The sequence below is a fragment of the Hakea prostrata genome, chromosome 5, assembly GCF_041222555.1.
Source record: "Hakea prostrata isolate BN-2017 chromosome 5, UWA_Hpros_2, whole genome shotgun sequence".
NCBI classification, from domain to species: domain Eukaryota; kingdom Viridiplantae; phylum Streptophyta; class Magnoliopsida; order Proteales; family Proteaceae; genus Hakea; species Hakea prostrata.
This window is the reverse complement of record NC_142604.1, coordinates 16,864,554-17,001,002: the sequence shown is the minus strand read 5'-3', so window position 1 is coordinate 17,001,002 and position 136,449 is coordinate 16,864,554. Positions and strand designations below refer to the sequence as shown.

At 37.3% G+C, this 136,449-nt stretch overlaps 6 protein-coding genes and 1 non-coding gene across 12 annotated transcripts; 4 read left to right on the top strand and 3 right to left on the bottom strand.

The window, feature by feature from the left end:
- Nucleotides 1-3,687: 3,687 nt before the first annotated feature.
- Nucleotides 3,688-5,776, bottom strand: LOC149015496 (protein STRICTOSIDINE SYNTHASE-LIKE 6-like). Its single transcript, XM_089155939.1, has 4 exons — nucleotides 5,233-5,776; nucleotides 4,791-5,098; nucleotides 4,309-4,441; nucleotides 3,688-4,225 (listed from the first exon to the last, which is right to left on the bottom strand). Exons 1-4 carry the CDS (start codon nucleotides 5,659-5,661, stop codon nucleotides 3,962-3,964), a joined length of 1,134 nt encoding a protein of 377 aa, XP_089012065.1. The 5' UTR covers nucleotides 5,662-5,776; the 3' UTR covers nucleotides 3,688-3,961.
- A 5,783-nt stretch (nucleotides 5,777-11,559) lies between these two features.
- On the top strand, nucleotides 11,560-18,145 carry LOC149015495 (plastid transcriptionally active protein). Of its 2 annotated transcripts, XM_089156909.1 has the most exons (7): nucleotides 11,560-12,031; nucleotides 14,295-14,371; nucleotides 15,138-15,225; nucleotides 16,187-16,261; nucleotides 16,772-16,939; nucleotides 17,616-17,764; nucleotides 17,954-18,145. In XM_089156909.1, the coding sequence occupies exons 5-7, from the start codon at nucleotides 16,805-16,807 to the stop codon at nucleotides 17,994-17,996; spliced, it is 327 nt and encodes a 108-aa protein (XP_089013035.1). In that variant the 5' UTR covers nucleotides 11,560-12,031; nucleotides 14,295-14,371; nucleotides 15,138-15,225; nucleotides 16,187-16,261; nucleotides 16,772-16,804; the 3' UTR covers nucleotides 17,997-18,145. The 2 variants fall into 2 exon arrangements, with proteins under 2 accessions (XP_089013035.1, XP_089013037.1); XM_089156911.1 differs by lacking the exon at nucleotides 14,295-14,371.
- Nucleotides 18,146-21,614: 3,469 nt separating this feature from the next.
- On the bottom strand, nucleotides 21,615-24,440 carry LOC149015494 (lysM domain-containing GPI-anchored protein 2-like). Its single transcript, XM_089156835.1, has 4 exons — nucleotides 23,704-24,440; nucleotides 22,727-22,847; nucleotides 22,405-22,586; nucleotides 21,615-22,023 (listed from the first exon to the last, which is right to left on the bottom strand). Exons 1-4 carry the CDS (start codon nucleotides 24,383-24,385, stop codon nucleotides 21,926-21,928), a joined length of 1,083 nt encoding a protein of 360 aa, XP_089012961.1. The 5' UTR covers nucleotides 24,386-24,440; the 3' UTR covers nucleotides 21,615-21,925.
- Nucleotides 24,441-29,644: 5,204 nt separating this feature from the next.
- TRNAS-UGA (transfer RNA serine (anticodon UGA)) lies at nucleotides 29,645-29,726 on the top strand. The gene has a single exon. It is a non-coding gene; the product is annotated as a tRNA-Ser (tRNA).
- A 24,214-nt stretch (nucleotides 29,727-53,940) lies between these two features.
- LOC149015492 (O-fucosyltransferase 6-like) lies at nucleotides 53,941-68,868 on the top strand. Of its 2 annotated transcripts, XM_089155165.1 has the most exons (11): nucleotides 53,941-54,169; nucleotides 54,262-54,321; nucleotides 54,396-54,486; nucleotides 54,887-54,963; nucleotides 60,008-60,096; nucleotides 60,184-60,367; nucleotides 63,258-63,439; nucleotides 67,203-67,305; nucleotides 67,400-67,731; nucleotides 67,818-68,318; nucleotides 68,423-68,868. In XM_089155165.1, exons 1-10 carry the CDS (start codon nucleotides 53,975-53,977, stop codon nucleotides 68,287-68,289), a joined length of 1,785 nt encoding a protein of 594 aa, XP_089011291.1. In that variant the 5' UTR covers nucleotides 53,941-53,974; the 3' UTR covers nucleotides 68,290-68,318; nucleotides 68,423-68,868. The 2 variants fall into 2 exon arrangements, with proteins under 2 accessions (XP_089011291.1, XP_089011290.1); XM_089155164.1 differs by having other exon boundaries at nucleotides 67,818-68,868.
- An 11,385-nt stretch (nucleotides 68,869-80,253) lies between these two features.
- On the top strand, nucleotides 80,254-106,579 carry LOC149015491 (uncharacterized). Of its 3 annotated transcripts, XM_089154595.1 has the most exons (18): nucleotides 80,254-80,385; nucleotides 80,588-80,824; nucleotides 81,335-81,427; nucleotides 91,686-91,870; nucleotides 97,295-97,378; nucleotides 97,495-97,566; nucleotides 97,645-97,716; nucleotides 97,808-98,044; nucleotides 98,501-98,611; nucleotides 98,709-98,822; nucleotides 99,702-99,824; nucleotides 99,918-99,986; nucleotides 100,177-100,283; nucleotides 103,760-103,843; nucleotides 103,940-104,036; nucleotides 104,692-104,811; nucleotides 105,264-105,448; nucleotides 105,751-106,579. In XM_089154595.1, exons 4-18 carry the CDS (start codon nucleotides 91,757-91,759, stop codon nucleotides 106,037-106,039), a joined length of 1,878 nt encoding a protein of 625 aa, XP_089010721.1. In that variant the 5' UTR covers nucleotides 80,254-80,385; nucleotides 80,588-80,824; nucleotides 81,335-81,427; nucleotides 91,686-91,756; the 3' UTR covers nucleotides 106,040-106,579. The 3 variants fall into 3 exon arrangements, with proteins under 3 accessions (XP_089010721.1, XP_089010720.1, XP_089010722.1); XM_089154594.1 differs by lacking the exon at nucleotides 81,335-81,427; XM_089154596.1 differs by lacking the exons at nucleotides 80,588-80,824; nucleotides 81,335-81,427.
- A 2,459-nt stretch (nucleotides 106,580-109,038) lies between these two features.
- Nucleotides 109,039-121,134, bottom strand: LOC149015490 (inactive purple acid phosphatase-like protein). 2 transcript variants are annotated; one of them, XM_089155547.1, is made up of 11 exons: nucleotides 120,470-121,133; nucleotides 119,275-119,366; nucleotides 118,732-118,925; nucleotides 117,177-117,216; nucleotides 116,569-116,650; nucleotides 115,397-115,474; nucleotides 115,129-115,254; nucleotides 111,459-111,580; nucleotides 110,532-110,571; nucleotides 110,248-110,322; nucleotides 109,039-110,037 (listed from the first exon to the last, which is right to left on the bottom strand). In XM_089155547.1, exons 1-11 carry the CDS (start codon nucleotides 120,766-120,768, stop codon nucleotides 109,842-109,844), a joined length of 1,344 nt encoding a protein of 447 aa, XP_089011673.1. In that variant the 5' UTR covers nucleotides 120,769-121,133; the 3' UTR covers nucleotides 109,039-109,841. The 2 variants fall into 2 exon arrangements, 1 of the variants encoding a protein (XP_089011673.1); XR_016173453.1 differs by having other exon boundaries at nucleotides 109,948-110,037; nucleotides 111,482-111,580; nucleotides 120,470-121,134.
- Between the last annotated feature and the right edge of the window lie 15,315 nt (nucleotides 121,135-136,449).

The window sequence follows — 136,449 nt, the reverse complement described above, 5'->3', positions numbered from 1 at the left end:
GTCTCCACCTTGAAGTTCTTAACTCCCTTGCATGACTTTCACCAACTACAACTTTAACAACATGCACATCAGAATTCTCAATATCATCATTACCTTGATCAGCGTCTTCTTAATCAACCTGATCTTTCTTTTGATCAAAATTTTTCTTAAACTTCTTTTTTGGGGTCACCTTGAGATCATGGTTATCTGGCAAATCCCCTGGAGAACTTCTTCTTTTCCTTTTCTCTTTCTGGCGTTCAGCCTCTCTTTCTTCACAAACTGCTCTTTGAAGTTTGGAAATATTAGGGGCCCTCCAAACTCCGGTTCTTGAGAAAGAAATTGGTTCAAAGAGAAAAGAGAAACAAAATGTACATTTGCAAAATGATGGTGAACAAATGAGTAACCTGGTAGAAGATCGTGTCTGATTATGCTAGCTTCAGTCTTAAGTTCTTTGGCATTATTTGGTTCTCCACTGGGAAGCATACCCCATGTATGTTTGTCATAATCATTGAGACCAGAGCGATCACTCAAAGGGCGAAGAGCCTTTTGAGTGTGCAAACTCCATCGAGAACGATAGTTGGGAATCGGAATGTCACAGAAAAAATATCTTTCTCTCCATCCTTTGTTATCATGAGGAATGGAGGAATCAATGAAGATGGGACATGCACCCAACTCAGTGGTGATGCAGGTTCTTCGAGAAAAATGGAGATAACCACGCATACAACCAACTTTCAAAGTAAAGAAATTTCTAAAAAGTTCAATGGAAGGAATACGCCCTAACTTACGAACGAAAGCAAAGAGACAGTAAACAAGCCTCCAGCTATTTGGAGTAAGTTGAGAAGGACAAATTCAATAATAGTCAAGGAGAGACTGAACTATGGGAATCAGAGGGATTCAAAACCCGGACTCAAGATGATCAAGATAAAAAACAATAACACTAGGCTCAGTGTCATAAGGACGATCAGAGGGTCCAGAACCCATGCTCTAATTTTATGAGGGAAGTAATGTTCCTGCAAACTAAAAGACAGAAGAGATTTCTTAACGATAGTGGGATACCATTCAGACCAAGCATATTTTGCATTTTTCTTCTGACCGGCAATGTTCAAAGGAATGTACGGCATGATAACCTCATCATGAGCATATGGAGTAGGTTTCCAGTCTAATGGAGTTTCATCAAAAAGAACGACGCTTAGGGTTTGTTCATTATCGATCAAGTTAGAAGGAACTTTTGCTGGAAGAGAAGATCTAAGGGCTGAAGGATCAGTAGAAGGATCCATGCAAGAAAAGAAAGGAAGAAAATAAAGGGGTAAAAGGAAGTTGCAAACAAACTGAAGGAAAAAAAAAAAAAAGTAGTTCGAAAGGAGGTTATAGAAATGGAAGACAAGGAGCAAGTAAATATAGAGTGAGAAGTGACGTTGATGAGAACTCTTGAAATTTGGAGGGAAGATATACGATGTTTCGAATCAACGATTGTAATTGATCGTAATCGACGTCTAGGGTTAATAGTTTGATGAAAGGAATAGTGCAATTGAACACATGGATGGAGCAGCCACTGTCAAGGAAAATGTGAAAAAATCATGCGGTCAGCATTCGTGGAACTGAAGAGTCGCATTTATGGAGAGGTAGAAAAAGCTGACAAACGAGGATTTTCAGGGATTTTCGAAATGATTTGGGGGATGAGCACAATAACTTGATAATTACGGAGGCTGATTATGTTCCCAAGATGACAAAAACTCAATTTTCTTAGTAGGGGTTGGATCATGGATTAATAACGTGGAATATAGAGAAACAAAGTTGCAGTTACGAAGGTAAATACGGTGGTGTTAGAAGTTTAAACGAGGACAAATTAGAGTTCAGCCACGTGGAGGAACATATTGAAACCTAGCATCGTGGATCAAAGTAAAAACAAAATGATTATTTTTAGGAGATGCAGAAAATATGGCTCTGATTGAATCAATGTTCATTGATTGATCTCTCCAGCTAAGATGATCTAAATGATTCCTAATGAACTCTCAAGATTGAACGAAGAATTCTCCGAATATTTGATGAACTCGTTTGATCAAAGGATGAGTTTGGAACTTTCTGATGAGCTCCAAGGTTGGCAGATGAGCTCAGAATTCTCATGAGCTCTACGAAGCTATAGATTGATCTCGGAATCTCTGATGAACTCTCTCAACTTAAGGATGAACTCAGCGTTCGAATAATCCCTCATAACTGGAGATGAGCTCAAGCACTGAAGAATTTTCACAGCTTATGACAAATCAAGTAATAAGTCAGAAATGATCGAACAATGAATAGTTCCCTTGAGTAAGAAAAAGGCTTAAACCTCCTGATTAGAATTTCAATCAGATATCTACCTGATCAGTAGGCTTGGGGGCTTGTGTTGTGAATAAAATATCCCCTTCTGGTTTGTACCGGCCTAAATGGGTTCAACTAGAGCTACAAAAGTTACATACGGGTCCGCCCAAAAATCGAATAAAGATTAAATCATGTCCACACAATTAAAGCTGGTCATCCGACGATCTTCAATGAAGGAAGGTAAGACAGAAAAGACTATAAATAGAAGTAAAGTACATGTAGATGGTAAGATATTCAAATTCCCAAAATCTCTCACATTCTTCCCACTTTTTTCCATTAAAGCTTGACAAGAAGCTCTTGTTGAGCTCTGAGTGATTCATCATAAATCCATTCCTGACTAGATCGTTGGAGACGGAACGCCGATCCAACCGATCGGCACCGTTTCTAAGAAATCCATTTATCTTGCAGGAAGAAGAGAGATCAAACTAGATCAATCCATATTTGATAGTTTGGTGCGTTATCTCGATCTACAGAGTCAGGCATAATTCGCACCAACAAGGAGTAATCCAAACTTGTTCAACATTCGGATGTTTTCTTTTCTTTTTTTTCTTTTAAGATAAAATTCAACATTTAAGTTGAGGTCTTAATCTCAATCTTTTAGTTTCCATCTTCTAGCAAATGCTTTAGTAGTAGTGAATAAAGGAAGGAATTCTTTTCAGCAGCTTTGATGTTATTATAAAAAAAAAGTGAATATTTTTCTTTTGGTAAATGAGCTATGATGTTGTTATAAAAACGAGTGAATATTTTTCTTTTGGTAAATGAGCACCACACTAGCCTTGAATGCCATTCGGTTTTCTCTCAAGCATGGTAGTTTTGTAAGTTACTTGAATGCGAGTCGGGATCATCCCTACGACGGAAGGCCCACAGGAATAAGTGATGAGATTTTTTTTTTATACTTTTGGCCCCAGCAGTTTGTGGTTGTAAAGCTTGTGCTTCCTGGATGGAGAAATGATCCACACTCCAATGAATGCCATGTGGCTTTCTCTTCGTGGTATCTTATAAATTTGTTTTTTTTTTTTTTTTGGTAAAATAAATTCGTCATTTTCAATGACATATGAGTTCACTACTGTGCAGAGCCTGCAACTGCAACCTGATCAATTTGACAATATAAATAATAACCATCAATTTCATTTAAGGAGAAAATTGCCTTTTCATACGGAAAGGACAAGATCAAGGTGGTACCTCCCCGTCTTTGATGATTTTGTCATATCTAGTAACTATTTCTGCACCTAAACTCCAAACATCTAAATTATCTCAATATATGACAAAACAAGAAGTTTGTGTACTCATGCAGTTTGTATTTTTTTTAATTATTTAAAAGAAGTGCTGTTTACCAAAAAAAAAAAAATATGACAAAACAGAAACGATTTTCAAAGTCTACTATATGATGTAACATTCAAAATATCTGCTGCTGAAGAGGACTTGTGTAGGGGCTTGCTACAATGCATTTCCAGTTTATGAGGGAAAGTTGAAGATCCCCTCCCATGCCTTTTCCCCTTGAAGATCTGAAACTCAATATTTGGATTGTCTTCAGCACATTCTTTCCCAGTTTATTCTTTCTTTGAAGACCAAAAGCCCATGTTTGGATTCCAATCTCATTGTTTACACGTTCCACTCTCAACTTCTAAGCAAGTTGGCTGAGATGGAGACGAGTGATGTAGGAATTGCCAAGATAACCAATGTATAGTTGGTTCCCAATTTTGATGCCACCAGTGACCATGAACAACCCAGGTTCAGAAAACAGTGCAATGGCTTCTCCTTCCAAATTGACAGCAATCACTCCTCCATTACTCTGCATATGAGGAAGTTTCATCACTTTTGACAGCATCCACACAGTTTTTCTGACCAGTGGGTATCTCATCAGATAATCCCAGAACATCGTCTTTCCCTGCCTCCTCCACAAGAAAGAAAAGGCATTCAAGTTCAGCACTTCAATTTGCAGAAGAGAATTACAAGTGGGCAATAAATTACCGTGGCTAATCCAATCCAAAAACTGCCATCTCCATCATAGCGAATGTTGTCAGGGAAACCAGGCAAATTATTAATGAAGGGCTCCACGCTTCCTTGCTTCTTACCTTGAATATGATATTTGCTACAGCTTCTCCTGCAAATATTAATTGGGTAGTTGGAGATCAGTAGAGTGTCCACATCTGTAGAGAAGATCCAGTTAAATCATTCTCATTAAAGCTTGTTAGAAAACACCAACGAATCACGAATTAAAACAAAAACAAAACGAAAAGAACACAGAGCGGTTTACGCATGCATAGCGAAACCCTAGAGTGGTTTACAAAAAGAAGACCTTTACAAAAAGAAAATAACGGAGATGTCTCTCAACCATTCACAAAAAATCTCACCCCAAACCCTAATACAAAAAATCCAAATCTCTCATAGGTGAGACAAAGTACGTATATCACTCCATCGGGCACTGTGCAACACTGGGTAGAAAGACTTACAGCACTGTTTCGCAGAAGACTAGGAAATCTTGATTGGGTGATAGAGCAACTCCATTGGCGAAGTATAGGTGATGAACCAGCACCTGGGTTTTATTGATGGATGGATCATAGCTCATCAGCCTACCATAAGGTCTACCTTCAAGAACATCAACCACGTGTTCTTCCAAGCTGTACTTATATGATGCATCAGTGAAGTATATCACTCCGTCTCTCCCCACATCAACACCATCTGTGAGCTTGAATTTCAAACCCTCTGCCTCGTCTGTCAACAGTTCCACTGTTGCTCCTTCAGTCACCCTCAAGAGTCCCTGCAACCTTAACAAATTATCAATTCAATTCAATCAAACTATATCGATCAAAGAAGAGAAAATTAGTGCTCAGAAAATAGATTCTAGGTTATTGAGGATCGAAGTCGATATCAGACTGTTAATTCCAAGTAGACCTTGTTAGCATCAGCGACGATGAGTTGTTTTTTATCGGCTCCAAGAGCCAAACCAAGCGGTCGACCACCGGTGAAAGCCCAGTTCTCGATCTCCACCTGAGTCTTCTTCGTCTTCTCCTCCTCATCAGGCGAGTCTGCTGCCACCTTAAAACGCCTGATCCAACCATCTTCGCAACCAGTATACAGAAGCCCTGCCTCGGTATCATATGCGAAGTCTTCAGGCCCTGGTAAGAGCCCTTCTCCGACTCGCTCCGCCAATTCTAACACTCGGCCGTAACGCTTCTGCGGTAGAACGGGTGGCGATCGAGACAATCCCTGTTCGGGAAGCGATGCAGGGTTGAACTCATCAAGTCTATAGAGGAGAACCGCCAGCGCCACAGGTGCTGCCACCGCAAATAACAGAAGCATCGATGTATTAGAGCTCGCCATGACCGCTCCGCAGATGATGAACAATGGATTGAGGACTGGAACTAACCGAAGAACTAGAAGTGGGACTCGAGATTCTTTAGAAAATTAATTTCCCAGATCCAGTATGACCGGCGTGCTGTCAACTACTCATGGTCCTTGCATGATTACCAATAACGCCACATATGACAAAGACATGACATAGGAAGACAGGTGTGGCTAAAATTGCATAATTGCTTGGGTAGTGCGCAGCTGCTGCAGCTAATGGTAGAAATCGAAATCTTGATGTTTTCTTTCCAAAAAGTACATGATCACACTTTTGAGAAATAGACAGTTCGATATCAAAATCTCGGTTGTATCCCATCACATGCTGCATAAGGAGCCAATGGAAAGGATAATGGAGTGGTTGAGAATCTCACCTCTCACTTGAGAGACTGTAGGTTCAATCCTTATTGGCGCATATTGGGCTGCAACTGGGCCGGGCTAAACCGGGCTTTTACAATCCCAAACTCAGCCTTATATGTTATAATCTTAGCTCATTCCCATCCTAACCCTAGTTTAGGGCCAATGATTACTATCCCTAGCCTAAGCCCATTCCCGCCCTAATTGGGCTGGGTCGGGATGGGTTGGCCCTGTCCTGGTTCTAACCTTGAATGGCCCTGACCCTAATTGGCCCTAATCTGATTGGCCTTGACCTTGAACTCTATTTGGCCCTATCCCTGGCCCTGACCTTGATTAGCCTTGTCTCTGGCCTTGATTGACCATATCTTGGCCCTAACCTTAATTGGTCCTATCCTTGAACCTAAAATATCAAATGTAAATTTATAAAAAAATAAAAGTAAAAATACATAAAAGTATCACAAGTAAATTAAAAATAAAATTCATAGAAATATAAGATGATTCAAGCTCCTACAAAATAATAAAATAGTCATTAAATTGATAATGTTGCTTTAAACATAAATAAATTCATACTCCATAATTATATATTGAGCTCTGATAGTTTCCCATTGCTTTGGTGATGGAAATTGAAAACCTCTCCCACTACTTTGGTGATATCCTTATTCAACCAAAAAATTCATATTCAAAACTTTGTTAACAAGTAAATCAACAATAATTTAGTATTGGTATTTTTTTCATAGTTAAAGAAAATGATATTTTAGTTACAAACATAGCTATCTGTCCTTAATAAGTTTTTTTTTCTTCTTTCTTTTCCCCTAAAATAACACATTGAAGGCAAAAGAAAAATGTCAATATTCATGATGAGAAGTTGGGGTGTAGATTTGTTAGATATTAAATATCTATATACTAGATTTTATTATTTATAATATATTATCTCGCCTTAATCAAAAAAAAAAATCAATGATTTTTGGGAACTAAAAATGACTTAGTTCAAAAAATATAAATTATCTTAAAAATAATATAGAAAATGAATTCATAGTCTAATATGATCAAAATGAATGAAGATCAAAGTCGAGACTTATAGTTATATCAATGTTAATATGAAAATTAGGGTATAAATCTAGTACATGATCAAGGTCAAATTAACATTAAGATTAGAGCCAAAATTAGGGTTAGGATCCCAGCCAAAATAAGATGGATGCTTATTACATTGGTAATGAAGATATAATTTATTTTTATTAATTTTTTACAAAACATTATCATGTTTTTAAAATTTGACATGTGTTAAGTATTCACTCATGTGGATTAGAATTAATTCCTCTCCATATGGGTGGAGGGTCCAAACTCAAATCAGGGCCAAAATCAGGGTTAGAATCAAAGCCAAAATGAAGGCTAAAATCAAGGTTAAGATAATGGCCAAGATCAGAGCCAAAATTAAGGCCAAAATCATGGCCAAAATTAAGGCCAAAATCAGGGTTAAAATTAAGGTTAAGATAATGGCCAAGATCAAGATTAGATTTAAGGCCAAAATCAGGGTTAAAATCAAAGTTAAGATCAGGGCCAAAATCAGGGCCAAGATTAGGGCTAAAATCAGGGCCAAAATCAAGAACGGACCGGGTGGGCCAGAGAGTAATCACACCCCGCCCTTAGAGCCAAAATCTTTAACCCCTAGCGGCATATATAATATCCCCATCCCCAATTTCCCTGCATAAAAAGCGCCTTTGTTACAAAAAAAAAAATAATAATAATGTTGCGCAAGGAGCTCTAGGTGTGGTAGGGAATCAAATGTAATGAATCTAAAATTTTCGGGTTCAGTGGTGCACATTCAATGCGAATGCACAACACTAAGCTAGGTATGGTCACAATCTCTCCGAGTGGTCGAGGTCAAAATCTCGGCCACTCATTTTATATATTTTTTTTCTGTTACAGATAGATATGATTGTAAAAGTTGTAAAAAAAAAAAGTAAATCGGGTGGTCAAGATTTCACCCTCGACCATCCATTCCATCATCACCGTATGCACCTCAATGCTGTGCAATTATTGCACAGCATTGAAACTCCATCCAAAGTTTTGGGTATCTCCAAACCTTTATACTTTTGGTAATGAGGTATCAAGTGATGGTATCCCCAAACCTTTATGTTACTGGTTTGGAACACTTTTTTTTCTTTGTATACCTGGTCTGAAATGCTTTTCGAGAGTTTGGATCATGTCTTTCTTTCATTTTCAACTTTCTATAGCAAAGTTGGACACCTTGGACCCATCATAATACGGTTGAATTGGACTTATGGACATTTTCTTTTGTGTGCAAGATTCTGATAACTTCTTTCCAAGGGTTTGGTGTGACCATACACGAAGAAAAGATAAAGTCAAAGGAATGTCTATTCTTGTGATTTTGCTTGGGAGCACTACTGCTTCTACCAGTCAAAAGCCTAGAATACAGTCAGATAGAAGGTGTAATTCGCAACACAGAAGGTAGCTTTGTTGGAGGATTCGTGAAAAGAAAAATGAAGATGAATATTTTAGAAGCTGAATTGTAGGCGATCTATGAAGGAATTAACATTGCACGCTAAAAGAATTTCATGCAATTTATATGTGGAATTAGACTCTCTCAAAGCTATTGAACCGAGAGTCCAACTACGAGACTTCTTTAGAAGTCCGACTTCTTTAGAAGAACCTTCGCGATTCTTTTTTGATCCACCCCAAGAATTGGAGGAGATCCTACTGACGGATAAGATTTTGCATGCTTGAGTAATTTTCTTTTTTAGGGTTGCTAAGCCCCGTTTATTTGTTACCAAAAAAAAAAGCCTAGATGTATTTTGGTGTCCAAAACAAATTTAGATATTTAAATAAAATGTTCACTCAACGGTTTAGATTTGCTCTAAACTCTAAAATGCTTCTGGACCGTGCACTGCTAGGAGCGACACTACTGCTCCTAAGCACGATCCCTATCCTTTGACTGGTAGGAGAACTTCAATGCTCAAGTTGTACTAGTAAGAGGATAAACATTATCTTTTCCGGAAACAGATAAAAATATTTAAAAGAATATGCTTCTTACTTGACAAAATCCCATATATAGACAGAGGTTTGCCATTGACACGTTGTCCCAGAAGTTGGTGATGGACCATGTATGACAACTAGTGGACCACAATCAATTTGGGTTACCCTCTTAAGCTTATCATGAATCAACATTTGTCAATTTGGGGGGAGCAAATCCTTGGGTAGAGAGGAAATAATGTCTCCCTTCTATCTTTTATGATTTTTTTTGTCTGTCCTGCCTGGGTCAGGCTCAAACCATGTTGTGTGCAGTGCACTACAAGAAAATTGAGTGGATATGATATTTTTTGACCTTATATAATTTACGTTTATAACCATAGTAGATGTACACGACGAAAACTAAGATCCATTGTAAATGATTATAACTTTATACGACGAATCTAATTCTGTTGTAAATAGAGCATCCTTATACTGCGGAAATTAAAATCCGTTGCATAGGAGTGTTTATTTGTGATAGTAAAATGATTGCCATTGAAAAAAATAATTTAATAAGTTGTTTATACATTTTCTTTTAGGGTAAAGAAGTTAATTTGTATGTTCATGTATGTCTAGTTGGATGAGTACCTGTAGCTGTCTATGAGTCCAGGGATGGACCCATAGTGGGGCCTGGGACCATGGTCCCTCCTGATTTTTAAAAAAATTAGGGTGGACCCATAGTGGGGCCTGGGCCATGGTCCCTCCTAATTTTTAAAAAAATTATATTATTTTTTTATTTTTATATTAATTTGTTTAATTTTTTCCATTTTTTTCTCTCCTCACATTTTACCTCACAGGTAACATGTCACTATTTGGCATTTTCAATCTTGAGAGCAATTATTATTATTTTTATTTTTTTGGTATAAATGAGCTTTGTTAAGTTTAATTTTTTCAATTTTTTACTCTCCTCACATTTTACCCAGCAAACCGGGCGATATGGATATATCTCGCTGAAATATCGACGAGATATGACATCTAAGGTTCGCTGATTACGGACTTACTCTAAAAGCAATTATGAAAGATAAATTATATTATAAAAAAAAGTGATTGATGTGATGTACTGCACTGTCTGCACAGCTCTACACTTGTGAAAAATCTTTTATATTCCCCATTAATTATTCATGTAAAGTGGGTAAGTGTCCATTCATCCCTCATCTACCACCATTAAATGCTTTGAAGGTTGTACCACGGTGAACAAATCTCAATGCAAATGTTTGGGGGGTTTTTGTTTTTTAAAAGTCTCTCGGACCGTCAGATGGTCAAGACTTAAAGAGTCATTTTTCATTTTTTCTTCTTTCTTCTCTGTGAGTTGCAAAGTTGCAGAGGTCCAAATCTACGTTGAAGGCTGAAGCCATCGTTATGGACGATGACGACCACCATCTCCGGCGATTGTAAACTCAACGAGCTCTTCTTAGTCTCTCCTCTCACCTCTTCTCTCTGAAATGCTAAAGTGATGAGACAAGTGATGTTGTCTTAGTCTCTGTATTGCTGTTTCTCTACAAATTTGGTAAGGTTCAAATTGATTCGAGGATTGGAACGACAGCCGGAGATACCGGCAACTTCCTGGAGCTGTTTTCGGTGTATTTCGCTGGTTTGCCTGGAAATCGGCGATTTTTCGCCGAATTTCCGGCGATATTTGGAAATTCCGTTTTCGCCAGAAGTATCGTTTTACCGTTCACCGAAACTGCCGAAATTGTGTTCCATGTTAATATGCTCACCTCTATCACAATTCAAGCATACTGTTCAACATTCCTTTGGGCACCGAGGATCACGATGTTCTTGTCTATCAGAGGTGTTGGTTTCAACCACTAAGATACAATGGCCATTATCCACTCCATGGTTATGCGTTGACATTGAGAGCAATTTTTGAAGGTAAAATAATGGGTATAAATGTCATTCCCAATTAAAAACAAACTCCTCAATCCCTATTTATTTTTCCCTCTCCTCTTTCATATTTTCTTCCTATTTATTCTCTTCTCTTTTTATAATCTTGGGTTAAAGGAAAATTTGGAAAAAAAATTTATTATTAGGTATTCAAAATGACATTCCTAATTAGACACTAACTCATCAATTCCTATTTATTCTCTCATCTCTCCTCTTTTCTTCGTATTTATTCTTTTTCTTTTGTATAAGCGTAGGTTAAGAAAAATTTGGGAAAAATCTTTTTCACAATCAGGTACTTTTTTTTCTTCTTGTTATTTGTTTTTATTTGGTTTTATATCCTCTATTTCTTTATTTTTCTGTAATTTTTGTTATTTGATATTATATTGTGAATAAAATGTCTATAGTTACTAAGTAGCTAACTTCCATTGGTTTGCATCTCCTACTTTTTTTTTTTTTTTAATTAGCATCTTCTTTTACCAAATAAAATTTTGATTTGCATCTAACTTTTTAGGGTTGAAATCATGTATATATATATATATATATATATATATATATATATATATATATATATATATATATATATATCGGCATATATATATTGTATTATTGCTTTAATTAACTTATTTTTATCAAAAAAATATCATTATCAATAATTTATCTATTTTTTAAAAATATGTGTGGGCATATTAGATAAATTCGGATTAAAATTCATCCGGATATAATACAGGATTTGGAAAGGAAAGCGATTATGTAATTGGAAATCGAAAAGAAAAAAAAATGACAATTACCAATCAATAATCGGATAGCGGGTAAAGTTTTGAATTCGAATTCGCATGTCTACTCTAAATTTTCATGAAATTTGGATTTGGATTGGGATAGCGGGTTTGCTAATCAAATTCGAATTTGGATACGGGTGAATCTGAACCGAATCCGAGTCGGCTCTACTTGCGGTGTTTTGTTTGCAGCTTCACGTTGGCCAGCTTATACCTTGCGATACCTTGAAACCGCAAGGGAAGGCACTCCAGTAACTCGCTGCTCAAAGGAGGAGGTTGCGCCAGAATCCTGCGTTCTTCAACTTCAGGTATCTGACGCTCTCTTCTGTCTCTTTTCCTCTTTCTCTCTCTCTCGCCATGTGTTTCTTCATGTCATTTCACCCAAGGATCCTATTTCCTGCTCGAACCATGGATTCCTGCTCTATTTTCCGCAGTAGCAAGTGTTTAAATTCTGATATGAAGTTCTTTTAATAAATGTTTTAGCAATTGTTTTCTCTAAATTCTTCATTCCGTACATTTTCTGGTTCAGCGGAAGTCTTCACATATAGAATAGCTTTCTTTTTTTTTTTCAGCCCAATTTCATAATTTAGAATTCGAGGCTAAGGTTCTGAAACCATGTTTTTATTTCATCATTGATATTTACTTCATCCTCTGCTAACTCAAATGAAACACAAGTGGCCAACACTCAGCCATTAGGTTAGGAGAAGGAAACTCAACTTGTATGAATGCAACTTTCGGCATCTTAGCCATAGTGGTAAACAGCAATGCATCAGAGATTCAATGGTCAGGTCAAGATGCTTTATAGCACAGCTTTCCTTTCATTTTCAGTGTCATATTTCCTTGCAGATGACTGGGACTGGTAGTTCACTGATCAAGCTTTATGCTGAGTAAGGCTCTATAGAAGATGCATGACATCTGTTTGATAGAACGTCTAAAAAAATTGTGCTTTGGGTATGGTAGTCGGGGTTTCCCTTGCAATGGGGCTCTGTTGGTGTTGGGTCTTTGGACAAAAAGAGTGAAGAGGGTGAACGAGCTGGCCTGGTGGGAGAGGTTATAGAAGGTCTAGACAAGGAAAGGTAGATCAATGAGCAAAAGACCTTGGAAACAAAGCTATTAGGACAGCCATACTAGAATGAATGGCAAAGAAGTTCAGGTTTTCCAACCTTCGATCAAGGAAGGGAAGAAGGTGGCTACCTTCACATCATAGAAATACGAAGAGAAAAAGAGTCAAGCAGCTTGGGCTGCCCAAAAGATGGAGAGAATTCCGCAAAACTACCCCCAGATTTTAGAACCCAGCCCTAGTGGAGTTCCAGAACAGGAATCAGAGAGACCATGATATGGCCACTGCTTGGACCATTGACCATAACAAAGAGAAGAGGTGATGATTCCAAGGTAGAAATTGTAAAACCAGCTTGATTCTCATTATTACTTCTTCTGATTGGAAGCAAATCTGGACCTATTTCTGTGCATTAAGACAATACTTAGCAGAAATAACAATGTGATCTTCAGATGAGTTGAAGAGTCTGGCTTGCAATGGAAAGCAGTCAGCTTTTGATGTTCCGCTTCTTCTCCGATTGTTACACTCAATTTCAATCAATGGCTTCTCACAGTACGAAAGAAATAACAATGTGATCTTCAGATGAGTTGAAGAATCTCGCTTGCAATGAAAAGCAGATGGTTTGATATTCTGCTTCTTCTCCGATGGATACACTCAATTTTTCAATCAATGGCTCCTCACAGTACAAAGGTATTGCACAACATGCATTTTGTCAATGTAGATCACCTGGCATGTTATTTCTTCAAAATTAAAAATTGGTTCACCTGCTTGTAGATGGAAGTGCCTTTATACTGATGACAAAGCATTGGATCAGCTACTGATGAAAAGTGAGTGTAGGAAGATGAAAAAGCCCAAGGAGGACATTGAATCGGGTCACTAAAGGTTTATGATAGAGCTGAGAAAATCCTGAACAAAGAACGCAGATTACTTTTTTGTCTACAACAAAACCTACGCTCCACCCTTTCATCTTCCAAACAGGTTATGAAGCCAAACACCAATTCCCCGTCCAAAAAGCACAAGAAGAATGTTTTCTACCGTTGAGCTCCTCCTCTCTGAAACCCATGCCGACCCGTCTCGGTAATGAGGGAGAGATCTGTGAACAAAGGAGAAGCCATGAATAGAGTTTGAGAAGTCTTGAGCAAGAGAAGCCATGAACAGTGGTGTAAGAGGGAGATGGAGAAGAAATGATAGGGTTTTCATAAAAAGATTGTGTATTGACTATTATACCCTCAATTTGCACTTGGAATTTAAGTGACTTGCGCATAAATGAATAGAATGAAATTTTGATCCAAAATCTATATAGACAAAAAGTCTATTATGAATTTTTGGGGTTTTTCTATTCTTTTAAATAAATAAAGGATCCAAAATGGATACCAAATACATAAAAAAAAAAAATGTCAAAATTTGATAATGAGAATTAATACCAAAAAGGCCCTTAATGTCATCTCCATCTTATTATGGAATCTGTATTAGCGAATCACAAAATTAAAATGTTATTCTGGGACCTGTATCAGATAAGGATGGTTGCTGGTCTATGCTCAAAAGAGGCCTGGCTGTAAATCTCTCTGGACCAGCTGAGCTTTACTTTGAGGTCAGATGTATTTAACTTTTGACCATGTATACCTGTTAAAGTATTGGATTATCAAAAGCTTCTATGATCAGCAACCTTTCTATATTTAAATGGAAATCAAATTTCAACGACCTAAATATATTTCCATAATTGCTAGTTTTATATCTCCTAGAGCATGAATGTTTATATCTCCTCGTTAACTTGAGGCAGCTATGGTGCTCCAATTTCTAATCTCCTACTTGCATCTGAAACTTTATTTTTTGTCCTTATATCTATCCCATATCTGATTTAAAATATCAAATCATTCATCAACAAAGAAAAAAAAGATTTGCAAATCAGATTTAGACCTTCATCCTCTTAATGAATGATAATTGTTTATCTGTCATACTTCAATCTGGTTTCTTTCCTCATTTGGTCCTGTTCAAATCAATACACACACATATATCTGTGGGTCTGTCCTTCTGTGAGAACACACCTATCATCCTTTAAACTAAAAGCAGCTGGCTACTGGGAATTTTCTTTTGATGGTGCTTGCCGTGTGAACAATCATATTGGAACTCAAGTGGTGGGGGTTTGATTTGTAGTTTGACTTTACTTAAATTTCTTTTGTCTTGTAACCATTCAAGAGGATGCATTACTATGTTGTGCAGGAATTGTATAGCATTATTTGATGTCATCATTTCATATAAATGTTGGTTCAACAGTACAATAGCTTGAATCAAGTATGTCAGTGCAAGAGCTTTGGCCTGGCCTGTTTTCTCTATGTTGTGACTGTTCTGTTCTGCAGGTTGTGGATTCAATAGTCTTTCGGGTAGATGAAAAGTTTTTCTGGGTCCGGCATCGATTAATCATGGCCCATTAATTGACGACATCAGGTACAGCTTGAATTCTGATGTCATTTTGGTCGAATTGTATAACTATCCTAAGTGAACTGTAGGACTTGCTTTATTGGTCTCAGGAATCCAATTGTATTTGAACGATTCCTGTTTGCTTTATCTAAGCTGATATTGATTTTAACACAAGCCCTGAATTGTGTGGATGGTGAGCAAGTTTTTATTTAATCTTCAAAGTTTTTTCCCTTCTTCCCCCCCCCCCCCCCCATATATTCCTGAATGTTGATTTGTTTTTTCATGTCAATTATATGGGATGGATGTTATGCTGTTTTAATTATGTAGTTCAAAAGGCTGCAAACACCTCTGTTTTTATTTAGAAATGGCCAGTTTTAAGTTGTTTAACCAGAAGATCCAATTCACAACGTCGACACTGAGAATGTTGAGGATCAGTTAGCAGTTCTGTAATACATGAAGACATTCAGAAGTTTTACAAGAAAGATGAGGTGTTACACATCTTTAACTCTTTCTGTACATATCTATTATTGAATCTGTTGTCATCTCATATAAGTAACTGATTGTTTCTAATTGTTGATTATAGATAGAAAGTCGGATTCCTAACTACATGGGCTCTCTCAGCCTGAAATAAATGATAGGATAAGAGAGATCCTTGTGGACTGGTTAAGTCTGTTTCACACATGGAAAAGAAAGGAACTTGAGAGTTCTTCTGTGGAAGCTCAATCATAAAAGACAAAAGGCACCATGCTTTGCTATCCTGCTTACCTTTAAGAAATAAACCTATTCTTTAACCTTGCATCCTATAGAACCTATTGCAATTGGATATATTTTTTATGTTATTTGATGATATAGTGAGCTCTGATACTGCTTATGGAGTTGAGGTTATGTTTGTCCGTGTACTCCTATTCTGCAAGTGCAAGAGTTGATTCTAACATTCACTTTATCGTTCAATAGAAAGACTTAACTTTTGATTCCTTCACTTCATCAGGTTTACTGGTGTTCATGCTTGGTCTGAATAACTGCCGCTTTGTAATAATATCCTTCTCAGTATTGCCCTTCTTTGGTAAGGATTTTGAACTCTGTTTCTTGTTTATAAGCTCCATTTGACACTGTCTACTTTTTCTCAGTGGTAACATTATCCGCAAATCTATAGTTTGGTGGTGTTATAATTATCTATTTTCAAGCTTAAGCAATGTGTGGGCATGAATGCAACTATAGAATTTTCCTGATTCTGTCCACATTAACCTTTGTCTCCTTTCGTTCAAAAACCTTCTTAGTCTTAACCTCTTCATTATTAGGAACTCAACTGGCAAATCCTAATGCCATTTTGAAACTTTAATTTTTTTTTCTTTGAGATTGTGAATTTAGACCCCTAGTTCAGGTTTTTCAGGGGCACTGCATTCCCTTTTTACCGACAAGCTTAATCGGCCAAGCCAGAACATTCAAATTTTTTATGGAGTGACCATAATATATGACCATGGAACCCATACATCTACTTTAGTTCCACACAAAAGTCTTGCAGCCAGGGAATTACTTGGAGTTAATAACCTGCTGTACCACTGTTTTTTTTCAGCCACTTTTGAATCTGGTGAGCAGCTGCACGACAATGGTGAACGGGGTTCCCCACCCTTTGCGTAGGATAGCTACAGTGGGTGCTTTTGTTGTTGGTTCTGTATTTGGTCTCTCAGTGATTTCATCAGTAACCATTCGAACACTACAAGGTGTTACTGAAGCTAGACGGGTAATACTGCACTCTGAATGATTGGCACTGATTTTACACCTTAATCCGCAGTTTTTCCTGGTATGAGTGGGTTTAAATCTCCACATTGTGGGTGATGAAAGCTACGCTGGCCTTGCTAATGACTGAAAGTGCTTTCAGAAATTTTAAGAATCTTTACTGTTCACTAGTTCTTTTAATTGGCAATTTTGTTAGTTTCACAGTCGAGCTTCTTTAACACAAGGTAGTGTCCCCCCCACCCAAAAAAAAAAGAAAAAAAAAAGGGTTCTAGTTAATTGACTGATTATAACTGTTGCATCTGGACTATACTTATCTTCTCTAAATACCCTTGATGAGGAATCAAGGGAGTGAGCATACATCAGGGTTTCCTGGAAGGGAGGTTGTGTGCGTCATGGGATATGATCATTCCTTCTTTTATTTATTTTCATTTGGTTTGTTTGCAAGGAGCTTTAATAGAGTTGCATGTCAAGTTTGACCTATAATAAGGACAACAGGAGAGAGAAATAGATTAATCATGAAGTTATATAATCTTGTACGAGGACGGAGTAGGAGAATTGCAGGATTTGGCTTTTGGAGTGGATTTAAAAGCCGCTCACTTACATTTATGTGCTTCTTGCTTTTAGCAATTCATAGTTGTTCTTGCTGGTGCTAAATCTATATTTTTCTCTGGATTGTTTAGAAAAAGGTAGCATTACCTTGTGGAGTCTGTAAAGGAATAGGTTTCTACACATGCAAGTTATGCAAAGGGAGTTCTACAATAGAATGGTCACCTCTATATGATCCGGTAGTCATACATCCTTGTCTTTGCCCTACATGTGATGGGAACAGGTTTGTGGAATGCTTTTCTATGTTCCTCTGGAATCTGTTTTAAGTTTTTCACGGTAATATAAAACGCAATCAAATACATGGAGACTTATTTGATGATATCACAGTGTTGAGCAAGCAAAGTTGGGTATCTGTCTCTCTTTTTTTCTTCTTTCATACTGACTCTTTTATGTGTGGGTTGATTGTTTACAGGGTGCAACGTTGTCTTAACTGCCTCGGAAAGGGATATTCTTGACCTGCAAGGGGTTGGAGCATGCTTTGCTTTTTCATCATGCATTTGAGGCCTCCTGTATTGTAAGGAAGACTCCTATAAATTGCATCTGATTCTTAATATATTCCATGTATTACTATATCACTCTGATCAGGAAAATGTGTAAAGACAGAGGGGGGGGGTGTGGAAACATGAATTTTTTTAAACTTGAAAATTTCTAGGAAATTTATAGTCCAAGTTATCAACCAGAATTGGCTAACAAAGTTTTCAGGAGGTGGAGAAGAAATTTCAAAATGTCATCATTGGTTCCAAGCTGCATATGAGGCAAGAGTATTCGCCACATTATTTCCTTCTCTCAAAGTATGTTGGAACCTAACTGAAGAAAAGAAGCTTAATGATTCTTGGATATTTGTCATGGTGAATTTTTTTTCCTTTCAAGCTACCTCTGGCTGTTGTTCCCCATTAAGAGCCTCTTATTCCCCCCAGGGTATCCTCTTCTTAGCACACAAGAGTGCTCGTTCAATTGCTAAAACTTCTGCTACTAGTGCACCTTAAGATTGGTAGCCTTGAGCAAAACAGAATGTCATCTTTCATTACTACCTCTCTCAATGCTTCACACATTGACTTTTGTCCAGCCATGCATTGGGCTTTCCCACTTGATAACCTTGCTATCTTTTGTCTCTTGGAACAAAAATCGTTAGTGAGCCATGCAAATCTCAGAATCTTAAGAACCAATTTGGAAACCTTTCCATTAGTTTTGTTTATAAAACTTGTCCTAATTGACCAGAGGATGTCTGAGTGACGATATAGATTTTGATGCTACTCTTGTGTCTTTGCCTTCATCATCATAAGCTGTTGTATTTGTAAATCTAGTTCTCCTACCCGGTCAAATAATTTGAGCTTCCAGATCGTCTGCATCCGGGCAGGACGTTTGTCTATGCGTTCGACTGCTAGATGCCTTGCAGTCAGGGCATGTCCGTGCATCCTGCTGCTGGGTGCCCTACCTGGGTGCAGAGGATCTGCGTTAATAATTAGAGGTCCAACAGATCCCAAACAGCTTTGCTAAGAGGGCAATCCAAGAATATATGTTCAACGCTACCATCTTCAGCTTCACACCAAGTTAGATCCAGATCCTCACTGTCCTGCATTGTCATCCGTCCTATTCATTCGATCATCCAATGGGCAACTCAAGGATGGAATTAATCACAACCGTCAGATGAAGAGGAGTTGCTTCTTCCGAAAACAGACTAGATTCCATTTCAATCATTTCTAAACAGATTGACATTATTTTCATTTTTTTTTTTTTGGTACTGGTGCTTTTTTTAATACTGGAAATGAAATGTCGCCGGATTGGTGTGAACCTAAGACTTCCCCATGGGCTTTTAACCGCTCAACTAACCCACCATTGACAGTTGAAAGTTAGAGCTACAGGTGCTTTTTTTTTTTTTTTTTTTTTTCAGTTTTTTCATATGACGTTTAAATTAAACTTGCCAACACGTTACCCATCCGACAATCAAACGTACAGAATAGAGGATGATGCCAGACGAGAGGATACAGATATGCACTATAAGGATATACAAGGATATATTACAGCCCTCTTTTCTTGGTTAATCTCATCTCCAGTCGGCAGATTTTGTGCTTCAATTAGAACTTTTTAGGCAAATGGCATATGCCATAAAAATAGCACATAGGTGCTTGGGCTGCAATAGGGCTCGGTATTTGCAATCTCAAGCTCAATCCTATATATTCTAATTGAAGTCCATTCTTGTCCTGACACCAAGGAATATTGTCCCTAGCTTAAGCCCTATAGGGTCAAGCCAAACCTATCTTCACTGTGATTGGCCCTATCCCTAGGCTTGATTGGTCTTGTCCTTGGCCCTGATTGGCCCCGTCCCTAGCCTTGATTGGCTCTATACTTGGCCGTATCCTTGGCCCTGATTGGCCATGTCACTAATCCTAGGCCTAGCTCTGATTGGCCTTGTCTTTGTCAATGTTCCTAATTCATTGAGATCAAGCATCAGAAATAACATTAGGGCCAAAATTAAGGTCAGGGTCAAGGCCAAAAATCATGGACGGGTCAAGACAGCCCAAAGAGTAATCTCAGGCCCGCCCTTGGCCCTAGTTAGGGCCAAAATCTTGAGCCCGGGGGGGGGGGGGGGCGCTTAAAGTTGCCTTGTTCCAAAAAAACATACAAGCTTTAGGGCGGGTTACATGAATCCAGGATCAAATCTCTGGATCATGAATGAGAACGGTTGGTTGTAAAATTGTTCTGAAATCGAGATTACCTTCCAATGTGATCGAGTTTTGGGTAGGGGAAACCAGATCAAAAAGCTCATGCACATCACAAAAATCACGCGTCAAATAGTTGCTTGGATGAATCCAGATTCATTCCACAACCAAACACTAATTTTATAAATTATAACTCCATACAATTGAAAAAAAAAATTTAAAAACCCCCCCCAATAAACCAAGGCCTTTAAGAAAAACTAAAAATTGAAATCTTGATTCATAGGCCATGATTCAATCAATTGAAAAATCATATTAATGAGTTTATAGTATCACATTGAAGATTCTTATATTTTTCAACTTACCACAAAATGAAATTCCTAACACATTGTCAATAAAACCTGGTCAATGAAGAAAAATAGTAACAATCACCAATCAACTAATTAATTAAACAAAGAGGATTTATAAATGTTATAAGATTTCATCTTTTAACAAAGCCAGATATTGATAAAACTCTCAAAAAAATCTCATTGTACCAATAAAACTAATTACCTAATAACTCATCATTTGTTTGACTCTAAGATTTAATAGATTACATATCATAACCACGATTCACTTACATTGCAAGATGAACAAGACATATTCCATTCTATATAGAAAGTAAGTGCAGAGAGGATTGATCATATTTTCACCTTAGAATAGAAAGTATAATGGTTTATAGACTCTTATTTCTTTCCAAAACACAATTACTTTGAGTAAAGTCATACTGATAATGTATTATAAAATGGAAAAAAATATTAAAAAATGAAGAAAATTAGAACAAGATCAATTGAACTCTTTCAATGAGTTGTATACATTACATATTTATAATAGAAGTAATATCTTCTCTGATATAAAAATATCAAAGTCATATAAGAAAATATAATATAAAGCTTTTTATGTGTAGGTCCCTTTAGTGGATCATAAACTAATGTTGAATCCCCTTAATGCAATATATTACATGTGTGTCCTAAGCAGTGAAGGGACCAAAGTGTCCCTCAAATTATTTAATACATTGTGTTAATATATGATTTCAAAAAGAGATAATTGGTTATTAAACGTTAATTATATGGTTAAAAAAGTGTGTATATATATAATAGCACAATGTATTAAATAATCTGAGGGGCATTTTGATCCATCCATGCTTGAAATTTGAATATATTTTAGTTAGGACTCACACGTAATATAAGGGACCCAACATTAGTTTTTGGTCAACTAAGGGGACTCACACGTAAAAAAACTTTATAATATATGATTTTTCTGCACAATAGGATGCCCTTGGTATGTAAGCATATATTTTTGCCCAAGATGGAATGTGCATAAAATGAAAATGTGGATCGCCAAGATTGTGCAATAAGGTGGATGAAATTTTTAGTTAGAAGTTACATTTTTTGGTATTATCTCTTCGGGAATGATAGACATTGTATTATTTATAGGAAAAGAAAAATACAATTTCTAAAACTCTTATTATTATACATTGTAGTTATTTTGCTAGTATTGAATAACATTAGACCATTTTGAAATATTAAAGCAGTAGAGGTAATAATCCGAATTAAAACTTTTGAGAGAAAAGTAAGAGTAAATAGAAACTCAGTATGAGAGAGAGAAAGAAAATTTTCAAATAGGTTGTTCTTTTATTTCTCATATGAAAGGTAATTAGGAGTATACAAGGTGAATTAGAAATTCTACTAAAGAAAGCTAACACAAAGCAACACCAAGTGACACACGACAAGAAGAACCCTCCAACTTGAACCGTCTGAACCGATCCTTGCTGCTGCATAGTTGCCTGGTGGTGCCATACAATTTTTTCAACCACAAATAAGATGCATCAAATAATAGATTAAATTAAAAAAAAAAAATTGTATAATTTTGTGAAGTAATTATTTGGCCTCTTTTCATAAAATGATCTTATTATGTTTGAGTGCATGGATGGAGATCCTTTACGTTCAGCTTTTTGTGCGTTTAGTTGTCTAATCGCTAGATGGACAACATCTAGATGCAAAGAGCTAGACCATCAGATCCATAACATTCTTTAAAATATTTGACAATAAGCTCTTTGTGTGTCCAAACATCGTCCATCGTCCATCTAGAGATTGGACAGATGAGCGCACAAAAAGCTGGACGTAGAGGATCTGTGTACTTGATATATAATGTATGATCAACTTACCGCTACAAGTGCTGGAGTTGAGGTTTTCAAGAGTAGTGAGTATTGTTGTATTATCATATCCAGCATAAGCACAGGTGACACAAGAAGAAGAATTTCCAATAGGAAGTCCATCAGTGCATTTCATTGAAGGGCATTGAGAAATATTGGATGGTTTCACCCCTTGAGATGGAGCACATTGCAACCTAGTTATCATTTAATCAAGTAAACAAGATTAGGTTTTGTTAATCTAATTGATAATCCAAGTAGTTACAACTTAATTGATGAAATATGCTTGCTTGTATAAGATTAGGGTGAAATATCTAATGATGAAAAAAATACTTACATTAAGCTGTTAGAAGCTTGGCAAGAACACTGGATGCAGTTGTAAGCAGTCAAGGCATACGTTCCATTAGCAACAACCAAAGGGTAATCCAACGACTTATTGCTGACCTGGGATGTGCAAACTGTGGATAATATGTCTTAGAATAAACACCAAGAAATCATGAACAAAACATAATTATATTGAAGGAGCTAAGAGATTTATCGATGTTTACACACCCATAAAATGTGTTATGTTCATGGACAAAGAAGAACTTTCACTGCCGCAACAGTGCCAAGATCCAAAAAAATTGGAGGGGGGAAGTAATAATATTTCGCACAAAACACAATGACTTTTCTACCCATTATTTTTTAAAATTAATTATTTTATCTGATCTGGGGCTAAGTATTGATACTTTATACAAGGTTCCAAAAAACGGGAAGGAGGCGATGGAAATTTCAAAAAATTTGGAGGGGGGTGTTGGGGAGAAAGTGCTAATATTTTACACATGAAAAGATGGCTAGAAGGAAATTTTCAAAAAATTGGTGCAATTTCTAAAATTGAAGGAAGAGGGGCCATGCCCTCCCAAGCTTAGGGTAACTCCTCCCTTTGTAGGAAGAAAATTCCAATAAAGATCTCTCAACTAATTGCCGAAATAGCATTATAGAAACTTTTCCCAAAACCCTAAAATGAAAATCATAAATCTCTCAATGACTTCTTAAGAGAACATAAGATACATATTTACAGTATTTAATCAGATAAATAAGGTTGATCCATCACAAATCTTACAAATCAGGTCATTTGGATTATCTACCGAAATATATTGATGCGGGTCAATCTTCCATGGCAGATACAAGAATTCAGATCACACAAAACATTAAGAAATTTCAACCAATTCATTTAAACTAAAAGTGTTGAAGAAATTAGAAGTAGAAGAAAATCTTAAATCCTTGTGCATTTGGATTGGAATTTCAAAGTTTTGAGTTATAAGAATTGCAGACCTTTGAGAGGAACATCGAGCGGTTTACCGGCCAGGAGAGCATTTGGGCTGGCCAATCCGTTTAGACTCAGTAATGTGTTCGCGTCGGTTCCATATTCCATGGCAATCTGAGAAACAGTGCTCCCTGCAGGCACGAGGTATCCATAATGGAGGACCTGATTTCCACCCACTTTATCACAGCTGCATTGGAGCGGAATCCATAGCTTCTCACCTTCTGTAATAATATACATTGGAGGGGCGATATTGTTGACTTGGGCAATGTCCTGGTACGTCACCAACCCAGAATACACTTCTCTGGCTATGTGATCCAAATTGTCTCCTGGCTGTACAGTGTAGATAGGAACCTGGTTAGAGATTCCAGTGTTGTTGGAACAACTGCAAGGGAAGGGGATTCTGATGGTATTATTGGCTGCGAAGGCCTGGGTTTGTGGGGTGGAGAGAGGGTAGGAATTGGCTCCAAGTAAAGAGTAGAAATTGGTGACTCCGAAGAGGGTAGAGATGTTGCCCAGGGTTGTGTCGTTGGGTGAGACGTAATCGATCAGTGATTCGCATGTGGCACCGGTGCTGGTGCATTTGAATCCGAGAGCCGCCGATGGAACCACTAGAAGGGCAGAGAACAAGGCCAACATGAGGCTGAGCAGCAGCAGCAGCAGCGCGCTGGAAGGGAAATCTCTCGTCTGCATCGTGCGCGCGCGCTTTCTTGTTCTTCCAAGCTGCCCTCTAAAGCTTTTCAGGCCGGCCGGCCGGCTAGAATTTGTTTGACTCTCTCAAGCTCTCTCACGTAGGCTTTTATAAATGTAATAGGAATGAAGTCCCTTCGTGGGATCTATTGCATGAGGTCTACCTTTGATCTATTTTGTCAATATTTAAAAGTAGATCTCACCAAATATAAAAGAAAAAACATTGTTTTCCATGAAAGAGAGGTGATCCAGGGTCAGATTAAAAGTGTGTGTCGCTCTCAGGTATGGACAGGATGTGGGGATTAGAGATTGAATTTGAAGGCTGCGTGAGACAGCGCGCCATAGAACAAGTGATGCAATGATGGGAATACAATATTTTGTTGCTGAGAAGGAACTTCATGGTCGAAATTATTTTTAATTTAATCAAGAATAAATTATATATATAGTGCTCAGTTTATAAACTAATTGCAATTCATTTTATTATGTTTTCACATTTAATTCTTTGTGTTCAAATTATATTTCAAACACCTTTTTATTGTTAGAATAATAAGGTTTAGTGATGGATTGTTCAATTAGTAATGGTCATCATCTCTTAGCAACACTCTCATGTGATATATGTAATAGATTTCACCATCCTTATATAAAGTTATCAATTCCTCAAACAAAAAACTACTCTCCTTTATTTTCAAACCCACTTTAATTTCAAGAAAAAAAGAAAGAGAGTCTGTTGAAAGAGTCATGACAATTTTTTAAGTATTTTTCAAATTTTTACTCACTTATAAAGAGATTGAATTAGGATAAACATGCACTTTTCTATTCTAAAACTAATGATTTTATTCATAAAGAGACTTTTGTAAAAATAAAAAATAAATAAAAATAAAAATAGAAAAGAAGAAAGAAAGAGAGAAGATTTTGTAATATAATAAAAAGAAAATTTTAAGACACTTCAAGACTAAGTCAAATTGGTAATGCGACCCCTTAAAATAACTCTTAAATTTGTACAAAGGTATATACTTTTTGTTAATTATCTTAAGAGTGTACTTGAAATTTTTATAAAAAATATAAATACAATAGTTTCTAAGGATGTATATGCAATTTGCTCTTTAAATAATGCAAGCATGAAGTGGGTCGATGGCTGCTTATAAGCCCGTCCTAAAATAATTTACATCTCTTTTTTCTAGTCAATTTGACTATTAATTTGGTCTTGTTTTTAAAGTCTCCAATAGTATTTGTTTTTCTTAATTAAATAAAATTTTCCATTTAATTACAAGCTCATGATAACCATTATTTTTATATTTTCCTTAGTTATTTGGAACTAGGCCATATCTGATTAGGGAATCACAATTAACCTATTCGTACACTTCAAAAGTTATAATTGAAATTATATTAATGAAAATAAATGGTCAATTATAATGTGTTTAATCATAGATTGGATGGATGAAGAAAAAAAATTTTGAGGGTCATAAAAGTATACAAAAATAATTGTTACAGTTCATATCCATCCTGTAAGCCTCTCTGTTCATATAAAAGTCCACTAACCCATCAATATTTATATGCTGCTTTCATTGTTATATTATTGAGAAAATTACTAAAAATATATACAAGAAGTTGATGAATTAATTATAGAAGTACTAAACTAGTTGGTAAGGTGTGCCATGTTCCAAGATTGGTCAAAATGGTCATATTTGCTGATCATAATGCGAGAAGTAGGGTGACATCAAATAAGTTTTATATTAAATTATGTCAAATTTGATGGTCCAAATACAATAAGATTGAATTGAAATTCTAGTTTTTTTTTTTTTGATTTTTGATTTTTGATTTTTGGATTTTTTGATTTTTTTACATGACATCTACTTAAAAAATTAAAAGTTATTCACAATTATTTTTTTCTATTAAGTGAAAGGTAAAAGGACATAAATGCCCTTGTCCCATTTAAAGGAATTTTTTTTTTTTGGTAAGAAATTTCCATTAACTGAAAGAAAAAACAACCCGCGAAACAGCCTAGGCAATCAGACACCGGTGGAGAGCATGGGGGAACTACAAAACCGAATCGACCTTTGGAAATCTTACGGGCGCAGGGAAGATAGAAGGAATCTCCATGGATGAAGAGCGGCGAGAACCGACGTAAACGCTAAGACCCGACGACTCTCCATGGCATCGAGAGGGAGAGAGAGGGGAGAGAGGTGAGAGAGAGAGGGGAGATTTAGCGGCTAAAGAAGGTTTGCTTTGCAGGGAGAGCATCCGCAGATCTCTCCCTCTTTCGTATGGGCGGCGGAACTTGGCCTCTCTCGGATCGGTTTCATTTTTTCGTTTCAAAGCGAATTGGAGTTTAGGAAAGAATGAATTGGCACTCGCAACACACACAAAGAAAGATCTTAAAACTTCTTAGCAGTGATCTTGAGCCCTGATTTCTTACAAATCAATGCCCTAGATCTCGCACCCCATCTCCTTAGGAAGTTCCTTCAACGAGACAATGTGGTTCGCAAATCTGACTTAAAAGGGGTTTTGTTCTCGTTGATTGCATGAGATTTTTGCAAATAGAAGTAGAAAGAGATAGAGAAGGGGTTTGTTGTTCGGTGGAGATGATTTTGTAGAAAGAGAGGAAGACGGAGAAACAGTAGTGATTGCAGCGGTGACTCGTCTTTGAGCGTGGTTTGCAGTGCTTCCTCTGTTTTCTGGCAATTCTTGCCGATAATAAAATATTAAAAATATAAACTCCATTACCGTAATCTTGTAGGTTCCTTGTAATTTGTGGTCAACAGCCATCGATGGAGATGATCGGACTCAAAGTAAGAGGGATGGATATTTGTTGAGTAAAATTGGGACCATCTTGACTTGGATTGGGTTGATGAGTTGTTGAATAGGAATTCTAGGTGTTGATGGGTCAGAGTGCTAACTGGTGGTTTCTGATTGAAGAAGGTTAACAGGACCATTCCACTCCTATGTGGGTTGTTGAGTACTAGGTAGATAGAGAAGAAATTAAGTAGAATTAAAGCTTGTATTGAATTCAGGTTTCTGTTTTGGAAAAGCTTGAATAGGTGAGGCCCTGTGGGGATGGATGTTGGTGAAGTAGTCCTTGGGGTTGAGTTGAGAATTGAGATGAGAATAAACACTTGTGATTTGATTTGATGGAAAGGTTAAGATAGGATTTTCTTTTTTCCTCCACTTCCAAGCATTAACTCCATCTAAATTTCTTATGACTTGTTTAATGTCTTTATTATTTTCTATGCTATAATATAAAGTTTTTCCTGTTATGATGTTTTCAAAGTCTTGAGGATCTATTTGACAAAAATCTTCAGAATAAGTTTCTAATTGGTATTTTAGAGAATTTCAGGGGAAGTTTTTTTTCTGGGGAAGTTTCTAAGAGTTGTGAAGATGGTAACCCACACTGATTTCTTGTACAGGAGCAAATTTGTTGTTAAAGCTGGTGTTTCAAATTTGTTGTATTTTTCGTTGAGTTTATCTTTACTAGCTTTGGACAAAATAAAACAAAAACTCCAGAACACAGCTGGGAGTTGTAGAGTTGACCCAATTCTACAACCATCCGATTTCCTTCAAGGCTTCAAAGAAGCAATCATGGGCGAAGTTCGCAACATGTTACAATCACATGCAAGCACTAGTGGGCCCATAAATCCACATTTATCATCACAGCCACACATCATACCACCTCCAGATGATGCCGAATTTGAAGTGATTAGAAAAAAGAAAGGAAAAGACAAGGAGAAAAGTCTCCTTGACATTTAGATTCCAATTATAGGGTGATACCCTTATCATCCGTCTCACACCCAAATGACGTTAAACTTTAGGAGATGGTTTTTGTGAATCTTAACAAAACCACAAGAATTTTGGCCCAATCCATAAAGGACAACATGGTTTTTAGGACAGCCATATAAAGCTTCAAATTTGTCCTTAGTGCGTTGAGAAAGGGCAAGGTGGCCAAGGTGGAAGGACTTAGGCAAAAGATATGAAACTAAGGAAGAACTAGAAAGAAAAGAGTTGTTGTTCTTTTCCCAAAAAAAAAAAAAACATAATGTAGAATTGCATATGCACCGATACCATTATTGGAGAGGTGAACAAAGAATCACATGAAAAAGTGAAACCCCGCTCACATGGCCAGTTTTTTTGCATGACTGGTGGCGTGTTTGGAAATTTTTACAAAGATTTACAAGAAAGTGATTAAAAAATATTAAAAAATAAACACATGCTAATTAAATGCTAAATTATATGTATGCGATGCAAAAAGTTATAGAGAGACCTAGGAGATGGTAGAGGCACGACTATAGGCATGCCATCTCAAATCCTTCATTTATGAATTTAAAAGAAAAAAATAAAAAAAACACAAGCCCTTGATCTTACATTTTTATCGCACCTTTCGGTTCCCAAAAAGATTAAAAGAAAATTAGAAAGAAAGAAAGGAGGCACTCACCATAAGAAAGCTTATTTTATTTCTTCAAAAAGGATTACAAAGATAGCATTTAGTACGAGTACGAACTATATATATATATCATACTATAATATATATATATATATATATATATATATATATATATATATATATATATATATATATATATATATATATATATATATATATATATATATATATACACATACTACTATTATAAAAGTAAAACTCATGGAAGATGGCTACATTTTTTTCCCCTAAAATGTCCCTAAACTTTTACTAAAATTATATATTAATTATGTCTAAGATTGTAATTCAACACTCATAAATATAATTAATATAATATTATTATTATTATTATTATTATTATTATTATTATTATTATTATTATTATTATTATTATTATTATTATTATTATTATTATTATTATTATTATTATTTTGTGTATTATTATTATGTTCGCTTCTATTCGTTTTAATTAATGAATATCAATGATTTGATTTTTTCTTCTAAGGTTCTTGCTTGACCACCAACTAAGAGTTTCAAGCCGTCTTGGGATTCCAATTGAAAAAATTTTGAAAATTCAATTAATAATAAATATTGATATTAATTATATTTAAGAGTGTTATATATACAATCTTAGACATAATTAATATATAATTTTAGTAAAAGTTTAGGGGTATTTTAGGGGGAAAAAATGTAGCCATCTTCCATGAGTTCGTACTTTTATAATAGTAGTATGATATGATAGTATGATATATATATATATGGGGAACCTAAACCAATTCACAGAATCTTGGAGATATTTTCCTATTTAAATGTATTATTAAGATGAAACCCAAAGCACACACAACCTTGTCGATATGTCCGAGTGGTTAAGGAGATAGACTTGAAATCTATTGGGCTTCGCCCGCGCAGGTTCGAACCCTGCTGTCGACGGTTTTTCACGCTATATTTTTCACCTATTATTTTATTGAGAGATTTGAAATTTTCAATTAAGGTTTTTGCGTGACAGTTCTTGGCGATTGGTTTTGAGATCTCACTATTTTTCTTTGACGGATGTAGCATCCCCCCCCCGTGTTTGGACCCACGTCAAATCTCTTTGTGTTTTTATTTGTTTCTTTTCGATTAGCTTTTCTTGGTGTGGTTCAATTTTTTTTGCCGTGTTTTGGGAGATATCCGCACGTCTTTCGATATCGATTCCGAATTGATTTCGTCCCAACCAATAAGGGTTTATGCCCGGCGACCTAAACCAACTGTAGGGCAGGAGTTAACCACGATTTTTTGGGTTTGTTTCATTGGTTTGCGGGCGGCGTGGTTTTGAGATCTCACTATTTTTCTTTGTCCGATGATGTAGCATACCACATCAGTGTGTGAACCACGTCAAATCTCTTTGTGTTTTCATTTTTGTTTCTTTTCGATTAGCTATTTCGTGGTGTGTGTTTTAACAATTCTATGTGCCGAATTTCTATGCTTGCACAGGAAATATCCACACAAGTATGAACGAAAATCCTACGGATACGATACCAGTATGGATTCCGAATTGATTTTGTCTGAAACAATATAGTATTATTGGTTTATTATGAACCATGAGACGACCTTAAACCAAACCAGTAGGGCAAAGGAATATTAGACCGGAAGGTAAGGCGTGTTCTTGTAAGTATTCAAACAGCAAAGCGACATGGAAAGCAAAATCCATGTTTGGCTCTCTGGGTTTGCTTAAGGTCTCAACTGCCCCCTGATGTTGTGGTTCCCATTTAATTCTAAGTTGTCCATGGACAGATTCAGAAACAGATGAGAAAAAAAATTCAAATGAATCTTGTTTCATTAGAAATACTATAAATGTTAAAGGAGAAGAAAATAGTGTACTTGGTTGACATGTATTTATACGTATAGTACTAAGAATCATATTTTTAACTTCAAATTTTTTGAATATATTTCTTTTCTTTCTTTCTTGGTTAGCATTGAACCAGTCATAAGGACTGGGGTCTATAAACCCAGAGGATGGAAACGCGAGAGGAGGAAGTGTGGAGAGATAGATGTTCGAATTTATTAATATAATTATGAAATCCAATTTGTCTACTCCCAAAGCTTGTACATCTACCTGCTATTAATGCATCAGATTAGCTAAGATGTCAATTGAGTAATTGATTGTAGAGCTCAATTAGTAGATTTCAAATTTAAATTTTGAAAACAACTTGTGGAAGTCTCCCCTCTTAGAGCTCTGAAGTTGACGTTGAAATTTATGTCCGTTCCTCCACTCCGGCGAGCATTGGCACTGGATTAAGTAAGTAAAGGTTGTTCTTTTTCCATTTCTCCTCAGTTTCTCTATTGCTAAAAAAATGTATCCTCCACGTTAAGCTAGCTTCAGAGTTCGGAGTGCAATTTTGGGAAGTTTATGCTTTACGAGATTAACTTGATTGCTTCAAAGAAAATATATGACAATGGGGAAATTTGTAAATTTTTTATTTCCAACATAGACTCTCTCGAATAGACCCAGGACTACTTCGAAGAAATAATAACGATGGGGGAAATTTGTAAATATTTGATTTCCGAAAAACCATAGTCCAAGAAAAGGGAAAAAAGAGTTTGGGGCAATTATTTCCAAGTAATAACCCATTTTTAGCTCTTGGTTCAAAATAATCGATCCCTATTTGTTTCCTACTCTGCACGAATCCGGATCATTACCCCCGACGAGGAGCCGAAGATTTTTCCACCACAAAAAGTGGTGGGCCCCACCTGAAAATATTAAAAATAAAAAAATAAAAAAAAAAGAAAAACCCTCCCATCACCACCCTGGGCCCCCTGTTTTTTGTGGTGGTAAGCCGTCGGGGAGCCGGGATTGCAGATCCGGACTCCCTATGCACCTCCTCTGCAACTCTATAAACCAAGAGTCAATAGCTATTCCAATGCTACTAACCCATCTCATGCGTTGAATTTTTTTATAGCAATTTCCCAATTGTGAAGTAAGAGTCACCGCTTTGGTGTTTTCCAACACTCTTGATTTAAATAATCCAAAAAAAGGCTAGAGAACTCGTCGATTCTTCTATCCCGTTAAAGCTGTAGTGGAGAAAGTTCTCAAGCTTCTCAGTGGTATTGCCAATTATTAGGCCTTTGTTGTTCTGAAAGGTTCACCAACAATGAAAAATGAAGGAGACAGATTCCTACGTGTGAAAAAATTCGATGGATGAGATTAAATCTAATAAATAAAGGGTTGAAAACTCAAGTCGTCCAACCAACGTATTCTTACGGTAGTCCTGTGACATTTTTTTTTTATTTTATTTATTTATTATTTTTCTAAAAAAAAATAAATGAAAGAAAATAGAGTTTTTTATACTGATAGCTCACTTAAGTGGATAGTGGGTGTGAAACTATGAAAGCGAGAAAAATTTACTCGATGCTCACTTTTTACGATTTCAAAAATTACCCGTCACCCACGATTAGTTTTACTGTTAAATTTAAATGAAAAATCACGGGTTTGCCTTTATGTGTGATAAGTTGGCGTTATTGCCCCTTCCCTCTCACTCACACTACCCAACCCCCAAGTTGGTGACCCAACTTCTACCTTCCCCTCGCCAAGAACCACCCACCACCCCCAAAAACCACCTTCCCCTCTCCCTCTGCCTGAAATCACTTATCACTTTTCAAATATTATCTTTAAGAGTTGTGCCACTAGAGCATATTTTGGCCACTTAGATCTCAATACCTTAAAAATTAATGCATTGCTTTATGGATGGATAATATTTGAAATTGTAAAAAGTAAGCATCCAATAATGACCTACACCCCCCCCCCCCCCCCACTTAAGTGGATTACAAGTAAAAAACTCAAGAAAATAACAATATAAACATGGTATTCATATGCAATAGTAGGTAAGTTCATCTTATTTACTATTTCCCTTAAGTTCATCTTTTACTTCTCTTATGCCTCAGGTCTTTGCCTAACAATGTCTCAATCACATACTGATTGAACAGTGATCATTGAGTCCTTTCAAAATAAACATTCAAATCGAAGCAAGAAGCAAGAAGCAAGGAGTTTAGCAGCCAACCATATGGGTAACCTGCCACCAGGGGAAGACCTATGAAGGGGCTGAGGGGGGCCATGGCCCCTCCCCCAGATTTTTAAAATTTTTATATAAATTCCTTTAATTCCCTTGTTTTTTCCACTTTTTTCTCTTCCTATATGTGAAATGTCGCTATTTGCCCCCCCCCCCCCAATATTGAGAACAAATTTTGAAGTAAAATAATGGGCACATATGTCATTCCTAATTAAAAACTAATTCCTCAATCCCTATTTATTTTCCCCACTATTCTCTCTTATCTTTTCTTCCTATTTATTCTTTTATGTTTCTATAAACCTGGTTAAAGGAAATTTTTGAAAAAACATCTTATTAGGTATTCAAAAATCAAAATGTCATTCATAACTAGAAAGTAACTCTTCAATCCCTATTTATTCTCTTCTATATCCTCTCTCCTCTTTTCTTCTTATTTATTCTCTTCCTTTTTTTTCTTTCTATTTATTCTCTTCGCTTTCTATAATCGTGGGTTAAGAAAATTTGGAAAAAAAAATCCACTCCACAATTAGGTACTCTTTCTTTTTCTCAATTTATTTATCGTTTTTTTTTTCTCCTTTTTTTTATTCTTTTTATTTGATTTTATATTCTATTTTTCTTTTTGTCTTCTGCAATTTTTGTTATTTGATTTTGAATTGTGAATAAAATTTCTATAGTTAGTAGGTGACTAATTGCCATTGGTTCGCATCTCTTACCTAAAAACAAATTTGGTTTACATCTCCTTCCAAAGAAAATATTGGCTTGCATCTAACTTTTTAGGGTTGAAGTCATGTGTATATATTTTTTCTATATTGTTGCTTTAATTTTACCTATATTTTGTCGAAAAAAAAATATATCATTATCAATAATTTACCTATTTTTTTCAAATATGTGTGGGCTCCACAAAATATATGTGGGTCTATTCTTTAATATAATAAAATAATTTAGAGGTGGGACCTCAAATGAATCTTATAAGGGCCCACATAATGTGTGATAAAAAAAACATTAATGCTTCCTTAACGAGAATGTTATCTGGCTTTTGTTCTTCGTCCCCCCCCCCCAATATTTCATCGTGGGTCCGCCCCTGCCCGCCACGAGACAAATCAAGAACCTAGTGATGTATCTTAAGATGTTGTGCCAGCTATACGGTCTACCTTCTCATCCAACACCATGGGAAGCCAAATGGCCAGAAGTAGAACCGTCCAAATAAATTTATTGAGGGAACTCTTCACCTCATACAGACACTAGAGAGTTCTCCTTGAGAAAATGAAATTGTGGCGAATTAAAAAAACAACCAGCCATATCGCCCAACCGGACACCATCATCCCACAAATAATAACCAAAAATAAGACCGAAATCCCAAGAAACCCTACTTCTTAACCAATCTATTCTAGTTGTTCCAATGAAACCACTGATTATGAGAAGCTTAGACATCCAACCAATGAAAGTAACATTGGTTTTTCTCTATTCTTTAGGGACATCCTCTAACAAAGGATTTTTTGATTTGCCACATTCAGAAGATTTTGTTTTTGTTGTTTCATCCTCCACATCCACATCTACAAGGGCCATGAGTCTCGACTTTGTCTTAGTCCTTAGAAAGCTTGAAATCAGCCGGAATGTCAAAACTTTGTTTCTTGTTCCACCATGACTTGTTGCTTCACTGTATACCTTTTCAATCTCTTGTTTCCACTAAACTGTTGTTCTCCCTCTTACCACCAGAAGAAGCATCAGTGGATACCTCTTCACTCTCCCTAGATTGCATAGTCGTTCTCTCTCCCCTTCCCTGTGGAAGTCTCCCCTCTTAGAGCTCCGATGTTGACTTGAAATTTGTGTTTGTTCCTCCACGCAGGCAAGCACTAGCGCTGGATTCGACAAGTATCGGTTGTTCTTTTTCCATTTCTCCTCAGTTTCTCTATTGCTAAAAAAAAATGCATCCCCACGTTAAAGGAGTGCAATTTTGGGAAGTTTATGCTTTACGGGATTAACTTGGAATAAACCCAAGACTCTCTCTCTCTCTCTCTCTCTCGTGTTTCTACCATCCCTTGTTTAATCGAGATGTAGTAGTTGAATCTATGACAAGTTACTGTAAGTGTAACAACCCCCGTTTTTCTAACCCGGAATCCGTATTGCAAGTCCGAGAACCCGAAGGTCTAGTCAAATTAATTTTGTGGGGTGTCTAAATTGAAGTCCATGATCCATATCCAGAACCCATGGATCTGGATTCTCTTGTTGAAGAATCTGCCTTACTGGGAAGTTGGATCTCTGGTAGAAGGCAAGTGGTGTTTGGAGATGTCCGGAATGAAAGTAAAACATCCCCCATGTGTTGTTTAGGGCTAGGTTGTGTTTGGGTTTCAACCCCCTGAGCAAAGCACCCTTGTGTAGCAATATACATGGGGGCGGTTGCTAGTGGTGGTTGATTAAACCAAGCAACCGCCTTAAGCGGTTGCCCGGTTCTGCTTGCGGGAAAATGCCCTATTTTGCCCCCTATTCGTTATAAATAGCATCCCTCGCCCTATTAACGCATTATTATGTTCGGGATTGCAATTTTGGGCGATTAAACGGCAGTGGAAACGTGCTAAAAGGTGGGCGAAGTGCTGTTAATGATCTGGAACCTTTTTTCCTTCTATTCTTGGTGATTCTGATTAAGGTAATGAATCTCCATCTTCTATTCTCTTCTTTTTAACCTCTGATTGATATGAACCCATCCCCATTTTGTTAGTGGTTACCCAATTGATTTGTTGTATTTCCCTTTTCAATGTTCTTGATGAGATCCTGTCCGAAAACGAATCCCGGCATTTGTTTAATGGATGGATCCCATCAAGGGGAATGATTTGGGTAATAAATCTTTGTTAATTTTAGGGTTTCTTGTTACCCCCTTGTTCTAGACCTATTAAGCTTGAAATTCGGACTACGATCATCCCAAAACGGATTGAAATCGGATGATAAAAAGTCTAATTTTCGGAGTTGGAAACTGTCTGAAACAAGGGCGGTCGCTTGTGGAGGTCGCTTAACTTAAGCAACCGCCACAAGCAACCGGTGTTTCCGATATCGTGTAGGTTTGATTTTTGAATTGTTTTGACTCATTGACTCTTATACATTCTTGTAACCCTATGCCTAGGTGTTCTCTGTTTCAAATAAAAGTCTTATAATAGTTTTTGGATTGCAAGTTAGAGGACTTCTACTAAATTACAGGTAAGGACATGCATTCTTATTTATATGCAATTACATATACATGATGATTCAGCTGTTCTATTTACTATTCTTTGATCATGTAACTTACTGTAATTGTATAAAGCATGTGAATCTTATTGTATACTTGTTGTTTGTGGTGTTCCTTAATGTACTTCATCTTTTATGATATTGCACAACTGTTCATGGTATGATAAAGAGTGATGTAATGTAGTTGTGATGGAAGAGGTATTCCATTGGGATATCTTGGCTAGATATATCAGAGGGCTGTGGTATGGGACACATGCTCATTGATGCCTCTAGCACTATCATGATTACTTGATGACATACTTAGGAGAGTCTAGAATTGCATGGCTAGGTACCCCACATGCTATTACCCTTTCGGCAGGGGAATTGAAGCCGGGTGACCCGTGACAATGGTGACGTGACTCTGTTTCATCCTACAGCGGTAATCAGTCCGTGCGGAGACTCAGTGGTCCGCTGTTGGTCATGCAATGGTAGGGTTGCATATGTTAGGGTTGGGCTCATGGATGTCCAAGAAACGGACCGGGTGTCGTGAGGAGTCATGAGAGCATCCGCCCCAATAATATGTGGATGACCATAGGGTTAAGGAGTGGAGTCCAACAGCGGTAGCCAGTCCGTGAGGGTTCTCACTCCTAGGTTGCGAAGGATACTAAACCGAGTTGGTTGGTGCCATAGGGGAAGTATCTGGACTTCATATAGTATGTTACCATTATGACTTGCATTGGATTAGAAACCCCGACATGCGCCAGTACTCATTGCCAATGGTCGTGGTGAGAGAGTGTTGACTTAACCCCCAGCCATGGTTTGAGAGCCAGTGTGGACTTACCCCTTTCCCAGGATCCTTATAGAGGTAACCAGTCCTTGCCGGATCAGAGTGATGAGACTTACCCAAAGGAGGGCTGGTGTATATCTTAAAGCATGTCAGCTGTTAGAGACTTGCATAGTTAGATCTTAGTAGCATTCATATTTCCGCATACCATTCATATCATTTCATATATGCATTCGTGGATTGTATTGACATATATATGAGAATTGTCTCTGTTCTCATCGAGTTCGTTAGAACTCACTCCTTTCATTGTATATGATATGGAGAAATTATGATCGGACCGGGTTCATACGTTCGACCCTCGACCCCGGTCGAGACAGAGAACCGACTCGCCCCGGCGACCGGATCCGAGATGGCTGCGAGAGAAAACTTATCGCTCGAGCCGCCCTAACCTCTTTGGTGGTTAATCCCTATGATGGCCGTTGCGGCGCGGCATCATTATCAAAGGGATAATCTCGCATCCTAAGGTTATCTCGGAGTCCTCTATTGTCCAAACTGTGAGTCTGTTGCTCAACGGCCTATCTATTAGATCCAACGACACCCGAGAGGCTCGTGCATCCCGAGGAGTTCGGGTACATTCTATATAAACCTCACTACCATCGAGGTGGGGAGATCGCACCCTGAGACTCGGGTTCGGATACATGTGATAGACTTAACTTCGTTCGATCTAGATCACCTTTCCCGGTTCATTCCTTGCTCGTGCTTCTGCGGGCCGTTTGTGTTGTTCATCCCGACTTGCCTTCGGAGGTGGACTCCCCCCCGCGGTCGGCCACATCCGCGCTTCGTTGTGGTCCCCGAGGAGTCTGGGCTGGCGATTTGGCATTGTGTATATTATATGAGTTGTACAGATGGTGGCTCAACGTCGGAAGTTGGAGATGATTCATATGAAAGAGCTTTCTCGTATGAAGCTGATGTGAGACAGACAGTGGTACATGGACTTGCAGAGCATGGAGCCTCCTGAAGATGCTTGTGTGCACTTTTAGCAACCCATTGATGGCCAACGGAGGCAGATTCCCAGGATTTTGATGATTGTGTGAAGAAAGATTGGAGGACATCTTTACTTGCTAATTTAGAAAACTAGTTTTTTAGATTTAGAAAAGAAAACCAAAGAGAAGATTATCTAGTTTATTTATTTTGCTTCCGCTGAACTCGATATTACATTTGATTCTTGATTCTTTCCTTTGGCTATTTCTTGGATATTTATTGGAGTATTTGGACTCCTGTAACATTTTTATTAATTATTGCTCTATTCTTGCTCTTGATTACATGTATTTGTATTTATTATTATTGATAGACTAAAACCGTGGATCCTGTGACGGATCGCACCCACGGGTTGTCGGGCGGGTAACCGAGGCCGGTGGGCGGGATCAGGAGCATCCCGTAAGAGAGCATCCAGAAGAAGGTTAAAGCGCTCAATAGGTCGTAGCTGCATAAATCAAGAACCTCCGGGATGTCGATTGAGTCCCTACGACGCTTCCTACTAGGGAAGATAACTAATGCATCCGTATCCTCAGCCCCCTCCATACCGGACAAGCCCTCGTCGGTCTGTGTCATTGCATCAATAAGAGAAGGACCATGTGTGGCCGGATTCAAGGAAGTAACATCAGGTTTGTAGAATCACCCTTTGACACAATGGTAACAGCTTGAGTTTTTAAGGTCTTAATCGAGACACGATCAATCTTTTCAATTCTTTCTAAGGCCGAGAGCACCTTCTTTAGGAGGTCCGAATCCTCCATTTTAAGATCACATTTTTCTTCATCAAATTCCACATGTATACCCTCATTATCCCATAGTTTTTCTTTCATGCTAACAGAACCCACAACCTTTTCTCCCTGACTTTTTTCTTTACTTTTTCCTTCTTTCTTTCCTTTATCATCACGGTATTTCTTGTTCTGGCCTTCACGGGCCAGATTTGGTGCACCTCTTTCAATGGCCTAAACTGGATCCTCAGATCCAACGGCCTCAACATACCCATCTCCTTTCCCTTCTGGCCAATCAAGAGTGATAGTGTTGCCGTTTCCCTTTTCTTGATTCAGAACAGCAACATTATCACCCAATTTCTGAATAAATTCATTCAGATCCAAATCGTTAAAACCAGTGTTTAAAAATGACTCATCTCCCTTTTCAGGAGTAGCCATCGATTTTCCAGATCTATTGTCATCCTTTATCTGGTTCCACTTCTCCTTTCCATCCGCTGCAATCGCAAGACACACATCAATTTCAGTATCAAGCCCAACCGTACCGGCTTCCAGCAGGCTCTTGGTGTTAGGATTCGCCCTCCTAACCTCCTTAGCACTTCCTTCAGGTAAATCAAGTTCAATCTGCACCTTATTTTTTCCAAAATCCACACCTTTTTTCTCCTTGTACTTCGCATTACATTTACCGGACCTTTCCTCTTCTCTGGAGCGGCTACCCTTCAAGGTTGGTAACAAAAAAAGGTTATTCAATGCCTTAGTAGACAGCATCCTGTGAATCCCGAACTTGATAGGTCTTGTAGTAAGATCACAGTAGATCTTATCCCTCACATGACCCGAACCAACTTCAAATTGAGATATCATCGGGGACCTCATTGTAGAGTGAGTTATTCTTCCACAGATCTCACAGAGAACCCAAAGTTCATACTGAACTTTCACACTTACCCACTCATCACCATTGCTTCTGATCTGAGCCAACACCTTCACAGGATTGTTAAGATTGAGCATAACTTTGGCCCTAGCCGACCTATCAGGCAAATTCATCGCACCCACCTCCAATTGGATTTCCACGACCTTACCCAACTCGTTTGCAGCATTCAAAATTAATCCATATTCAAAGCAGTCTAAGCGTATCCCCTATAGTTGTACCCACACCGGAGTGGGAGGAAGAAGTTCTTTGCCGCGAAGATCTAGAATAGGTTCGAGGGACAGCAACACCAACCTCCCGCCAAGCCACCATGGAGCACGGGAAATGATTCTGTTTCTATTGGTTTTAGTAGCAAAAACGACATGCACACCATCTCTCCCGAAGATTGCAACATCGGTCGCACCTAATGGAACCCAAAGCTCAACAAGCAGCCTGCAAACCTCCTTGACTGCCACCGGATAGTCCCCAACCACCTTCCCATACAAAGTCTTTGAGGTCAGCGCTCGATCGAAACCAGAATTCATCCAGCCTTTGTTCGACGCTCCTCCCCCGAAGCCATCCATGCCCCTGACGAGGTCCTTCCCAGATGCACCAGAAGCATATTCTTTGGAGAAGCACGGCTGAGGCCGATTACACTTTGCATTAGAGAATCTTCCCGTATGTGCCATAGAGACTTAATCCCAGTCACCGAAGCAGGAAGGTAGAAAATAGTTTGAGCTCAGAAAGAAACAGAGAAGGCGGTCTAAGAACCTGCACAAAAATAGAAAAAACAGGGGAACAAAGCAAGTGCAAGATCGACAGCAAAAGTGATAAGCACCTGAACAATTAAAGGCTTCAACCGAGAGACAATCATTCCTGGTGTAATAAAAAGATTTGCAATAAATATAGGACATCGCTGGATTGAGATTTTGTTTTAGGGAGCAGAAGGAATTAAGAGTATGGGTAACAGTCATTGTAGCTGAGGGGATTAATAACTCCTCCACAGAGCCTTTATATGCACAATCCATCCATATCCCTCTCTGCACCGAAAAGCATCACCATTGCAAGCATCCCCCAGAAAAAAAAAAATTAGCTCATCAAGGCGGTGGTACCCGAAAGGAGTAGCACCGCCGAACACAGGAACCAAGAGACAAAATGAGATAACATCCTAGAATTCTAGAAAGGTCTGTAAAACTTTGAAGTGTTATGGGGCCCCTCTCGCAATAGGAACCAATGCTTTTAATCGTAAGTTGGATAGAAGAAGAAACATTTGGGGAATCATCAAAATATGCTAAAATAGTTGTTACAGTTCATGTAGACATTGTAAGCCACTCTATTCATTAAAAAGTCCACTAACCCATCAATATTTATATGCTTCATAGCTATATTTTTGGGAAAATTACTTAGAAAAATATAACAAGTTGATGAATTAAGTATAGATATCTTGATCTTTGATAGACTAGTTGGCAAGGTCTAATACGACGGTATTTTCATCTTGAATTAAAAGTCTAGTTATTCTAGTCATCAATGTTTAAGAGTGCAATTGTGTTCATATATATTCATTCTATTGTGTTCGAAACTCCCCGAAGTCAAGGAAATGAGCCTAATGAACTTTCCACTCATTGTCTCACATGAATCCAAAAAAAAAAAAAAAAAACTCATTGTCTTTATTTTCAAAAAAATTTATTCAATAAGAGTGAGCCAAGTGTCGATATAGATGACCAAAGAAACTAAAAAAAAAACTTTATATAATTATTATGGATGTGGAAGTAGGTTACCAGGCCTAGAAGAAGGGTCTAATGAACCAAGTGAGCCCAGTGCGATATTTGACAGGTTTAGGCCCATTAGGTGAAAACTTGGCTGTTGGATGGGCCGGGCCTGGGCTAGATTATGGAAGAGAGAAAGAATTGTATGGTCTTTACATATGTTTGATCATGTGTGTCTCTATTGTCTTTCAATTAGACCTGTAAATGGATAGTCAAAATTCACCTCCGAATTCGCATTCGTATTCGTTTAAGGGTATCCGTATCCGAAAATTTTCTTATTGGAAAATATCCGTATCAGTCCGCTAAGCAACCAGATTCGGATTCGGATAATTGCTTATCGGATCGGATAATATCCGGATAAATTTTTATCCGGATAGAGTAAAGTATTTAACATTTTTTCTTTAAAAATAGATAATAATCGGATTCGGATAGGGGTAATCGGATTCGGATAGCGGTATTCGATAATCGAAAATTAGAAATTTATAATAAAAAAGTGACATTTATCAATCAATAATCGGATATTTTATCGGATTAGATTATTATCGGATATCCGATAAAGTTTCGGATTCGATTTGGATGCCTTCTCTAGATTTTTGCCGGATTTACTAATCAGATTAGGATTTGGATACTGATGTATCCGAGCCAAATCCGGTCCGTTTACAGGCCTACTTTCAATGTAGATAATTCTCTAGTTGCATTGAGAAAGTTCTTCTTGAATAGCTTTATATAAATCTCCTTTTGACCAAGAACAAAAAGCAGTATATATAAGTAACTATACTTGCGAAAACATAAATTAGTTAGATAAAACAAATACAAATCATACCAATGAAAGCCTTACGAAGGTTTCAAAGAGGTAGTAGAGCATCTAGTTCAATCAAATAATAAAAATATTTGTATTTAAACCAATAGGTGAAGGAACCATGCATTTACCTAAACATGAGTGGGAGAATTGCCTAATATTCTCATAGTCAACATGTTAGGTTGACTTTCTCCATCTCCAACAATGTATATAATGAACTATTATTTGGGACAGAGATACTTCGATTCACCCACCTGAGATTATATTCTCTCATTATTGACTTTCTTATCAATAAGATTCTTCTACCTTCCTTTCTATAAATACTCTGTCATTTTAGGATTCTCGTTTTATTCTATGCATTCAGATTCAACTAGATTAAAGCCATCCCCAAATGTAAATGTTTTGTGGTGTTGCAGTAATCAACCAACTACACAACATGAACAATCAATTCTTTTGGTGAGACACTCTCAGGGGCTGAATTAGGATTCAACATTGGGGGCTGAATAATGAAAGTTCATATCACCTAATTCCCCTTAAAAAAACACTAATGATTTTTTACCACATATATTGTGTGGATCCTTATAAGACATACAAGGGTCCTACCTCTAAATCAAATAACAAAATTTACAGAAAAAATAAAGAAAAATATAAAATCAAATAAAAAGCAAAAAAAAAATGAAAAAAAGATAAAAGATAAATAAATTGAGATAGAGAAAGAGTACCTAATGGTGGAGAATATTTTTTTTCCAAAATTTTCTTAACCCACGTTTAGAGAAAGGAAAGAGAATAAATTGGAAGAAAAGAGAAGAGAGGATAGAATAGATAGGGATTGAGGAGCTAGTTTCTAACTAGGAATGACATTTTAAATACTTAATAAAAAATTTCTTAATCCATGTTTATAGAAAGAGAAGATCAGAAGAGAATAAATAAGAAGAAAAATGAGACAGAAGAGAGGGAGGGGGAGAATAAATAAGGATCGAAGAGTTAATTTTTAATTAGAAATGACATTTATACCCATTATTTTACTTTTAAAAGTATTATCAATATTAAGAGCAAAAACTAGAAAAATTAAAGAGATTAATCAAATTCCAAAAATGGGGGGCCCATGGCCCCCTCCGACCCCATGTAGGTTCGCCTCTTGGACACCGTTAAACACTATTCCATTCTTTCTAAATCCCATGCTTCTGTTTACCAAGAAAGAAAAAATCCCATGCTTCTTGGAGTGTTTATCTTCTAAATTGTTTTGTAATCAACTTGAGTTCTTTGTATCAAAGTTTGGGGTTTTTGGGCATTTGATTTTGCTCAACATAAAGAGAAGCAAGTCTTTGATTCTACCCAAACCAAATTCTAAAGTAAAACCTATAATACATTTAAGATTGTTAGGATTTAGAGTTTAAGCACAATGTTGCTTAAAGTATTACACCCTGAATATCTAGTTTGGAATACCCAGGCCGTTACTTCCAACTAGTATTTATAGAATAACAATAAATTCTACAATTAATTGAACTCTCCCACAAAGGCCCATTACACAATTGGATCATAATTAATCGGATAGCGATTTTAGAACATATGTTAGGTATAACTCAAATACTTCAACCGTATTTGAGTATGACTAAAATACCTCAACATTTTCTTTTGAAACAAGAGAGCTTCTATTATTCATAAAAAGGGGAAGTTTTTGATTGTTTGTAGTTGCAAAGGTTCCTAACCTTTAAGACAATCTCAAACTCAAAGTTGGAAACATTCCGTGAAGAAGAAGAAGCATGAAAAGGGGTTGAATACTAGTTGGAGAATATACGTTGCAAAGAGAGAGAGGTTGGGGTATTTTTGTAATTTCCTTGCTTGCAAGGCATTTACATAATTTAAATTTTAATTTTTAGATGACTTAAATAAGGATAAAGGCATTTAGGTGATTTTACCCTCAATTTAACAGCAAACCTTAACTGTAGATAACTTATAATTTTTCAAGTAAATGCTATATAATTTACAATTATGGGTAGTCACTAGCTTCGCCCCAAAAGTAATAGTTGCCGTATAGAAAAGAATGACTATTTATACATAAATAAATAAATAAATAAATAAATAATAATAATAATAAAACCACAAAGGATGATTGCTTACTTGGAGTTGTCGCCAAGAAAATGTGAACAGTGTTCATGACCTTTGTAAAGTCAATATATTAAGGGTCTTGGAGAAATAAAAAACTTCAATTATTAAGGATTAATATAAAAAGAGAACTAATCAATGTACATTTATTAAATTAAGGCAGGTTGGTTTTGGTTGAACTCTTATCTTTTCTTTCTGTATTTGTTTTTTTAAAATAAATTTTAATTTTTTTTATTGAGTTTTCCAAAGCTACAATCTCGAATACCATACTCTATCTTATGAGTTTGGATCACCTCTAGTTCTATATTTCTTCAATGCTTTTCAATCATATAATAAGGACAGGGCTCCACGTGGGACCTATTGAGCTTCTCGCTTCTTATTTATTTATTTATTTATTTATTTATTTACAACTAGATCCCACCGTATTAAGTGGTTGAAAAATATTTGGGGAGCACATTATTCTCCCTTGCCGAATAAGTAATCCAAACTCCTACGCTTAATCCTAACCTAATTCTACGAAATCATGTTGGACCAAGTCAAATACCCTATGGGACTAATTCTTATCTTAACTTAGTTGAGTTGAGCCAAGCTAGACCGAAATAAACATTTGAACATCGACCTAAAACCTAATATTGACTACAAAATAGCAAATCCAATGGCAGAGGCTTTTGCACAAACAAAGTTTTACAGTTTTCCTTCACAACCTTATTTCAGCATATTACTAGTCGAAAATCGAGATATACTAAAAGTAGTTGTAATACCAAACTTAAGACATTCAATCTTGACTTGAGTCTTTGAGACTCTCAACCCCCTATTATGCTTTAATAACAGATCATTTTGATCAGAAAAAATGGATTTAATTTTTTGGGTAAATCATCAGTTATTTTGAGAATCCAAATTTTAATCTCATCACCAGTAAGCTGGAAACTGAAACAGTTTAGCTAGGTACTTAATAAGAATTTCTATACTTAAAAAGACTAAAACCTCATAGTATGATGTTAAGAGTTAGAATTCCTTTGCTGTAGACAAACCTTCACATATATATATAATACATATAGGGGTAAAGGATGTAGTCGAAATACACACATAAACTGGCCCGAATAAACTTTAATTAAAAAATAAATAAATAAAGAAGAAGAAGAAGTAGAAGAAAAGAAAAGAAAAGAAAAGAAGAGGAAAGCTAACTTGGATGAGCAAGAAATTATATGTACAAATTAACTTTACTAGACAAACCAGAACTTGAGAACCGAAGGACAAGTAATCTACTTTAACTAATTCTACTTACTAGAATTGATTGATTACTTGGAGTAAGATCAAAGGAAGCACCCAAATATTAATCTAATCTCCCTTTTTGCTTTATTTTTTTTTTCACTTTTTAGGGCAAAAGATGAAGTTTAATGTCTAAAATTCATTACATCAAGGATGCCGACCTTATTAAGGCTGTTTAATCTTTCTTTTTCTTTTCAAGTATTAAAAAAGGCTCCTCCAAAGATGGAACTCTTTTGCCAAACCAACATATATCAAAAGATTGCATGTTGTTGGTAGCCAAGACCAATGAGTCCTATAAGTTCTCCACATCAATCGAATGGTTGGCCGATGCCATCCTCTATGATGCTCCGTCATTAAAAGAAGAACGCATGAAGGCTTTGTAGATGGAGTTCAACCAAAATGTTCTGTCTCTGGAGCTCAAGTAGAGCTCAATTCCACTATAACAAGGTAAGAGTACAATTACAATACCTGCTTAAGAACATGATCGAACATAGATTTAAGCCCTAGGCCTCAACTCTCCATGATATCCGATCGATCTGAGCCAAGAATCCCGTCGAAATCATCCAACACTGAGAGAAAAAAGAGTGGAACCTAAGCCCTAAAATTGCAACTCTCTATGACTTCTAAAACCCAACAAATGAAATCCTATTACCAATGAAATAAGCCAACCCAAACACTATAATTTTGACTCGTCGAACCAAGAAGCAAGTTAGTTTTGACATATTAATAGAACAAAAAATATGCTAGCAGATTTTCAGACTCACATCCTCTGTAATTCTTTTCTCTACAATTCCCTTCAATTCCTTCCTAGGATTGTGCCATGTGGTATTAAATAATCCAACGGTCATCCAATTCAAACTAGAATTTAAATAAAATTAAAATTTAATTTGAAATTGGGTGACTGTTAGATTACTTAATGCCACATGACACAATCCTAAAAGGAAATTATAGAAAATTATAGAAAATGAATTACAAAGGATGTAAATCCCAGATAGATTTTCCTGCTTCTGTGCTTCTTAAAGTCTGGTGGTTAAATCCACCTCGGAATCTTGTACGTTCTAGACACTAGTCCACAAGCTATTTGAATACAAGCTTAATCCATTAGTCCAAAGGGAAAAAAACAAATCGAATCTTGTACGTTCTAGACATTTGTGACTTCCCTTTTATTCCCAATTATATAAATCTTACTTTTCAATAAAATAAAAAAATCTCTTGCATTCATCAATTTTAATTAATAAACATAGTGGTTTCTTGGGGTTGGCAACGTATGTAATGGTCCAGACTCTTTTGAACTATACTTATGTGAGGATGTTAATGTAATTTAAAGTTTTGTGGATTTTTGAGCTCTCACGTTGTGTGTGTGGTTAACAAGAGATGGATAATTTTAATGTTTTTTCAAAGGGGAAATTAAGAGCTGGATAAACTTGCTAAACTAAGTCACGAGGACTTTTAATTTACAGTTTGATGGTTAACTCTACTTTGAGGATCTATTCTCTTAGTTTGTATGTCTGAGGTTTCTTCTATATCCTATATAGTTTAATAATACAAGTATTTTTTGCCAATGATGAACTAATAAAGCGGTTAAAGGCTCAACCTCCGTAGAGGAGGTTTCGGGTTTGCACCCATTCGACAGCATTAATTATATAATAGCTCTCGTGAGGATGTAATCATGGTGCGCGCAAGCTGGCCCAGATAAATCTCATATCCAAAACAATCAAGTTTTTACTTTAGTCCCCTTAGTGCAAATTGTTTCCCCCAACATCGACGATTATTGACCACGAATTACATGGGGTCCACTAGGTATGAGATTTACTTTTTAAAAAAAAATTATTATTTTTACTTGTAAGCCTCACATAGTGTTGTGGGGAGCTAAAGTCCCGAGTCCCCATCTCGGGAGAGAGAGGCACCCCCGTGGGCGGGTGCATCTTTTCCCTCTTAGAAGGTCCCGAGGGCCTCATTCAAGGAGAGATATCTCCCTCTTGGGATGGCTCACCTCATCCTTGAAGAAGGTCCCGAGGGCCTCATTCGGGAGAGAAACCTCCCTCTTGGGATGGCTCACCTCATCCTTGAAGAAGGTCCCGAGGGCCTCATTCGGGAGAGATACCTCCCTCTTGGGCAGGCTCATTTCTTTGTTGGAGAAGGGTCCCGAGTGCCACACTTGGGAAAAATATATATCTATATCCAACTCTAGCATTTCTCAGAAGACTCTCTTGACCAAGTCAAGAAGAGTTAGTTACGCATAAACACTCAGCATATCTATTCCGAGAATTGGGGAGGTGAGTCAACATAATGGCACTATCAGGTGCGACAAAGAAGGAGCCGTTATTCCACTACTCCACTCACTCCTCAACTATCGATCCGGAACTTAAGGAATCACCGCCTCCAGGTAACCTCCATATAAACCCACCTCCTACATGGAGAAAGGTACGAGAACTTTCATCTGAGTACTTATTCATTACGTTCTTGAGAACTCTCTCAAGAACCATTATTGTTGCCTAGGCTCACTTGAGCGTCGGAGGCGGTTCCCCGGCCAAAACTAGGCCGGACAGTTCTTGCTTTCTTTGTGTGTGCAAGCATCCCAGTTATTCCAACTTGGTTGGAGAGCTCTTAAGGTGGTCATCTTAATATCCGGCTCTCGAAGAAGTTTTAGATGCAACAAATAGTTTGAGGTGCTAAGGCCGTCGAGAGAGCATAGAGTGTTCCCAGTCAGGGGAGATGATCCACACTCCCCCCCCCCCCCCCCCCAAAAAAAACAGGAAAAACAAAGACGAGATTGATAGAAACAAAATGAAATGAATATGGTAACTAAAAGGTAAAATTAATAATTGAATGAAAAATAAATGGATGAAAAGGTGGCAGTAGATGATTATGAGATTATGAATGTGTCAGATAACCTACCAAGTGTTTCTGTTTCAAAAAACACTACAAAACTGGTTAATTTAATGTAGGATTGGGATGAGTTGGGTCACAAGATAGATGAATGTACTCTCCCCTCTCCCCCCCCCCCCCCCCCCCCCCCCCCCCAATGCACCTCCACTACATAATGTTAGTGTCGTAAACATATTTATGTCATACGACATTGTGATGAGAGCTTCCCATGGTCTCTCGGTTCTTGTAACTGGTTTAATGAGAACTATTATAAAGAACTTATTAATATTAAGATCTTCCTCTTAATGTGTGATGAAGAGATATGAAAAACAAAAACAAACAAAAAAACAAAAAACTTAGAATATATAAATTTTGTTTTTGGTTAGATAACCACTAACCACTACCATGTCTTATAGCGAGAAAAATACCCACCTCCCTGCTGTTGCTGTTTATTGTTGATTTTCTCAATCATGGTTTAGGTACACATTATTATAAGATCCATTTCAGATACGATATCAATATGGATCGGTTCAGATCCGGATTGGTTCAGTCAAAACCAATACAGTATTATTGGTTTATTAGTACGAACCACAAGACGACCTTAAACCAAACCGGTAGGGCAAAGAAAGATTAGACCGGAAGGTAAGACTTGCTGTTATAATAACTATTCTAAAAGCGAGGCGACATGGAAATCAAAATCCATGTTTGGCTTTTCTGGGTTTTGCTTGTTTCAGGTCTCAACTGCCACAAAAGACGATTGTGATGGACAGATTCAGAAACAGAAACAGAAACAGAAACAGAAAGTAGCAGGTGGTGGTATCTGAGTTGTCAATTGTTTGGACCATTCTGGTGTGCTTTTAAGCATAAAAGCCCTCCTCGGTTGTTGTTCAAGGGAATCTCAGACTCTACAACGGTTGATTTTCTTATTTTTCAATTCAAATGAATATTGTCTCATTAGAAATACTATTTAAATGTTTAAGGAGAACAAAATAATTTAATTGGTTCACATGTATTATTAGACATACATAAATTTTTTGAATATCTTTCTTTTTTTGGTTAGCATTGAATTAGTGATAAGGACTGGGGTCCATAAGCCCAGAAGAGACGTAGAGAGTTGGAGGTTCGATTTCATTAATACAAAATTACAAAATTCAACTTGTCTACTTTTAAAGCTTGTACATCTACAGCTATGAATGCAATGCATCAGATTAGCTAAGATGTCAATTGAGTGATTAGTTGTTGAGCTCAATTATTAGATATCAAATTTAAATTTTAAAATTCAGCTCGATCGCCAACTAGTATATTGATAATTATGTTCATATCGTGTGCTTGCAAATTGTGAAAGTAGATGAATAAGAGAAGATGATCTCATACTCTTTTTGGAGATTCTTCCTTCAAAAGAACTCTAAGAGATAAATAGATCAATCAATAGCAAGCCCACAAAGCATCACTCTAAAAGGATCTCAACAAAGTTTTCTTTTGGGATCTGAGGTTCATCCAGACAAATTTATGCGCACTTCGACTATATTCTTAAGGTAACTTTTTTTTTATATATAATTTAAATGTATGATACGAAGAATCCAAAGAGTTTCAAACTCTAAACCTCAAATAAGAGGTGTTGGTGTTTTTGCCAACTCAACCAACACCTTAATTTAGATATCATAATTGAACTAACAAGAGAAAATCCTTCTTATAATTGAAGGTTGGATCTCACAATTTGACTAGTGAGAGGAATATTTCAGGTGGAGGTAGATAAAGTAGGTTTGAATGAAGAATTTCTGAGTCATTTCCCTCTCACCTTCAATCCCCCCATTCAATTAACCCTTCTTTCAATCAAAACTTGGAAGTCTTTTAAAATGTCATGTCCACTCATTCAACTCTTCGTTAGCCATTATTTTGATCAATGTGAATTTTGTTTTGTTTCTAGATATTGCAATCTTGCAATCTTGTCACAATTCCAAAAGGTTCGATTGGTTGTGGTCCTTGTGGATACAACCTATTTGTTTATATTCCATTTCTTAGCTTAGAGATTTATGCTCTATATCCTCGATCTCTCCGTCTGAATAAATGGCCTTTCAACAAAACAGGGAAAAAGGTCACCAGATTTTGTAAATTTTGAACTCCGTATAATAAACTATAAATGATGTCCAAATTCCAATGGCCTAAATAATAAATTTCTTCATTTATATAAGAGGAAATCTTGTTAGGTTGGTTATTATTTTCAAAATTAATAGATGTTGATCTTGATTTTTTTTTTTGGTTCGTGCTTTTTTTTTATACTATAAATGTAATGCCATCCGTAAGGGTCGAACCCAAAACCTCTCCACTGAGAAGTATGGGTCTTTACCATTGAACCAACCATGCATTAGCTATTGATTTAGATTTTATTTTCATTAATTTTTTTTAGGACAATCATCTCCACTAAATTCAAATATAAAGGAAAGATAGAGAATGAACAAAGGTGGTAATTTACTATTATTCATCAATGCAGGTTAGTTGAATGGTAAAGTTGTTTTTTGTTTTTGTTTTTTGGGAAAGATAGCTTGTTACTATGAGATGGGAACTAAATTACTAATATACACCGCAGAGTGGGTGCGAATCCATGACCTCCCCGTGGTTGGGTCTTTAACCGCTTGACTAAGCTATTATATTTCTCAGTAGAGAGATCTTGGGATCGACCCTTGCAGATGATATTTCAATTCTAGAATTAAAAAAAGGCACAAGAACAAAAAAAAAAAAAAAAATAAAAATACTAGGGTAAATATCACTTACACCCCCTCTTAGTTGGATAATATCACTTACCTCCCTTTTTAGTTAAATATTTTTCTAAAATCCCAAACTACCCTTGGCTAAAAATATTTTTTTAGTTTAAACCCTAAATTACCTAATCACCCTTAACAGTTAAAATACTAAATTATCCTCAATTAAAATAATTGTTAAAAATCAAAACACATAGTTAAAACCCAAATTCTCTTTAATTATTAAAAACCCAATATACATTTTTTTTATTTATTTTTATCAAACAATTAAAAAAATACATACTACTTGATATCAAAATGCAATTTTTTTTTAGACATCTTGGCCGGGTGTTTTGGATCTTAAAAATAACACCCTCATGATGTTACTTTTAAGACCCAAAACACCCTTAATTAACTTCGATTCTTTAATTCAATATATAAAGCAGTATGTGTTTTTTAGTTGTTTGATACAATTAAAAAAAATGGGGGGTATGTTGGGGTTTTAATAATAATTAAAGATAATTTGGGTTTTAAGTAGGTATTTTGATTTTTAATAATTATTTTAATTGAGGATAATTTAGTATTTTAGCTGTTAGACTTACTATAATTTAGGGTTTAAATTAAACAAATATTTTTAGCCAATGGTAGTTTGGGGTTTTAGAAAAATATTTAATGGTAAAGTTAAATTTAATCAATAAAGTTAATAAAGGGGAGGTGTTTGATATTTTGCTAATAAGTGACATTATCTAACTAAGAGGAGGTTAAGTACTATTTGTTCACTAAGAGGGATGGTAAGTGATATTTACCTAAAATACTATTACTCTCTATATAGTTAAATAACAACTTTTTTTTCATATATTTTTCAAAAATATTTAAAGAAATGTTTATAATATCGTGGGATACTTTAAACCTTGTTGCCTCCTAAGGTGCCCAATCTACCAACCCGTATTAATAATATTGTAGTTTTAAAACAATCTCAAATTGTCCAAATTTGAACTTATTTTTTTGTTTATTTTTAAAATGAAATTGTGATTGTGCTTTAAAAATGAGTGGTGACACCAATAAGTCCAAAAAGATTTAGGTTTAAACCTCCTTCCCCTTGCACCCATGAGCCAATGAGCCCCAATTATTATAACTTTGAATGGTGACTTTGAATGGACCATCTCCTACCCATCAACTAACCCTAACCCCTTGTTTCTTTTTTTTTGGCCAATCCCTTGTTTCAATCAAAAGTCAAAACATAGAAGTCTTTTCAAATATTGCTTACTCATTCAAGATTTGAATATCTTTTCTTTGAATTGTATTTTATAAATAGCTAATGGAAATTTTGAAATCCGTATAATAAGCTATAAATTATGTCCACTAGCCCAAATAAGAAATTAGAAACTTTCCTCTTTAACTTTTTTATATAAGAGAGAATCTAATGGGATAACTAATATTAAGGATAACTATATGTTAAATTACAATCTTATCTTATACATTATTTGAAATTATTTATGAAATCCTATACTTTATCTTTGTTATTGTCCATTTATTAACTAATAATGAGTGATATCTTTCTATTTTTTAAAAATACCAAAATAACCTTGAATGGTGATTACTATTGATTTAACCTCTTAATTAAATTATTTTACTATTCTAGTAAATAATAAATAAAAACCTCTCAAAATTTTCCTTCAAAATAAAATTTGGCACCAAAGTTGATAATACGTCCATATATTAGCACGAAGATAAAGTGTTAGTCTTACGTATATCTCATTTTAATGAAAGGTAAAATGAACTTTTTACATAAATACTTGAATTAACACCTAGCAAACACTTCGTACGATTTGGACTTTGAAGCAAGGGTCAGTGATTCGAATTCCCTTAAGACTAGGAGCAAAACCCCTCAGGGCCTGTTTGGTTACATGAGTCTAGAGATTTCAATTATCTAGAGATTTCAAATCTATAGATTTCAAATTTATGGAGTCATAATTTATAAAATTAACTGTTTGGTTAACCGAACATGTGGAATGAAATCTGATTCATCGGATTTTGTGAATGTAAAATGTTTGTGTTTTTTAGTGGGATGAAATCTCTAAATTTTCCTCATTCGCATAAATCTCGTTCACATTTTGGATGTGAATCTCTAATTTCTGAATCGAGATTTTCAAAACCAAACGGATATAAATTTCGCATTTATGATTCAATCCCTGGATTCATGTAACCAAACAAGCCCTAAAAAAATTTACATATTGAGAATGTAGTCAAGTTGCACTTAAGCCGTCAGTAATTATCGTCAAATTGGATTCTGAAACAGTATGGACTGATTAATTGCCATTCGTGTTCGTATCCGTATCCGTATCCGTATCCATAACCGAACTTACTATGAATAGACAAAAGTAGTGTTGACCAGTAGTAAAAGATCGAAATCCGTTTTGAATCAATTCTAGCCGGAATTGGATCTGGATCTTCCCAAACCGATTCCTTTCCATTTTCTGAATTTTAAAACCTGCTGACAGAAATGGACCAGATCTACCTCTGTAAGAAGGAATTAAAAGTAGAAAGCAGAGAATAAATTTAATAAAAAATGACTGCGATTGGGTGCAGACCTCAATGTGGTTGATTGAAGGTGGTAGTGGTGGTGTAGTTCATGTCTGCTCGCTCGGCAGTTTTATTGAATTCCAAGTTGCAGATTTGTCGTGGACCCATGACTCGGTCGTTGAATCGTCGAAATTGATGTTTTCAGAGACAGAGACTTTGAGAAAGACAGACACAGAAATCGGGAACTGGGTCTGGTATGACCGTTTCGTCTTTTCTCTTCTCTTCTGTAGAATTCCGCGTTAAAGATTTGCCACGTGTGCACCTGTACTTTATTATTAAATTTCATATTTCTTTTGTATAGAAGGGAGAGAGAGAGAAGAGAGAGACGAGGGAGACAGTGGGGTGGGGTAGCACTCCACGGTTCGAGGCATGGCTTCTCAGCGACGGCGCCACCAGCAGCAGCAGAAGCAAAACTGCTACAGTTATCGTTACATTCGCTGCCTGACTCCGATTATCTCCGCCGTCTCCGCCGCTCTTTTACTCCTCCTTACCGTACTTTCGTTTCTCGCTCCTGCTCCGGTCGATAATGCTACCTCCTTTTCTCACCATCATCATCACACCTCTGTAAGACTTCTTGTTTATTCCCTTTCTAACCGTTTTTTGCTTCATTTAATTACCCCTGATTTACTCTTTTTCTCCTTTCTTGTGTTTTTCAGATCAGTGATGAAATCGGAGTAAAGAAGAATGCGAGTGTGAATGGAGTTTTCCGTGTTCCAGTTAGGTTTCTGCAACTATTTGTTCTGGATATTGTTATTTCATTTTTGCTTAATTTGATTGTTTTTCATTGTAGATGGAGGGAGGGAATTTAGGACGTGAGATATGGGCTTCCACCTTATCAAAGTTTTACTATGGATGCAGTAATGCAAGCAATAAGTTTCGCAGTAAGTTTCTACTCGTTCTCTTGGCTTGTTTTGTTTGCTGTGTCTGTTCGTGTGGGTGCTTTGATCTGCTTAATTCGTAACTCTAAAGCTTCCGTAGATTCAGGAAATTTGTATATTTTTAGTCTACAAGTCGTTGAAGTGGACCAGCAGGGTATTGTAGTTATTGAAGATTTTTCGGATGCTTGATTTGTATGTTTCTGCGTTTTGGAGAGAAAACTGAAGTATTCTTCGCACAAAGTGAACAGTTCTTGTGACCCTGTTTAACCATGGTTGTTTTATTTGTGCTACCTTTTCATTTGAGGTGTAGAAATATTTCGTTGTTTGAAGTTTTTGTTTTCATTAGTCCAAACTTTGTTCAGTTAAGGTCTTTGATGTGAAATGCCTATCGTCATTGGTACAGAAGCTAAAGTTATCACACAGCCCGATCGTTACTTGATGATTGCAACCAGTGGAGGCTTAAATCAACAAAGGACAGGGGTGAGATTCTTGAGCCTTTGTTTGGTTTATCTAATTTGGATTGGTCATGTTTACTGATGCTTTGAAGAATCTTTTTCCACCTCAACTGAAAAACCTAGTTTTCTATGTCAATTGTCTCAATGATCTTCATCTCATAGGGATTAATTCTCCATTATTTCTTCCTTGTGTTCTTCTTCCTTTAAAAAACAAAATAAAAAAGTAAATAGATGAATAAATATGTAGATGGAGCTTAACCATAGGAATAAAGGCTGGTTATAGACCTAAGCCTGGCTGATGGATTTTGTGGACACCATGTGCTTCCTCTCTATCATATCCCTTAACCTGCTCTTATTTAATTAGCACTCTCTGGAACACATCTTCTTTATATATATTTCAACGTTAAACTTTATTCTCACTAGATAATGTTGAACCCATTGTTACTGCTGAAATAAATACTAATTATCAGGGTCCCTGAAATGCTGAATGATGGAGATAACAAAATTTCAAGGGATCTATTTCTTTTTCTTTGTGATCAGTTGTTATCTTTAGGCATTGCTGTTCTTAATCTAGTACTCAATACATTCTGATCATATTTACAGATTTGGCACATGAAACGTTCTTTTCCTCACCTCATTTGTAATTTTTTTATCCACTTAGAAACTTCCAGAGATTCAACTCCACCAAATGAATAAGGCAATATCTTACAATATTAAATGCATTCTTGATGTGACATAAACTGTCAAAAGGTTTACCCTCTCCTTCCAATTGTGCTACTTAGTATCTGTGTTTAGAACAGTATACATGCTTATAAGCGGAAGTAATACCATGGTAACGGTCAATGCTATGGTGGTGCTAGACTGTTTTGGAAGTTGTTAAATATGTTTCTGGGTTCTCTTTTGTGTTTCACTTTTTTAATTGCAAAATGGATTCATATCTTTAATTTAAGTGTCACTCTCTTTCAAATTTCGCTGGTTTGTTCTCCATGGCCAATAAGCTATTTGACCAGAATTTGATCCTCATCGGATAGGTGTTTGAGAAGTTATTAACTTCCTCTGTTCTAGTTTGATGTTCCTATGGTGTGATTTTGGCTTACTTGACATTTTCTAAATCCTAAATATTAGGTGGTGTAGAGTATCCCATTATTTTTTTACTATTAGACCTGAGCAATCAGCCATTGGATTTTTTTTTTGGTAGACCTAGCCAAAACCAGAACCTGAAATGGAATCTTGGAGGTTGGCACATTACCTGCAGGTCTTCTTATTCATCTGCATCATCTGTCTTTTGGAGGCATGCCTAATAAAACTGATGAATTATATAAAGAATTATGCATTCTGGATCAGGTTGCTACTGGTTGGCGGTTGCATCCCTTCATCCTGGTTTTATTTTATCCAGAGTTCACCCTAGATATTATTCAGTTCCAGACGTGCTACTCATCAGAATCCTTCCATATTTAAGTGGTTTTACCCCTACAGCGGCCTGCTCACTAGATCTGAGTTACGGCCTCAACCCATTTTTGAAATTCTAATTCTCCTTAACCATAGAACATCCTTTAAGCCTAAAATTGCAACTGCTGATTTCTATTTACATTCTGTATGTCAGAACTTGGTGTTTTATTCATTTTTAATTTTTTATTTATTTAGGGAATCAACTCCCTGTTCACTTCTTCAATCCAAAATCCATTGAAACCCCATTGATCTCTACCTTGTCAGTTTTCACGACTGCTCTAAAAGTTAGGGAATCACAGCCAGCCATCAGAACTGATCCTGACCTGTATCAGATCCACTTCCCATCCCCTCATCAGCCTATTAAAGTTATGGCCCATAAACCTCTGAAACCAGTTCCCCCTTCTGACACCCGAAACCCTCAACCCTCAACCATGTCGGTTTTGATCTGATTTCTTGGCATTGACCCTCAATCAAATGAGGCTACTTCAAGTTTCTTCATTTTTGTTCTTAACCTTTGTGCAGGCCTTGGTTTTCCCCAGCATTGTTTGAAGGATCCAGTTGGCCAATCCCATTAGTTGGGATAAAGCTCAGTAGCTGTTGTCGATGTTACTGATCGTTTATATAGGAGGTTTTTATAGGAGGTGAAATTATAGTAGGTTTCTACTAGCTGAGACTCTGTGAATTCTGGTCAAGCTTTGACTCCTAAATCCTTGTCAAACTTGGATAAAAAAAGACGAAAGAACATATGTAATACTACTAAGACTCAAAAATTTTACTTCTGGCTAAACATAGAACCTGAATAGAACTCAAAACCATAGGGAAAAAAAAACTCAGCAAAATGTCGGATATTTCGCAAGTGCATCGTTTCGTCAAAATTCTGTTTTTGCTTTTCGTTCTGATGCTCATTTCAGGGTTTCGGCCTTTTGAACCCTCAAAATGACCAAGCAAAATTCATAGGGGAAGATATACAACATTTTGTCGAGATTTTGGTAATTCCAAAACTTTGGTATGCTTGAAAGAGAAACTTACCGAAAATGATAAATATTGCACATCTATACATACCATGGACAGTAGATTGTGGAACTTATTACAGCTAGTAAAATATTGTTTCTTATACAAAATTTGGATTACTATAGACAGTATAATTCTTAATCCCTAGCGACAGTAAAAGGTATTTGGTAGAAATATAAAATTGACATATTACAAATAAAGATGGTTTAGATTCACCAAGAGAGTTTTCACAGCGTCTAGGCGAGCAAGGCACCCAAGCAGGAAAAAATAATCAAGGCAACACCTGGACACCTAGGCGCCAGCAAAGTTTCTTGTGCCTGGGCGACACCTTGACAACTGTAAATAGTTGTTCAACTATCTGATATCAGTGGCGTATATATTGTCATGGCACATAATACAGAAAGATGATCTTGTGAGTCTAATTTTAACGCAAGTATTGACTTTGTCTTGAGATTTAACACATACTTTTGAACTCTGATTGCTGGGAGTATAACATGGCAAGTGGTAGCATTTGGTTTTTGGTGCAGCTGTAACTTGTGAGTTCAAGGAAAAGCACTGCTGTTCTGAACAGGATCTGGAGCCTCTGTTGGGAATTTAGTTGACTTCTGTGAATCACTCTATGATAAAGATCTGAAGAACTACATCCACAAGAAGAAGAAGAAATCGTTCTAGTGTCTTACTCCCACTTCCACTACTAGTATTCCATGTTTGTTCTTATTCTTATTGCTAGGTCTTTAGACCTGCATCACACACTTTTCACGATTTCTCAGGGTGGGTACGTTATGTTTAGGAATCAGCCTAGGATTAGATTTCCAAGGCTTTCTAGGAGTAAGGCCCATAGATCATGTTAAATAAAGCAACTTGGGGGGCATGCCCCCCCCCCTTTTTTTTGGGGGGGGGGGGGGGTTGGAATACTCACTCAAGAACTGTAGAAAATTATTGCCTTTGCAATCTGCAGCTGCAGCTCACTCTTCTTCAAGAAGCCTTAGTCTAGTGTTTGATTTAGATTGGTGGGCTTGGCATTTGATCCAACTGGCTCCTTGATGGTGTGAAGCCTGGGAGATTCAATTAAAGCCACTTGGAGTTGTCCCTTAAGTTCTGCTTCTTATTAAGTTCCACCATTAAACAAGCTGGTGCCAAGTTTCTGGAGGACAACGTGAGTTTACAACATCCCAACTTCTTCTGATCCTCCAAACCCCAAAACCTAGGTCCCTAGCTTTCCTCTTTGTGTTTCCCTAATCCCCAGGCCCTGAATCACTCACAGTCCTTTCCCCCCATCAAAAACGTTAGATACTCCATTAGTCCATTGAGATTTACACCTGCCCTACAGAGCATTCTGTTGAAACCCTAATAATATTTCCCAAAAATTCATACAAGAATGCAAGAAATAACAAGATAACACTGGTTTCTATGGTGCCAGTCACCCCCCCACACCTCACGGTGTTCCCTCAGCCTACGGCTTCCCACAGCTCTCCAATTCGTGTCTTCCTTCCCTCTTCCCTCTTTTTTTTCATCCCTACTCCCTCTTCCCGGCCTCTCTCCCTCCCTCTCCCTCATTCCCGGCCTCTCTCCTGGGTCCTCCCTCAAATCAGATCCCAGCCCTAGCCCTTTGCTCGAACCTTTCTACCCCGCTTCCCTGGTTCTTCCTGGAGAGCCCTGGTTTTCACACAGCATCAAACTTGGATCATACTTGGCCTTCATTCCCTGGGTTACTCGATCCAAACTTCCAGCCCTGATTCCAAGTGCAGATCCTAGACCCCTTCAATCTTCACTTTCCAGAAACCTGAAACATCTTAACTCTAAATTGCTAAAACTCAAATGTCCAAAACTATTCCTCCTGCCACGAAACCTCAAACCTTAACTGATAGACTCCCCTAGACCTGCCTAACAAAACCAACATATCAAACCTAACCCTAGTTTGACTTGAAAACCTAGTTTGGCTTCTTTGAGCCTGCTTGTTCATTGAAGATCCTGTTTACTGGCTTCTAGTTGATTTCTTTTCAGTCTAGGACTGCACCACACTTGTTGGACTCCACTGCAGAATGTTGATCAATGGCAAATGAGTCCATTTGGCATCTCCTGAGTGAGCATTATGTGTATTGTTGTGCAAGTATACAAACATGCTTAAAACAGGACTAAGAGCTTTTCAGAGAAAAACTTCATCCAGGGAAGAAGCAGAGTATTATGATTTTTTTATTTTTTTTATTTTTTATCACTGAGTAAGACACCTGCAAAGTCATTTTATTGGGGGTGCCCAATTGGATTTGTGTTCAGGTCATGTTTCTCTCATTTTCCTATGCACGTTCACTAAATTTGAAATTACACTTGAGTTGTGTAGATAATTAAACATGTTACTTTTGTATTGCATAATGCAAATACATAATTTGATTGGAGTAGCCTACTAGTGTTGTCTTTGGGAGTATTATCGATTGAGTCACTCCCCTTGATGGTGGCTGAGCAAATGGTTGAGGAGCATTGGTGAGAGTATTTAGTTGATATGTAAAAACATCATTAATTATTAATTGCTTTGATGAGAGTGTTTAGTTGATAAATTAAAACATCAATAGTTATTGATTTGCCCAACTTTATATACCTATTATGTGATGCAGATAGTTGATGCTGTTGTCGCTGCCCGCATCTTGAATGCTACTCTTGTTGTTCCTAAGCTGGATCAGAAATCTTACTGGAAGGATTCAAGGTTTGTTCTATAAGCAATTTATGCTACAAAATTATACAAATGATAAAATATTTTATATTTAATTTTTGATAAAAATGTTTTCTGCAGCAATTTTAGTGAGATCTTTGATGTGGATTGGTTTATTTCGTCTCTGTCAAATGATGTTAAAATCATAAAACAGCTCCCAAGAAAAGGAGGGAAAGTTTTGACTCCATATACAATGCGTGTTCCAAGGAAGTGCACTGCAAGATGCTATCAAAATCGTGTACTACCTGTTCTATTGAAAAAGCATGTAAGTAAATTTCTGAGAAGTTGTTCTACAGAATTGTAGAGATTTTCTTGGCCATGTTTCTTTGTTGCATTTTCTGTTCTTGTATCTAAAACTGAATATTTGTTCAACAGTATGCTGTGTTGCCAAACTTTCTATTCATTGTCTGTAGGATCATTTCTGTGTTAATTGGAATTAGAGGCAAGTGCTGGCCTTTTCTGAGTATCTCTGTTTTCTTTTCTTTTCTTTTCTTTTCCTTTCCATTTTTTTTTTAAACCTCAATATTATCTGGGACCTGGGTTAACCCCTAAAATATAATTGAAAATTCAATATAAATCTGAATGACGAAATAGTTTTTTTTATTTTTTTTTTTTGGGGGGGGGGGAGGGACCTAACCTTACCCAAAGGAACAGAACATTTTGTCTCACAGCTAAAAATAAAACCATCTTGAAAATAAATAAACAAATTATATTTTAAAAACTCATAGGCAGATTTTTTTTCTCTCTTTGGTTAATTAATAATTCAATCAAGGCACCAAACGAGGGAGAAGTTAGGGAATGTATTATGGGAAAAAGAAGAAGAGGGAAGGGAGTGGAGGGAAGGGAGTGGAGGGGAAAGGGGGAGGAGAGAATAGAGAGAGAGAGAGAGAGAGAGAGAGAGAGAGAGAGAGAGAGGGGGAAAAAGGTCTGGGGGACCTAGAAGGCATCAAAAGAGAGGGATCTAGACCACAAATAACAACAATATCCTTTTTCTTTGTGGAGCCACACAAGGGCTTCCAGGGAAACAAGATGATCCTGGAGCTGGCATCCAACAAGATAACTAAATCAACAGATCTACAGTTGGAAGTTCATCTCCTGAGATTCCTCTCCAACCAAGTGTGAGAGATAAGGCTTTAAAACCGGCTTACCAATACTGTTGCAAATTGTAGAACCTGAAAAGGAAGAAGCTACTGTCGCCACTCTCTATCAAAGGGGAAGGGGTCTCTTCCACCAGGAAAATGGAGGGAAGGGCTATAAGCTATTTGTGGATAATCAAAGTAGAGGAAGACATCGGAGTAATAGTCCAAGCAGTATTCCAAGAACAATCCCCTACAAGGGGTCAGCAACACAACTCTTTGTCCTGCAACTGATTCTACTGAGCAGGCCTACTAGTATTGTTTCTACAATGAGCATATCCTTTCTAGATATGGCACATTGATTTGAATGTCCATTCATATTTCATTGGGGGATATATAGTTGTCTTGGTGTCGAGACCGGTGGCAAGGTGTCCTGATCCACAGGCAATGCCCTGCCAGGTAATCAAGGCTAATACCATATGTTACATCCCAGATTCCCAGGGAAGAAGGCTTCCGCATTTAGCAAGGCCTGGGGAGGCTCAAATGTATGCGGTACAGAAGTACAAAATATAGAATGTAAGGGGTGATGTCTAGATTGTAGGTTTTAGGTGTGGGCACACATGAGGCAACCAACCGTCTTGGGCCTCAAATGGCACCTCATTGCTGAGGCATCAACTTGGCGATGCCTTGACAGCTCTGGTAGGATGGTGTGCGAACTGAAGTCCTCAGCTTACAATTGAGCTTGACAAGTTGCACAAGTCTTGATGAGAAAGCAAGAGCCTGTGAGTAAGTTTTTATGTTAAAAAGGCATTTAACAATTGGTTTCATTCTGCTTACACCGTCACTTGGGTTGCTTCTGGTTCTGAGTGTTTTGGTTGTGAGACCCCTCTCTTCCTAAAGATGTAGCAGTGCAACCTACTTGTTCATTGTTTGTCATCTACCAGTTCCAACACTTGGAAGTCAGGCTTCAGTTGTGCACAGAAATTAAGATCTTGATTAGTACACTGCAAATAGTTGCTTCAGAATGTTATAAAGCATAGAACAGTTTGATCTTTCATTTCATCATCCTTTATAGTGATATAAAGTGTAGAACATTTTGAGCTATCATTTCATCTTTCCATTTGTTGATTTTTTTCTCTTCTTATTGAATTTGGTAGAAAAATGTATTTTTATTGACCAATTGATTATTATATGTACAGAGCATTCCGAAACCCAAACTTGTTGACTAAGTGAAGACCATCCCTAACTTGTCTCTTTCTTCTCCCATGAGCCTATCTTTTTTGTTTGCAACTTAAATCCTGTCACTGAGGTCTGACATTAACTGCTACAGAATGGTGGGTAGAATGGGCCACAGGTTCAATGTCAAACAGCTTCCTAGATCATATAATGAACCAGGCACTTAACAAAACTGAATGTGCATTTGGCCCACATTTTTCTTACTCCTCTATGGTTCTGGGCTAAGGTTGGCATTATGGGTTTTTCCAGTTGAAGTTCAATTGCAGAGTTATTATAGGTTATAATAGATCGTGTTGCTTATTTATTTATTTACACTCTGTACTTTATAGATTCTCAGAAAGGGCCTTACCTCCATGATGGAAATGTAGGACATGTGTTTATTTTTATGTATTTCATTGAGGTTCTTCTTGGCCATTGGTATTACAAACTCAAATGTGCTTCAGTTTGTCGTCCCTGCATCTGATTTGTTCGAATTTTGAAAATTGCTTTTGACTTTACATTTATACTGTTTGATTTCAAATGTTATTGGTATCTTCAATAGATCATTTACCAATGACCAAATGAAACCAACAAAGAACCCGTTCAAGCTTGTTGAGTGTTTTACTTAAGACTCTTGTTTGTTTCTAGGTAAAAGTGTGAAACTGAAATAACAGAAAATCCTGTAAAGCCAGCATGAAAAACGGATGTTTACCTACAATTTGCATCTTACAATGGTTTTAACCCAGAATAAATTGAACCTTAAGAACAAACAATTTGTTGAAGACTTGAAGTATACTGTATGATATAATTGTAGATCTCAGCTGCAATATCGATGAGATTTGTGTGCCTTATTTTGTGACACAGGCTGTCCAGCTCAACAAGTTTGATTATAGGCTTGCGAACAAGTTGGATACAGACTTGCAGAAGCTGAGATGTAAAGTTAATTACCATGCCTTAAGGTTTACTGGTTCTATAAATGAAATGGGCATGAAACTGGTCCATAGAATGAGGATGAAAAGCGAGCGATTTATTGTTCTCCACCTGAGGTAATGGGCATACTTGGTTCCCTCTTTCCTTCTTGGTATTTTCTTTTCATTGTATTTGAAATTTCTTGCTTCACCATAGAATGCAACTAGTCAATTAGTCCTTTGCTTTTCTCCTTCATGACTAATACTGGAAAGTGAAATATTTCCATTATCTTCTTTCCCTGTCTTATTGCCTTGCCTTGTCTTCTTATGTATCCTATGATTTTGTCAAAGCCGTATAAGAATGTCTTTTTGTTTTTAAAGGAAAAAGAATGAATGATATCAAGAACTCTCGAAATGACCTGTCCTTAGTTATTCACCATGTACTTTCTCAGTCACTCCGGACTGTTCAATTGAAAGGCTGGATCCTGGACTAACATGATCTGATAAATCTCACTGAAATCTGAATCGGACTGAATAGATGTGGCTTGGACTGCTTAGCACGTGGATAAAAAAGTTTTGCTCATTAGATGATTAGGATGGTCAGTTGGAACTTGGGAGTCATCTGATGAATCTCTTGATGTGTGAGGCAGCATTTCTACATTTGTCCATTAATTGTGGACCTCAGAGCTAGATTTGCTTCTTAAATATTAAACTAAAAACAGTCTTTCTCTTAAAACCGACATACTCTTTATCATGTCCTTGTTGCAGAACCAACCTAATTTAAGTACATGACCAAATCTCTGGTATCTTCTAATCGGTGATTATTTCTTGATGTTTGAGAACAACACACCAACCTTTCCTTGGCCCACAATAAATAAGTTTACCGAAAAGAATAATAAGACAAAGAGATACCCAAAAATCTTTGGCTTTGCTAGAGATTAATGCTTGATAGGCTCCTTGTCATGAAAATCCTAAAAAAATTAGCTATGACTAATACATTGATTTATGCTTCATAGTAGTGCAAGATTGTAGAAACGCATTTTCTGAAAGTTTTTAATGCTACTTCTAAAAATGTAATCAGGTACTTGAATAAGATAATATACAAAGGTAGCAGCTTTTGTTCTGCAAATTTTAGTTTTGAATATCTTGTTCTGAAAAAGTAGCTTATTTAGGTCATAATATTCGACTAGCTTTGTAGGTGGGGAAAAGATGTAAACTGGCCCAGCCCCCTCCAAGAACCAAGCCCCAATTTGTGCAAAGGCTGGCCGAACCCTCCCAAGAGTATTTAGGTCATTTTGACAAATTTCGTGTCTTAAATCTTTGTCCCCTTGAGTCCAGTGTTTTGTTTGGACCCTAGATCTATTTTTATTTTATTGTTTTCTGATTATTATTTTGCAAGATATTTGAGAGTCCTTGTTTAGGTGAGATCTCAGTTAGGTTTGGATCCCACAATTCAAGTCCACTTTAATCTCCTTGTCTTTAGGATTCCATGTCTACTCTTAGAATTTGAATTGAGTCCTCCAGGGTTAGTTATAGAGTCCTTTTATGTCAAAGTAGTTAGAGTTGTGGTAGTCATTGAGTTTGTTAGATAAGTCAATTAGAGTTCTAGTTGGTTTTCCAAATAAGAGTCCTTTTCTATTGCTTATTTGAGGCTATAAATGAAGCCCTCCAGCTATATAATTTTCAAGTTGAATTGAATACAAATCTGAGTTTGGAGGAAACCCAGGTCGTGGGAGGGCCACGGCAGAATTATTAGATCAACTTCTTCAAAGTTCTTGAAGCGCCAACAGCAATTTAACAACCACAGCATCCCTTAACCATCTCCAATAAGTGAATATCATCCCCAACCCCATATCCAGCCTTCTTGCATCTTCCCCCATTTAGCTCACCCTTCTTTTTTATTTTCTTGAATTTTTGGACTTTTCTTGAGACCCAAGTTTCAAGGTCAAATCTAGACCAGTTTAACCATTTAGACCTGTCCCAAACTTTAGGAGCATTATCTCCAGAAACCTAGTGACCCAATGTCTCAATTTAACCCCATCCTGACTGTCTGATTTCAAGATATAGTTAGTTTCTTGAATTTTCATACTTACCAAGACCCTAAAAACAAGAACCTTAACATCTTTCAATTTAGCCGTCCAAACCTCCACCAAACTTGGGGAATCATCTTATGATATTAGTACCTACAGTCCATCCAAGTTTCAGCCCATTCTGACACCTATAAACCAAAGCTCCCATCTTAAGAAATTTATCCCATATTTCCCATGGGTTGGGTTTCTATACATCTTGATAACAGAACTCAGTCCCCTGAAGGCTCCCATATACCAGTTTCTTAAATCCACCCATCCCATGTTGTATATTGTTAAAACCCTTATTTTTCCCACATTCCATTCCACATTCCACGAACTACTGTTGGTTATAATAATTGAAGCAGGCTTCCCAAGGGTTGTGAGAAGATCCTAGAGTGTTTGATATCAAAATTCCTAAACCCTAGAATCTGGGTTACATCAGGAAAACCAATTGCTGGTCCTTAACGAAGTTGGAGAAGAGAAGAGGAAGAGAAAACAAAAGGAGGAGGAGAGAATCCAGAGGCCATGAGAGGGTTCAACCTGTCCCTATTGTGGTGCAGTCCCTCTATTTATAATAACAGCAAATGGGCTTTCAATTATGAGTTATGAAGAAAATGAAATAGAAGACAATAGCTCAAAGATAATGACAACTCTAAGACTTAAAGTATACCAGGAGAGGGACACTCTTCCCTCATTACAGTCACTAGCATCCCAATAACCTTACAAGTTCGACAGTAAAACCCTTGCAGCACCTACCTTAACAAGCTTTGGTTCCATAGTATTACTTTTTTAAACAAAAGGAACATTGAAGAATATACATATTAAACTAAAATTTGTAGAAACAAAAGCTGCTAGGTTGAGCAACCTGGTTGGCTTCCCCCCTTGGTTACATAGCACTGGAAAACCCATCTTTTCATACTTACTGGGAGATTGGAGGAATATTTTTCAGAAAGGTAAAGAGGACTGAACACTTGAAGGACTTGTCTCATACACACTGTTGGCATCTATGTAAGGGAAGAAATAGGTTTCTGTTCGAAGGATGCAAGGAGCCCTCTGGACATTGTCTGTTGGGCTGAAAAGGAGTGGATATTGTTTGAAAAATCAAAAGAAAGTGAACATTGAGCCACAGGAAATAAAGATCAGGCCCACCCAGCATTTTAACCCACCATACTTTAAAATGAATAGCGATGCAACCCTTAGAAAGGCCTGCTCTGGGTTGGGCTTCATGATCATTTTTTATAATGAGCCTCTGCCGGTAGTAGTGTCGAATCTGTTACAGTTTGATTTGGTACTCTTGGGGAATCAATGGCAGTTCGGGAAGGGTTACTCGAAGCTCTCTCTGAGGGGATTGATTTCTTGGTGGTGGAATTGGATTCTCAGGCTTTGATAAAAATCCTTGCCTCCCCGGCTACTGCTCCCTCTTTGGTTAGTGTTCGATATTCAGCAGTTGCAGTCTTATTTTATGGATTGTAATTTTGCTTTTATTCCCAGATGTGGCAACAGCATTGCTGAACACCTGGCCCGGAAGGATACATATCGGGTAGGACATCTTGGCCGCTTTCCACTCCATGGTTGGTTGATTTATGTAGTATCTCCACCACATGTCCTTCCCGTGTTTCTCAAGGAAAGTTATATATATAAAATAATAAAAAAAGGAAGCTGCCTGCGTTATATTTTACCTTATTCAAGTATCTGATTTTTTTTAGGAGTAGCATTAACAATTTTCAGAAAATTCATTTCTACTATCTTGTATTTCAATAAAAAAGGATATATAATAGTAGCTGGGAGATTGTTGATGTTACTTTGATGCAACCATGCTTTTCTCTTGACAGGTTTGAACCTGATATGCTTGCATTCTCTGGGTGTTACTATGGTGGAGGAGACAAGGAAAGGAAAGAGCTAGGCACAATCCGTAAGAGGTGGAAAACATTGCATGTAAGTTCCTTGCTCTGATTTATTGGTGAACAACATTCAAGTATTAGGATATAGTAAGCATGCCTTACATAATTTCCAAATAAATACCTCGCAGAAAAACAACCCTGACAAGGAACGGAGGCATGGAAGATGTCCTCTCACTCCAGAGGAGGTTGGACTAATGTTAAGAGCACTGGGGTTTGGCAGTGATGTTCACATATATGTCGCATCCGGTGAAATATATGGGGGAGAAGAAACAATAGGCCCCCTCAAAGCTCTTTTCCCAAATTTCCACTCAAAAGATACTTTGGCAAGCAAGGATGAGTTAGCACTATTCTCCACATTTTCGTCTCGCATGGCTGCACTTGATTTTATTGTTTCAGATGAGAGTGATGTATTTGTAACCAATAATAATGGTAACATGGCCAGAATTCTAGCCGGTCGAAGGTATAATGGTCTTAATTTATATTTTTGGTATCCATATTACAAAGATTGGTAATGACATTACTTTTGCCTTTTATCTTCTATTGCAGGAGATATTTTGGACATAAACGTACTATTCGTCCAAATGGTAGAAAACTGAATTCCTTGTTTCCTTCTCGGACTAACATGACTTGGGAAGAATTTGCATCCAGAGTTCGTACTTATCAAATAGGCTTCATGGGAGAGCCAAATGAGGTGAGGCCAGGCAGGGGTGAATTTCATGAGAACCCATCAACCTGCATATGTGAAGATTCCAAGGCAAAGGGAAAACAGGGTCGAGTTTCCCAAAGTCAGATTAAGGGTGGCCAGAAAAAGGATATTGGGGAAAACAAATCAATCAAAGATATTGGTGAAGCCATTGACAATCAATTTGCTGATGATGAACCAGACTTCTCAGATTTAGATTATATGGACAATCAAGATGGGCCAGGGGAGAAGGGAAATTCTAGTATGACACAATTAGATGATAATCTGTTCCTTAAATCTGAGGAATCGGAATTGGAAGAAATACTATCAGACTGATGGAGCTACCTTGCCCTGAATCAAAAAAGGTTCTGTTGATTGCTCCTAACCCATTATTTCATTGCATTCTTTTGGTGACTTCCACATTTTTCAACAGTTTTTCGCTTACCTGGAGAACCACTTTTGGCCCCAGGTGGATTATCAAGAATTATCCTCTTGTATATAGAGCCATAGGAATTAGGAATAGCTGTACAGCATCAAAATTTTGTGAAACAAGTTCAAATTGAAGAACAATGAAGGCAAGCTGCGGTTCTCTCTACAATAATGGGGGCATCTTCAGGCCTCACAGGTGACCCCGAGAAAAACAGTCATTGTAATTTTGCAAAGGTGGTTGGAGGAGTCGTAGGGTTATTAGTGTTTCCCTGAAGACGGGAACGTTGATATGGATGTTTGAACTTTGTATTTTCTATGATTGATTATAAGTAGAAAACAGTTCAAGGTTGTACAAGAATTCATGTATCATGTTTGATTATTTGAGATTCATTATGTTCCGCCAAGTTGGAAAGTATGTCCTGTATCTTTTACAGATCAAATGCACAATTAATTTGAAGCACAAACTAAAAACCAAGTTTATCAACTGCATATGCTCACCTTATTTACTATATTGTAAATCAGGAGACAATATTCAACCCCCCCCCCCCCCCCCCCCCCCCAAACAAAAAAAAAATTCAGAAGAAATGAATAGCCACGTTTATCACCATCACCAAGGACCATTATTGTAAGATGTACCTTAAATTCGTAATCTAGAAATATGGATAAGTTTTCTAATATGGTCTTCCTTAGCAGGGAAAACTTCCTCTGTTGTGCACAGTATTGGACATATATACCAGATGATTGGCTGAGAAAACAAAGTAAATACAAGACTTTGAGGATTTTTTAAATTTAAAATTAAGCTTTTAATCTCCAACCAATCATTTGGTACAAAAATGCATTGTTGTGCACAACATATAATTTTTTTTCCTTCCTCTTAGCGTGTATTAGGTATGACATTTATGTGCATTATATACGTATTAAAATATTTACTTGACATATTAGTCTCCTAGTATGTTTCTTACATTGATTCTAAAGTATTAACTATTAAACACAGACAAAATGAAATTATACAATTTTCTAAATTAAAACAATTGATTATTCCCCTTATGACTTTATTCTAAACCCCAAAACCTTGAGAATCCATGATCCACATCTTCTTCTTCTGTTAGTTGTAGAATGATCTTACTTGTTGACTATTATAGACTTACGGTGCATCATATGCCTATGCAACTCCTTGCAAGAATATGATTGTCCATCCTTTTTTTCTAAACTCAACTTTGAATTAGTTGGCAAAGGTTAACATCTCTTAGTAAAAGGCTAAGAGTTCAATCTTTAAGTTATATAGATTTTTTTTCTTCTTTTGATAAAATTTAGAATTCAACTTTAAGGCATATAATTTTTTTTTTCCTTTTATAAAATTTGGAATATATATATAGATATATATATATATATATATACACACACACTTGCTCATTATAGCATCTCTCAACCCAAGAGAGAAAAACCTCTTCATTTTTGGGCCAGGGGATAGGGAAGAAATATCGCCTATGTTAATTATACAAAGCTCTCCTAAGGATATGTAGTTGAGGTGCGATAACCTAGCCTGGATGAACCTCAGATGGAAAAAACCTCTTCTTCATTTTTGGGGTAGAAAACTTATTAGAAAACCCTAAATACGTTGTGATGCGTCCAAAAATTGACCAGCCCTTGGATTCCTGCAAAACAATGTTAGACGTGGGCCGACTCGACTATCGAGAAGCCACCTCCGAAGGCTAAATCAATAGGAGCACCACCACAAAGCTTTAACGAGTAGTAGAGCTAAATTGAAAGGTGAGAATGAAGGGAAATGATTCAGTTACCTTCTCTTCTTGTTATGCTTTGATTTATATAGGGTTTACCTCTTACTATTACTCATTGGATCAATCCACAAGTTTCATTATTAGTTGTCCAATCATAGGATTTTCCTCTTGTGAGTTAGTTGTGGTTTCCATATCGCATATCCCAAATTTAACAGGATCACATCTCCTTCTATAACCGTCAAGTTCCTTGGTGCTTACAATACCTCTAAATTTAATTCTTGAACTAGTCCTGATCAGGATGATTGAACTGACCATGGTTCATCTTGGTTGATTGTTATTTTTTACTTATCATGAGCCCCTCAGACCAAGGGATCAGATCAAGAGACAGATCACTTGGTATGTCTTTCTCGACCACAAATCATGGGTGTAATAGGTGGAAGGTTTAAACAATTCTACGTCTTCCAACCGTCCTCCAAATGTCGCATTTATTGTTAGAAATGGTATGTTTTCTCGAGCCATATATGCTCATCAAGAATCGTGCCTTTAACGCCACATGCCTATTGGGAACAGACGCCATTATAACACTCTTTTCCTTGAACTGTCACCAACTTTTGGCTGTTGATCTTAGATTAATCTCATTCATTGAATTCTTACTCTCAAATCGTCGCTCACACTCGGACGTTGATTCGAATTAATATTGTTCATACAAATTTACCTTTGGATCTATTTAAACCCCTGTGTATTCCCATTTCATTTTTATTTTGCCAACTTGCGAACACCCCTATGCTTGAAGATCCCCTCGAACTCTAAGCAACCTTTGGTCTCCAAGTCTCCCAGTGCCAACTTCAACTTTGCTTAAGTTTTTCACAAGTAAGTCTCCTCTGTCTCCTACTCATTCCTTTTTTCTCTTCTTTCTTCCATTGTCTACTTCTCTCTTGGGTTCATAGTCTCAGCTAATTTTTGGGTTGCCTCCAGACCTTTTCCAAACCTTTCCCTTAGGAATTTTATAGTTTTTCTTTTGAAGATGGGTAGTGGTATGACTTCTGAGGATGAATCCATTAACCAAATGGTCGAGGGAGACGATTTTGCCAACCAATCCAGTCCCTTAGCTTCCATTAAGCTTCTAGGGGATAGAAATATTAGGATCACCGACCGCTGGTTTAGTCCCTTTGCCCAATCTTTCCGTAGGGACCAGCCAGGGAACCCAATGGAGGGTGGAGCCACTACTTTGCCCCCTGCTCCCCATTAGCGAAAGGCTCCTTCAAAAAGCCATTGCTAGTAGCTCTCGGCCATCAAAAAGGCCCTCCTAGGGTTCGAGCTACTTCGTTTCTTATATTTGTTATGCTAAGCTTGACGACATCTTTGATCACTTTTCTATTCCATTTTCATACCTCCTTCGGGTCCGTAACTCAGATGAGAGAGTTAACTCTAACCCTCTTGAGGAATTTTCCTCTATACATCGATACCCTAAAAAGTGGGGTTCGGTTCCCCTTTTGTTCCTCTTTGTTTGTTGAAATTCTCAATCACTGGGACCTATGTCCTGGTATGCTTCTCCCGAATAGTTGGTGCCTTATCGTCAACTTCCTCGGGCTCTACTTCGAGTTAGGCATCACCCCCCTCTCTACCCATTTTTTTTTTCAATTTTATTATCTTAGTAAATCCAACCCTCCTGGTAAGGGTTTTCTTCTCCAAACGTCCCAAAAGTGAGCTGGGATGGTCAGGGCGGTATCCTTGCGAAGGTACCTGTCATTCCAACTATGAAGGGTGGTGTTATAAGTTTTTGTTCTATCAAGCGCCCCTTAGAGATTTAAACTTCCCAATCACCTAGGACCATTAGGACTCCTATACCCAGGTGAATCGTCCTCTTTCCCTATCTCCCAACAAAGGTAGCGTCGTTTGAACTATAAAGTCAATTCAGGCACATCAAGAGATCCAAGGGCTTGCCATGGAGTACAAAGTAGTGCTTCAGTGGTGCGGTCTAGCCCCTAGTGAGCTCCCGAACCTTTGTTAATTTTGTTGCCTTTGATATTGATCTTGCATTTTACTAACTATTCCTTGTTTCTATTCTACAGTGCCTCCCAAGTACAACCCAAAGGCAGTAAAAGCTAGGGCTTTCGAGGGGCTTGATGCCGCTGAGGAAAGGGCGGTTTAGACCAAAAGAAAGGAGCCCGAACCAACAAACCTGACCTCAAAATTCCTTCACAAGCCCCCAAGGGCCTACTAAAAAATTCATTATGGTCTTTTAGAGAAAGGGAAGGCCTTGATTGATGCCGTCAAACAAACTCATGATGACATCATTTGGATGAAGAGGAGGCACAATCTCTTTGATGATACGACCTCCAAGAAGGTTAGGGTTGAGCGGGAGGAAGCCTACATACCTCCTTGGAAGCTCAAGGTACACGAACGTGTCACCAGGGACTGGATCCTGGCCTTGGAGTGGGCAACCAATGCCTGAATGCCTGCGGATCACAAGATCGTTGATGTTGCCCCCAACAAGGAGTTCATTAACTCTTCAATCAAGTAAGTTCCTCGTTTCACTTTAACAACTTTTTCAAGACTTTTTAGGCCCTTATCTCAATCTCTGATCCCTTTTTGCCACAGGATGATTGTGAACGCCTTCCATAGGCAGATGGAGGCATTGCTTCAGGTCGAGCATCTTAGCTTTTAGTCCAAGCACCAAGATGAAGAAATGGTGGCCAAGGGGAAGGAGGTCTCATGCCTTCGGGATGAGAGTTCCAAACTCTAAAGGAAAAGAGAAGAGCTTATGGTCTCCACAAGTAGGATCGGGGAGTTGGAAAGAGAAGTTATGAGGCTCCAGAAGGCTCTCTCAGAGTCTAGTGCCAAGATCGAGGGCATTATGAAGGAAAGGGATGAGTTACAAGATCATGTCGCTCCTTCAGAATCCGAACATCTTTCCTCAGACGTTCACAAAGCTTGCATTTGAAAATATCTCAACAGTAGGCCCTTTTGCAATTTAATGATCAACTATACTTGCAATGGCTTACCGTGATGGGCAGAATGAGGTTTGAAGATCCATCCTGAGATAGAATCCCTTGTTTGACACCGAACCACACCAAGAGGCATGCCATGCTGAGGTGTATGAGGAGCTGAACTTGGGGGGCCCTGAATGGACTCTCCAAAAGGTCGACTATCCCCCAGAGGATCCAAACATTGAAGGCTACCTAAGCGACTTCCCTCCTACCTCTCCTGATCCCAAAGCTGCAGACGAGAATGTCGACCCTAAACCTCCACCAAACCAAGCTCAAGACCCTGCCGCTGAACAACCTTAATCTTTATTCTTCTCGTTTCTCTTTTGATCTCTTGTAATTTTTGCTGATTGCGTTCTATATTTCACTTGTTCCCTTTTTTTTAAGGGTTGGCCCCCTCTGGCCTTCATATAAATACGAATTTATTTCTCCATCTACTGTTAATTAAATTTATGTTGTTCACTGGATTGACTCGAAGCATTAATTAAAATTGAATTGAAGCTTTTAGCCTTAGAAAAATTCTCAGTAAGTGTTGGAAGGTCTCTTAGTTGGGTGTTCATCGAAGCCTTTCTTTAGATGAAGTTCACAGATTTTTTCGAAGTGTTAGAAGGTCTTAGTCGGGCGTCTACCAAAGCCTTTCCTTAGAAAAATTCATAGATTTTTTTTAAGTGTTGGAAGGTCTTAGTCGGGCGTGTACCGAAGCCTTTCCTTTTAGAAAAACTCACAGATTTTTCTAAGTGTTAGAAGGTCTTAGTCAGGCATGTACCGAAGCCTTTCCATAGAAAAATTCACAGATGTTTTCTAAGTGTTAGAAGGTCTTAGTTGGGCGTGTACTGAAGCCTTTTGAATCCTTTCTCAATTCATTTACCTACATGTCCCCCATTCAAGAGATGTTCGGTGTGAGGAAAAATCATTTTATTGAATACTAAGTCAAAATTGCATTACAAATAAAGACTAAGGGTAAAATTTCTTCAGGTTTCAAGTGTTCCACAATCTGTCTAGCTCTCGGTCAGTTGCTGCGCTTTCTAACCGATAAGCTCTTAAGCCTACTTGCTTTATTATTATATATGGTCCTTCACATGTAGGATCTAGTTTCTTTTGGTGTCGAGGGTCTGAAGTAGCAGTATTTCTTAGGACAAGATCTCCTAGACAATATTGCCAATGCCTTACTCGGGAATTGTAGTATGACGAAATATTCCTATGGTATTGTTGGATTCGGATCACTACCTTTGCCCGAACTTCATCTAGGAATTTAGGTTGTCCAATAGACCTTCCTCATTCAACTTTTCTCCAAATTCTTTCTCTGAGAGTCTCGGCCATTACTTCTACTAGAGCTAAGGCCTTTGACTCGTATGTCAATTTGAATGGTGTTTCTCCAATTGGTGTTCGAATGGAGTTCTGTAGGCCCATAGCACATTCGAGAGGTCCTTGACTCATAAAGCTTTATTTGCTTCCAACCACTCCTTGATTTCATTTAGCAAGGTTCGATTAGTTACCTCAACTTGCCCGTTGCTTTGGGGATATGCAACAGAAGACATTTGATATTCGATTATGTAGGTGCCACAAAACTGAGTGAACAGTGGGTTATCAAATTACGTTCCATGATCGGTGATTATTATCTTTGGGAGGCCAAATCGGTGTATTATTGAATCTAACACAAATTTCTCGATTCTTTTTTCTATAATTATGGCAAGTGGAGTTGCTTCAACCCATTTTGTGAAGTAATCGAGGGCGACGACTAGGTACTCCCTTCCTCTTGAAGCTTTTGTGAACTTTCCCATTATGTCCATCCCCCACATAGTGAATGGGATCGGGTCTAAGATGGATGTTAGAGGTATTGCTGGCCTTTTTGATATGGTTGAGTGTATTTAGCATTTTTTGCAACACCTAACGTACTACAACGCATTCTTGCATCATTGGCCAATACATCCCGAGCTTGAGAATTTTGTGCTCTAACGCTCACCCTCCCATAAGTTCTCCACAAATGCCTTCGTGAACTTCTACCAGTGCACTTTTTGACCCCTCTGGTCCTAAACACCTCAGTAGCGATCCCACATAAGACCTACGTTAAAGTCTTCCATTAAGGATAGTGTACCTTGCAGCTCGACACCTAACTAACTGTGCCTCCTTTGAGACATCAAGTAATCGATCGTCCTGAAGGTGTTCCACAATCAGGTCCATTTAGTAGTGCTCTTCTTCCATATACATCACCTCCTTCACCCTCGTGCTCGGAAAGTTAAATTCTTCGATGTATACAGAGAGTTCAAGAGTTTTTACCTTCGCATTTTCCAATCTTGATAGTTCATCTACCATTTCATTCTCCTTCCTCGGGATTTGAAAGATTCGAACTTCTTTGAATCCCTTCATTAGTTCCCGTAACATTTCTTGATACTTTACCAACCGAGGTTCCTTTACCTCGAACTCTCCTTGAACTTGATTCACCACTAATTGAGAATCATTGTAGATGGTTATCTCTGGGAGGGTGAGTGCCTTTGCCAGCCGAAGTCCTGCTAAAAAAGCTTTGTACTCAACTTCATTGTTGCTTGCTTCAAACTCAAACTTCAATGCGTACCAAATGAGGAAACCTCCAGGATTCTTTAGTAGGATTCCAGCTCCCCCTCCTTGTTTGTTACTTGAACCATCTACATAAGCATTCCACATCATCGAGCTTTGGAGTTCGGTATCCTCTGTCATTGGAGTTGTTGTTTTGACAACGACATCAGGCAAAGCCTATGCTTTGATGGCCATTCGGGGTTTAAAATCCATCCGGTATTCACTCAGCTCTACCGATCATGCCACCATCCATTCCTAAAGGTCTGGCTTATGAAGTACTTTTTTCAAGGGACAATTAGTTAATACCTTGATCGGGTGAGCTTGGACGTAGGGCCTCAGTTTCCTTGCAGCCATCATCAATGCCAAAGCTTATTCCTTGATCTTCGAGTACCTGGTCTCTACGTCAAGAAGTGCATGACTTATATAGTGTATTAGCAACTGTTTCTTTTCTTGTTCCCAAACTAGGACAACACTCACTACTGAAGTTGAGGATGCTAAATACAGCTGTAGTCTTTCACCTTTCTCTAGTCAGGATAGCAAGGTTGGCTTCTCGAGCATCTCCTTCATGTTCTCGAACTCTTTTTGGCATTCCTCTATCCATTGTGCTTCTTTATTACCCCTCAGGTCTTTCAACTCTTTGAAGAACGGTAAGCATCATTCTCCCGATTGCACTATAAAGTGTTTAAGGCAGCTACTCATCCAGTTAGACATTGGACATCCCGAATAGTCTTTGGTGGCTCCATGTCAATCAACGCTCAAATCGTAATGGGGTTTACTTTGATCTCTCTTTGTGACACCATAAACCCCAGGAACATTCCCGAAGATACTTCAAACGCACATTTCTTCTCTGGGTTCAACTTCATCTAATATTTCCTCAGTACACCAAAGACTTCTGCTAGGTTCGAGACATGATTTGAGCACCGAAATCTTTTCATGAGCATGTCATCGATGTAGGCCTCCACGTTTCGACCGATCAAGTCTTTGAAAATCTTATTAACCGCTCTCTAGTAGGTAGCTCCTGTATTCTTGAGCTCGAATGACATCACCTTGTAATAGAAGCTTTCTTGATAGGTTATGAACGCTGTGAACTTCTCATCTTCCTTGTTCATCGGATGCTGGTTGTACCCTAAGTATGTGTCCATGAAACTCATAGTCTCATATCTTGTTGTCGCATCAATGAGGAGATCAATTTAGGGCAAAGGATAATAATCTTTCGGACATGCTTTGTCCAAGTTAGTGTAGTCAGTACACATTCACCACTTGCCATTCATGTTCTTAACCATAAGAACATTAGCCAAACCATGTTGGGTACTCGATCGATTCAGTGAATCCCGAACCCTTAAGTTTTTCCACTTCATTTCGTATGGTCTCATGCTTTTCAATAGAGAAGTTCCTTCTTCTTTGAATAACTGGTTTGGCTTTCGGTTTGATCCATAGCCTGTGTTCAGCTACGTTGCAGTCTATCCTCGGCATATCTATTGCCGACCACGCAAACACGTCCATATTCTTTCAAAGAAACTCCTTTAACTTCTCCTTAAAGTCCTTTGGCTGCTCCAAACCAATAAAAGTTCCTTTTGCCTCCTTAGAGGGATCCAATTGGATCCTTTCCAACTTCTCTAAAGGCTTAGGCCTCTGCATGGTCTCTTCATCTCGATCATCACGGATCTTGATCGGCATGACGATTGCCTTCCTCAGTCCAAATTTGTCCTTTAGGTAAGAAATATAGCATTGTTTAGAAGTTTTTTTGATTTGAAGCAACTTCACCAACTCCATTTTCAGTCAGGAACTTGATTTCCATGTGTTTGGTTGACATGATTGCTCCTAATTTGGTTATGGATGGTCTTTCAAGGATGACAATATATGCAAGCAACTCTTGAACGACTAGAAAATTCACTGTCCCTACTGTTGAGTCCAATTATATTGCTCACTCTACTATAGTTAAGGACCCTACAAAACCATACAAATGAGTTGAAGTTGGTCTCATCAAATCTTAATCCATCTTTAATTTATGATATGCCTCATAGGATAACAAATCTGCCGAGGACCCCGTATCTACTAGCAATAGGTGCACCTCATGATGACCAATCTCCACCTTGATCACGATCGCTTCATCGTGAGGACTACAAACTCCCTTTTCATCTTCCTCAGCAAACGTGATTGTTTTCCTGAGAGCTTGGTTTCTTTCTTTTCTTGGTTACTTCTTCCAACCCCACGAATTTAGACTTTTGCTTTTAGCTTTCTGAGGGACTCAGGCTCTAATCCTCCAAATATCGTGAGGAGGGGATCGGTTTGCCCCAACTATCTCTTTTCCTTTCTTTGGGTTGGAAGCTTCAAGCCTATAGTCTCTGCTACTTGACCGTTCTCTTCTTTTCTCACTAGCAAGTTTTCCTTTCCCAATCATCTTCTCTGTGCTTCACATAACTGGCAAGATGCCTTTGGAATATTAACCTCTCAATATTCGCCTTCAAATGTCTGCATTCTTCGGTGTATTTCCTGTAATCTTTATGGAATCGGCAATACCTGTTCATGTTTCTTTCTTCAGGTTTGGACACCATCTTAGGCAGCCATCTCAGTATGTCCCGATCCTTGATCTGCATCAAAATCTCTGACCGTAGCACATTCAGGGGATGTATTTGGCATGATTGGGTGTGCGTTGCCCCCAACCAGATCGTCCCTTGTTCCCTTGATCACTATTTTGTCCTTTTGAACCTTGCCATTTTTCGAAAGCTTTGTGCTCCCTACTAGCTGTCTTCGCTTCGCCTTGTCGAGAATCAAGAATTTTTGTGACTTCTGCCTGCTTCTAATATCTTTGAACAAGTTCGGCATAGGTGGTCGACATATCTTGTAGCAATAACTCCAAAAGACGCCTATTGGAAAGTCCCGTAAAAAGGACTATTTTCAATACGTGTTCATCGAGATTCTTAATCTCCATTGTTGCCTTATTAAATCTTTGCAAATAATCCCGAATGGACTCATTCTTTGTTTGCTTAACAGTGAAAATAGTCTATTCGATCTTCTTTGTTTGTATTCTACTTTGAAATCCGACCAATGAATTTTCTGGCAAGCTCGTCGAAGTTAGCTACCTTTCCCAAGGGCAGGTTCGAGAGTCACTTATGGGCAGCTATCATCAGTGAGGACCCAAATATCTTGCATAAGATTTCATTTGAATTCCTAGCTACCACCATCATTTGCTGGTAACAACTTATATGGGCCACTAGGTCTCCACATTCATCAAATAGGGAAAAGGTTGGGAGCCTAAAATTATGAGGAAATTCGTACCTGGAAAGGGTCTTTTTGATGATCAAATATATGTCATCTGTCTTCTTGTCCCTTGTAAGTTGTCATAGCTTTTGGTTTATATCTGTCACTTTTTTATCGATTTGAATTGCTCTGGTATTAGGTGTTTGCACGCTATCCATGTACGAATGTTGGGATGTTGTAGAATGTGTCTGAATGCCTCTCTTGAGATGAGTTAGGGTCCTTGTTTGACTGCCTTGTGACCGATCTTGAACTTCAACGTCATCTCTCTATGGGAGCTCCTCGGTTCTTTGTATTCCCAAACGTTGGCCTTCGACCTCTTGCTGCCTTAAGTTCCTTTAAGGGTGGTTGTCGAAAATCTTGTCCCTCGGTCATGTTCCTTTCTCTTTGTGAAGAACATCCTCTTACTGCAAAACATCTCCTTTTCGCTCTTCGAGCCTGCCTTCTTGTCTTTTCATGATTATAAGGGTTTGGGTTCTTTGGAGCCCCCCAAATCCTTGCCATCATTTGGAGTAGAGCTTGCATCTCGAGAAATTGAATCTGCATTTGGTTCATCTGTTGTTGACTTTGATTCATTTGCTCATGAATGACTGGGATCATCTGGATCTCCCCATTCTGATTGTTTAAGCGTACTCCCTCTATCACTTCTTTTTCTTTGTGTTGTTTGATCTCTCGAGACTGATCCTCTCCTGGGGGAATAAAATTTTCACCTAAAGGAGGTGGGAAAATTTGATTCTGATTCTTATGAAGTGTTGATCTGGTATCTACCATGGCTCTTCGAACTATCTTCCCACAGACGATGCCAAATGATGTGTCCAAAAATTGATCAGCCTTTGGATTCCTGCAAAACAATATCATACGTAGGCCCACTCGGCAGTTGGGAAGTCACCTTCGAAGGCTACATCAGTAGGAGCACCACCACAGAGCTCTAGCGAGTTGTGGAGTTTAAGTGAAAGGTGAGAATGGAGGAAAATGATTCAGTTACATTTTCTTCATGTTATGCTTTGATTTATATAGGGTTTACCTCTTACTGTTAATTGTTGGATCAATTCACAAGTCTCATTATTAGTTGTCCAATCATAGGATTTCCCTCCCTCAATGTGAATTAATTGCGATTTTTCATATAGAGCACGATTGCCTATCCCAAGTTTAACGGGATTACTTCTTTTCTATAACAGTCAGTTTCCTTGATGGTCACTATACCTCTTGATTTAATTCTTGAACCGGTCATGATCGAGATGATTGAATTGGTTCGTCTTGGTTGATTGTTATTTTTTTACCTTATCACGTTGATGCGGGAGATTAATGTCCTCATCCCTTCCAAACACCTTGGAGACTCTTTCAAAATTTTTGACGTCGTTCTCACAAAAAACTAACGCTCAAGATTGAAAGGAAATTACAAACTCTAAGCCTCTAAGGGCGTATGAAGTCTCCTCGCGACCTGCAAGGCTGCAACTTCGTCTAAGGTAATCTCTCTCTCTCCTTCGTCTTTTAAATCAAGCACATTGTGACTGAAAGCAAGATGGGAAGTTTCCTCTCTACGTCTTTGTTTCTGCTTCAAATCAAAACCAACTCATCTCCCTTATCTCCTGCAGAAGAAGCTAATTTATTCAAATTATTCCGTTCTTCGTAGTAATTTCGTTAACTTTTAATTTCTTTTGGAGCTAGGCTAATCTAACGGCTTATAGACCATCTGACAACGTGAGGGGAAGGCTAAGATAAACCCTACCGTACAGTTATAAATTCGAAACCAAGTATTGAAGCAGAGTTCTTGAGTTGGAGTTGGAACTCGGAACCATAGTCTTCTCCCACTTCTCCGGCTAGGGGTTAGAAACTGAAGCTCCATCAGTGATTGCAACGATGGGAAGCTGACTCATTGCTCCTCTCCGGCGAGCCCCTCCCCTGGTAAACCATCTTTTTCTTCTTCTTTTCAGTCTCCGTTAATTCACCCGGGCTTCTCTCCTGTAAGTGTTTTTCTCTCTAATGGATGATGACTCTCTCTCTCTCTCTCTCTGTGTCTCACAGATATAACAATTGTACTTATATGGGAGACACACTTTTCTTGAGCATTCTGAATATATGTAATCTGTTGGGGTTTATTGGAGGATGTAACCCCGTTCTGGAACAGCCAGGGGTAAAAGGAAAATTGTAAGAAAAGAGGGAATAAAAAACTTATATAACTCTTTGAAAGCTAAAACTTTTCGAATTAGACCGTGGGATAAGAACTAGTTTTGAAAACTAGAATTCTGGAATTAGAGAAATAGCAGGTAGAGTCATTCATGCCTCGGATAAGTCCCAGTATGGTCGAATGTTAGTCTTTAGGATAACCCTTTGAATACTAAAATGGTGGTAGGATCTGATTAGCGTATTTGTTTGAACCCACAAATCTCTATTGCTGAAAGTAGGATAGTGCAGGGATACCGCAAGCCTTGAATCGCAGAAAACAAGGTTATGCCATCAATAACAGGAACAAGGTCAGTGATATCAGCTGTCAGTAACAGCAACAAGGTCAGTAATATCACCCCAACTCAAAATCAGAGAAAAACATTCGGTAACTGCAGTTGATAATTCAATATACAGGGATAAGATTACTTACTTTGCATGGAAAATTTCCAGGTTTACCTTCCTTAAATCCAGATCAGAACCCATCTTTAAATGGTTTATTACCCCAGATTCTCAGCTATGTTGCTTAGCAAACTTCTTCTCAGTAATTATTACTTTTCAATGTTTTATGAGATACTTGTTATTGACATTTTGATACGTTCGTTAAAGGATAATCCTACTGGATGTAATAGGATTTCTTTTTCATATGCCCCTGTTTTTTCTTATACAGCTGCATAGATAAACATGGATTGTATCATTGCTTTAGGCTTGTTGTTTTGCTGGTGAGTGGCCGATGTAGTAAGTTCCTGGAATAGGATAGATATAGTTAGGACTTGGGATTGAACAGCTTAGAGCTGTGATAAGGATAGCCCCTATTCATGAGAAGATTCATAAGAACTTTGAGTGAGTTGTTTGAGGTGGCATGTTTGCGTCCAGTGGAGGCCCAAGATGCATTTGTACAAGGAAGTAGTCAGATTGAAGGGTCTAAGAGAGAGGGGAATGCCTATATTGACCTAGGACTAGTAGTCTTGATAGACATGCATACATTAGGCTTGATGTGGCAGACCCCATTTAGTTGGGATAATGTGAAGTTGCCATTGTTGAGAATTTCCTGAGATTAGTTTCTTTTAGGGGTGTACACGGATCGGTTTCGGATTGGATGGTGGTAATACCATATCCGCATTCTATTATATTTGGACGAATTCGGATAATATCCTATTGTTTTCGGACGGATTCAATCGGATTCGATAATAATCGCATAGTTATCTTTTTAAATAGATTCTTCTAAATGGGTATGAATACTAATTGAATACAAGTTTTTGACTACGTGTTGACATCTTTACCATTTTATTTGTGATAGTTAGGTTTGAAATTTTTAGAATTTAGCAATTATTTTTTTGCTAAAAGGTCATTTGTATTAAAAACGAAAAAATAATACAATATTTGAGATGAGTCATGTCATACAAAGGAACCAAACCAAACACTCAACCCGCAACGTCAGTTACCCAACCTGATTGTTTCCTTTCTCTGTAAAGAAAAACATAAATTTGGCATGAAAAACTCACCACCACCAGTTTGTATTTTAGAGATAAAAAAGCCTCCTTAGAACCAAAATCAAGGTCTTCATCCCAACCCAACTCTCCAAGCAGCGATTGGGGCCAATGATGATCCACCATTGAGGTCTCCATTATTGCTTCCAACCTTTCCAGATAATCAACAGCCCAGTTGGTTTCCCTGTAACAATGTGAGATCTTCCATTAGATCTTGAATAAGTATGCACTTATTTTAATCTTGAATTTAACAACTTTGGAATTTATATTAGTAGAAAATCTATAAAAATATTCACATATCTCAAGTAATTGATTTATTTTTAAAATTTTATAATTTTTAGAATTTTATTTTTTATAAAAGTAAGAAATCAAATCCAAATAACTACTTAATCAGATAATTTTACCGGACCGATAGTAATAGGTCAAAGGGGGTGTTTCCATAACCGCATCCTATTAGTAATCTAACGGATTCACATACCCCTAAACAAACAAGGATGCGAAATCCGGTTATCCATTTACACAATTACACCCCTAGTTTCTTTCAATGTTTATGGTTCTCTCTAGTGTTTGGTCTTTTTCTATGTCTGGAAAGCTTTATTTTCCTTTGATTTCTTTACAGGGGATTGGTACACTGTTTTGGCAATTTTTTGAATTTCATTAATTCTTCCTTTTGACCGCTTCTAAGGAAGTAGGCATTTTTTATTTAAAAAAAATAACTCCCGATTTCTTCTTGTGTTGGAAGAACTAAGGCTCTCTTTGGTACACTATAAATTTTTTATCGTTTGACACATAAGCATAAATAGATGTCTTTTTGTATGATTTAGAACTGTTAGAATTTCATCACTTGTAATGGGCCTAGGCATTGAAAGAAAATTTAGAAATAAGAAGAAGAGAAGGGGGAGAGAGCTTGCATGTATATGTTGGCTTTCCACTGTTATTTTATTTATAATATTAAATCATATATCAATTTAGGAAAGTTTCATAAATAGAGTTACAACAAAAAGGAAAATTGCATATTGCATTGAATCAAATCTACAAAAAAGGATCCTAGGGAGATTACTTGTCAACCAAGCAATAAGAAAAATAGAAAGTAACTAAAATAAAAAGTAATCAAAATAGAAACCTAAGGTAAAATAGAAAATTATATTCTAACAATCCCCCTCAAGCTGGAGTATACATATCAAAGGCTTCAGTTAGGAATTAGAAAGCATATCAAGTTTCATTACACTTGAGCATATGTAGCAATAACAGATGTTGATAGTACTTCGCTTAGGAGATAATAAACAACAACTTAAGCAAACAATCTTCATGTCGAACAAACCATCCAACGACGAGAATAATAGGCAGTGGTGAAGATGAACCTTGTCCATAAGTATAACATCAACAATTACATCAAGGGCACTATCCAAATAATGCTAGTAGCCTAGTAGTAAAGAGGAATCTTCACACAAGAAGATAAAATTTGAGCCAAAAGTTGCATATCAACTCTTTGCAAAAAAGCAACTAATAGGTAAATGTATGGGTAAGTAAAAGGTGGTATGGCTTACTATAGACCACATATGTAGACGAAAGACAATATGGGTTACTGTAGACCAAGAAGGTAGGTAAATTTAGTATGGGTTACTATGGACCAAGTAGGTATACGAAAGGCAGTATGGATTACTGTGGACCAAGTAGGTAGACAAAAGACAGTATGAGTTATTGCGGACTAAGTACGTAGATAAAGGTATTATAGGTTACTACGGACCAATTAGGTAGATAAGGGGTGCCAGAAACCATCTTAGGAGGATAAAGATTTTCACCAATAATATTCTTCAACAAATCATTAGTAGATATAGAAAGAGTCTCCAATCTCCTTCTCATGTGTAGCATTACACGTGGACAAATAATGATGACCAATTACTAGCATCTCAATGTTTGAGCACAAAAGAAATCCAAGAAGGAAAATTAGCAGCAGCAGTGTAATTTTCACCGATAAAGCTTACCAAGCAACAGTAAATTGTCTCACAAAGTCATATTTACCAGGGAAAAAAAAATATGGACCACTAGTAACGCTCAGATAGGGCAAGAGCAAATTAAATCAGAAGAAAATTACTGAACCAACTTGCCAATGCAGGGTTGGTTGAGTGGTAAAGATCCATACTTCTCAGTGGAGAGGTCATGGGTTCGACCTTTGCAGACGGCATTAAATTTCCAGTATTAAAAAAGCACCAGTATCAAAAAAAAAAAAAAAAAAAAAAATTACTGAACCAGCTTGGAATCTCAGAATTGCAGTAGTAGGTGCAGCAATCCACTATAATATTCAGCAGTGGCACCCACAATAATACTTAGAAACCATAGTAGAATCAGACCAACAAAGCAGAGAATACCTCAGCAGAAGTGCAATGGCAGTTGTTGCAGTATAATATTAGATTTGTATACCAGGAAAAAAGAAGAAAAAGTAGCAGCCAGTGTAAGTGCAGATTGGATTAAATTCATAGTTAATTAAAAAAAAAAAATTCCCAGAGGTCCTTGCCTGTGTAGTCTTATCTTTAGAAGAAAAGAGACATATTGCGGTGTGCCTGGGACCATAGTAGCAAACTTCCGGAAGATTTGAAACTCTAACAAATCTTGAGATGAAGGAAAAATAGTCCTCCAAGTCTTTGTAGAAGTATTAGATAAAGAGAAGGCTGAACTTGATTCTGAAATAAACAATGGAAGCTGTAGTAAAGCAAGACGATACCAATATAATTTTTCAGAACATAAAAATTCAATAAAACGGGGGCAGCAATGTACAACTTTCAGCAGAACTTATAGCATAAACAATGGAGGACAATACTTAGGTCTTGCAATCCAAATAGTGGGCATATCTTCGGAAAAATGAAGAGGAATCCCAGGACATGAGTAAGTGCAGATCAAACTTCAGATTTGCACAAAAAGCTAGGTATTAGCAGCCTCGGTTGAATCAAATAGGTAGACATACCTCCAGAACTCCTGGGCCTTTTGTAGTATTAATACACAGATATTTGATCCTTCAAAAGTCAAAGAAGGAAAACCATTCACATAATTACTGCAGCGAAGGTTGGGGCTGCCCCAGGTAAGAAAAAGGGGAAAGAGAAAAAAAAGAAGAAGAAAAACTGAGTAGTCAAGAGAGAAAAAAACAGTCCCCTGGATGATTAAACTTACTCTGATAACCATGTTAGAATTCAGCACCTGTAATCAACGTAGGGACTGAAAGGAAATTTATAAAGAAGAAGAAGACTGAAGGAGAAGAGATCGGGGAGAGAGCTCGCATGTATATGTTGGTTTTCCCTTGGTACTTTACTTATAATGTAAAATCAAATCTTAGTTTAGGAAAGTTTCCTAAATAGAGTTACAACAAAAAGGAAAAATTAAATATTGAGTAGAATCTTTCAAATCTACTAAAAAAGACACCATCCTAGAGAGATTACTTGTCAAACAAGCAATAAGAAAAATAGAAAGTAACTAAAATAAAAAGTAACCAAAATAGAAACCTCAGGTAAAATAGAAAGTGATATTCTAACAAGGATCCTATTTCTCACTAAAATAACTTGATTTAAGCACATGGTTTGAGATCTTGGTCTCAAGGTCTTGGCCAGCCAAAAACTTAGATTTGGAATTTTTTCTAGTTTAACTCGAGTGAACTCAAGGGCCCATGTCAGTGGATTTTAGGGCTTAGGTTAGGCTGAAATTTGGTGGCCTTAGATTTTTGAGAAAACAAATGTATCTATAAGTTCAAACTTGACCGTAACTTTGAAACTGAAAAATGCTGAAGGAATGAACATGCAGACTTATAAAACATGAAATACACAACCATTATCTAATATAAATAAATGAAAACATAAAGGTTTAAAGTCAAAACGATACATCAAACATGTCCAATTGTTCACAATTCCACATTATGATATCACAAAATCGGTGCACTTATAAGTTACACCACGAGAGTACCGAAGTAAAATGAAATATTCAATGGGTAAGTCACTAAGTAGGTCCTCCAACTCTTGCTCTACCAACAATCCATCAGCTCCACCAGCTGTAGGTCTTGCAGCTCCTCTATGTTGTTCAGCCAACTCCACCAAGTTGTCAAAAATAGCATCCCTCACATGTAAGGGGCAGCAAGGCACTTGGGTGTTTCCATATAATATCCATAAATGATGCATGTATTAGTGTCTTGAAGAATGGCTTTAGAATCGCTAGATCCTTGTTGATTACTTGTTGTAGATGAGCTAAATGGAGTGTTGATGCAATCTAGGGTGAAAATCCAAGTACTTTCCCTGTGTAAAATCCGGCCAAAAGTTGAAAAACAACAAGTGGGGAACAACTTGAGTTAAGAGGAGATTGAGAAGGTCAAGTCAAGATATCTCATCTTGACTTGACGAAACCTTGTATTTGAATGGGTTGGTTGGACCGAGATCTCGAATTGAGATCTTGGCCGAGATATTATATTCAATTCGAAGGCCATCTTGTCTCTAGGTAACACCAATTTGAGATCTTGCAAGACCGCAAACCATGTTAAAGCATAAATTTTTAAATAGATCAAGGGCGGTTTATGATCTATCACTGTAAATTATTGATTTTTGTTTATGTGAGCACCATTAATGAATATGTGCAGAATTGCTATCTAAGTAGAGGTAAAATAGTAAAATCAACAGAAATTAAAATTTTACTTTTCACTCTCTACAACGTCCTCCATATTCCCATCTTCTCCTTTATAATATTTTAGGGGTATTAGAAGTTTAAAATTAGTCCAAACTAATAAGATCTAACCAAAATTGATAATATATTTACAAGGTAAATCAAAACCAACTCCAAACCAAATCAATAATACATAATATATTATTCACCCAGCTATGCCAAACCCATTTTTTGTTATTTACTATATTATGTTTGGTAGTGAGTCTAGTGACCAAACGATTATTTTTTTATAACCCGTTACCTATTAACATAATTGTTTATTCATAAATAGGTCGTAAACATAGATATAAATTGTGCCAAAGAGAGCCTAATATTTTTGAATTCCCTCCATGGAACGGTCCATAAGTTGGTCTCATTCTTTAGTCTTTGGGTCCCCCATAATTCAAGCTTTTTACCCCCTCTCCCCCCAACCATCCCCCCCCCCCCAAAAAAAAAAAAAAAAAAAAAAAAAAAAGAGTTAGAAAGAAAGAAAAAAGGACTTGCTTGGTTTACTAAAATTCTTATCAGTGAAGTAATCTCTAAAATCCCAGAACAACATTACTTAAAGTTTAGAATGAAAACTTGTTTTCTTTAGAAGGTGCAACCTTCAAGCGTTCCAGCAGAAATTCCTACTGTGGATGGGATTCCTAATGTAGGTGTGCGAATGCAGACTCCTAGTTCACTTCAACAACCCATCCGTGTAGCTTTAGAGGAGGCAGGTTTGGAGGATTCGGCAGATTCATCCAATGAATATTCGGTTGATTCAATTTCTAATTTGAATTCAAAACTCAAATCCAATAGAGTGGTTCCTTTTAAGGTGGTAGTTGAGTCGGGTAAGAGTTCCTCCATGATCTTTCTCTCTCTCTTGGAACGGATCCTTTTCAAATTCAAAAGATTTTGAACAAGGAATTGAATTCAAAGTTGGTTACAAGTCATTCAAGTAGCGTGGACTGCTTTGTTGGAACAAGTGGGGCCCAACAAAATTTGAATGGAGTTAATTATCAGTTGGTTGAGCATCAATTGGGACCATGTGGGGTCCAACAAAATTCAGTTGGAGATAATGATCAGTTGGCCAAACAATTTTTGGAATTGAATTCGAATTCGAATTTGGATACAAATTCGAATTTGGATATAACTCCTTCAAGTAGCGTGCACTGCTCTACTGGAACAAGTGGGGTCCAACAAAATTTGAATGGAGATTTTGATCAGTTGGTTGAGCATCAAATGGGACCATGTGGGGCCCAGCAAATTTCTGTTGGAGATAATGATTTGTTGGCCAAGAAAAATTCCGAATTGAATTCAAAGTTGGTTACAACTCTTTCATGTAGCGTGGATTGCTCTGCTAGAACAAGTGGGACCCAACGAAATTTAAATGGAGATAATGATCAATTGGTTGAGCATCACGTGGGGCCCAGCAAAATTCGGATGGAATTAATGATCTGTTGGTCCAACAAAATTCGGTTGAGCATCAAGTGGGATTGTGTGGGGCCCAACAAAATTTGGATGGTTTGGAAGGCTCTTCTTTGGTCGTTCACTCCAGTATGGATGAGCAACAGCTTTTGGAAGTAGTTCTTTCTTCAAGCTCTCTTCCTGCTCAAGTGGAGGGTGGCTCTCTTTGTCGTAAGCCTGGTCACCCAAGGAAAAATAAGAAGGTTAGAGCAAACTGATGTTAATATACCCTAGATAGTATTGATAAGGAGAGAACTTGATTTAGAGGCTGTTGGTCGCTCTCGTTTCAGATTTTGATTCATTATCTATGATTATGTGAGTTGGATCCAGTGAGGTCGGGTGTATTTGGGGGCAATTGATGTTGCGGGTTTGAGGGATGATACTTTGATAGTATGCTTGTTATTTTTCTTTTCGCTTTTTAATACAAATGACCCTTTTAACGAAAAAAAAAAAATGAAAACTTGTTTGATTAATTGACAAGCAAAATGATTTCCTTTTCCCTTAATACTTCCATTAAATTCAAGTGGTTGGTTGTAGATCAGTGTTGTCAAAGCGTCCGCCTAGGCGGGAAGGTGGTTTTTCAACCGCTTTGTTTTGAACTGCTTAATTGACGCTCTATTTTTTTGCAGCTTTTTCGCCTAAGTGCTACCACTTTGTCTCCTAGACGCTAAAGTAGTTGCTTTTTTGACATTTTGTACATAATAAATATATATATATATATATATATATATATATTTAAATCAAAATTTATTCTATAAAGCCGTATATAAATTTAATAGGTTAGTCATTTCAGAATCGAGGCCAAAATTGCGAAGGACCCCCTTGCCAGTCAGCAATAGAATGTGAAGCATGAGCCATACTCAACATCAAGAATCAATGAATCATTAAATGGACAATGACTTGGAAATCGGAATAATGAGATCTATTAATTTATCATGTTAGCCCTGTTAGTGCATAGTCATTGTTATAATGCTTGATGAGATGAACTTATGTTTGTTTTCTTTTTTGGATAATTTTTCATAATTATGATTCTTGAATGCTTTTTTTATTGGATGAATGTGATTATTGAATGTTTGTTTAGCTTATTATAGATAGTAGTTGTATTGAAAAATTTTGACCCAACAGCTTTGGTAGCCTTATTGTCACTTAGAAGCCCCCTTGTTGCCTAATTGCCTTGGTGGAGCCCCAATCGCTTTGGTCGCCTTGCCGCCTTGACAACCTTGTTGTAGATGACCCTATTTCCTTTAGAATGTTGGGCTTCCTCCCTATTGGGAGGCTTTAACGAGCTTAGTTTCCTGTCTTTTGCTCAATCAAAACACAGGGGTGGCTACGTAACCTTACCTAGCAAAATGGAGATTGAGTGACCATATTAGGCTACCTGTCAATGAGTAAAGTATTTGCCGGACGGGTTAAAAGCTGAATCAATTTCAAATTGGGAATTGAAATAAAATCAAAACTGGAGTTCCAAGCCAGATGAAAACCAAATAAAGGTTGAAGTAGATCCGACCTACCAAAATCAAATGTGATACAAGTTTAATCCCAGAAAGCTAATTCCGAATACAATTCAGTTCAGTTTTGTTTTATAACTCATCGTCAATCAAACTAGATTGCTAGAACTGAACCTTTGACATCTTCAGTTCGAGCTTGAATTCACAAGTAGGATAAGAAAATGCAATTCCTTTTAGTGTGTTTTGATGAACTGTTTCAAGGTTATTTACCTCCCCCCTTATGGTTTTTAATGGCTATTATTATAGTTAACTAAAGTTGCAAGTAATATGAGGACATGGGGGGGGGGGGGGGGGACAAAGTAATGAAAATTCCCAATTATAGTTGGGCTACATCAAGGATCAGCTTTAAGCCCATATTTATTTGCACTTAATGAATTATAAGGGGTGAATCAACCAAAAACATTTAAGATGAGGGTCCTTGGTGTATGCTTTTGTTGATGATATTGTATTGATAGATGAGAGTCAAATAGGGGTTAATACCAAGTTAGAATCATGGAGAGTAGCTTTGGAATCAAAAGGCTTTAAACTGAGTAGAAGGAAGACAAAATATTTTGTTTGTAACTTTGTTAATGATTGGACAGACAATGAGGTGATGAGACTTGATGATAAAGACATTCCTCAGAGCAATTGTTTTATGTACTTTGATTCAATCATAAATAAAAAAGTTGATATAGAGGATGATGTTTCTCAAAGAATTAAAATAGGGTGGATGAAGGGAGAGGTGTTGGAGGTCTTGTGTGATCGACGTATTCCTTTAAAGCTTAAAGGAAAATTTTATAAGACCATTGTTTGACCAGATATGATGTATATAGTGCATAGTGTTGGGCTGTTAAAAAGAATCATATAGATAAACTTAGTGTAACAGAAATGAGGATGCCAAGATGGATGAATGACAAAACTAGGAAGGATAAGATAAGGGTTAAAGTGGGTCTGAGAGTAGCTTTGATAAGCGATATGCTATGAGAAAGTCGTTTGAGGTGGCACGGCCACATTCAACGGATGCCTGTAAATGCCCCTATACAGAGAAGTGATATAATCCAGATTGTAGGAATTAGAAGAGCTAAGGGTAGACCTAAGATAACCTTATGCATAGCCCAGGCCTTGTATCTAGCATGCCCTCAAACAGAGCTAATTGGAAGGCAAGAATTCATGTAACCGACCCCATTTAGTTGGGTTAAGGCTTGTTGTTGTTGTTGTATAGTTAACTGAAGTTGATTCCAATTTGGGATTGTTTGGTTCTTCAATTTTTGGAATCTGGTTTAGTTTTCTTTCGAGCCCTAAACTCAAATATTTTGGTTGTCAAGGTTTATGGCCATCTTGTTTTATTTCAAGTGGGCATGATTATACATGATTATACGTACTTTCATTTTCTTAGTCTCTCTCTCTCTTTCTCTCTCTCTCTCTCTCTCTCTCTCTCTCTCTCTCTCAATCTCGATACTCTATTATTTGTTTTATTTCAAGTGGCCGTCTTGTTTGTCTCAGGCAGTCAGGCTGTGTAGCTGGATAGCTTTCAGTCGAGCTGAGGTAGCCAAACTTGCCTCAACTTAGGGACTATGGGTGTGGAATTCGCAAGATACGGAACAGATTTTTTTGAGATGTCAGGTGTTGATTTTAGTGATTCAGAGGTAGTCTCTCATGTTCGACACACCCTTAAATTGGTTTCCCAGGTAAATATTCTTTTCTATTCGTGATCACATCTTGATTTAATTTTAGGTGGTCTGCTGTTTGGATGAAAATTTGGATCTTATCTCTTCTGTCATATTGTATTTGGAACAATCTATTTGTTTGATAATTGAATAGTTTGTGGGATCTTGCTAATTTTACTTTCTTTTCTCAATGGAAATCACTTCTTTATTTAAAATGTGCAGTAATTTGAGAATCGTTGACTTTTTCTGAAGTATGGGACGGATGTTTCATTTCGAACTGGTACAGTGCATTGGATATAGATAAGTTGTGAATCAAACTAAGGGTACCTTCATGCTAAACAGCTACATAGTGTATTGGCAGTTGCTTGAGTCCCACTATGCTGCCTGATTGCTCCCCTTCTATGTCTAAGCCCACATAAGATCACCTATATGCCTCTCCTATGTCAAGCCAACATAAGAGATCACCTGTACAGTAGGGTTTGAACAATCAGATCGGATCACCTGATTTGGGTTTTGAGTGGGTCAAGATTGGACCGATCCTCTGTATAAACTAGTGTTTAGGGAATTTAATCTTCACTAATTCTTGAACGATTATGGCTGAATAATATTTGGCTCTGAATTGCTTAGGACAGATCCGAATCCAGATTTCCATTTTTGAACCTATGTTATTCATGCAATCCTAATTACATGACCAACTCTTATTAATTATACATTCATTTGGGTGGATAAATGGGCTCAGATCCTTTGTGCATTATATACATGGCATCTGAAGAGGGAAGCTTATACTTCTTAAGAAGGCATTCTTGTTCATTTTGTTTTACCAGCTTTCTAATGTAAGGCCACTATAAACACCCAACTACAGACAGGATAACCCACTGACTTCATAGTTCAAACTTCAAACAATATCCCACAATACTAGACAAAATTCCAGCCACAATTGGTTGGTGACTACAAAGATGCCACTGCAGGCCTAGAAAACCTGAAAGATATATATCCCTGTCAGAATTGGCTGTCAAACTCCTTGGAAGAATCCTAACTTTTCATTGAGCTTAGACTTTTAACAGGGATTATCTGAGTTTCAAGCCAATGCTACCTATGGTTGTTGAGATATCAGTGACTCCCAGAATTATAAACTAACAATGATAACAGAAGCTTACTGAATAAAACTCAAACAAGCCGGTGGATCAACTTCAGGTTTGGATCGACGGGAAAGATGCTGACAGGTATTTGTGATAAAAAAAAAATTCTTGATTTCAATGCTTTCTGAAGGCCTGAAGTTGCAGCAGGATAATAATTCTTGAAATCAGGCCTAGGATTGCTGCCCAGCAGCACACCCGTAATGGAGTTCTTCCATACTTTGTTTTTCATAACCATGTAACTTTGTTAGGGGCGCTGTCTAACCCTAGGGACAATCGTAGTCCTTTTAGTTGATTCAGTTTGTTTCAATAATGAACCCCGCGAATTGGTTCCTTAATCCTTGTAAAGGTCTACTTATAAAGAACTTCAGTGCCTGCTGTTCTATTTCATAATCAGAGTCTTAAGTCCAAGTCCTAATAATAATAGGATTTCTTTTGTAAGGCTATAAATATGCCCCCATCAATTGGAATAGACTACAGTTCAGATGACTAGTATTTTCACTCTGTTTTTGAGTTCCTTCTATGAGTATCAATTTGGTAGGAGGTCTAAGATGAAGGAAACCCTAAGGTTCTAAGATGGGATTAAGTCTAGATCCATGCTTTGGCTGAATTGACAGCCATGTATTCTTCATCCATCGGATGTTCGAAGTAAATGAAGCTCTAAGGAGGATGAAAGTAGGTGACGCACAAGGTCTTGATGAAATCCCAATAGCAGTATGGAAGAGCTTAGGAACTTATGAGCTAGCTTAGGTGACCAAGTTGTTTAATAAGATTATAAGCACAAGAAAAATGCCAGATGAATGGAGGAGAAGCATTATAGTTCCAATTTAAAAAAATAAAGGAAATATTTAAAGCTGTACAACTATAGAAGCATCAAATTGATGAGTCATATTATGAAATTATGGGAGGGAGTAATTAAAACCCATTTGAGACAAGTAACCACAATTACAAAGAACCAATTTGGCTTTATGCCGGGAGTATCTAGCCTTATTAGGAGACTCGTGGAAAGGTATAGAGAGTGTAGGAAAGATCTTCATATATTCTTTATTGACTTGGAAAAAGCTTATGATAGAGTCCCTACAACATCAATTTGGCAATTACTAGAGAAAAGAAATGTCGTAGGTAAATATGCAGACATAGTTAAGGATTTGTATGATGGTTCAGTGACAAGTGTAAGAACGGTGGGAGGACAAGGTAGTGAATTTCCAATTACAGTTGGGCTACATCAAGGATCAACTTTAAGTCCACATTTATTTGCACTTATAATGGTTGAATTAACCAAAGACATTTAAGATGGGCTTCCTTGGTGTATGCTTTTTGTTGATGATATTATGCTGATAGATGAGATACAAGTAGGGATTAATACCAAGATAGAATCATGAGAGAAACTTGGAATCGAAAGTGTCACACCCCACCCGCCGGTCTCGGTTACCCGCCCGACAACCCGTGGGAGTGATCTGTTACAGGATTCACGGTTTTAGTTTATCAACAATAATAAATACAAACAAAGACAATCAAGAGCAAGAATAGTTCAATTAATGAATTAAAGGATTACGGGAGTCCAAATACTCCAATAAAATAACCAATGAAAGAATAATAAATCAAAAGAATACGAGTTCAACGGAAGCAATTCAAAAAGAATTAAATTATTTTCTTTCTAGTTTCTTTTTCTAAAGCTAAAAACTTAGACTCAAGTTTATCAAGATGAGGGGTCCTCCAATTCTCCTCTATACGGTGAGCAAACTGTCTGGCAACTTGTCTCCTTCGCCCATCAATGGGTGCGATAAGCGCATTCCATGCACTCACAGGAGCTCCCGCACAGGCTATCTCCATTTCCCATTGTTGGTGCCACATCTTCTTCATACGGGAAGGTTCCTTCATAGGAAACCAATCCATCTTCCGACACATTTCCTCCATCTGCGCAGACTAATAAAACATATACAAATAAAGGAATGAGTTTTGGAGAACTCAGTAAGAACAATAACAATTCCCATCCATATGTCCAAACAAATCAGAAATGCATACATGATATGTATGAGTGCAAAGTATGAATGCTGCTAAGATATAACTATGCAAGTCTCTAACAGTTGACATGCTTTAAGATATACACCACCTCCTCTGGGTAGGTCTAGTCACTCTGATCCGGCAAGGACTGGTTACCTCTGTAGGGATCCTGGGTAAGATGGAAAGTCCACACCTGGCTCTCAAACCATGGCTGGGGTTAAGTCAACACTCTCTCACCACGACCATTGGCAATGAGTACTGGCGCATGTCGGGGTTTCTAATCCAATGCAAGGTCATACAGGTAACATACTACATTAAGTTCAGATACATCCCCTATGGCACCAACCAACTCGGTTCAGTATCCTTTGCAGCCTAGAGAATGAGAACCCTCACAGACTGGCTACTGCTATTGGACTTCATTCCATAACCCTATGGTCATCCACATATTGTTGGGGCGGAATGCTCTCATGAGTCCTCATGACACCCGGTCCGTTCCTTGGACGTCCATGAGCCCAACCCTAACATATGCAACCCTACCATTTATATGATTAACAATGGACCATCGTCACATCATTGTCATCACGGGTCATCCGGTTTCAACTCCCCTACCGAAAGGGTAGTAGCATGTGGGGTACCTAGCCATGCAACTCTAGACTCTACCTAAGAATGTCATCCAGTAGTTATGACAGTGTTGGAGGCATCAACAGGCATGTGTCCCATACCACCGCCTTCTGATATCCCAAGCTAAGATATCCAATTAGAATATCTATTCCGTTAGAACCACATACTATCAACCAATATCATATCACATTCATAATCAACAAAGTGCATGTATAAATAATACAAATAGCAGTCATACATCAAGATCAGCAAGTGAAACATGATTACAGCAGCAAAAAAAAAAGAAAGATTAATAATAACAAACATTGGATTAGCATGTTCAAGTCAATTCATAAAGACAGGATTGTATGTCCTTACCTGCATATAAGTAATTTGTCCGTAAAAAGTAATCCGTAAACAATTATAAAACTTTCTCTTCAAACAGAGGACACCTATACACAGGGTTACAATAAGGTATAAGTCAAATGAATCAAACCGGATCAAAACCAAAAGCCATTTGGTCATTGGAAACCAGCCGGTCGCTTAGGTTGAGCGACCGCCACTAGTGACCGCCCCAAAAACAGAGAGTTTCAATCCGAAACTCAAGCTTCTGATCATCCGTGTGTCATATAAATGAAACTTGGTTAGCGTCTCCTAGGCAGCAAGTTCTAGGTTCAATGCAAGTTCCATCCAATTCCAATTCCATTAGACCCCTGAAACCCATCTCAATAGATTACCGACATCACTGTGTTGTGGCCTGTCTTTGAAACCGCTTGAATCCTCACCTAATCTATTTGAAGTCTAAGTTGACCAGCTTGTGTGTGATCACTAAGCCATTTAACATTAAGCATACCAATCCTTAGTAGCAAAGTCCATCCCATCATAGCCTAAACCCTGATACCTTATCCATAGGCCATAACCGTAACCTAACCATTTATTTTGGAGCATGGATTCTATTCTGACCTTGATTTTGGCAGTTTGTTTCTTATTCAGTTGAGGCTACATCACTTGTTCAAATGCACTTGCCCAACTACTTGATCTGTTCCCTGCTATCTTCCTTGCTTTGTACCTTTCGCTTTTAACAAAAGGATTTTTTTTTTCATATAATTTTTCATGCAAATGATCATGGTTTTTTGATTGATTTTGTATTTTACTTGTATTAGTTTTGGGGCTTCGCCATTGTTCTAATGAAAAATGTAGTTGCCAAACAAACGAAATATAGTAAAGGTGAAGAGGAAAGTTTTTGTGTTTTACATTGTTTTCAAAAATCATTGAGTAAGGTTTGTGCAGGAAAAATATCCCCCCCCCCCCCCCCACCCACACACCTGGGGGACTCTGCTTTTACGGAAGCCTTTGGCACTAGGTTCTCCAACTGTTTTCTTGAGTTATAGAAGTATTTGTTACTATTTTACAAAAAAAATAGTCTATGGGTTGCATTATAATAAATGTTTTCCTGAATGCTTTTTTCCACTCTACTTGCTGTTTTCTGTTTGAAGCCTTCCAACAATGTAACTATTTGTTTTATAGCTCAATCAAGATTCTGTATTGGTGTATAGGATTTTTCGAGTCTGATGTACTACATTTTCTTGATTATCTGTGCAAATTGATGATGCAATTTAGTTTTAGCAATAAAATAAACCTTCCCCCCCCCCCCCCTCTTTTAATCTTTTATGTTGTTGTAAAAAGCTCAATTTTTTTGGCTTAGGGTGATACTGACCATTATAACCAGCTAATTGGAGTCATGCATTATACTAAAGATCTTGGTCCAGATGATGTGGCCTTGCTTGTGGTAGGTCCTTGTTTGGGCATTTGTTGATTACTGAATGCAGTTCAAGAGACTGGCATATTTATTTCTGCAACTAAAAGTTCACTATATGCGTTTTTGTCAACTCTTCGTATGTATAGACAAGTTTGAAGGCACTTTCTGGAGTGGTTTCCTATTTCGATATCGTTCTTCATGAAGCCCTTTTATCATCCGTAAGTTAAATATTACATCCATTTTCCTGTTTTGCTCTATACAGTTTGCATGAAAATTCTTTCATTATTCTTCTCCAGATTTTTGAGATGAGTTTGTGGAACTATGGACCTGATGTTATGGATGCATTGGTGGAGCTAATCAAATCCCTGGTATGTGGTTTTGATGTATTATTTTGGACTTGGAGGGGTTTTTGCTGCTCAGATTCATGGCAATAATGTTCCATTTTTTGTAATGTTGCAGGCTGCTTCAAATGGTGTATTTGTTGATTCATGTTTGGATATGCTTGTTAGGAATTTTATGCCACCCAAATCTTTCATAGGTTTTCTGAGACATCCCCGGGGCGCTGCAAGAAAGGATGAGGTTCTTAGTCGGGTGCATTCAGCACTGACTGACATTGCTTGCTTGGTGCCACTTGCCCCCTCAAGATTGTTGCACATAATTCTAAAGAGAATGCCTAACATGTTTGATAATGAAGCTGTGAGTAATATACTTTGGTTTTTCGTAGTTTGATAATTTATATGGATTTTGGACAATGGAGGCTTGTGACAGATATATGCAGACAGGTTCGCTGCCCTCCCTAAATGTGGAACGCGGAGGAGATAAAAGTGTTACTATTAAAATCATTGCAAAATTTTCCTAGTTTGAAAAATCGAATGTGAACATTTTTTAGTTTTGCATTATAAAGGTTTGGAAATCCAAAATATCCAACATGATGAATTTTTTTTGACAAACCAGTAATCATTGTATGATTATGCAAAACAGATAAATAAATTTCCTGGGAAGGAATTATTTCTTTATTCCATATATTTATAGATGTGCACATTTGTTTTAACTGAATAGTATACCAGTGTTTATTCTGTTATGTTTATTATTTTAGAAATAGAATTATTTTCTGAATTCCCATTGTCACATTCTTTTGCTTGTGTGATTCAGTTACTGGTGTTGTATGTGGAGAGCATGTTAAGGCTGGAAAGCAGTGCGATTGGAGAATTTATTGGTGACACAATTTTAAGGGCAGTGGTGGATAGGCTTGTAGATTTAGACGTGAGTAATGCAGCTGTCTACAAAAATATTCTAGGAATCACTCTGCACATCTTTCTTTCGTTCTTTGTTAAATAGTTCTGCCTATATTGCTTTCCAGGTAGAGATAGGATGGGATGATATTATACAGGAGGACTCAAGTAAAGGAATATTTCACATGGAATTAGAAGATTTAGTTGAAGCTGTGGATCCTGTAACAAAAGATGGAGCTGAGGTATGCTTTCCTAGTGTACTAAACCTCTATTTGTTTGTTTCTAAAATTGGGGTATGATTGCTCTTGAACATATGGGGGTGATAGGTTCCCACTCATAGAGCACTGGAATTAAATATTTGCAGAAAAATAAACTAGCAAGGTAGCAATAAGACTGGATTTACCTAGGGTCCAGCATCTCCTGTAGCAACCCTGCTACGACACCAATAACAGTCTTCTTCCTTGCCTTCTCCAGTTCCCTCCCCAACCTCATAACAACCTCCGAATCCTCTAACTGAATTGCCTAACTACCCAGGGCATTGTCACACATGTGTCCCACTTATTATGAATCTTGTTATTTATTCTCTTTATTTATTTATTTGAATTGCAACTGCTTGCCTAACTGTTGCCATCACCTTTCCTAGCCCCACAAGTATAGACTCATGTAACCAGGGGCCGATCATGGGGTGAAACCATCATCCTCCTTTACATGTGGCATGTCTATGAGGGTCCCAGAGAAGTTCTTGGATCAGTTGGTTGGGGCTTGGGATAACTTGGTGGGTTTGGTGCATTTTTTGGATCCGTTGAGTGCATATAATCAAGCGATGCCTGGGTGTCCGAGCTTGAGGTTGCCTAGCATCTGGTCACCTTGTTGGTGTTGCCTTGGTTCTTAGTTCCTCTCCAACATTGTGGTCTTCTTGCCTCCATGATAACTATGATTTGAGTGTGTCGTTAGTCTTAACCATCCTGGATATGTGCAAGTGTACTGATTGGCCAAGTTTGGGGTGGAGGACCCCTATCTGCTCTAAACTGCTAGTATACCCTGTGAACTAATTTATTCACGAGACAAGAAATTTTCTGAGTTTGTCGGTAAAAAAATCAGATGTTTTTTCATTTGTTCAGTTTTCAAGAGGAACTTGTGAACTGAACTTCGGTGGCAATGTGGTTGCTGAAAAATTGGATAGCTTGATGGTACTCTCTTGTCAACATCTTGAATCATGTTATAATGAAGGCCGTCTTGCGAAGGTATTCCTACTGTATTTTGATCTTTTTTATCAGTTGTGTGTGTCCAGTTCTAGAAGGGCTTCTTACCTATATCTGCCTTTTTCATATGGTTAGGTATTTGATACTCTTCTTCAGTCCTTTCGGGTCACAATTCTGAATGCCTACAAGTCAAAGTTTGCTCAGGTAATTCTTGGTACTGTCCTCTTCTCTTTAAGTGTATGTGCTCCTGGCTTTGCTTGGTATTTTTCTCCTTCCTTTATAATTAACTTAAGAAATGTGTTTCTTATCTTCATAAATATTATCTTCAGAGTTATGTATGTGTTGCTTTCAACCTTTAATCGATGACTCAGACTCAGTTGCTTTCTTATCACAGTTTGTACTGTTCTATGCCTGTTCGCTGGATCCTGGAAGTTGTGCTGTGAGATTTGCCTATTTTCTCTCAGACATATTTTTGTGTGAAATTGACCCTCCGCTTACTAGGTAAGTTGAAAGAGATTAACAATTGTTCTGGAGTTTTCTGAAGTTTCTTGAGTGCAGTATTTATTGTTGCATTGCGCCTTGTTAAGATCTTTCAGTTTTGGTAGTTCTCTCTCTGTCTAAAATGCATAACAGTCTTAGGAGTGGACGCTGGTTTCATCTTTGCAGATTAATGCATTGTTGATGTTCAACACCCCTTGGACTTGTTAAGTGTCTGCTGGGCGACTGGTCAAGCTGTATGGAAGTCTTTAATGTTTGATTCTGACATGAAACCACCATTAAGGTTCTCAGGTTGTTAAGTGCTAGGAAACCAGAATGTTGAGGCACGTGCTTTCATGTTGGCATTAATGTAATAGCCTAGTTCACTTATGACTTCTTATGATCATAAAATAAGGGGCTGTGGTTGTCTGCTCTCGCTTCTGCCTTGTAGAGAACAACTTTTATGTCTTCACAACTTTGTCTCATTTGTTGTATAATCAATCTGTCTTATTTGATATATTCTTTTTTCAGTTGTCTTTTCATTCTTTGAAGAAATTGAGTTGGAAAGGGTAGTAAATTGAGGGAAAAGAAAAAGGATACACCTTGAAAGTTTAGCTAAGAAAGGATGTTATTGCCTATGAGGGAAATGTCATATGTAGGAGAACCTACATCAGATTTCTACACCCAAACAGGATGGTATGAGCTTAGCAAGGGTCAGAGTGGTTGGTGGGTTTGATTAATTAGAGATTAAACCTAGTTGGGTTTTATACTATTTCATTTTGCCATAGAAGTTTATATTGGTTTTGGAGATTAAAACGGTTATCTTATGGGGCTTTAAAATTCTGAGCTTCTTTTGGTGGGTGTGAATGACAATTTGGATATTCGTGATCCTGTAGATACGTGACAGTCTAAAAGGGTGTATCCTGTAACAAGGCTCCCACCACCGTGGGGTTTAGGGTTCACAAGGTACGCAACCTTGACACTGTTTCAAGGAAGTGCTGTTTTCAACTTGAACACTAGGTCAAACAGAGCAACCTTATGGTCAGTGCCAACGATGTTCAGAAAGTTTAGGGATGCTAACTGCATATTAATACTACAATTTCTAAAGTAAAAATTCCCCCATCCTGCCTCCTCATGCTAATAATTTTGGATGAAATAAGGAAGCGAAGGCGAGCATGGAGCAAGAATCAAGGGATGAAATTTATTAGGATATGAAATTACCATCTGGCAGCAAAGATACTGAAATACTGCAAAATGAATAATTAGAGCAGGTACTGGACAGTAACACTTGTAGTCCTTGATTGATGGAGATCAATTAGGAGCCAGTTTTTTCAAGATCTTCAATGAACCAGCTATCCAAATGGACTGAAAGTTAGTGTGGCTCCACTAAATCAGGTGGTTGAATCTGAAGTTATGCAGGATGCTAGTAGAAGTAGGAATGAAGGGTAAACCAGTAATTTCAGGAAATTAGTCTGGTGGATGATTCTGAAATTTGAATTGAGTGACTTTAACATGTTTCAATAATTAGACTTCACTAGGCAGGAATCTTGGGCAAGAAGGTAATTGCAGGTTCTCCAAACAGCAGCTTTTTTGTAGTTTGAACTTAAATTTGAATAAAATTAGGGCTGCATATGTTGGGGTTTTAATGGAATTCTTGGTAGCAAGGGGATTGGATGTGGGGGACTATGTATGGGGCTGTGGTTTATTTGTAAGTATTCCAGTGGTGAAATAGGATAGGTAGATTCATGGATGGTGGACTGGTGGTTTCTAAAAACAAAAGGGGCAAAGAAGAGAGGATGGATTAGATCAGATCCCCTTACCATGTACAGGTTTCTGAAGCTGTACTTGTATTGGGGGAAAATCTGCTTAAGCCTGTCCCATAGTTGAATCAGGATCTAGTGCTCCGGTCACTAGAACCTGCAACTTCTTGGACTTTGAAACAGTTGGAACCAGCGGCTTGGGTTCAAAACTCCAATCAAAACTCTCACCAAGAGGAGGAGGCAGCAGTCAAATAGAAAAACTTCAGCATTCAATTTCCTTTTTTTCCCCATGATTGATGGGGGTATAACAGCCAGCTAATACAGGAAGGAAAACGAGTCTTAATATGCTAAATTAAGTCATGTGATAATTTTAGCGATGAGATAACCTTCAATTAGAATGAGACCACTAATTAAAATTGATCCAATTAATTCTAGTCAACTTACATGACTTTAAGTGTTCACATGATCTCTAAAAAAATATATTTAGAAGGGTCAATTTTTCCTGTCTGGGGGAGTCCGGAATCTATTTGTTTCATTTTTCTTGATCCTAGTTGCCATTAAGTTCTTTCTATTTTTAGAGCCGAGTATCAGTGTTAATTCCCGGTCAATCTAGTATATCTTAGTACTCATGCATGTGGCGGAATTATTAAGTCTAGTAGTTTCCAGAAGTTAGTTACTATTTTTAGAGTTGGTAGCTTTTGTTTTGCGACTTGGAGAGCAAGGACATCTGCTCTATGAATATGCAAGGCTTTACTCAGCCCTGCGCAATCCCCCCACCCCAACACAAGAATAAAAACCCGAAACAACCCAAAAAGGTGAAAAAGAAGGGTTATGGCTTTGCTGTGAGAGGTAAACACCTAAGGTCTAGGGAATCTTACTATTGACTACTAAGTCCTGGGGCTGAAGAACCTATTCGCTGAAAGGCAAAATCCATCTATTCTTGCCTCTTTTCGGTTGTTGGGAATTCGTTATCATTGCTCTGAAGCGGGGGCCAAGGCGTGCAAACTTAGACTACTTCATCCAAATCACTCTCAAGCAACCTGTAAAAAGCTTGCTGCTGTTACTCCAAACGAACCAGCCCAGATCTTGCAATCCCATTCATTGGAATTCAACTGAATTTGCAGCAGTACTTCTTCTACTTCTTGGCTACACAATGCGCTGCCTGATTGAATTTCTACAGCCTGGTTTTGCTATATGACGTTAGATTTCTTGGCCTTACCTGTATATCCTTTCACAACCTTCCCATGGTATCTTCAAGCAAGTGGTGTTGCAGTTTTACCTATCAATTGGACTTAACCAATCCTTCCATATTCATTGAACCAGATTAATTGCATTTGTTAAACCCTGATCTTAATCTTTGTTGCCCTGCATAATAGTGACTACAACATGATATGAATGACTTTTGGTTCCATACATCCATGTTAAGAAAACATTAGTTACTGCTGAGACTCAGTACTGTACATGAAAACATGATAACTAGTTTCTTTAGTTTCAGAGTGTGTGATAGAATCCATTGTAACTGCCTAACTGGTCTGCCTTAGTTGTGCAATCAAGGCCTCGCATGGTCATTATTTCTATCATGACTTGTAGACTCTGTATAATTCTTGTATATTAGCATTGTCAATCAGGATTCTTATTTGACAAACTTGGGTTTGGGAATCCTTAGATCCTTGTTTCTAAACTATCCTTCCCATAGCAAACATGTTTCTGATTAGAAGTTTTTCAATTGGTTGTTCACAGGATGAGTGCTGTTGCTTATCTTGGGAGTTATTTGGCTCGTGCAAAGTTCTTGTCATCCTCTTTGATAGCCAATATATTGAAAAGGTAAATGGCATTCTAATTTCTTACTGTAGAAACTTTACATACATGTTTTAAAAATGATCACCTGACCTGTTTGCACTTTTGTTACCCTTGTTTCAGACTTGTTGGCTGGTGTTATAACTATATCCAAATTCAGGATGGTAAAGTGAAGACAATAAATCCTGAAGTTCATAGGATCTTTTATTCTGGGTGCCAGGTACTTGATTAACTTGAGGGTTTTGATTAAGTCTAGCTGTTCTTGGATATGGTAATCTTCATTAATTGGATGATTTCTTTTCTATATAAAGTTGAGAGGGGAATGTAAAATGTCATTCAATCTTTTGGGTTATAGCGTGAGTGAAATGTGAGTTCCTCAATTGAAGGTGCTCTATCTGTATTAGTCGTTATCTAGTTTCTTTCTTGTTTCAATGATCATTGCACGATTGAGTTATTCTTTCATTTTCTTGGTGTTTTAATTATGTTCCCAAATCTTTCACTGATTTTTACTGAATGATTGGTTGCTTGGAAAAGAGTGTCGTTCTTGTTTTAGTCTTTTGGTCATGGGGTTGAAATGTAATTATCTTTTATCCGAATAATCTCTTGGAGAAGTCATGCTTGTAACATTAATCTTCAGATTTGTTTTTTTTGGTGGTGGGACAACTTTCATTTGGCTAATTGGATGTGTGAATTGATAACATATACTACTATGCTGCATTCCACCCAACATTAACAGATTGAATTTCTTGGTAGGAGAATGCTGTATTTGGAAGGGGAAAAAAAAACCCTGCTGTGTCAGGTCTTTTTATGAGCGTTTTTGTACACATCTATATATATATATGAATATGATTTTTCGTAGTTTTATTTGTGTACAGGTTGTCATGTATGTGCTTTGCTTCAGAATGAGCTCAATGGTTGACGTTCCTCCTCTCAGATCACAGCTTTTCCAAATGCCTTTAGAACAAATCCTACATCACCCACTGGATCCATTGAAGGCAAGATTTTTGAATTAGGATTCACATATCGTTGCAAGCAGCTGTATTTTCAACTTGTTATTTACCTGCCTCGCCTGACGATGGGATCTGTTCCTATATGTATCTGATCATAGATACAATGTGCTGTAGTTTGACCTGACTATCTTTTTTTTTGGGGGGCAATTTTGACCTGACTATCTGGTTAAACTGATTGACTGTCTTAGCTAGGTTTAAGTTTGTTTTTGTTGTTATGATATTATTGGGATGAATGGTTCAACGAACCAGTGTAGCCAAAGTTTGACGAGGAGCCAATCCTGGTCAACATCCAGTTGGGGTTCTAAAGAGATCCAGTGTGGATTGTCTTGGCTCCAGTTTAGTTATAAACTTGAAGTACACATCCCAGTAGACTTGAGTTTTGTTAGTGATGTGAGCAATGTCGAAATGCTAATTCTTTCAGCTTTATATTGGAACAGGTTTGCCTGCCTACCATAGTGAAAGAATTCCTCCAAAAGGCAAAAGCAGCTCGCCTATTCACACACTCAGAAAGCTTCATTTTCAGTGACTTGTTAGAGTCAGATTCATCCAAGGCTTTTGGCGGGATGGAAAGATTGGACATGTTCTTTCCTTTTGATCCATATTTATTGAAGAAATGTGACAGGTAAAGAATTTTCGATGCCATATATTTCTCAGTACCTGTCTCGATGGCCGGTTTGTTGCCGCTTTCCCTTCTGATATATGCATAATTGTAGAGTTGATCCATATGATGACTGTATCATAGGTCAAACAGAGGTTCAGTTGAATAATCCTAACCGTTAAGAGAGACAAATAAGATGATTTTTTTCACCACAATTATGGGCGAAATACTTATCATTGGTTTGGAACATATCTAGGATTTTTTGTTGGATGGTTCAACTTCTTGGTTTCACCTCTCATTTGAGAATACTCACATCTTTTTTGAAGGTTCATTCGACCAAATTTTGTGTACTGGTCAATGGTTAGAACTACATACGATGATGACGATGAAGCAATTAGTGAAGAAGATGATGATAATGACGTCTTGTCAGATGATGATGTCGCTGCTAGGAGTGTTGATGAGCATGACATTGATCTGGATGAATTTGAGCACTCAATGAACAAAATGTCCATTACTCCGAGAACTTCCTCAAAGCATGGGTTGACAGTTTGTCCTCGAGCAGCCAGGAGAATGCCTGCTAAAATAAGACCTTCCATGAGTCCAGAATCACTGTGATTTCACCACAAATACTCCTCTCAATGTTGAGGATACTAAATTCTGGATGCTACTGGAAAAAAGAAGCGTACGATAATGAGCCAATCTGCAGTTATTGCACCTGTTAGCTAAGATCAAGGGCAGGTGTGGTATATTTGGAGTGGTGTAGTAGAGTTGCAGAGCAAGTATACAACGGTTCCCTCTGCTGGGTTATATCATGCTAAAGATGCAGATGGATTAGTAGATCTGTGTTTGGTTTGCACTGCCAATGGAGCTAGTTTGCATATCTCTGCTTGTGAGCATGATCTGGGAGTTGTGTATATATATATTTTTTATGAATAATATTGATTAGTCATTTTTTGGAGGTACCATGTCTATTACTAATAGATGCGGATTCCAGTTAGTAATTTATTAATTTATTTTTTATTTTCCCAAGTCTCATCCGGAGTACTTTCATAAGCTTGTTTGAATTTACAGGTCATCTGGCCAAAGTTGTATACGTATCTTCTTCTAGAGTTCTAATCTGAAAGTTCACACTTGTTAAATGATGCAATCTTTTGCTTCCATCTGTTTTGGAGCCCGATGGCTTCTGCAGCCAGATCTGGGTTTCTGTTTGAAGATTTTATACAAGCTAAGAATGTCCAGTTCCTGCCACTGAGGCAGCAGTGACTGGAATGGTCTTACTGTTTAGCTAGTATCTCTTGGTGGTCAAAAGGAATTGAACTTTTGTAGATGATCTCTGTTCCCTGACTTTTTATGCTGTGTTAGTTGCCTATCTCGGGGTTTAAGAACAAAAAGAGAGGAAGAAACCCATGGTTCAAATTGAAACAAAAGCAGATCAAAACCGATCGACACTCGTAAGAAACTAATGACAGTTTTAATACTTATTAATGATTTAATTTTTTTTTTTATAGAGTTATTATACAGAGAATCCTGGTAGTTAAGTTGTAGGTTCCCCTGCGGTCGTAGTTGATTGAGGAAGCATTTTTCTGATTATTGAGGGAGAAATGTAGTGAATGAAAATAGATGTAAATGAATTCAATTACCCAATCCGAGGTATCATAGGTTTAGAATCTAAAGACAGCCCAATTCTGTAGAGCTCAACTGATCTATTGTTGGACTTTGCTTTAGACTTATGCCATAATGACACAGGACGGTCCTGTCGGCCAAATCTGCCCTCGGATAAAAAATCAACGGTCAAGATCGAGATTTTGGTCAAAATTTCGACCAAATCCCCATCCGACAGTACTGAAGCAAAATCAGCTATTCTTAACCCCAAAAAAAGAAAAAAAAGGCATGAGTGATTGATTCAATGTCAATACCACAAACAAAAGGTAGGTAGGAAAGTAGCACCCAAACCCATAATTCGTCAGAATAAAAATCATCAACAGCATGACTAATAGAACAAGCTCGCCAAAGAAAATCTCACAGTTTGGGAGGTTAAGGATAAACTATGACGATCAATAGAGGACCTGCTGAACCTGTAGAGAAGGAATAGAACAGTCTCAGGCAAGAAAATCGGCTGATTTGACTGAAAACAGGCCAGACTTAGATGGAAGCCAATGGGAAGAGATACTCTAAGGTGCAGCTAGGATAACATTAACCTCTGCAGGGGAAAAGGTTGATCTCAATGCAGATAAGTTCCAACCGGAAGGATCAGAGACTTTAGTCAGTGCAGCTGAAGGATTACCTAACACCCTTCCCCATTTTTAGCAGGTAAAGGAGCCCAAGGATCTGAGAAGATGAAAGTGGAATCACCAAAACCAATATGTTGCAAGTACCCTTTTGAGCAATAAATCCCTGACCTTAAAGAATGCTATACCGGGTCCAAGAGCTATGGGAGTTGGAACAGCAGTTCAAAAAAAATCCCATCTCGGAAAAGCCATAGAACATCCGATAAAGCACCCCATGATGCAAAAGCCTCTAGCATTGACAGGCTTTAGAGGCAAGATTGAAAGCCTATTCATGAAACCCAAACCCAGCAGCACTTACTACACTACGACATAACTGATCTCATTTTACCCAAAAATCCCTCGACCATCCCCTTTTTCTGACAAAAATGGTCGACAGCTTAGAATTACAAATGACAGATAGACACAGGAAGGAGGAACAGGAAAAGCATTCTCTGCTGTTTGCTGTGCACATATAATGCCAAATAATTGATGAGAAAACAAAAAAAACTACATGTCCGTTTTGAAACATAGACATAAGACACAAGACAAATAGATATGGTTTTAATAAGGACTTCTTTGCCAGCTAGTGAAACAAGATTCCCCTTTCAGCCGGCGATCTTAGAATCAAGCTTACTAAAAATATCAGAGAATTTTCAAGATCTACCAAAATGAGTAGGAATATTGAGATATTTATACTAGACATTTTCCTAAAACCCCAACAAGTGGTAATGAGTGGCATTTAAAAACGGAGGGTCATTGAACTAAAACCTATCACTAGATTTATCAAAATTAATAAAATGTCCAGAAGCACAACAAGAATCAGCAAGAAGACGAAGAACTGATTGGTATCAACTGAACCAGTTTTAGAGAATGAAGAGGCAGTTGTTAGCGAAGAGAAAAAGAGAGACACAAGGACCCAACTGACCAGTACGCACACCCACAAAGAAACCTAGCGATTCAGACACTGAAAACTAACAGAGAGTACCTCTTGGTGAAGAGTACATAGATTTGGGCAAAGTGAGCATCCTTGCCAAAAGCCCACGTTTGATTTGATATGATGAACCATATTAGTAATGTCGGCATAATCCAATGAATCCACCAAAAGGTTGGATTAGTTGGCAATGACCAGCACCTCTTAGTTAAGATGTCACGGATTGGACTCTCATTATTGGTATTTTTAATAATCCCTACCCCTGATATATATACCAAAAAATATAACTACAAATTAAAGACAAGAGAATCATGGCTGAGTGTTCATATACTTGGAAATGAATACAAATAACTCAGCCACAAATCTAGTTTATAAAGAAGACCAGTAGCATCAAGTTTTGCAAAATCCTTGGAGGCTTCAGTCCCATGAGAAAAGCATATGCGAGATTGATTTATCACTACAACAATAAAGAGCATTCAGTCCTAAGAAATCAGAAAGATGAAACCTAGATGAAATACTTCAAAGTTTCCAAAAAATTTGACACTAAATCTGGATCAGGGTTCAGGATTATAGACTTCGTGATCTCTTAAGAAGCGAGATGACCATCAAGGTGCAAATGCATCAGTCTTTAGCAGAAGAGTGTTTGAAATAAGTGTTAAAGTTCAGTAACATCTACCAGCATTCAATTTAGGGAGCAAGAAATCAACATGGCCCAAACAAGAAGGAATCCATGCCAAAGGAAAGTATTCTGGAAGTACAAGAAGAAAGAACCAAATGTAACGTAAACAAATGCACTTGCTGTTACAACTCTACACAAGAAACCTCTAAACAATAAAGAAAATTGGGCGGTTATTGTTCATGAAATTTGGTCAACTTGTAATTTCAAAGCACACTGAAGAATAATACTTGAGCACCAAAGATTTGGCTGAAAACTTGTCCAAAAATCTGATCCTTGCTAATAATTTGCAAAAAATGGAATGTCTACAGAGCTTCACTTTGCGTTTTGCAAAGCTATGATGTAATTCTAGTAGCCCATGGTAGTGCTTCTAAACAATGCTGTATGGACAAAATCCAGAAAACTTGAAAATGGAAAGAATAAATAAATTGAAAAGCAATTGGATCCACTAGTTCATTACATGAGGCTTTGTAACCTTAAAAAATGAAGTTCAACAAATATTAAATTTCCTGAAGAAAAAAAATGGAACACAATAACTAGCTTTCATTGTGAAGAGGAGGGAGGAGTATCTGGTGAGTCACTTGAAGCTGGGGGATCAGGTCGATCATCTGGCGGAGGTGAAGAACAGGAACTGAAATCAAGATTTGGGAATACCCCTGGTGGCCTCTCACGTGGTTTGATTGTTAACAATTGGCTTGCATCGCCAACAACATCCGCCCATCCGTAATGAGGTTCGGCCCTGAAAAATCAAAGTCCATGCTATGTCAAGTTGAATATCAGAAGATTTCCACTCAAGAATGGGGAAAAAATAAAAGTTGGATGGACTTAATGGAAATTCTTCAACTTGGTTTACATCTAAACCAGCTCCTGAGAGTATGATACACTGATACAGGTTTACCTAAAAATTTCAATAAAAGAAATTTTCTGCCAAACCAGAAAGTTGTCTTACTCATAATAGGTTTCCTCCTCCACGGTGATATCCCAACTTTCGCCTGTAGTACTTCTACCATATTTATGCACTTTCCTAATAGATAAGGTTGTGCACATTGTTAGTCCATGAAAATAAAACTTGATATAATGGGAAAATTCTTCCTGTTCAGGTTAAAAAGGTTGCAACCGGCTAAGTTTTGGTATAACAGTTTATTTTGAGGGTGAAGATTGAAAAAAATGTACGAGATTACACAATACAAAAGGATTAAAGGAAAACATATTCTTGTGGTTAAAATTGCATACCCGTCTCCAAAATGTTCTTCTCCCCATGTCCTTGTCCAGCCTAGAAATTACATGATGATTTTGTCAATAATAGTAAAAGAAAGAACCCAATATTTCAAGCGAAAAGAAATGAATTAACTATCGAAAAGAAAAGGCAAATAGAAAAATAGTGGTTAGCACAAACAAAAACTGTTATCACAAATATTTGCAATTTTTATACCACTGCAAACATTTGTGCAATTTGACATTTCATGAGCCAAGCATTGTTAGGTGAAATGTTGGTAGTGTTTAGATTTTGACATCTTGCTATAGTTTGAAATAGTTAAAGGAAAACAAAAGGTTCATAACCTGATGCAGTTCCCATTTAAGTGGTTTTAGTGCCAACAAACCCCCACCACCCACCCAAAAGAAAGACAAAAAGAGAAGGCCAGACCGAAGGTGATCTTAAGCTGTGGAACCTCCGTGCATAAAGTTAAAAACCATCAAGCAACAACCCCTTGGTAGTACAAGGAAAGGATAATGCAAAGTAGAATTGCTAATTTTGAGAAATACAAGAATCATGCTTGTTTGTCATTAACCTAAGAAGAAATAAGTCAACGTCCTCAAAATCTCAGGTGCATGAATTATCAATCACCACAAGAAAGCGTCCCAATTTCTTACCAACCTCAAGAATGTGCACTCCTCTCTTTTTCTCATTATTCATCTCTACATTATCTACATCTCTCATTTTCATGACCTAAGCCAATCAAACATCAACAAACTTCTCTGTATTTTGATATAAATTACTGTAAATGGATCCTGACTAGCATTTAATCAAATAGTACTTTCAATTAAAACATCATAAGAACTAGGGACATAATCTATGTAATCCTTTGTTGCTTCTGGGTTTCCAGGCATGATCCATATAATCAAAATGCAATAATCCAATGATAAGAGGAATGTACATACGATTGCCGGCTGGAGATAAGTACCATGTCTCTCCTTGGCGCGTACCCATGCCAGCAAAGAACCTCTCTTCCCATTTGTCTCCCCATTTAGTTCCCAATTCAGTTTCTGCCCATTTATCTGTCCTGAGAATATTTCAACAGAAAAATTGCTTGTCAATGTAAAATAAAGCCTAATAACAAATCAGTTGAGTGCACTTAGATGCCAAACAAAGTGAGTCAAAATTTGCTATATATAGCAATATGGGGCTTCTCATTGCCTTGGAAAAAAAAATATAAAAAGAAACTTGTTTCCCACTGGATGGCAGATTTATGATGACTACTGATAAAGCTGTTCAACACGAATATGGTGTCTGACATGGCACCAATTGCATAAGTAAGACACATTTATGTAAAAAACTGGGAGTGATGAGAGGAGTCTGACAACAAATACTTGAAAACAAGAATAAAAGTCAAGTTTCCATCTAATATAGTAAAGCACGTCCAATGGCCACCCGCGTGTCCAATGGCCAAACACTCGCTGACCGAGCCATGTAGTAAGGGTATTGATAAAGCAGTTTAACATGAATACAGTGTCTGACACGGCACCTATTGCATTAGTAAGATAGACCAACATAAGAGATTGGAAATAATGAGAGGAGCTTAACACCAAATAAAATAAAAAACATAAAAACTAAGTGTCCCTCTGATGTGAACATAAGGATCCTTATAATTGAGTCCCAAAATCCATATCCAAATGGCCAATCCAAGCTGGTCAAATGCTCCCCCCAAGGCTATTTTGATCATTTTCCAGCCCTTTTTAGGGCTCAATAGTTAGTAGTTTGAAAGTTACTTGAGTGTTTAAGTTGTGTTGAGTTAGTTTTGGATAAGATAAAGATTCCTTATCCATAAGGGGTTCTTATCTTTAGAGTTTGTTTTTATTTGAAAGTGTTCTTGAGTCCCAAGTCAAGTGTAGTACTCTAGAGTTGAGAACCTTATCTATTAGGGATTCCCAAACCGAGTCAGATAAATAGCCTCTTCTTGCATTGTAATATTCAGATTTGATGAATAAGAATTTTAATTGATTAATTGCTTGAGTGAGTGGCAGGGTTCCTTTGAGGGGGACCCTGCGGTTGTTTGTTGAGTGTTCTCAATTCGTTTCCAAGATCAAAGTAGTCAATAAAAGATCAATTCAGCAAGTCCAACAAGTTCTTTCAACATTCCAGCCTGCTTCATAAATACCCAAGTAAGTAGAAGATCCCAACCCCAGCCCCACCACCACTGTAGCCTCTCCAGCCCCTTCCCTCTTGTTTGAGCCCAGAAAACCTCCCCCTCCACATTGCAATTAACCTTGCCCTTTCCCTTTAGTTCCCTTCAAGCCCTAGCCCCTTCTCTAGTACCCACAGCCTCCCCTTTCCTCACCCTCCTCCCAGCAATACAGCAACCTAGTCCCATTAGGAAACCCCAACTTCCAGCCCCATTCACCCCCAATTAGATCGCAGGAAACCCTAGGTTCATGCCCTTCCATTATTTTCTATAAATCAGTCCTATTTCCCAAAGTTAGAAAACCCTGCACTTCATCTTCCTTGAGATTCTGCAGATATTTTAAAATTCCAGAGATCTAATTTTTATCAAGTTCTGTCAATTAGATCCCATTCTAGTTGAAAGGATAGCAATAGAAGTCAACCCTGTTTAGCAGAACCAGCAAGGAATACCCTTTCCCCAACCCTAACCGAAACCCTAACTTGCCCCTGAATTTAAATTTCAAATCTGAACTTCAATCTTCTGAATTTCATATTCAGAAGGCTTAGATTGCTTTAGAAACCCTAAAACCCCTTCTACTTTTTTCTGGAAATTTCTTGGGCAAACCCTATCTAGGGAAATTACTAAAATACCCCTAAACCTAGACCTGGTTTACATCACCCTCTGACGTAGTTAAAGGTGTTCAATGGCCAATTGGACCTTGGAATACTCTATTTTGGCCATGGTTGGATTCTATTAACATTGGACTAGTTCTTTTTTGGCCATAATTTTCTTAAGAGGCCTATTGAGTACCTAGTCATTTAGGTTAATGCTAGTTAGGAGTCAGATTTGAGAGTTACATGTAGGTATGAAGCCAATAACATTCAGAAACAAATTTATGAAATATAGCTTCATTCAGTTTTTTTTTTTTACTTTTTTTGTGGCTGATTCAGGAGTTACTGCTGTGGATTCAGTAATGTGCATGATTCCTATAAGCGGATTCATAGCCTGGTATCTCTCCTATATATTTCGTCATCCTTCTTGAAACAAAGGTCAGTTCATCCTCTCAATATCTCCACTCTGGAACCTTTTTTTTCTGCTTTATTGCTGTTGGAAATTCATACATAAATTACTTGATTTCTTTTCACATTGATTATGGAAATCTTCGGTTGTACCCTGTGAGATTCTGTTATATATTTCCTGAATTATTATGAAGTTCTGCAACTTTGAACCTGCTATTGGTGTTCCAGAAAATCACTATTATGTTGTCAAAATCAAGTCAAACACTCCAGTCAATTCTGTGAGAAAACAGATGTCTTGACTGTAATCTTAGCCTATTTGACTAAGGGTACAGAAAATTTGCTTTCCAAGTTCAGCTTCTATGACTGTAGCTCTGCTGTTCCTAGTTAGTCTTCTACTAGATCTTTTTGGTTGAGACTAGATCACATTAACACCGCAACCCACCCCCGCAGGAAAAACAAAATAGGAAAAACCAAAGCTTGCTTGAGGAACTCTTTTCTTATTGCAAAGATAACTTATATGCAATGCTGCCAATATATGAAGAAAGGCTGTGCTTGGCACATTGGTCAAGTGGTCACTTACTGAATTGGTCATGGGTTTAAGTCCTGCGTAAGGCTGGATACATCTAATCCTACCCAGACCCTACTAAATGCGGGAGCCTTGAGCACTCCATAATATCTTTGACTTTGATGCCTCCTATATGGGAACTGGATAGCAGCAATGTAAATAACAGGATGTCATCAGCTATTCTGAAAATAAAGAAGCAAAATAACAATACTAATTTAGATAGGCGAGACCCCAGGGACCTACAGTGGACAGTTAGGAATATTCTGAAGGTGAACTAACCTAGGGAAAGTTACTAACCAAGACTGTAGCAGCATATAAGTTGACAAACATGCAGATTTGACATGACATAAAGGTGAGTAAGCAACATAAGTTTTAGATAATCATGCATTAATTTTTTTAAAAATGGTTGATTGCGAAACACTAGGTGGGGATAGCGTATGGTATCACATCATAGATAGCAAGTTCTTTCAAATTGTGACAACCAAAAGATGTTATACAAGTCCTAAGCAATGCAGCCAGTAACCATAAAACAGCTAACAAGATCAATGCAAATAAATCATTGCATGATGTTAAAAACTATGCTAATACAGGGGAAGGGAAAAGCTGAATTTGATTAGCATGAGGTCGGAAAAAAATAATAAAAAGGGATAGCAGCAACTGGGGGGAAGATAAATAAATAATTAGTAGAAGGATGAGCAGCCAATATACTGGTAATAAAGAAGTAACCAAATTATTTCAATTTGGTGTAACCAGAATTAATTCCTTAGGAAGTACACCTAAATTATTTGATCACTACATTCAGTTGACAGTAAAAATTAAAGCCAGCACACAGTCTAAATGTAGGAGAGGTCAGAATTTAAGAAAACCATTTTTGGACGGATCCTTTTCCATCATAGTGCTCTCCCCACTTCTCCCACCATGACTGTTCATTGAGTCTACCATACTTATGAGCCCCTTTTTCTGTCCAACCTTTGGCATCATACTTCTCCCACCTGGCAGGATAAACAATGCATTTTCAATGAAGAGACAGGCACAAACATGTGTATATGCACAGACTCATACACAGAACATAACACTTGAAATAAGTAACTTAAAATAAATTAGGGTTTAAGGATAACCTAAGTGTTTTCTCACCATTTCTCAAACCAACCAGCATCTTCAGTGCCTGATGTTGCTTGTTTCTGTGCACTTCTCTCTATCCTCGCAAGATTACTGACATTTGAAAGTGGAACAAGCATGTAATTTCACAAAGATATTCATAATAAACAAAGAACTTAACCAGGAAATAGGATGTGTTTCAGAAGAATTAGAACCGAACATCAAGTACTCATTGGTCAGACATGGAGAACCTTTCATTCTAATACACTATTAAAGATTCTTTTTCCCATGCTTCTGTTTGTAACTTGTATGAAAAATAAATCTGATAACATATGGCATAAACTGTAAGGAGAGCTTCAGTTTTCCATGTTTATTTGCTTAGTTGGACCAACTCCAGTGGAGAAGTCGGTGTTTAGTCTAGAAGGATTTCAATAATATGCAAAACTGAAGTTCTATTTGTTACAGCTTAAGCAAAAATAAGAGGGGTATGCTGAATGTAAAGAATCCATTGTTTGATGGATGTAGGAAACAAGCTGGCAACACATCAGCTAAAGCAGAATACATGAAACCAAACTATAGTTGTAAAAATTATAACATTTCAGTTGGAGAAAGTCTTGAGTCTGCATCACCACAATAAAATAAAAAAAGATTCTGAACCAGTGACAATTGGGTGTAACTACACCAAGGTACTCTTCAATCGAAGCTTGTCCCAATAGAATAATATAAGAAGAGTATACAGCACCATGTGCCATAATGATCTCAAGGTAGATATCTCAACTCAGTCACAATTCTTCCTGTCACTCTACCTACAACATCCCTGTAAAACATGATATGACAGGGAATGGAAATGGGATATGCATTGGGCCCCTCTTTAGACTTCCATCATTTTCTAGCATATTACCTACTTAAGTGCTGGATATTACATTGGAAGTTCAAAATATACTTTTGTAGGTAGATATTGTTGTTTTAGATGAAAAGTGAAAACTAAGGATGCATCAAGATTACTAGGCTACTTGCTTTTGGGCAAAAAAACTAGACTGCTTGCTAGTTGAAAATAGTATATAATCATGACTTATGATATTTATATACTCACATATAGTAGATGAATCCATAAATTCAAGTCCAATATCCTAACATACAGTTGTCAGACAGCTTTGACTCCATTATGCATACCTGCAATTTAAAAGGGGTTCTTGTTTAAATTGTACCTCCATTCATCTTGATGAAGAACCTCCTGCCATGTTTCCCACCATGAATCGCCCTCAGCATTTTTCCCAGATTTCTCCACACCTATGAATTGTCATGACTCACAAAATGAGCATTTCAGATGTCACAGATAACAAAAACTATCATTTTGATTTTTCCACTCTTTATTCCAGATATATTATGATGACAAACTGAAAGCACTAAACAAAAATAAATAGAAAAGGGCAAACCCGGTGTCATGACTAACAAAATGAGCATTTCAGATGTCACAGATAACAAAAACTATCATTATGATTTTTCCACTTTTTATTCCAGATATATTAAGATGACAAACTGAAAGCACTAAACAAAATTAAATAAAAAAAGGCACACCCGGTGCCTAAGGCTTCCTCACAAGCAGAGCCCCTGGGGGCAAAAAATAAAATAAAAAGGAACTATAGAACTCAAACAACCAAGCATAAATACTTGGACTCATTTGGGAGCATATTTTAGGCTGCAGCAGTTTCAATTGATTAGTGCAATCACCAACATATCCTCAATTCTTCATAAACATCAAAGTAATCAATTCTCATTCTAGAAAAGAAAAGAATACACGTATGTATATATATACCTAGCTCTTTGTATCCGCTCCAGTCACTCTTCTCCCACCACTGTAATGAAATCAGAAAAGGAAATTAAATGCATCTCCCGTAGATGATGTTGATGCTATAGAAACATAAAAAATATGAAAGTATAACATAAATTTTAATGTAGAGTTTGGCTCTTCTGTCAGAAGATGAGAAACGAGTTTCAACTTGTGAGGGTTCAAGAAGAAAGTGTTGATTTGATAAATCCCAGGTCATAGTTGCTGACAGAGGTGCACTAGAATTACCATTCATAAAATTTTAAGAACAGAATATGATGCATATGCATTCATATAAAACAAACAATATTCTCATCCATCATCTCCAAATTGCAAGTTTAGAAGGTACAGCGCAAGTAAAAGATAAATTACCAAATAAATATACATAAATCATCTATACCATCACAAAGTTGATGAAAATATTATTCATCCAACGAAAAAAAAAATTTGATGAAAATAATAGATTCTTAGTGTTATGTAACGTAATATTGGATGATGCAATTGATATGGGCACTATAAAGATCTAATCTAAAGGAGGAACACAGAAATTTTCAGTCGTAGCACAAAGATTGTACAGTAACTTCTTTCTGTTCAATTTATCAATATTTAATGGTTGTCAACCAACTCTGATGGATAAATGAATGATTCATTTACCATAAAATAGAGCCCCCACCCCCTTGAATAAATAAAGGTCAGGGTACAGAAAGGTCACTGTGTTGATTTGAACGTTGGACACATATTTTCTAACAAAGAAGTAAATCCATAGAGTCTAGAATAGTAGAATGGAAAACTGTATTTGAAACCATAAATAGGGGACTGGATCAAAAAATATGTAATGCGTTCATCTTCAACCTCCCCCCCCCCCCCAAAAAAAAAATAAAAATAAAGAAAATAAAGAAAAAAGGAAAAGAAAGGGGAAAAAAAGAGAGATAAGAAATGGTTGATTTGGGTGCAAATTGAATCTTTGCACATTCTTCTCCAATCTGAGTCATGTTCAACAGTTCAAATGTTGAATGAATTCATATATGTACTCCAAGAACTTATGACCATCAAACAGAAAGGATATAAAACTTGGAGGGGTTAAGTACCAATATTTCACACAAAACACAATTAACTTTTTACCCATTATCTTTAAGGTTAAAAATTTTCTCCAGTAGGAGGGCCAAGTATTGATATTTCACATGGAAAGAGGGCCAAAAGGGAATTCAAAAAATTGGGAAGGGAATGGGGGAAACTTCAAAAAATGGGGGGGGGGGGTGTTTGGGTGGCAACTGCTGGTATTTCACACATGGAAATAGGATCATAGGGAAATTCCAAAAATTAGAAAGGGGAGGGTAAAATTTCAAAAATTTGGAGCGGGGGGCATCTTGGGGTAGCTCCACCCCTGTATGTAGCATAAGTGCATATCACTGAAGGGAAAACCATCGAAAAAATGACAAAATACCCAAAAATTCTTGCCTACAGACATCTTTCATTTGAAACAATCTTTTGCAGTCCAGTTGACCAGTAAAAGCTTGAATATAATTAGAGAGCGAAAATCTACCGTCTCTTTCCATTCTGAGGAACCGTCTTTGCTTTGACCACCCATCTTTGTCCACCGGCATCTGAATCCATTTTCCCCGAGTTCCTCACCACTTTCTCGGTACCAAGTACTTCCATCTTCATTTGTGCCACTCTCACTGATGTTCTGATTTGCTAAGTTGATTCCCCAGTCCTTTTCATTAGCAATGCCGGTATCTAGAGTGGAAGGATTAGTAAGGACAACAATCTCTTCAGTGAAAAAGTAAGATTCAACACAAGAAGTAAAAAAAACCATGATTTAAGATGATGTTGGTCTCATCTAAATATAAATAATTAGAAACAAGTACCAACTAAGGAAAATATCAAGAAATGGTAATTACAGATATAGATACATATTGCAATTCAGTTGATTAGCATTTTAAGTCTACCTCATGATTAAAGATGACGTTTATTCCATCTGAATATAAAAAATTAGAAACGACAACCAACTTGGGGAACTATTAAGGAATAATAATTACAGATAAAGATACATGTTGCAACTAAGCTGATTAGCCATTTTATCTACCTCTTTTGGGTGGAGTATCACGAGATTGTGGAGCACACTCTCCTGAACTACACCGAGGATAGAATTCATCTAATTTTGAACCACCACGCCGCCTGAAAAAATGGAAGCTTAAACAACATAAGATATTTCAAATCATATTCTCCCAAATGAGAGCATAATACGTAGAACTGACTACTAGAGCAGGATGTTAGGCTTCTCTCAGTCCATCTAAGAGCTAAGTTAAGAACAGGGAAGAACTAGAGAAAAACTGTGTGCCGAAGATTTGTCTAAATGCACAACCTTAATTAGGCAACGTAATTCTGAAGTTGATTTCTGCCTTCATATCTATTTCTAATACCACAATCATATAAATAGAAAGGGGAAATAAAAGTGCCAGTGCGAGTAGACATGTACTGTCAACCTTAATTAGGCAACGTAATTCTGAAGTTGATTTCTGCCTTCATATCTATTTCTAATACCACAATCATATAAATAGAAAGGGGAAATAAAAGTGCCAGTGCGAGTAGACATGTACTGTCCACATCTTTCTGGGTGAAGCTTAACTGCTCTATATGTAGGTAGTTTCTTAGTTTGGGAAATGTGAACTCCCTAATTTGTCTGAACACTCTGTTGCCAATCTACTTCGTTGCCAACGTTAGATACATAAGAACAAAAAACAGAGAGGATACGTAGATGATACCCGTGGTTAGACAAACATATACTCAAAACCAGGAACTAGCAAAACACACTCGTTGAAGAAAAGGGGAAAGAGTTACTTCAACCACTAAAATCTTTTTACGGGGGCCGGGGGGGAACCACTCAAATCAGCTAGCATACTTTCCAAGAACGCACAAAACTCCAGGTGCCTATATGAGCCGGGTATGATAACGGGAGTATTGTAGCTCGCAGCATAAATCAAAATTCTAAAGCTCATTATAAGAGCAATTGACACTTGCCACTCAGTTGTTTTCTCATTATAATTTTTTTTACCTTCCATATGAATGAATCTCTGAGTCAGTCATCAAGCGAAAAACAAAAACAAAAACAGAAAAGGAGAGAAGGGGGGGGGGGGGGGGAACCGAAATGCTATCTGCTGCTTAGACTTCATTTAGATTAGAGATACAATCTTTAAAAGAGGAAAAAAATACCTAACCCACTGCATTAGTATTTCATCCATTTTAGTTATAGTAAACACGCAGAAGAAAGGGAGCAGTACCGTGGAGGGGCAAAGGGCAATGCAGGTATCGCCTGGACTCGAATTCTACAAGAACTTTTCTTGATCTGGAACCGCCAAGCCACGGAGTTATTCTCCGAGCCAGAGTTTCTACTAATTGGAGAGACCAAGTTAGAGCAACAGATGATGGCAATTCGATTCAATCGATCCCCATAACCAACTCTGCAATTGTTTCTCCTCTTGGAAAACTCCAAACTATGACGATGAAGAGGAGTGACATCAATCCTACGGAACTTAGTACCATATGCAGACGTTGCAATGTCAGCGGAACCGGTCGCCATGATTCAAGACAATGCCATAGAAGTGGGATTGTAAATCCAAATGACGAAACCCTACTACTACCACTTACTGAACTCTCAACGCTTCTCTCTGCTTCGAAGTTGAGAGCTAGAGGTTTGCTGACTCAGTATAAATAATTCTTATTGTACACAATTATTTAACAATAAAGAGTAAGGTAAGAGAGAGAGACAGTAGAGCCAATGAACCAGAAGAAGAAAATTTCGCTCTCCTACTTAGTTGCAGAAATTGCGGTTCTTCTTGTTCGGTGAAACGTTGGATTCTATGACTGAAATTTTCACTACCAGAATCCAGAAAGACTGCTTCGAGTGAAAGTGAAGAGAGAGAGATGAGTTTAGATCTGCTCGGGATCTCCGCTGCCCGTTTAGTACACGTGAAGACGATGTTGATCCGATCTGTCTCACTCTCCTTCGATACTGTAAATCAGGGGTTTCTATCGCCACGTGGCATTCCACTAGCCGTTTGTTCATTTAAAGGTGAGGTGTCTACTGAATACGGCCTACTTTGAAAAGTCTACTTGGCCTACTTGGACTTGAGCGGGGACTTCGGAGCCTTCGATTATTTATTGGAAATAAATTTTTTTTTTTTTTGAAAATGTTATTAGTATTTTAATCATTTATTTCATCACTAATCTGTTTTTATAATTTTTTTTGAGGTCAAAGTGTTTTTATAATTTATACTCGCTTAGAGAAGGCTACCCTTGAGTACTTTGCACCTACTTCGTATAGGAAGAAAAAATCAAACAGTGCGAGGAGTAAGTGATTGTGTGGCAATGTTATATTGGAATTTACCAAGTCAAAGGACTGGACATCGAATTGGTACTCAGACCAGAATGTTCATGTCGAGCCAAGAACTTACCAGACCGGGGGTTCGGCCCCAAACTGGTGCTCAAGTCGAATAATGGTTTGATCACCTTCTTGGAACCAACTACCGAGGACAACGGATCGGGGGCTTAGTTTCATTGTTAAGAACCTTCCACACCCAAGTCTTTTTGGTCATTGGAAACTTTATTAGATAAAACAATTAAAGCTAGAAGACCTAGACCACAACAATGAGATATCAACCATAAATAGAGGTGGAACATTCCAGCATGATCTAAACAAGGAAAAACGACATGTGCTCCCTTAGCAAGGAAATTTGCAAAGGCATTACAAATCCTCAAACCAAAATTAAAATGAACAAGATTAAAGTCTACCAATGCTCAAAATATCATAAACTAAATTAAGGCTCATCAACCTAAAGAGGACCACAACCCTAAAGTGCAAAAATGGTTGACAACTAATTTGAATTAACTTGGAGATTGGAAACCCTTAAAGACCAATCAAGAAACAAGCCATCCCTCATAGCTTGGAGCTCTAAAATTGAGGCTAAGCAACCGAAGCTATCTTTTCATTGTGCAACAATGAATGTTCTATTTGTGGCCCATAAGATATAGCTCATTCCTTCCTTGTCTGTGCTGCTTTCCCATGAGCCATCCACGAACACTTGGAATTAGGCCACATCTTCCCTAGGTTTACAATGACATTTGGCTAGTTTCTCCCTAAGACATATGAATAATTCATAAGATTATGAATATTTATACATAAAAAAGAGAAATGAGTCATAATTTATAGGACCGAGACATCAATACCATGAAAGATTGTTGCATTCCAAGTACACCAAATCAATGTACTAAAATGTGGTTTACCCTTATCACCATCACCTTTATATTTTGATTGGAAAAATTCCATACAATCATAAAAGTCCACACCTTGGAATTCAGTGTTGTCAATACGCAAATGAAAATGTTTCCAATATCTCTTTGCATGGGGACAAAAAAAACAAAGCATGACTAACACTTCTATTACCATAACCACAAATCAAACACAATGGAGCTAGAATAGTTTTCCTAGCAAATAAAGAACTACTTATTGCAATGGCTTTATATGATATTCTCCAACGGAAGTATTTGATTTTAGAGAAGACATGGATATGTCAAATTTGACTCCAATAAATGAGGAGGATGAAGCAATATCACCTTGTGCATTTGCCATTACTATGCATTGATATTAAGCAAATTTGACTGTAAACTTACCATTCTTATTTTTATACTGATGAGCACATTTATGTGTGAAATCTTAGGGCATAAAGCATGCATTTTCTACACTTAGAGTGGAGTTACCTTGGGTTTTATGTTGTTTTTGCAGATCTTAGGACTTTTCAAGATTTAAGCAAATATTTGGAGTTTTGGGTTTTAATCATGCAATTTTACACGTCAAGAAGTCCATTCAAATTCTCAAATGCGAAAATGGGTCTGATCTAGGGCATGATGGGTTAGAGATGTATGATTATAGGCCAACTCCGAAATATTGAAGAGATAAAGAAGGCAAATTTGATTTACGGCTGAGATTACAAATTATCAATCAAATCTACAGAGATATATTGAGAGAGTCCAAATGGAGAAAAGAGTCCTTGCATACTTCACTATCTAATTTATTATCTGGGATTTAATTAAAGAAAGAAAGAGGGATTTAATTAAAGAAAGAAAAAGAGGAAAAAGAATAATATTTAGAGAAGGAAAAGGCAAAAATCCCGTTTTTGAATGTCTCTGTCCAGTTTCGATCAAGCTCTTCATCGAACGGTCATCCGATGTCCGATCGTGCTGATTTTTGGAGGAGAGCTTCAAGACTACTTAAACCTCAAATCCAATGGTGGAACTATGCATTTGATTTCTCTAAGTCGGTGCGATTAGTACATCAAAACCCTAATTGGCTGAGTCAGCAGGTAAGTAACCCTTCTTTATTAATCTTCTCTCCTCCCTCCATTCTATGTGGCATATCTCCCTGAGATCGACCCGTTAGCTACACGATACCGTGCGCTTGCAGTTACTTTTGATTTCACAAAGAAGTTTTTGGCGCCGTTGCCAGGGATCGAACCCGGGTCATCCGCATGACAGGCGGGAATACTTACCACTATACTCTAATTATCATGTTAGTCTACAGAAAGAAGTGGAATGGCAAGGATAGCTTTAATATTGAGGGGGGGGGGTGAAGAGTGATTGAAGCAACGGGAGGTCCCATTGTGAGTATTGCCATTGGATTAGATCCAACATCCATATGGGGCTATGACTGAGGGGAGGCTGCTAATACCTTTAAAAGGTAGGGATGGTAACCAAGGGTCCTTGTATATATTTATGTTAGCCCCATTCCCCACTTGTCTAACGAAACCCGATCTAAAAATATCCCTGTCAGCGAGTACATTCCTCCATCTCGTGAACATTATGAAGAAGCTCTACATTCTAAAAAGGGGGAATCATTTATGTACTTAGCATGCATCACTTGAGCCCATAGGGAATCCAAATTTGTTAACAGTTCTCTAGCTTTGCTTTGCCACTAATGCCTTATTAAAATAATTGATATCCCTAAACACTAGATCAGCCTCCCTCTTCTCTTTACACAATGTCTCCTATTTGACCCAATAGATCTTATGATCATCCTTCCGCCAAAACTAGCGAATTTTTGGGTTTATTTACTAACACATATCATTGGCAATGAAAAAAAAAAAAAGTTATTGACTAGGAGAGCAAAAACCACAGCTTTGATCAGACTTTTCTTGCCAGCCGAAGATAGTAGTTTTCCTTTCCAACCTAATAATTTAAAGTTCAACCAATCTAAGACAAAAGAGAAGGTTTGTACTTCGGACTTGCCAATAGATGATGAAAGTCCTAAATATGCACAATGGGATTAAACCTCTTTGATATCCAAAATGGAAACAATATCATTCCTTAAGGCTTCAAGGTCTTGGAGCTAAAAAAAACAACAGATATATTTGGATTAATGTGCAACTTTGATACTAATTCAAAATATTATAAAAGAATGTCAATCTAGAAAGCATTTATAATTGAGGAAGGGGAAAAGAGCATGCAATCATCTGCAAAATAAATGATTAAGCTCAGGGCCACTGCAGACAATTCTGATAGTACTGGAGAGTTTGGGGATTTTTTTGTTTAAGGGAAGCCTTTGGGAGAAAGTCTCATGACATAGGATAAAAATGTAAGGGCTCAAAGGGCAACCTTGCCTAATTCCTTTATGTAGCACAATTTTTTTAGAGAGAGTTCCCTTAATTTTAATTTGGTATTCCACACTGTTATGCACTGTATGACTCATTAAACCCACTAATTAGCATACCCCAAGTGTCTCAATATATGACCACTCTAATTTGTCATAGGCCTTACACAAGTTAAGTTTGAGAACCATATATCAAGCGACTGATTTGAAAATTTTGGAGGAAATAAATATACTCATGGGCAAGATTAATATTATTTGAGATATCCCAACCTGGGACAAAGGCATTTTTTGTTTGGCTAATGATGAACTTCAAGATGGGTTTTAAGCAATTTGCCAAACATTTTACTATGACTTTATAAAGAGTAGTATATAGATTGAAAGATAAAAAAAGGGAGACCTCTTGGGGGTGGCTTCTCTTTGGGATGAGGGAAATGATTGTCTTATTAAGATTTCTAAGCATGTATTCCCCCCCCCCACCATTAAAAAAATGTTGTATTCCTTGGACAAGATCAAACCCTATAATCTCCCAATGCTTTTGAAAAATTGAGCAAGGAGCCCATCAGTTTCTTGGACTTTTGGCTCCTTCGTTTAGAAGAGGGATTTCTTTATTCACTTAGGGTAGAAAGGTGAGCTGAGAACAGAGTTACCTAAAGTTGTAATGCATGAAGTAGTATTAGAAAGAAACTCTTGGGGAGGAGGGAAAGAAGAGGAAAAGAGGGATGAGAAATAGGATCATATTTCATAGTGAATCTGAGGATCCTCAGTCAACCATTTCCAAGTCTGTCTTTTAAGTTTGGTGAATGCATTTGTCTGCCTCCTTTGGGTGGTAGAGGCATAGAAGAATTTGGTGTTCATATCCCCTTTTTTTAACCAAAGCACCCTCCTCGAGTTTTGACACCAAATTTTTTACTCTGCTAGGAGCTAGTTCTTAATTTTTTTGCTTTAGTTGCAATTCTCCCTTAGCATAGAAATCTAATGGTACTTTTTGTTGGCAATTCTTGGCACCTGGGATAATTGAACAATTTTCAAAGAAGCGTTTTGGAAGGTTGTCTTATTCCAAGACTTCAATAATTTGGTATAGCTTTTGATTTCTGTTGAAGTTGGTAAGCAAGGGAACCAAGCCTAGGGGCATTCCAACCTATATTGACTTGATTTAAGAGGTTGGAGTGGTTTTCCCATTTGGACTTATAGTGAAACCACATAGTTCTTTTTTTTTTTTTTTGGGCTAGGTGGAAAGTTACCTCCAAAAGGGTATGGTTAGATCCCACCATGGCATACCTATGACCCTGAATACTCCCATACAGGTTAGAAATTCTACATTAACAAAAGCCCTATTCAGACATTCCTTTGCCAAATCCCTCCCTTATCTCTTATTTGACCATGAGTACTTGGGGCCAATGCACTTTACCTCCATGAGGTTAAAATTCTCAATAGTAATCCTAAAGGCATCCATTTGTGATTGTGGTTTTGAGGTCTCACCTAGCTTATCCTCGTTACAGAATAATTCATTAAAGTCACCAAGTACAAGTTAAGGGGGATTTGCAGATGAGCCTAAATGTGACAATTCATACTAAATCATATCTCAATGCTCCACTTGGGGATGGCTATACACTAGTGTTACTCTAAACTCTGCACCAGTGGTAATAACATTAATCAGTAAATCAACAATGTGAGATGATGAAGAGAGCATAGTGACTGAGATATTACCATTACATAGAATACCAATAGCACCAAATAAGCGTATAAGATTAACAAAGAAAAAATCATTGAAATGTAACTTTTGTGACACTCTACTTATTTCAGCATCTCCTTGTTTAGTCTCCATAAGAAAAACAATGTTGGGCCTCCCTTTCTTGCATAATTTTTGCAAGTACTATTGGGTCAAGGGTGGGCCAAGCCACCGACAGTTCCATAAAGGAGCTTCATAGTGCACATGGGGGTTGATTAAGGACAGTTTAACTCACCCTTTTAGCAACAAATTAGAGATAACCCCTATGCTTCATAATGGCTCTAAACCTACTAGCAGATCTCCCACCAACTCTAAAGATTAAGGCATTTAAGCCTTGGCCCTAGAAACTCCAATGTGGCTAATGATCCTCTTCATCCTCTAGTCTATGTTTTTTAGCATTATGGATACTTGTTCAAGAGAGGTAGCCCTCTTCTATTACACTTGAATCAGATTAGAGCTCAATGGGTTGTGATTGCCTATTATGTTCACTTAAGATCAAGAATAGACAAACAAAAACCCTTATATCTAGCAGTTAAAATTAGTAAAGTAACCCAAGTATCTTGAATCCACTGGAAGGGAAGGTTGTAAAAGCTACGGAAAACACAATTAATGAAGTGGAAGAAAACGTCCAAATGTTAAATGATTTGTCAAATAGAGAAATAAAAAGAAATTGGGAAAGAAAGGTTGCAAAGTCAAGACAAGTAGAAGAAGTTATTTTACATGTTAGTAATAAAGACAGCATAACAAGAAACCAAACTCATCTACCAAATTAATGGAGTCAACTAGTTTTTAATACTGTTAAACCTAATAATTGCTCAAGCAACCATCGAAAACCAAAAACTAAGGTGTGGAGAAAAGGGATAAAGGTAAATTTTACTAATAAAGAAAGCAAAACAACAAAACAATTTAATGCTAGAGACATTCTAACCCACCACAACACTAATGTTCAATGCTTGTTTAACCAATGCCAATAGAGGAGAAAACTAGATAAAACATAAAGAATATGAATAAGCAAAGAAAAGAGAGGGGGGGGGGGAGTGAAGATTAATGAGAAAGGAGAGATATGGGTAATGGAGATCTGTGAGAGAGAAATATAAAAAACCTTGGAAATGGTGAGCACTCAACTTTGTTTTCTGCAATGGTTATATCAAGAAAATATTAGCAGATGTGTGGATCAAACAAAACTTCAAAAGAAAATACTAAAGGAAGTGACAATTAGTAAAGCCTACTAAGGAGGTATTATACCAACTACCACTATTGAGCAATAAAATTGATGATAAACAATTCGAAAGGGGACAAAAGGGATGAGATTTCAAGAACAATAGATTTAGAACTAAAAGTAATAAAAACCAGAGAAAAGAAAGTCCAAAGCAAATCACTCTACAATACCTTGAGATGAACTAAAGGTGTCTGTCAACAAATAGGTATTATAGAATAAATGGATTCACAGCTAAACTCCTCACAAGAGGGAACAACCCATGGTTTCAGGCTTAGAAATGATATTAGAGGTTTAATCCCACACCAAAAAAGTCACACAAATGGACCGATTGCCTAAAGTAATTAATAGGTAACCAACTTGCAGCAGCAAGCTCCGTACAGTTCCACAACGAGAACACTTTCAAAAAACCCTAATGTGAGGATACAAACACTAGTGGAGACAACTAGTCACACCATCCTTAGAAATTAACCGTTAACTAGTTATGACAACTACCAGTCCCTAAGGAGACAAGATGGGGACAACTGGTTGTCCAACTATCCTGTCTTAAGCAGCACAATAGTGAACCCATCATAGACTTCTATAGACTGATGATGAACCTATCACATCTAACTTTCGCCAGTCATTGTCCGACATGTCAAGCCACACAAAGATTGGGTCCTGTCTAGAGGATCCAACAACAAGTTAAGTTATAAATACCACTCACCTAACCAATTAGACGGTAGATTCTCAACTACTCTTCTCACTCTTCCTGGCCATAGTAGGATGTCAATGGACCAAGTTGGATCTAGCCAATCTAAACCCAATCCAACCCTAGGGAATTAGGGACCTAAACCCTAAACCCAAGCCTCACCTGGATTTGAGAACCCCAACCCCTACCATACTCTATCACAGTTCTTTTAAGCTCGATCTGCCCTAATTTACCTCGATAACCTTGAGTTAACACTGATTTACCTTGACTGGATCATGATTTTTAACATTGAAGACAAAACAATATGCATGAGTTAGTGGCACCAAGGAGATTTCATGGGTTATATGGCAACGATTCTATTTTATTTGGCTATTTTTAGGTAACAACTAGTTTTCCTTTATATATATATTTATGTATTTTCACTGTTTCTTGGTGTTGAAATCATGTGTGGTTACATAGGACAAAAAAAATATGTATGCAGCAAAAAAAGAAAAAAAAAATTAATAAAAATAGGGAGGAAATTTTGATCTTTTAGGGTTTCAAAGTAAAAGATTATGTTTTGATGTCAAAAAGACAAAAAATGTCCTTCAACCTTTTCAAGAGAAGCATTTTTTTTTTTGTAAGAAACACCAATTGGTATTTCTCAAAGTGGGCTCAAAACTATGCCAAAATGTTGGTTTGTTTCAAAAATGGCAAAAAAAAAAGTACAACAAATGGACTGGATTACACATACACGTTTTAGGCCATTTTTGCTCCAAAAATACAAAAATAAAATATAATAGAAGATAAAATAAAAACCACAATAAAGTGTTGATCCCTTATCTTAGTTATAAAGTGTTGGTATTTTCCAACTGAACTAGTCCCTTGGGGTGGTTAGTTGGATACCTGGTTAAATGATTATTCAAATATATAACTCCGACCTTGTTAGGGCTAGTTAGTTTGTAAACCAAACCTACCCTTCGAGTTAAAAAGTCGAGCTAGGCATGGTTGGCTTAGGACGGGTTTGGGTTGGTTCAAGCCAACATTGTTTTAATTGACATCCCAAGACCGTGGTGTTCGGATCTGAAAATTCCAACCTTAGGGTGATGGTGTTATTTAATCTGAATTGAACTTTGGAGGCAATGCATGATCCTAATGGTCAGCCCACTCTGACTATTTGCTCTTTTGAAAAGGGTTCAGTTTGGCCAAAGCATAGCTCCTCTTAGTCCAGTAAAGGAGTCAAAGTTGGTCACAACAGGTTGTTTCACATGGTGGTTGTCAAAAAAAAAAAAAATTCTTTTGTGTTTGGGGGGGGGGGGGGGGGGTTAGCTGTGAAAGTGAGTGAACTTGTAACATGATTTAATTGAATTCTAAATGATATTTGTCACCTTATACACGTCGAGTTAGAAAATTAGACAATTTCCTCTCCTTGACTTCAAGAGGTTTGTTTCTATGAAGCTTTAATTTTTCATCCATCTCTCAATAACCTTTTCTTTACCCCAAAGGAAAAAAGCATGATCAAAATAGGCCATAAGGGTGCATTGGTTTCAACTCTTACCATTTGTTTGGTATCAATTTCACCTTAGAATGTGTTGAAGAAGGCAAAAGTTTTTATGCACAGTTGTATATGATGCATTTTTATATGAAGTCCATCTTCTCAATAGTGCAAAGGGTTTTGGAAATAGAATAAGCTCTAATTACTCCCCAGCAGCTCGTAGTTATACCTCACAATCAAGATTTAGTCTCTTCTATTTGGTTTGAAATATCTCAAAATCAGCCCATTGTGACTAACTTCACTTAAGAGCATAGGTTTTCTATCATTTGTCCATTCTACTATTATATTGGGCACAAGGGTTGAGACTATGGATACAAATCCGAACTAAAAATTGTTAATCAAGTATCATCTTATAGAGATGCAGGAGATCAAAATCTTTTTCCTAAGTCAACCTTAACTCCCAAATGTCAAAGACTATTGTGATATGTGACCAAGCTATATGATGATGTTTTTTTTGGGGTACTTGTATTACAAATTCTAAAGATAAAATAACGGAATTGCAATACATTTGAAATTTGAAGATCCTTAGCTAATCCGGAGAACTTGATGTTGCAATCGAACAAACCACCAATGAACAAAGTTAAGTCACACCTTGAGTGCTGCTTTTTAAGGTAGTTGATACACCATACTACCAAGGGTTATTTGCACCATCACCTCTAAGATAAATCAATCAACTAGAAGGTGAGGTAGTTCGTTTAGTCCCTTTAAGGAGCCAAAAGCTACAACACAACATTAAGACAAACTCAAAGATAGAAATGAACTTTGTAACATAATAAGCAATCAATAATGCAAGTGTGAAGAGTGTATATACTGCATTCAATATGCAAGAAAGGGGTTGGGTTTATATAGGCTTAAACCACAACTTACACCCCTTGAGATTCTCAAGGTAATGAGTTGACATTGAATCATAATGACTCACCTCCCTCACAAAGGGGAGAATCAATGGATTTGTCCCTTCTCCATTAATGGGAATAAATCACCTTGATCTACCATCCCCACTAAATGGAGAAGTAATTCTCATATTCTCCTCGTTTGCATGAATTGAATTTAATCCATCGAATAGCCTTAACCCCATTCATGGTAATGGCCATAAATGGTCATGAGTGATTAATAAGAAGTTACGGTCAATGGCTTGAATTTGAGTAATTTCTGCCCTACAAGTGTGTCCACCTCATCACTATGATTAAGGCCTATAAAATTTCATACCAATTGCAATTGATTTTCATAATCACCTCACACCCCATGATCAATGTCATGAGTAGCCTCATAATCAAGGTCACGAAGGGCCTCATTTACTCATGGGTGTCTCCTTACCACCCTTAACTCATGAGTCCCACACACTAACAAAACAATTAAAATAAAATAAAATATAAAAACTAATTTTGAAACTTAGTATAAAATAGATTTTAATAAAAATTTAACATGTTTACTTCTTCAGAACTATTTCACACTCATCCACATCCCCTTCCTCCCATAAATGTGATATGGACCCATAAGAAGTTTTCTTCTCCTTGTAACATCACCAACCCCTCCTATATCTCCACCTAGCACTACTGCAACATTGAGCTTCCAATGTCATCTGACATGAGTATTCAGGCCTTGTTGCTATCAACCTTCACTCTAAGGGTCCACTACCAGATCAAAACAAAGAAAAAGTCCCTATACAGGATTAGATCAAGATGGAAATATGATCAATCTTCTATTTGATCAACGTTGTGGTTTTCAAGATTCCACCGTAGTAAAGGCATTAGCTATTCGAAGGGCTTTGTGTTTGGGCTCATGATATACATCTATCGAATGTTCAGCTGGAGAGTGATAATGAAGCCATCATAATGTTGCTTAACACACCAATTACTACTGTCTATCCGTGGAAGACCCGAATTTGATGCAAATACTTAGTAAATTTGAATTATTTCCTATAAATTCTTCCATGCAAGTTCTCCTTCTTAGCCACATTAAACATGTTACCTTATGAAGCCTAAATCATAGGGACATAATTGGAAAGATTACCCATTGACCTTGAAGATTCCATTACAGAATTCCTTCATAAGTTGAATTGTTTCCATGAATTATTTTATGTATATACTCTTCCCTAACCACATTTAGCATGTTTCCTTTTGAGGCCCAAATCACTGGGATATAATTGATAAGATTGTTCATTGATCTTGAAGATTTTGCTACAAAATATCTTCTTAATATGAATTATTTTTAGGAATTATTCTATGTAGATTTTCCTCCCTAACCACATTTGGCACATTGCCTTTTGAGGCTTGAATCATTGGGACATAATTGATAAGATTGTCCATTGACTTTGAAGATTCCGCTATAGAATTGCATGATATCTCCAAAATATTGAGATTCTAACGATATATCACGAAAATTTTCGATATATCGCGAAATATTGCCAAATTTTTAGCGATTTTTGGATCATCTCGGTTTCGCCCCCAATATCATTTCGCCCACCACCGAAATGGCCAAAATTCGGCAAAATGTTGCAGTATGCTTGCAATGCAATTCAAGGTAATTCACTTCTCACATATCTTTCATGAAGCAAACCTAATAGTTGATACTATTGCCAAAGCTGTTGTGAAGACTCCAGGCGAGTTTTTTGCTTTACACTCTGATACAAATGACCCATAGCAAATCGGGGATCGGTCCGATCTAGAATGAAGCAAACAGACCAAATCTTGATCGGACCACGACGAGCCAAGGTACAAGTTCTAAGTAAGGTACACTTAAGCTGTAACCAACTTCCATAAAGTTAGGGATTAGAATCCTAACTAGGTTGGGAAGTTGCAATCGTTGATAAAGTCCAGATCAGACTCTATGATCACAATACAAGTTACATTCCCTCAATGGATATGACTCAAGTTTTTCTGGGCGAAGTTAAGAGCAATCATAGAGTTTAGGTTGAACTCCATCACAACATAGCTAAAGTAATCTCCTAAGATCTATAAATACTCACGTCATCACCATTATAAGGTACGCATTCTCGAGTTACTCCCCCTAGCACTGATAATTACAACTTGTTTTCTTCATCCAAAGCTATGTGCTTCACTAACTTGATCATCGGAGCGTAACTCGACCCACTCAGTCGAGCACGTTTTTACAGGTCGATTTACTCCACTGCCAAGTAGGATTTTGGAGCAATCCCCCATATAGGTTGTAAATTACGGAGAGGTTTTAACCTCAATAAATAAATTGCTTTCCTACCAAAACAAAATGTTGATTTGAAAACCAAAAATAAAAGGAATCAAAGATCTGTTAGAATCCGAGTCTTAATCTGGATCCAATACAAATTTAAATCCCCTAATTCCATGGAGATACCTTAGCATTATCCATTGTTGTTGACTTCTTGATGGGTGTTGGCCGAAAAAAAAGACTTTGTTAATGGGTGAAGACAGTCGACATCCTATTCAGCTACAAAATTCTCCTACTCACCTGCTCTTTAATCTTATCCATAACGTGCCGACTCATCTTCCACTTGGTCACACCATATATCGATGAGGTGATGACGTGGCTTCCTTAAATTCTTCCTTCATGTGATGTGACAGGTTGCTCGTGAATCATAAATGTGGATAAGTAAGAATGAAGGACAGAGAAAGTGAGACCGAGGAAAAACGTTAGGCTTACGTGTCACAATCCTACGTGGTAAAAGGAGTTCGTGGTTTACCCTAACACACGTGTATTACCTGAAAATGTGAAAAGTGTGGGGTCCCGTTCACTTCCACCAAATCTGTTTCCCACCAAATCTGTTTCTGACTAATTACTTGGCCACAAAAGACTCCGGTGGGTCCCACTTTGAATTTTCAGAAAAACAAAAGAATGACTCATCATTGTCCACGTCAGTTTGGATAAGAAGCCTGACACTTTTACACGTCACGTCACCTCGTACCTCATCCAATTCTAGAGAGCTCTGGAGATTTCATGACCCGGACTTCAAACCGTGTGTGGACCGTGGAGATTGTTTTTTTCCGGTTTGTTTTGATTTCATGGATTGCTACATATGATCTCTCTCATTTTATTTTGGATTCATGGAGAATTTTTAGCTTCACCTATCCCACACGTTTTCTTTATCAAAAGGGATTATCAGAATGAATTTATTATTTATTGCTAGTGATTCCATGATTCTTGTGGTTAAAAAGCATCTTATGTGGTTGTGACTATTAATGGGGATTGTTCCAAGGTTGCTTTCATTTTATTTTAGGGTTGGTCTTTTCAAACAAAATAGTAGCATTCAAACCATCCAAATAAAGAAACAAGTGACCACAAGAGTTGAAGGAATCAATTTTAAAATAAAATAAAAAAAATCAAAAGAATTTAAAAATCATAAAATCGAAAAAAAAAATTGTTGAGGTATCTAAAGTATACCTAACTTCTTGAAACAATCTGATGCTGTTGTAGGAGATTACATTAATTGTAAATTCCATTTTTATTTAATACTAGTTTGGAAGTTTCAAAACTGGGAAAAGCCTTTGAAGGATTGATAAAGTATGGTTTAAACCGGAAATGAGTTGATCAGGATGATCAACATTGAGGAGTCGCTCTAGCAACCCCAAATCAACCCTCAATAATCTTAAACATTCGTAAGGGTGTCAATTCTGTATCAAAACCGTTTACGGATATTGAAACCACTCCATTTAAACCTTACCTACTGCTCTGTTTCAAAATTCAGTACGGTATGGTACAAAACCGAATTACCATACCTTATTTCGTATTTGGCTAAGCACTTTGTTTTAGGAGATTTTTTGGTTTAGGAACTAGGATGGTGTTATGTGTTGACAATTTTTAGATTGTGTTGTTGTAGAAGACTCAATTTTGCTTATTATAAGTCAAATTTCTGAGTCTTTTTGGTGAAATAGCAGTTTAGATAGCTATGTGAAGAGAAGGTGCTCATGTTGAAGTTTTTTTCTTTCTTGGGTACAGGTTCAGTTGATTTTCATTTCATAGGAAGTAAAACCCTAGTTCTAAGGAAAGTGCCCGTTAGGCCATTCACTACCATGTTTTCTTTGCCTTTGGAATTACTTGGGGTCCTTTGAAAAGAGCAAGCTTCTCAATAACTAGTTTGCTTGCACACACTCTTGAAATGAATGGGTTTCAAGTAGGGGTGTCAACGGTAAGAGTGTAAATAGATAACTGAAATCTGCTTCTGAATTCATATCCACATCTGTTTATGGGTATTCGAATCCATCTAATTACTAATAGAATACGGATATGGTATATCCATTTTCTTATCGGTTATTACCCGTCTAATAAAATTATCCGATTAAGATACTTATTAGGATTTATTTTCTTATTTTTATAGACCTTTTACTTGATATATGTGACTATTTTTCTAGATTCTCTACTAAAATAATACCAAAGTTATTAAATTTTTAAATTTCAAACCTAACTAACTCTCACAAATAAAATAGTAAAGATTTGAACATGGTAGTCAAAAACTTGTATTCAATCTATATTCTTTCACATTCAGAAGAATCTACTTAAGAAAATAATTATCCGATTGTCATCCGAATCCGACTGAATTTGTTAAAAAACCGATATGATATTATTTGAGTATATCTAAATATAATATGATGCAAATATGGTATTACCACCATTCGATCCATTTGCACCCCTACGCTAAATTGGGTCATGTTAGTCTAAACTCAAAATCTACCATAGGGATCTATAGTCCTCAACCCTTTTAAGTTGCTGTCGATATGGTTCTAGAATTTTGAAATCCAAAATTGATAAATATATAAAATGGGTTCTTTCGTACATAAATTATACCGTAACATATATTGTATTTACACTTTTTTCACACCAACTTTGTACCGCACAGTTTTTAAAATACTATTTTCATACGCTACCGCATAAAATTCAGTATGATACGGTTTCGTTTAAATATCGAAATTTAGTATTGTGCCAATACTATTCCGAATTATTGATACTGTACTGATTTACACCCTTGGACATCCAATGCCTATGCTCAATCTCCATGAAATGTAACTTCCACTCTATCCTAGGGAAATCAACTTCATAGTTGACCACCTTGCCAAGAAGGCCACATCAATGACTGGCATGACCTTATGACCTAAATCCACTCCTTGGTTGTAGTCCTTGTATAATTTTATATCCTTGGTTTTGTTGTTTCACTAATTCTTTTTTTTTGGAATGAGGTTCATCCAGGCCAGCTTGCGCGCACTACGACTACTGCTTCACTAATTCTTTTTACACAAAATATAAAAAATACTAGCTGGAAATAGTGATTTAGGTATTCTAAATTAGACACTACGCTTTAAGCAACTATATGCTTAACCTCTTTTGATAAACATAAACTCTAAACCTTAACAAAGAAAATCAGAGAAAATTAATCTATAGTCATAAAGTTATTATTATTATTATTATTTTAGAATGAATTATTTTCTTTTTTGGGTGAATTCTGTAGTCATAAAGTTTCAATAGTG

Excerpts from the sequence above, each read along its gene's own strand:
- LOC149015496 (XM_089155939.1), bottom strand. The coding sequence starts at position 5,661 with ATGGCGAGCTCTAATACATCGATGCTTCTGTTATTTGCGGTGGCAGCA. Across the intron at positions 5,099-5,232 it reads TCGTCGCTGATGCTAACAAG|GGACTCTTGAGGGTGACTGA; the intron begins GTCTACTTGGAA and ends TTAAGGTTGCAG. Across the intron at positions 4,226-4,308 it reads TTTGGATTGGATTAGCCACG|GGAAAGACGATGTTCTGGGA; the intron begins GTAATTTATTGC and ends TGGAGGAGGCAG.
- LOC149015495 (XM_089156911.1), top strand. The coding sequence starts at position 16,805 with ATGGTGAACGGGGTTCCCCACCCTTTGCGTAGGATAGCTACAGTGGGT. Across the intron at positions 16,940-17,615 it reads GTGTTACTGAAGCTAGACGG|AAAAAGGTAGCATTACCTTG; the intron begins GTAATACTGCAC and ends TGGATTGTTTAG. Across the intron at positions 17,765-17,953 it reads CCTACATGTGATGGGAACAG|GGTGCAACGTTGTCTTAACT; the intron begins GTTTGTGGAATG and ends GATTGTTTACAG.
- LOC149015494 (XM_089156835.1), bottom strand. The coding sequence starts at position 24,385 with ATGCAGACGAGAGATTTCCCTTCCAGCGCGCTGCTGCTGCTGCTGCTC. Across the intron at positions 22,848-23,703 it reads GCTCGATGTTCCTCTCAAAG|TTTGCACATCCCAGGTCAGC; the intron begins GTCTGCAATTCT and ends TATTATCCACAG. Across the intron at positions 22,024-22,404 it reads CAACTCCAGCACTTGTAGCG|GCAACTATGCAGCAGCAAGG; the intron begins GTAAGTTGATCA and ends TGGCACCACCAG.
- LOC149015492 (XM_089155165.1), top strand. The coding sequence starts at position 53,975 with ATGGCTTCTCAGCGACGGCGCCACCAGCAGCAGCAGAAGCAAAACTGC. Across the intron at positions 54,170-54,261 it reads ACCATCATCATCACACCTCT|ATCAGTGATGAAATCGGAGT; the intron begins GTAAGACTTCTT and ends TGTGTTTTTCAG. Across the intron at positions 60,097-60,183 it reads TCTTACTGGAAGGATTCAAG|CAATTTTAGTGAGATCTTTG; the intron begins GTTTGTTCTATA and ends TGTTTTCTGCAG.
- LOC149015491 (XM_089154596.1), top strand. The coding sequence starts at position 91,757 with ATGGGTGTGGAATTCGCAAGATACGGAACAGATTTTTTTGAGATGTCA. Across the intron at positions 98,823-99,701 it reads TAACAAAAGATGGAGCTGAG|TTTTCAAGAGGAACTTGTGA; the intron begins GTATGCTTTCCT and ends TCATTTGTTCAG. Across the intron at positions 105,449-105,750 it reads TTATTGAAGAAATGTGACAG|GTTCATTCGACCAAATTTTG; the intron begins GTAAAGAATTTT and ends TCTTTTTTGAAG.
- LOC149015490 (XM_089155547.1), bottom strand. The coding sequence starts at position 120,768 with ATGGCGACCGGTTCCGCTGACATTGCAACGTCTGCATATGGTACTAAG. Across the intron at positions 117,217-118,731 it reads CCTCAGAATGGAAAGAGACG|TGGTGGGAGAAGAGTGACTG; the intron begins GTAGATTTTCGC and ends ATTTCATTACAG. Across the intron at positions 110,572-111,458 it reads CTTATCTCCAGCCGGCAATC|GCTGGACAAGGACATGGGGA; the intron begins GTATGTACATTC and ends TGTAATTTCTAG.